We start from the raw sequence: 118061 nt of genomic DNA on the forward strand, positions 1-118061 counted from the left end.
GATGAGGTGCTTAGGGATATGGTTTAGTAGAGGACAGGTACAGTTGGGCTCGATCTCAAAGGTCTTTTCCAAACTAGTGACTCTCTGATTCTTCCTGTTACACAAAAGGCCACCTCAGGACTCCCTACAGAAGAAATCCATCCTATGCTATGCTGGGAGCTCCTGGATTCTGCCAGATGAGGCCAGGAAAGCCTACCCTCTTCTTACTCTTCTCTCCAGTGGCAAAGCAACAGACCAGTACCTCTTCTGTACTGCCTCAGACCAGATCCTCATCTTCAGTGCTCTCGTAGTGATTTACACACCCCCTTGTCTTTCACCTGGGTCACACTTCTCAGGTGCCACAAACAACCTCCCAGGAGCTTTTTTAAACCTGTTTCATGGGTAAGAGTGACTCAAAAGCACACTCAGCTTTGGGAGAAGCACAAGGAGCGACTTGTGCACGTTGGTCCTGTCTCCTGCACACCCGGTCAGCACACACTCATGAATCCTACAAGTCTGACCCTGTGTTCAAAGCAGCAGGAATATTTTTTACCCCTCCTGGTGGCACCTCTTGCCGCCCTGAGCATCTCTAGATAACTCCCAGTAGAAACCTGCTGAAGTCTGCCTTGCACAGGTGAGCGGAACAGACAGAGCAGCGAAGTTATTAAAGGAGTAATACGAAAGGAAGACAGACAAGGTTTCATCCTCCCTGGTGCAGGGCTCCCACGCTTCTGCAATGTGATGCCTTAATATTTTCAGCATCCTGAAGCTATATTTTCTGAGTGTGTACACAGCCCTGTGCATCACAGAAGCTAAATGATTCATTTATTTTTTTTTTAATACTAGCATGAAAACCCATATCAGTCAGTGGGATTAACATATTCCTTGTCAAATACACCACAGAAATGTTTAGGCCATTAGCTGCCACAAGGTTTTCTGAAACAGAAAGGGAGAAAAGGAATTCAAATGCCTGGTAATAAATGGAAACTCATGACAAACAGCAAGAACAGGTTAAAGAGAATAAATCTGCAAGCACCTCAGATACAAATGAATTCAGAATAAAACTCGATAGAAGGAGACCTGTGTGGTTAGGCTGAAAAAAAAAAATCAGGAAGGAATTGTACCACAAATGGAAATAAGGTGGCATTTCTGAAGGCAAGTATAAACAAACAGATCAAGCATGGAGTGATAGAGACTGCAAAGCTGAGGCGCAAAATGAATTACAGCTAGCAGAGGGACACAAAAGGCAATAAGAAAAGGTGTTAGAAATGCTGTCAATATTGGAGAGAGAGGAAAGAAAATGAAAGTCTGTTATTTAAACTAGAAAGTGAGCAAACAAAAGCTCATCCAGAGAAGCCAGAAGCATTGCATCCTTTTTGTTTGTCTTCACTAAAATACTAAATTGCAACAAGATATATAACACTATTAAAGTGAACCAGTAGGGATGAGGGTGAAATCAGACAAAAACCTCTTAAAGAATATTTGGCTGCCTCAAATGTTCTTAAATCACTAGAGCCTGATGAAGTTTAACTTTGAGCACTGAATGTAGTATTGAGCTGCTTCCCTTGTGAAGGGCAGAAGCAGGACAAGCATCACCACCGCCTTTCAAAAGGCAGGTTAAGGCAACCCAGTCGTGTTCCTCCATAACCAAAGAGATACTTGATTGGATAATCCCTTCTAAGCACCAAAAGGAGAATAAGGATTACAAACCACCCATTTTGGATTGGAAAAATGTTCTCAAACCAGACTGCTTTATTCTTTGGAAAGTAAATAGTGTAACAGCTAGAGCAGCTGTGGGTGTTATATATCCTAACTCTAGTGTCATTAGTGCCTTACAAAGAGAAGAGGGTCCAGAAGAAATACCCATACAGTAGCCAACTGGGAAATCCCTCTCAGAGCAGCTATCTCACATCAGATTAGGAGTCACAAAACACACAGGTCGTCAGCTTTTCCATGAGCAAAGAGAACATCAGCACAGCCAATGTACTGCTCATGTCTGTGTCCAAAAAAAGGATGGAACAAGCCCTCAGGGAGAATAGGGTATGAATTCAATGATGTTGCTAAATGGGAGGAACCCCTGTGATGCTTTGGAATGAAATATAATTAAATTCAGGGAAAAAGATTACCAAATGTTACCTCTACCCATCATCAGGAAAAGCAGCCACAGCAACCAGCTACTCTCCATTTTCAGTAAGGATGAGGACAATAATTGAATTTATTTTCAGTAATAAAAGATTTGGGGCTGCTTTTGGCCAAATTCCCTTTCTGTGAGGACAGGTGAACACTGGAACAGAGATGGCATGGCTGGGGCTGCAGGGTTCACGCAATCCCTAACGTCTGCTCTATAGGAACATGTGAGGGACTGGCTAAATATCAGGTACAGAGCACACAGATGGATGAGGTGCCCCCCAAATTCCTGTGAAAAAATCATGTGCTAAACAACTCCAACTGGTAAACACAGAAGCAAGGACTGTTTTCTGTAAAGTTTCCTCTTTTCTGAGTTATCCTTTATACAAGCAGGGAATCTGCAGGATGATTCATGCTTAAATGCAATATTCAACTACCAGATGCCTTGCATAGCCAGAAGTTCCTATGAATAACATTTCTTCTATGACTTTCAGTTCATCATTTAATTTTTTTCTGGTTCTCAAATCCACAGGAAGACAATCTGCATTTTCCCTTTGCATTTACAATCCTCAGCTCCTCGCTGCTTCCCGCTGCAGCGCCGCGCACATTAATCTGTTTGGACTCAACTGATCTCTTCAGTTTTATCTGCATTCATCTTGTGGTACAATCCCTTCTTGATTTTCAGCTCAGCCACGCTGATCTCTTAATAATGAGTCTTATTTTGAATTCATATACACTGGCCATACTTTTACAGCCCTTTTCTCATAGCTGTGTTTCTCTCCTCTTTTTCTCTCTTTCCAAGATAAGGTTGTAAGAAGCCAGATGAATGTGTGCCAGCAACACTTTAGGCTTAATGACCTGGCCCTGAATGGACAAGAAAACTTCTCCAGGTCTCTTCTGGCTTATTTTCTCCAATTCTTCGATAACAGGAAAGAGGGTGGCTTAACCAACTTAGAGAAAGATGGTTTCTGTTGCCTACAGACTTGTCTCAAACCTTGAAGTAATTTAAGGAAATGGTATATGAAATCACTTGAACAACCAGGAAAATATGCCAGAAGTCTTCAGCCCGGAATCCACACTCTACTCACTAACCCTTATAGACTCAAAAATGTGAAGATATTTAGATTAATACCACTAACAACATCAACAACCTAACCTGTATCTAAGAGCCTGGCATTTGGTCACCAGTTAACCTCTGACAATTAGAGAAACTTCTCGTCCCTCCTGGTATCTATTTGCCTTCAGTTTCTTGTATGATTAGCAAGAAGAAATCCTTTTTAAAGAGCTTCTCACCATCTCGGGCTTCCTTTGCAGCCTGCAGCACGCCATCCCCCTCTGCCATGCCTGCTGATTCCTGTATGTTGGACGACCCCAGCTCTGTTGTGCCTGAAGATGAACCTCGTTGAACGATCCTGGCTTGCCCTCAGCCTGTCGTTAATGTTTCACTTCACAGCAGCAGTCCTTTGGTCACTAATAAAATAGTTAAACTTTCATTTATTTTGGACCTGAAGTCATCTCTCTTCAGCCCCAGGACATCACAGGGAATCTGCCTTTCTCCTTGAATACAGCCTCTATGGCTACAGGGCATCTTTCATGGATGTTCACCATCAATCACTTTGCACTGCAGGTACACTGTCTTTCAGTGAAATTACTACTTCTGGATGAGAACAGGGACTGGACCTGTGACTAGACAGGATCTACAGCTGGCCATAAATCCAAACTTCTGATGCTGTACACCAGCTATAAAGCTGGCCTTACCTGTATGTGTCTTTTAGTAGTTAAGGTGTTGATGAAACCCTTTGTCTCACATTTTGACAGGCCAGCTTCAGCTCCTGGTTCTTCATGTGTCACACAGGAATCCAGACATAACGCTGACATGCTCTTCTCCCAGACCCTTTTTCACCCTAAAGCCATAAGATGCCTGAATAAACTTCTTTTTAATGCACTTCTGCTGCTTATTCCCTTCTACCTCCCCACTTTCCCTGCAGAGGGACTGTGTACAAGGGCACGTAGCAACAGGACAAGGGGCAATGACCTTATGCTGAAGGAGGGTAGATTTAGATGAGATATTAGGAAGCAACTCTTCCCTGTGAGGGCAGTGAGGCACCAGCACAGGTTGCCCAGAGAAGTTGTGGCTGCCCCATCCCTGAAGTGCTTTGGGCAGCCTGGACTAGTGGAGGGTGTCCCTGCCCATAACAGGGGGTTGGCTTTGAGGTCCCTTCCAACCCAAACCACTCTGATAACCTCCTCTAAACTGATGTGACTTCCTTTCAGAGAGGCTCTAAGCCATGTTCTCTGCAGGAGAAAACCCTAAATATTTTCTGCAGATGCAGAGATGGCTCACAGTGAAATTCTCTCTGTTCAGCAGCAGAGCATGATGGGGTCTCCATCATCAAAGGTCACAGCCTCATCTCTTTCATCATCACCTCAACACACAAAATACAGTCAAGGCTACAAAGAGGTACACTGCTAGCTGAAGAAAGGCTGTCCTGGGAAACTGGGCAGGGGGACTAGAAAGAGGAACTAGGCAAGCACTGAGAGGCATCTGAACTTTGCAGTGAAGAGAAGCATGCAGCAGTAGCAACTTATAAGTTCAATAGTAAGCTGCCTAAGCTGATCACAGATCAAATTCCAAAATTAAATAAGGAATAAATTCCTACAGGTATTGAATCATTTGATAGAGCAACAAGGGATGCACAGCCTGAAGTGAAAAGGAAGAAGAATAGCACAAACAACTCATAAAAGGATTATGGTAAATTCTAAGTGGCTTGTGAAAGGAGGATTGAAGCAAAACTTTAATTATGGCTACAAAAGAGCAGGCTATTCACAAAAGATATATTAAAGTAAAGATAGATGGTAAGAAGAATTTAAATCCAGAATGTAGGATGTATGGCCAGAATCCAGGGAGGGTTAGTCATATTATAAGATGATGTAACATAGATAAGTACAAAGCACAGCATGGCAAACCTAGCAGTATGAAACTCTGGGCAAGCACTGTGAAAAACAAGCAGAAAAATAAAAGAATGAGCACCACAGGCCAGACAATGCAATAGAGAAGAAAAGCTGGAGGGAGAATAGTTGTTGGGAAGAATAAAAAGCTTTACTTGGTAATGCTTGTGATTTCTGTTAAAAGATTAAGGGTAGAGGGGGGAAACCACATCAGGGAAGAGCTTTTATTTCTGAACAACTTTTTAAGAGGCTGTCATAGCATTGAAAAACTAGGATTTTTCTCTTCGTTGGCAGGAATGTTCAAGTAAAACACAGGGAAGGATAGAGTTGATCAGCCAAGGCAGGAAAAGAAAAAAAACTAGCACAAACAAAATACAATCACAAATTTGAATTACTTTCTAGGCTTTTCAAGGTGGGAGCATCACAAAACCACTGAAAAAAAAATGGAAGTTGGCTCCAGAATAAGACTTGTGTTTTTTAGGAACGGACTGCTCATTAACAGTAAGAAAATACTGAGGAAGGTTACACATTGCATGGAAAATCAGGCACAATTTAATTCTTCAGCAATTTAATTCAGTAAGACGACAGGCTAGGCGACCTCTTGAATTCCTTTCCAGATATTTTTGCCTCCAGTTCAAAGTTGTACTTGATGCTATGGGATAAGGTATAAGGCGCTGTGCCCTGACTCAGAGCCGACCAGTTGCACTGGTTTGGTAAGTTCAAGACATAGAGAAAACAGACATCGAAGTGCCCCAGTCAATCCATACCTATGGGGACATGTCCAGTCTCTAGGATGTGTCCATGCCCTTCCTGCCTGGCCTTTGTTTCCTCTTTATAGCAATGTAAAGAATCGTAGAATCATAGGGGTTGGAAGGGACCTCAAGAGATCATCAGGTCCAACCCCCCTGCCAAAGCAGCTCCCTAGGACATATCACTCAGATAGGCATCCAGGAGGGTCTTGAATATCTCCAGAGAAGGAGACTCCACCACCTCCCTGGGCAGCCTATTCCAGGGCTCTGTCACCCTCACTGTGAAAAGCATTTTCGAAATGCTGGGGCTGAGGCTGAGGCTGGGTCATCTCCTTCATGGAGTGCAAAAGTGAGAGGTCTTTTCTGTAAGAAATATGGGGTGGCAGGACTTGGAAAAAAACCACTTGAGGACTGTTTGGAGTCCTAAGAACATCATTTCCCTAATGGTATCAGAAGCAGGATCTCACAGAGTGCCTTTCTGCAGCAGGTCTCAGAGCATTTCACAAAGCACATATCAGTATCTCCATTTCAAAGATGAGCAAAAGAGGGAAAAACCATCCTGATGAAGGCAGACTCCTCTGAAACCTCTTGCACGCCAGCCCAGCAGTCTACCCATTAAGCTGCCCTGCCTGTAGTATTAGCACAGCAAAGAAAAATCAGCTACTGAAGACATCACAGCTTGCAGCAGCTTTGGGTCTGGAGGAACACCGAAAGACAGTCACATCCAGCATTTCAGTTATCCCTTGGGCACATTTCCCTCCTCTTTGTGCTCACTTCCAGCCTCTGGGACAGACACCACCCCAGGAATTTCCCATCCTGCACTGACCCCTCAGCTGGGTAGCAGCTCCTTTCTGGTGGGGAGTCCCACACCCACTCCCACCCAGCTCTAGAGTAAAAAGCTGGTTTTACTCACTGCTAACTTCTTCAGAGAGAGGCAGCTGGTTAGGAGAAAGCACAAATCCTCTGCTCCTCGTAGGTGGCTCACGGGGATACCTGGCACTGGTGGAGGTGCCCATGGGGCAGTGAAGAAGGGGGCATAGCTATAGAATTTGGCAGCAGGACCCTGGGGAGTTCAGTTATGGCTGTGCTACTTGTCCAGCACCTTGAGCACATACTTCAAGTTTCCTAGCCTCAACTCCACTGGCCACAAAGCAGGAGTCAGGCAGCACTAATCTCCTGTACATCTGGGGAGAACGGTTGGATTCATTAATCTGGCTATAGGACTAGAAGAATCTCACAGGGAAGGCATTAATTTCAGCTTTCCCATTTTTTTCTGTGCACCCACAGCAAACAGACTGATTGTTTTAGTCTTTGCAGGCTTCTGTGTGTCAGAAGACATAACACACTGCACAATTTCAATTCTTTGCCATCACAGAGAGGGTATTCTCACTGCATCCCAGCACACAACTGATTTTTTGGCTACAGCTTAAGTTAGATTGGAATTATATAATCACTATTTCATCAGGGCAAGCTGCCAGGGACAGAGAGCATATAAAACCCCAAAATATCTCTGTTCTAATAAAAAAGCAAGCTGCAATCTAATCCAGAGAGATTTCAGCTCTCCAACGGTGACCTCTCCTAGATGCAAGCACAGACAGATCTGATACAACCTTCTGCATTCTAGGGACTGCCATTTCCACTGAGATGTTAATCAGAACCCCCACAGCCAACTCCACCACCACACCAAGAGCCTGGCAGATCAGGGGCTCATCCAAGATTCATTAACTCTTGTTCCCTGCATTTTCACAACGAGCTTGCAGTGCCATCCATTCTTTTTCAGCCTCCTTCCCCTCACCCCCCACCTGGCAGTGACCGTGGGGATCAGTTTGCTAACAGGGAGTGTGACCAGCTCTCACCAGCTCCAGCAGGAAGTACAGTCCTATGTGGTTTCCCTGCATCAGGTGCCAGAGGGACTGGCACCAAATTAGAGACCTTTTCTGCTTTTTGAAAGGCTGATCTAAAGATCCAGTTTTTAGGTCTCCAGGGACCCTGACATTTTGTGGAACCATTAAGTTTGTTCTGGCCACCTTGTGTCCAGAGCAGTCTGCTCTCTGCTGGCACTTGTGGCAAATCCTCTCTGAGTTTGGTGGGTAGAAGGGTTATACTCATGTAGGAGGAGGAATTAATCTTCCCCCCTATGCAAACTCCCCCAAAGAGGTCTGCTTTCCCCAGGAGCTGAGTGGTATCTGATCCATCTGGCATCAGTGGGACCAGGGATGCTCACCCATTCCCAAATGCTGCCACCACAGCACATGTTAACTTCCCTTTGCCTTTCTCCCAGAAATAACTTCTCCTGTCTCAGTAGCTTAACCAGAGCACATCAGCTGGCTATGACCAAACACTGAGTCAGGCACTCATGCTAACACTCCTCATCTACCCCCAGCCTGCCCCTGTCCTCCATGGATCTTGCACGGGGCTGTGCCCATCACACAACAGCTGAGCTGCACATACATGCAAACTCCCCACATGCTTTACTTGTGCAAACAGCAACCCTGAACACTGTTTTTTTCCCATGGGTGGACAAAAACCACCTCTAGTTTTTTCCAGCTTGTAGCCACCCAGGAGCTACAGAACTGCACTGAATGTGCAGGGCAGCAGTGTGTCATGTGCTCAGGCAGAGCAGACAATGGTGTATGTTGCTCTTGCTGTGTGTGAAGACCACCAAATCCTTGCTGACTTCACCAGGAGCAGAGCCAGCCCGACATGTTTTCAATCATTGCAGACACAGGCTCAGAGCATGAGTCTTACACAACAGCAGGAGGTTTAATGAAGTCAAATTAAGCCACTTTCACTTTTCAGGCTACTACATTCACCTCCAGCACTTTTGCTTTCCTAATCTATTTCTAAGCAGTCCTCATATGCTATAAGGATGCAAACCCTCCCTAGAGGGGACATGTGCCTGGCAAACTCAAGCACAAAGCTCATCAGCTAACAGCAAGATGGAAAAGATACATGTGCTTTGTGAGGTAGCATAGGCATGTACAGCAGGAATTGCTAGATGATGATGTGCCCAATCAGGCCACTGCAATCTCTTCTGTGGTGCACAACAAGGACACACATCATTTCCACCTCAGTTGATGAGCAACAGTGCTGGGGATATGCTCGTACAGGCTTTCCATCACCCCTTCCACCTCCTGTGTCCACAGCTGGCACATCTTTGCTATTTGGCATTCAGCCTTTAGATGTCTCCAAGTGCTCCTGTGCAGCCCTCAGTAAATAGAGGAGAACACACTGGTACTCACTGACAGAGAAATCCATTAGTGCCAACATCTATTAGCTTTCATAAATCCATGCCAAAAACCCTACAATCACCTTTTCCATGACCTCCAGCTATGCCTAGGCCACCTGGGAAAATCCAACCACACCTGTCCTTTAAGATGCAGAAGGGGCCACTCAAGAGGTATATACTCAATTAACATCAAAGAACCTTTGAGTGCTCAGCAACTTGCAAGAGATTTGTTTATAGAAACAATCACTCTCAGAAGCAAAGTGTACATGGCACTCTCTGCATCTCCCATTCCATTTTACCCCAACAATAAATCACTAAAAAGACTCAACACGGAATGCCTTAGCATTGTACTCATCTAGAAATATTTCTTTGCTGCATAAACTCAGATTAATATTCATTCTCCCCAAGATAAAGACAGCTAGAAATAATTTGAGGCAATAAAACCAGTTTTCAGCATTCCTGACACTTCCCATTGTTAACAGACAGACAATGTTACAATAGTAAAGTCAGAGGAATAATTCCTGTCTTATACTGGATCTGATTGACTAGACATGACAGATGGTGTTTTTATTACTTTCCACTTTTATGCCATTCTGAAAGAGGCCTCATCTGATGCAGCCCAGGCCGTGTTTTGAGTCCTAACCTCTCAGATAAGCATACCCAGTTTCATCAGGTTAATGGATTCTTACTTGATTCAGGAAGGCAATTTTCCTTAAAGTTATTCTAATCAAGTACTCAGAGCCCAAATTGTCCTGGCTGATTGACTGCCAGCAATGGGTAAATCTTTCTACTAAGGACAGTATTTATTTTCAAAGAGGGGAAACAAGTTATTATTATTATTATTATTATTATTACAGAACCATTTCTATCCTGTATTCAGTGACTTCTCAAATACTGGCTTTTACTGCAGTCACAGAACTAAAGACGAAAGTTAATGCAGCCTTTCTCTTAGCAGATTTATTAAATAACATGCAGGAAATGAAACTTAGGGAGGAGACAGAGCCTGCTATCTATCGATACCCCCACGATTAACTGCCCCTATGGTAACAGCCTCTGACTCTAACCAGCAAAGACCCCTTTAAACACAGGCACATTCCTAGTTCTCTTCCTGCATCAGCCTCCAAACTGAGGGCTGTCAGCCCAAGTAACTTTGCCACCAGGTTGGGAAGAAGCAACAGAGGAGTAGCCACCATCTAAAAGGAAAGATCTGGTAGAAAGCCACTGCCTTGAAGATGGTACCTGCAAGTCCACTCTCCAGCATGGACTCTAACTCCATTAGCACAGCGTGGTGCTACAGCTGCCCAGAGCACAGCAGCAGCCCACATGGAGACAGGGATGACAGTGCCCTGCTGCCTTGACTCTTGGTTGACTCAGGTCACTCCAGGCAGAAACTCTGCCAACTCTGGGGCTGTCCAGACTGCCCAAAGAAGCAAATAGGAGGCCCAACCGCTCCTACTCTCTCCCATCTACTGCAATTGAACTGATGTAAGGACAAGGAAAGGAAGCAGCCTTCCCAAGGTTATGCAGAAGGCCAGCCCCAGTAACAAGAACTGTGCCCACAACTCCTGAACGGTCATTCACTCAGCACTTTTACTTCTCAACACACATATTACCTTTTCACAGTCTCACACGAAGGCTTCATAGCCCCTGATGCCCCTTCAGATATTCAATACTGGATTTCCACCTTCAGAAAAGCTGACACCCAGGAGCCTCAGCTGGGGTTTGCAGGATGAGCAAAGCAAGCTACTTAGCACCAAAAAAAAAATCTATTTGCCTTTTTCTGAGCAGCTGAACTGTTGTCCTAACAGCTCTGCTGAAGTTATTGATGCCTCAAATGAAGCAATCGTTCTCAATGATTTTTATCTACCAGGCACCAGATTTTTAGGGTTTAGCCAGGCAGAGCATTACATTGTAATATTAAGTCAGGCATCTTTAAAACAGCAATTATTCTGCAGGACCAATAAAGATGCTGGAGAACACATTAATGCTTTCATTCCTAAGAAAGACTACAAGGCAGGGAAGAGTTGTCAAACTAAGACACGAGGGGAACTTCAAAAAAACCCACTATATTCTCCTTTCTGACACAAACAAGTCCTTCAAACACACACCAGTTGCACTCATAAGCCACAATATCCCACCAAAGACCTCAGCATTCCCTGACAACTGAGAACTCACAGTATTTGCATTCAAGGGCAGCATACATTGAGAGCAACACAGAAAACACAAGGGCAGCAGGGCGATAAGAAGCTGCTAAAGAGAAAGCAGCTTTTAAACTCACCATCCCCACCCAAATATAGCTCATCTGGGTCCATACATGTGTTTCATTAAATTAATTATAGCATAATTACTTGGCAAAGAGTCAAACCTCATTAACTCACACCACACTTCTCAGCTGAAATTGAGGTCTTCTGATGTTTGATTCTATAGATATTTTACTTTCTATTTTTGAAATATCGTTAAGATAGAGATATAGAGGGGTGTGAAAGGCTTTATCCATGTCTTGAAGCAGTGGCTACAGCTTTCTGCTTAGCTTAGACTGAGGTTGGGATTTGAGTGCACAGGTGAAACCCAGCCCCAGGGAAGGACATTTCAAATCAAGGTAGGGGCAGTCTCACAAGATTTCTACCATTCCAAAGTCTCACAAGGTCAGTTGCTCTTACTGTCTTGGAGAACTCATTTTGAGACAAAAGCTTCTGACAGAATTTGGGTTTTGTTGAGGCTTCAGGCCTCCTCTGGATTGGAGAGATGGTCCAATCCAGGCTTGGATGCCAGGTGAAGAAGGGTGTGTTTGAATCAGAGGGGCCCCTAAACCACAGTCAGAAAGTATGGCTCAGGCTCAAGCATTAAAAGTTTCCAAGCCTTCACAAATGTCTCTGTTTCAGGTCCTCTCATATAGCCTGTCACATTTAAAGCACACAGCATGCTTCAGGAGAAGCAGCCTTTTAAAATAGTGCTCTCCTCAAATATCGTTAACAGGGTTGATTGCAGACACCTTTGGGCTCAATGCAAGCACTACTGGAAATGGTTTGGACAGGGGATCAATAGAGGGGCATAGCTTAAAAAAGTATGTGATTTGTGGAGACAGCTTACAGGGACAGCCCTGAAACTGTGAAACCCCACAGGAGACAATCCCAGGAGAAGTAGGCATTCATCCCTGTTAATTACTGCTGGGAAACAAAGCAGTGGGAGGAGAAGAGCTGGATTCTTACTAGGGCTCCTCTGCTACCCCAGTTTTTTCAATGAACAGTGTACAGGGGAGAAAATTTGTCCCTGGCCCTGACACAACCCCCACACAAATTGGGTGAGTGGACCATAAGCAAAATTCACCCTCATCCAGCGTCCAGTGTCTGGGAATAGCTGACTCCAGCTGCTCCAGAGAGAAGCGCAAAGAGGCTCTGCAGCTCTTGGACAAGCTGTCCCAGTAGGTTTCTCATTGTCTTTATTGAGTGTTGGGTCAGACCCATGCACAGGAGTGTCTGTGATCAATGAACCCGTGATTTGCTAGTTCTGCCCGAGGGCTTATTCACACTTAATCCAAACCAACTTGATTCATGAAACTGGCTGGAAATCTCATCAGAACAGGCTTTGCAGAGAGATTTCTGGCACTTTTGCTTCCAGCACTGGCTGAAAATAGAGCAAAAAGAGACTCCAGCCTCCTCCGAATTACTTTGTCAGATCTGGAGATGGGTGATTAATTCACCAAGAGATGATAGTAGCTTGCTCATTTTCTGCCTTTTGCTTTCTTCCTCCCTAAGAACAGAGGTGGGTTTTTCCTTAAGTTTATTTGTTTTTCAGAACTATTTTTCAATTAGTTTCTGTGAACAATTTCAGGTACTTCAACAGCATTAATAATCTGCAATATAAGCAGGAGCAACAGGACACATAGGTTACATGATACACTTCAGAGTGTTCCACCTGGACAAGCATACATCTCAGAAACAGGTTTGTGGTGCAGATTTGTACAACTTTCATTCTAAAGCTCTTTCGTGGATATTTTGGGTGATTGCCTCAAAAGCAGCCCACTCCCACAAACGTTTTTCAAAAGTCTATCTACTCCAGCACTCCAGCCAGGGAGTGTGGAAAGAACAGGAACAGAGTCAGAGCACGTTACTTACGGAAATATCTGCAGCAAGTCCCAAAGAAACGTGTCGGTGGAGTGTCCCCAGATGGAGGGATTTCCATGGAGGAAGCGGTGAAGTGGATGAAAAAAGGGTTCTACAAACTGTTTAAACTTCAGGATGTGTCTGAGGTGAATGTAGGGACTGAATATAAGGTTATTTCTTCTTGTACCCAACAGCAGTACTCCTATAACATGGTGACGTAACAGAGCACAAATGGCAAAACAAGTTCTTGGCCTCACAGTAACATTTTTCTGTTTGTTGTCCCTGAAGGCTTTCAGTTAATCTTCATCTGTGGGTTTGGCCAGAGAACTGGACTGGTGAACCTCCCCTCTCTGGTTTCTGTATGCAAACTTCAAGCTTCTTGAGGATTCCTTAACTCTTTCTTTTCTCATTCACCGATTTCCAGGGAGACTTTCATATTCTCTGTACTGCTTAGTGCTTTTGTAAGCATAGAGTTATTGGTGGGGTCTCTTTCCAACTTGCATGTGCTCCAGAGCACATTTGCCAGTCAAGTACAGCTTACAGTGAAGTAGGAGCAAGACAGGCAGGTAGAGCTGTATTCCTAAGGAAAAAAAATGGGGGTGGGTGGAGGTTTCTTTAAGTGCCTGAGAGAGAATTTAAGTTTCCACTTTCTTCAGCTTTGCCTTCATAATCCACTGTAAAAACGAGACTTGCTGCACCCGAGATTTGCTACGCAGCAGAAAGACAGAGCCTGGTCTAGGTAGCTGGCTGGCCATCCACCCAAGCACCCCATGTTCCCATCCCCACAGGACTCAAGCATCTCAAAGGCACCAGCAAGTCCTTCCCAGTTCAGGCATGGGGCTCCAGAGAATACAATTTTTTCAGCCCTGATGCTCAGGTCACTAAACCTGAGGTTGCTAGATAAGGCTGACTGATGAGCAGTGTACCTATTATTTTAGAGGAGATAAACCAGATATTCAAGATGTTTGTGGCAGAATAATTCAGAGGACAAGACAAAATGACATTGGATCAGTTGAGATTAAGAGCCTGATTCTCCTCTCACCTATTTTGGTGGGAAGCAGAAGCTGCTTTTTCTGTGGAGACAAACCTGTAGTAAAACAGTTTGACAGGAAGATTCTGCTCCTTGGGCATTGGCAAGACTCGATCTCTGGAGGTCCCTTCCAACTCCTAAAATTCTGTAAATCTGAGGCTGCACTGGAGTGAGGACACCTGGGTCCCCAGACCTCAGTACCATCAGGCTCCCCAGAGAGCCCAGCTCATTTCCACAACAAGGATCTTGTGAACTCTTGATTCCCAGCACAGGGAGCTACCTGCTCCTGGCAGGTAATCCCAGATTTCTAGGGTCTTCTACAAACCTAGATAGGCCCAGACTGCTCAAGCCACATGAGCTGCCTTTCAGGCCTCAGTAACTAAACATCAAAGCCACACACACTGAGTCACAGATACAGACCCTGCCTCAGGAGCAGCAGAGAGAGAAAGTGAGGTACATCAAGGCTGGAATTCAGGCACTGATGACTGCCAGGTCACCAAGGAGAGGAAGGAAGAGAAGTAGTACAAGGAGAGATAAATTTGTCATAAAAATCATAGTCAGAGATATAAAAAACTTTGTAATATATTCATTCTGCCTCAGAGTTCATGCACAGGAAGAAATCTGTCAAGGCAACCATGCCCCAAGCAAACATCATCTGGGAAATGCTGAGGCAGTCCTTCTGCCCAGTCCCCTCTGTGCATTAATACATCAGGTCAGTGAAAACAGGGCTGGACAATGCTTCAGTTTATAAAAAGGTCACAGCTGTTTTCAGTCAGCTGCACTTGGTATGTGGAGCAGCCCCAGCTCATCACATCTGTCTACCCCTAATGCTCCATCCCTATGGGATTTTGGAACAGCTGCTTTGAGCAGAGTCAGTAAAACAAAATGTACCTGTGTTCTTAGAAAGGGCTGTGTAGGAAACGTGCAGTGTGTAAGTCCAGAATAAACAGGAGTCTGTCAAAAGTTATGCCTGGTGGTTGCCACACAGATATAAACCCTGGGGATGAATCACATGGAGCAGCCAGGGAAAGAAGAAGCTATCATAACTGAGACTGAAGAGAGAAGACCTTGCTGAGACAATGTGGTGGGAATAAGAGTGAGAGGGATGTAGCTACAAGCTTGTGTGGTGAGCGTGAGGCTCAGGACACTGCCTCTTGCCTTGGCTGGAGATGGTAGATGCTCTCACATCTTTCTTTTGTACCCAGAACTGCCCACAGCCAGGGAGACAAGCAGGAACCAGGTGACCCAGCCTGTCTCCACACCAGTGAAGAAACAGGGATTCAGTGCAGGAAGTTGATGGCTGGACTCAAACACTTTCCTCAAGCCCATCATGTCACCAGAAAGATGGATCATTACTAATAAAAACAGAATGTTTTGGTTTCAAAGTGATCTCAGGGAGGCAACAGCTACTGGAGCAAATGGCCCATTTCACAGGAATTTAGCAGAGGAATCATTTAATGGAGCTCAGATAAAAGGCAGTCACCTGGAACTCAGATTTAGAAGAAATTGCTTTTTTTCTGAATTACTGGTTCAGAAGTTAAATAAGAAATATTCATCCAACTGCACTTTTCTTGCACACTTTCCCTGATCAGTGCACTAATAAACTCACAACTGGCTGGGGAAATGCTTTCAGTCCCTCCTCCCACCTCCCAAGAAGCAAGTTCTTTGTTAAAAACTAATGACTGGTTCTCTTTTTCAAAATTGGCATTTGCAAATTTGGGGGCAACTTCAACCCCAGAATAAACAAGCACAATTCCCTTTGCACTAAGTAGGAGTTCATCCTTCTCAAAAAATCCCAAAGGCTTCTTCAATTGACTTTCTTGATTACAGATGGGCTTAGCTTCAGGTGAGTAATTGGCGTGGTTTGTTGTCAGTGGTTATAGCAAAGATTTCCACTGCTCTATCTTGGCCAGACAGGGGGGGCTTCCTTTGTACCTAGCCAGGCTGAATTGTTCAGGAAATGAAAGACACCATCTATAACCAGAATATATATCTGGCCTGTAGGACCAGACCCACAGCTGTAAGAGTGCAGCTCCACTGGTTCCACTGGGTTGTCACCAACGAGGCAGTTCTGGATGCTAGGGATGCAGAGCTGGAGCCAAGTCTAGTTAAAAACCAATGCATGTTGCAAGGAGTGAATGTGTTTACTGGGGTGCTAAGCTGTTGGGTGGCTTGTACCCTTGTGCCTCACAATAGGCAAGAAGCTTCAAGAGCTCCTATGAGGGCAAAACTCAAGAGCACACATTTTCTTGAAGCCCTTTATCAAGATTTGGAATCCACTGCCAGTGAACGAGTACTTAATGTCCTTGCTTGCAGTTAAGGCTGTAAAACATGTGGATGCACATCTCTGCTTGATGTCTCACTATCAATTTCTATGTCCTTTATGAGGCTTCTTACTGTGATTTCCTGACTCAAACCACAGACCAAACTACTGGCATTTAAAACTGATCTAGGAGCTAGGAAACACTGGGTTTAGGGTTAATTCTACATCCAGTGGTGATCTTTTTGCCACCATTCAGCATTCAAGAGATAAACTCCCTGACTTTGCAGCTCTGCAAAAGCTCTTTCTAACTGAATCAAGCAGATTTGGATTACACCCACTGACTTATTTTTATTTATTTATTTTTTAAGCAGGAAGTAGGGATTCACTTAGACCAGTGAAAAATGTGGGCTTGCAGAAGAAAGGAATTGAGAAGATTGTCTTTATGGAAAAAATGAGAGCAAGTCAAGTTTCAAAATTATTCAAATATGTCATTTCAAAGATTTTTAGTTGTTATAGTTAAAAAATCTGCAAGCACAGAGTAAAAGCTCACATTTGAAATAAAAAATGCCTAAAACATTTTGACTTACTCAAGCCACGGTTTTCAGTTCTTCAAAACCCAGGAAGCTTGTTCTGCTTCAGGATAGGAAGAGTTTCTAAACCTCACATTCTGGTGGGGGGGAAATATGCATCTCTCAGTCTCCAAGACCATGACATTTCCAGATCTTCTAGAACTGGAGACATCTGAGTTGCCAGTTCACTCTCCTGCCACTTCTCCACCTTGCTAGGGGTGCACTGACATGGACAAAGTGAAGCACTAATACGGGTTCGCTCTGCTTCGGGTGCCTCTTCAGTCAGCACGGCTCGTTTACTAGCCAGCCATGGAGGACAAGCTCTGGGGTAGTGTTTGGTGTTAGGGAAGGGCAGAGCAAAAAGGATGGCTACTTGCACAGAGTGGAGAAGACCTGCTGCCTGCACAAGCCAGGTCTGCCCGATCTTTCCACCCCATCCAAGTCCTCCTTTGCTGGGGCAAACTCTCAGATGCCTCAGCTATGCGTTGGCTGCCAAAGCAAACTTCTCCATGGGGAGAAGCATCCACCACTGACACTGAAGCCATGGGCATGCAAAAAACTACCTATGTGACAGATATCATGACTTTTCCAGACACTGTGGGTCCGGCTGGTTTTAAATGGGGAAGGAGCATGGCTCATTCTAGCTCAAAGCAACCATGTAAGTGCTGAGACATTGCTTACAGTGACTAAGTCCTGCTCTCTAGTCAAGCTATTGTAGTGCTCACTCTACAACAGATCCCTGTGGTGCAGAGATGTGCCAGATGTTGGTCAGCTCCCTTCATGCAGAACAGATAACTCTGGCCATGCCAGCGTAAGCTGCAGCTGCTTTGTGAAGCTGTGGCAGATGCATTGGGTGGTTGCCTGAGCCGGTTGGTATTGATGTGCAAAGGCAGCAGGCCTGCCCAAATGGAAGGATAGTCAAACACAGCTTAGACAATACAGTGAACAGCTCTTCTTCTCTATCAGAGGCTGGGCAGATGGCCTCACTTAACACCTTGCTGTAGGACAAGTCACAAAGTGCCTCCTTAGGTAAAAGAGTCATTGAAAACAACAGGCTCCCTGCCTGCTCACAGGCTTTGGGACCACAGCCTTGGACCGCACAGCTGCATCTGGCCAGTGAAAGCAGGCTACACATGTGGTACCTTCTGCTCTACAGTGTTTTTGGCCCATGCCCCACTCTGGCAGGCAGCAAGGATGAAAGTCACTTGACATGTGATGAACCAAGGAGAGCCAGAAATGGGAAGGCAGAGATAAGCCAAAACCAAGACAAAGGGTTGGTTTACACAGAACACCAGAGCCAAGCACCTGCTCCAGAGAAGGACAGGATACAAAAGGTCACTGCTAGTACTGGTTTGTTCTTGAAATAAGTGGTCTTTGGCTTCAGCACACCCAACAGAAGCACACTTCATTGAACCTTGTGCTTCCATTATGCAGTTGGAAAGTGTTTAGGCTATCGCTGTCAGCTGACAGATGAGTTTGCCTCTGTGTTCTTCAAAATGTAGAAGGCCATTGATCTACAACTCTCCCTCCCTGCTCTTTTTCCTTTCCACTAGCTGTGGAAGTCTCCATGCTCATTGTATCCCTGATGGGAAAGGTAATCAGCCCTGGATTTACCCACTGGTATCAAATACAATTGCACTGCCACTCAGCAGCTCTCCAGCAGCCCACCTAAAATAAGGTACTGATTCCATTTGAGTCACTAAGGAAAAAGCAAGCAGATATCAAAGCTAGCCCCACCTGTCAGTGACTGCACAGAAGATAATTTAAGAGCCCCAGGAGAGACAGCTCTCTAGGAAAAAGCAACCCAGGCTGCTATACCCATCTCACCATCACTAAGGGGACCAAATTGACTAAGCAACATAAGAAGGTGCAGCCTGCTCCTGCCTGGTGAAATGGGTTACTCTACAGACTGGAACAGGCCTGGGAAACTAGGCCTTGGCTCAAGTCTGTCCCTGTTGGCTGTAAAGGATGCTGTTTCTACCTTAGGATCTGAATTTGCACTGCTGCTTTAATAAATACTCTTCCATACTGGCAAACACACAATGCTTAGCATTCAGATCTTCTAGGAAGCCATCACACAGCCATCTCTTGATACACTGGCATGGCCCTTCAGGTGAGAAGCAGTCAATCTAGGGAGATCATAATGTATGTCACTACCTTCAGTTACACTGCACTGAATCTGCCACCACCATTTCTCTCCTTTTGCTTGAAAATTGCGATGATTGCACTTCACAACCAACTTTTGTAAGAGTTTACAAAATGGCAGTCAGATGGGAGGGGGGTTTGAGAGACTGCAGAAAGGAGAGCACAGGGCAGTGACTCCTATTTGAGAGGGGGTCAGCCTCAGAACCTCAGCATGCTCTGTGACACAGTTCGCAGGCAGAACTGTTGTCCCTAGTCAGGTGGGAGCAACAGGTTACACGCAGCATTCAAACTCACTCAAGGGTGGTCTTGTTTTGGAATAGGATGGCAAGGGACTATGCAGACATTAGAGGAGCAGAAAGGATAATAATTAATGTGGCTGGACCTTAAAAGCTGGAAAAACAAAAGCTGCACCCTTGGAAGCAATGCAAGCGTGAGCTGCCACCACATTGCCTGTCTGAGCCAGCACAGCTTGGTAATACAGTAATGAGGAGCAACAAGATTTCCGTGCTGTGAGCACCCTTGAAACTTCAGCACAGCAAGATTTCAAGGATTTCTTTCAATGTTTTAAAGCAACATTGTTACAAGAATGGGAAAATAAAACTTGCTGTTCCTACACAGCTTTCCAGAGCTGTTCTTCTCCCTGCACAGAGTGTTTGTACCACACAAAGGTACTAAGCCACTTCCCTGGTCTCACTCACTTCTCCTATACCTGGTCACAGCACAGGGCAGCCTGGGATTGAGGGATGAGGGCAAAGCACAGCTGAGGAGGGCCCAGGTCCCACAGGAGCAAGTCCTCCAGCCTCACACAAGACGATTCCTCTTCCAACACCATTCACCCCGTGACTGTGCCTCAAGCCACACGAATTTTTCTCCACCATTCTCCTTCTCCCCTCCCAAATTCACCAACACACACCTATTCAGAAAACACCCTGCCACACTTCGAACACCCTCCCCCAAGTCAAGCTTTTCCTTCTCAGCTGCCTGACTGCCAGCCCCAGCATAGCAGGGCTGTCCATTTGCAGAACTCAGTGCTCTAATCCATTGACCTTCTCCACATTGCACAGGGCTGCCTATTTCCTATCACCAAAGCCTATTTTAAGTAATTTTCTAGAAGTTCAGTTCATTCTTCTGCTTGCCTAAGGAAATATAAAAATTTACACCTATTGTAAAAGCATGAATAAAAGCTGATTGCAGAAAGTAAAGACAGTAATGTGCCCATAATAGCAACTAGCTCACTTACACTGCATTTCTGTTTAAAAGAAGATTTGTCTGATCATCAACAGGGTGTTGATTTAGATTGCTGCTAAAATTACCACTGTAAAAGTAAACCCACTTTTATTGCATTAGCACAGAGAACAGTTCTGTAGTTTAAACTTTTATGCCTGTTGCCAGTGGTGATCAATCTCTTAATTATTAAGCCAAACGGGTTCCGTGGCAGGAGATAACACATTTAGTGCACTTTGGGTATTTTTGAAGAGGTTAACCTTTACAAAATAAAAATCAACAAAACTTATTTAAAATAGAAATCAGCAAAGTTGGTAACAGAATCAGGTAGAGAATTTGTGCTGTTCTCAGATCAGTCTGTTCAAAAAAGCAAAGAGGGGACAATGCTCTGGGGTTGAAGAGATTCACATTAACTTTCCAATTCTGTACAGGCTTCTAGTGTGACTGAAACGAGTCTTTTGAGTTTGGGGAATGTTTTTTTGCACTGATATTGTACAATTTGGCCAAATCTCACAGAGAAAGAACTATATTACCTACTGAGATGCAGTCACCTTCAGCAGTAGCCATATGCATTTTGATCACACGGTTCTCTGGTGACCTGATACTTGAGATGCAGGACACAAGTTCTCTGTGGCAGCTGTGACACCCTTCTCACACTCATGGATTTCTAACCTTAACTATGCAATGGTTAATCACTGACAGCTCATATGTGGATACACAGAAGGAAGACGGTTGTGTGCATCCTGCACACGGTTTGCAGTGTAAACATTACCCCCAGAAATAAATCAGGAAGGAAACAAGCAGATAGCTGCTTGGAGCTCCCAGTGCCCAGGTGCCACCACTTTCTGATAACTGAAAAACATCAAAACTGCAAATATGCCTAGAAGCATTCCTCCTTTGGTTTCAGCACTCACAGTCTTAATTCACTCAAACTGCTCAGCAAGGAGAGCAAGACCCATTCTGACTGTTAGTGAACTACATGATTTTGGGACTGTTTCTCTCTCGTTCAGCTGAGAGGGGCTGAGTGATGAACTTTTCAGCCCTGCCCAACTCACAAGAGGCTCAGCTGCAGCTCCCCTCTGGGGTGCACCGTGTGGTCAGCAAGGGGGGGTGCTGCTGGCAGCAGAGCTGCAGAGGTACCAGTTGGAATCACTTTTATGAATCATTTACAGAAAACACATTTACAAATGAAAAGCACATTTAGCTGAAGAGCATTTCATCAGTCAGAAGTCACTTGAACACACTGATGGGGAGAGCTCTGGAGAACACTCAGGATCCTGTTCTTCCCAGCACTGCTCTGTTATGAGATTTGCATAGGCTGCTTTCCGGTTGGGCGATGTAGCCATTGAGAAGCATCAGTTTGACTGACAGATAACCCTGCCGGAGCGTTGGTTTGACTGACAGATCGCCCTGCTGGCACAGGCTGGCTGGGAGGGCTGCGTGCTTGGAATGGCGTTGCAGGGACCACATTTGGAGTGCTGCTAAGGACCAATTAGACCAGCTCTGAGAGAAGCTCACTGGTTAGTACACTACAAAAAAAAAAGTGGGATCATGTGGATTTAATGACTGATCAGAGAGATTTCTAAGACAGCCCCCCCACCAATGTAACAGAACCTCCAGCTGACAGACCATATGAGAGAAAATCCTGTAATTCAGCCTATATAAGTGCATGAGAGATGACAGACAAGAGGAAAATCAGGTTGTTAAGGTACCAAAGCAGCACCTTGTTTTCAGTTCTTAGCTGTGTCTCATCTTTCTGTCATGATCTTGGGCAAATTACTTGACCTCCCATAGCTTCACTGCCTCCACTTTGAAACAGGGATTATTCTGCTGCCTTGATTACTTGGCTTTTAAACAACTTTTTCTGGGGGCTTGTACAGATCCTAACACATGCTCTCTGTGGCTGTTTGGAGGGAGGAAGCCCCATCCTTTATGTGCCATTGAAAACACCACTAATTAATCACCAGAAATTTTTCAATGCATCTATACAGTTCAAGAGGTGTTCTCATTCACAGGCCACAGAAATGAGCAGAACAGACTGAATTCCTCATGCCTTTATCAAAGGACTTCAGATGGGACATTGGCTGTCTGGGGGTTAAAAGTTTTCAGCAGTCCTTGGAAGGCACTGGTGTTGCCTGTGGAGTCTTCAGCCCAAACAAAAGAGCAAAGACCCTCTGGGCCTTTTGGGAGTAAGAGCAAGTGAAACCTTCCTTTGAATTGAGGAAATCTTTAGAGAAGGGACTTCAGACCTCCAGTGATAAAGGAAATAAAAAGCATCTGCACTGACAGCTCCAGTTAGGAGCAAAGAGGCACAAAGGGCTTTGAAAAACAACTAGCCTTTCATCTTCAATAGCAAGCTCAACAGCTCTGCACCAGCTGCTCTGTAAACAGCATAGCAAGGGAAAGAAAATCATTGGCACCAAATGCATTAAACATGGCAGTGTCTTCAGATGGCATATTCTGTAAACTTCCTCCTTACAAGTTATGCCATTTCTTAACTTTAAAGGATTACCTGCTGTGTAGCAGCAGAGTCATTCTTCCAGGCAGCTGGGCAGCTTCATTACCTGTATTTCTTGCTGAGTTTCCCATAAGGCAGGCAGGCAGTTTGTTTAAGAGAGCATCAAATCCGATGTCAGGTGACTTGGGTTCACCTCCTGTCTCTGCTTTACATTTTCTGAGGGACCTTCAGCAAATCACTTCACCTCTAGGACAAGTTTTCACCTGGAAAAGGAAAGCAACTATTCTTCTTTGTTACAATAATCTGCAATCTTTTATTGATGGTGGATCCATAAGAACTTTTTCAAGAGAGAGGTAGACATGGCTTGGCAAACTAAAACCTTCTTGTAACAGAGCAACTTTTCTTAGCTCTAGACCATGTAAAAATAGCCCAGGAGCACCCAAAAACATGTACACCACAGGCTGAACTTATTCTAAAGGTCCAAAACACCAAGTAAGGAAAACTTCAGCCTAGATTTAGTGTGGTTTAATTTAATCAAGTCATCTCATGTGAAATATAGCACACTATAAGCCAAGGGGTTAAAAGAAAGCATTGAGAATCCCCATACAGCATCTCCTGCACTGAAACAGTTAAACACACCCAGCACCTATGTGCATGTATTGGGAGGGATTACATCCTCTGAGCAACGTGGTTCTTGTGATCTATTAATGCTGAAGTAACATTTGCTCTAATTTCCAATTCTGTTTCTATTATTAAACCAATGTTAGAAATAAAGCCCAGTGAGGAGCATCCGACCACCACTCCTAACGCCTGTGGTGTGGCCTGACAACATCCCTACCTTTCCATTTTCTTCTCATGCAGAAATCTATTTGGATTCTGGTCACTTAGACTTCCTAAACCTCATTTTGCTAACAGAACAATAAGAATTCCAGACATTTCTAGAGTGCACCAAGGCTTAACAGTAACATGTTCTACATAATACGTCTGTACTGCTTAAAAACCACTACAGGCTCTTTAAGTAGCTGCCCGCCTTTGCAGGGAAGCAGTTGAAGAGTGTTCCTACGACCCAGTTCCTCAGGTTCACTCTGCTGATCATAACTCAGAGTCACAACCAACAGTGAGTAAATCCCACTGAACACCTGACACCGCCACTGAGCCCTAAAAAGCTCCATCCTGTAGGCTGCACCCCCTTCTCACCAGGCACATGACAGTCCCATGAAAGGCACATGACCCTGCTTAGTGTGGAGCATTTGGGACTTGCATCTGCCCCTCAGTCTTTGCCAAGCTGTCATCCAGAGATTTCCTCGACAGCAAGTGTTAGCCAGCCCTGCCACTTCTGGCTCACTGGCTGTTGCTGGGCCAGATGCCTTCCCCTCCATCAAGCATGGACAGGTGGCTTTCAGGAACTGCCCTCAGAAGAGCACAGCTGTCTCACCGTGCTGAAATAGGTACTTCAATTTGTTCTCCCCACTTTGACCAGTGAATTAGCATATGGGCTTCTACCCTCTTCCTAAATGTGCTGCAAAGAAGCCCCTGGGTTTCAGGAGGCAGCAGTTGGTGACTGTACTTGTCATAACCCTGAACACGCATCCAGCTGGTATCTGCACAGTCCCTAATCATTCCAGTACAGGGAACAGAAACACTACATCCTGCATGTCCTCAGATTTGCATCTCATGTCTTCAGAGCAGGTAGCACTGGTGACAGCCCTAGGTACCACACTGCAGAGAAATATTGCTAGCAAACTCCTTTAACAGCTTAGTTGCTATTAAACGCCTGAAAGGCAGGGACAGGCTTTGCTGCCCCTCAGTACAGGCTTAAAAATCTTATCTTCTGCCCTTAGAGTTGATTCATGAAGCAAGGATAGCCCACGGCATGACAGTGTTTTACATACCATGCTGTGGTGGATGCCTATGGCTCCACCAGGGGCATGTCACCTTCAAATGGGTACCACAGTAGTTGGCACAGAGCTGAACTGAAAAAGCCCTGAGCCCTGCTTTGACCTGGTAGGATCTGCCTTCCTGTTTTAAAGACACAGTGTGAAGACGTGTCATCATGCAGCCAGAGCCAGCCACTGGTTTAATGGCAAAGACAAGTGCCCTTCCTCCTTGGTTTCAAAACCAACCTTGTGTCACTCTGGGAGCAGTAGCCAGTCAGGGGGAGACAGCTATAACGACACAAACATCATTCTTCTCACCCCATCCCCGGCGTAGAGCAGCATTATTATCCTGTTATAAAAAGGGAGAAACTGAGGCACTGAGCAAGGTGGCAACTTGACAAGGCTGCTCAGGGTATCACAGGCAGGAGGCTACACAAACCACTGGTCTGTGGGCAGTGTTTGTTTGCCTACAGTTGCCTTAGAAAGCCAAGTCTGCGGCTAGCAACATGCTTTTGGGTATCCACGTGAGGCCTGAATAAGACCAGGGTGACCAGACCCTGATCCACACCAGGTTTAGGGACCCCTGCCAAGGCCTGACTTTCCCAGGGACACTCAGCAAGAGCAGGTTGGCTCCTCATTGCCTTGGAGGCCCCTTTCCTCAGCCAGGCTGAAGAGGGGGATGTCTCTTCCCCACTCCCCCAGCTCACCCCGCTTCTCTCCACGGCACAGCTGACCCCGATTCACGCCGCTGACAGTTCTGCTCAGGGTGTTTCAGAGCTTCGTTATTTGTGAAAGCCTTTTTGTGTAGCACCATTGGCACCAGCACAGCCTGTTCCCAGCCTGTTCCAGCAGCTCCCTGACGACTGAGGTGACCGACTCCAAACAAGGCCTAGGCTCCACGCAGGTCCTCAATGGGGTCAGGGAAAGACAGCGAGCATCCCGATGGATCTCCCTCCCTTTTCCAGCTTCCCCTCGCTGTACACTCCCTGCCCACGGCTTCCAATTGCTCCTCTCAAAGAGCTCAGTGCAGAGAGATGCTTGTTTAAAAAAAACACACATGTAAATTTTTTAATCTGCAGCAGGCCGGGTATTGACAGACTGCACAAGCACTGGGAGGAGGGCAGCAGAAATGGCTGGGAGGCTTCTGGGATTGATTTGTGAGGAACAGATTAAAACAGACTAAACATCTGTATCCTGACTAAGTAGTGTCCATGCCCAGGGCAGGGAGCTGGCTGCACGCATCAGGGAGATAAGTGCTGTGAGGGATGATCCAGCATATCTGCAGTCACCATGAGAATCCTGAATTTAAGAAAGGGAGGCTTCTCCTGAGGGCTTGTTCTGTAAACTGACAGCCAGGGACCAGTACCTGAATGGTTTGTTGTCCTCTACACATCCAGCCTGTAGATGATGCCAGGCTCCAGCTAGGGAAGAGGCCAAGGTATGTCCTCAATCAACTTCCCAGCACAGAGAAGGGGTGGCAAAGTGCTGGGACATAAAAGCAAGAATAACTGAAAAAGAACAGCATTTCCAGGATGGATGTGTGTCCACCTCAGTCAGTAGCCTGCATCTGACTGTGGCCAAAGTCAGATACTCAGGGAAATGTGCAGGAACAGGGCAAGTGGCACAGTCCCAACTGCTCCACCAGGATCAGAGTTTGCAGCTCAGGTGCTTCTGTTCCAGAGGAAATGAATGACAAAGACACCCCATGTGTGAGATCAGAGCAGAGGAAGTCTCCTGAGAGCTGAAAGCCTGCAAATGTATGCCAGACAAGCAGGGACCCTTTGAAAACAAAAGTGGTGTTTATATACAAGCAGGATCACCAGATCCAAGGAGAACAGCCATGACCTGTGTAACAAGCCGTAGTAGGAAACTCAGTATCTACAACATGGCCAGTGGAAGATACTCTTCTTAAAAACATTTCACATTTGGAGTGATGTCACATGAAGCTGTCAGGCATATTTTTCCAGTCCCACACAATTTGGAGAGCTCCACCCTCGTAAGCATGGCTGGGAGTTACGGTATGTGAACCATTTTGCACAGCATCTGCTTTCTGCAGGGTCTCACCCGGGGCAGCAGCTCCAGCAAGCAGCGTCTGCGTTTTGACAGGGCTGTTCTGCTCCCTCATGCTGACACACATACGTAATCCAGCTCTGCCGCTTCTCTGTCAAACCCTGGCTGTGTCTGCAACCACAGCACCGCCCCCAGACTTCTATTTACAAATCACACCTTCTTCACTGCCAGAAGGGGAATTACTTTTTTTTCCCAACAACAATAAACACTGTTTATTGAACGCTGAACACAGTCATCAGTGGTGGCTAGCCCTGGCCTCTGCGGAATAAAGACAAGGAGCTTTCACACACCCAAGTAGGAGGTCCAGTCCTGACTATGCTGTCGAGAGGGAACAAAGTTAAAAAGCATCCTCAAAAACATCCACAATCAGCTGAGCTTGTTCTTACTGTCAAAGGCTAAATTTCTCCATTTGTGATGCTCAACATGAATGCCTTGTGTTTCTATAGAGTGCAACATTTGAATTTCTCTCTTGCAGTTTTACAACTAGGCTCCTGTGTCAGTCAATGGAAAGCAATTAAAAACCAAGTGCTTCAAAAGCAGGCCAAAATAATACAAGCCCCAGCTCAAGAGAACAGCCTCTATCATTGCTACAACAAAACCCAGACTCCCACTGCAGAACAGCTCGTGTTTCTAATTTTCCCCTGACAGCATTAACAAATCTATGTGGCTGTCCTACTGATAAGCATCTGGAGGGAAATGCAGCTAAACAGGCACTTATCAAATCTGCTGTCTGGGATGTGGGTGATGCCACACAGAAGTAACCAAAAGCAGCCCACAGATTTACCTTCTAAAGCAGCATAAATCCAAACAAGAGACTGATGCCTTCATTATCCTCAAATGATCCTACCTCTGTTTTGGTATCCTCAAACAGTACCACAGAGGCTTCAAAGTTTAGCCTTGAATATCAGCAACAAAGCCTATGTCATCCCCTCCCCACACAATCAGCCCCACTAACAGGTGCACAGCCCCGTAAGCACTGAAGTGACAGACTCTGATGTAGAGAGACACATGAGATCAGGCACAAACTTGGGGACGACTGAAGTCCCAGGACTGTCCCTGCCCCTTGTGCCACCACAGGTTCCTGCAGAGAGAAAGCAGGTCACCAAGACAATGAGTTTTGAAAAGCAACCTGATGGGCATCACCTCAGACAAAACACAGGAAGGAGGGACACTTTTTCATGATCCCAGATGGGTGCTGACTGACCTTCAAAATCAATCCAGAGCAGAGCAAAGGGGCTGAGCCTCCTGACCAGTGCAGGATGGACAGATGGATTCCTGCTGCTGGCATTGATGCCACATCTCACAGAGTTCACATAAAGTCCTTTTTACACCTGAGAAACCCCTTGTTTTCCTCTCCTTTTCCCATTTTCTCTTGTTTTCCTTTGCTCTCCTCTCCTAAGGGCATTCACAGGACCTACTTCCTAGTCTGATTGCTTTCAAGCCATTTTTTCCCCCACTCTAAAATCCTTAGCTACACAACCAAAAGTGGGGAAGGGAAAACCACAAGGAACTGGGTTAGTCACGGCCACATCATTGCTGTGCTGCCATTCTCCATGGAACGACTTCCAGTGCTTCAGAGGCATTCCTGAATTTAAGCTAGAGTTATAAGATCATAAAAATCTTACACACTCCATCTTATGGATGGAAAAACCACAGCCCATAATGCCAACAGAAAGAAACTTGGTCCTTTTTCCTCCAAGCTGGTATTTCCTTGTTACTTCAGTTGCTTACTGTTGTTTTCCACTTTCTTTACCACTGAATTTGTCCACCCTGCACCTGCACTGGTCTGAGAAAAGTCATCCTGCAGTAAATCACAGTGAGCCAGTCAACTCAAAGGTAAAGGGTTAGGTCCATATTAGAGGTCAGATGTGAGTAAATACTGCTGTAAAGGGTTTTGCATTTGGGTACAGGTAAGCGTTTGTCTTACCAGAATTCATTGTTTTCAGCTAAATAAATTCAAGGGCACAAGCAAGCCACTGACATACAGAAGTGCAGGAAATCTCCAGCACATAGCAGAATGGCCAGCACACAAGAACATGGTAACTCATTCAGGTACTTAGATATTGTCACCTGAAAATTACTATAGCACTACACTTTAGTATTTAAAGGTCTTGAGTGCTCTGTCTGGGATGACAACCTATTTAATCTGATCACTTCTCATGGCCAAAGTTCAATGCCCAGGTTCTGGACCAAGATGACAACTTTCCTGACAAGGGAGGGAAGGAGTTTTATACCCTCCTCCATAAAACACCACATAATGCACAAATACCTTTCTCTGGAACACAATCAGCCCATGAAACAAGATGAGCAAATCATCCCCAGCCAAATCAGATCCCCTCAAGCCAGAGGGTAGCTGGCAGAACCCAATCAAGAGAGAAACTCCTTCCTGCCTCATGCTCTGAGACTGACCATCTCAGCTTCTTGGAGGGGCTAAGCACCAGGTATGGTGCTACCCTTTTGCACCAGTCACCTCTGCCAAGGGATGATGAGAAATCAACGTATCACAGAGCATGCAGAGGAACAAAGCAGTGCTCCAGGAGGACAGCAGGCACAGAGCTCTGATCAGCAGATGGAACGGATAGGTGTTAACAGTAAAACTCTTTGGGCAGAAGGACTTACAATACAATGATACCAAACAGCTGGTAAGCATCAAGGCTAATTCCAGGCAGCGGGCCCTTGCAGAAGTGCCTACAAGAGTTTTGCTTTTGCAATCAGGCCCTTAGGAGCTGATTCCTGACCTTTGCAAGGATTTAATACAAAGCCACACAGATTTGTAAGCAGAGGACTTGGGGATCATTGCAGGAGCAGGCCTAAATCTGCAGTGGGATTACAGGTTCCAGTAGCTGTAAGCCAGACATGCATCCTATGTTGCAAGCACCACAGACATCAGAAGGAGAGTGCCAGGATCTTGAGAGGGGGTTTGTTAAAAAAAAATGAGTATTTCTGACTGTGTTTTTTCCAAGATAGAAATAAATGGATGTAGTCTCTGTCCAGGAAGAGCAGGAAAATGCTACCTTGTCTGGATTGCAAAGACAGATTCACCAGCTTTGTCCCTGCAACCAAAGGGCATGTCTGAGATCATCCAGCCTCAGCCAGACATGAGCTGAAGGAGCAGCTCCAGACTCAGCAGTTCAATCAGGCTCTCCCAGGTGACGGTCTGGGTTAACTGCAGGGAGCAGCACCTGACCTCAGGGCATGAAACACTGCACAGGGCAGCTCTCACTAACACTCTCCTAGGGCAGGGGAACTCTATTTCTTTTACCTGAACAGAGGAGATAAACCCCCACTGCAGCAAATAGATTTCACAGTCCTTAATGCATGTGATGGGCTGGACTGAGAAGTAGGGAACAACCAGCCATGGGGGTTGGGTCCTGGATCTTTTCCCAGCACTGCCAGGCAGCGGCTGCTGCACCTCAAGGCTCCGGGCCATTGGCCTTTACCTGATGGAGCAGTGGGACTGGGATAAGCAGTGAGGACTCTGCTGAGCCCCAACAACTGTTCCTACATTAGATCAGGAGGAATGACGAAAGAGACCAGATCTCACTGGCTTCCCAGGCACTCAAGGCAACCCAAGCGAAGTCATGACCCAGTGTCAGGGAGTGGTGGTGACACTTGGCTGTGCACAGGCACCAGCTGCTCTGAATACTGGGCCTCACAGGGACACAAACACACTCAGACCAGAGTCTTGCTGTCCCTCGAGGCCACTGGATGCCTCTGGTCCTGTGCTGGTTGCCTGGGCCAAGCACACAGTGGGGCAGGTAGGGTCTAACAAAGAAGCAAGCATTGCAGTCCAGAGAAAGCTGGACTACCCCTGGCTACCCTCCAAATGAAATGCCTGCCAGCAGGTGAAGATTTTCCTCCAGGAATACACTAATTATCAGGAGATTTGCGTTGCAAGGCAAATCAGAGCCCTTAATCATCTCCCCAGCCACATTCAATCCAACTCTCACCTTCCAGAAGCCCTGAAGTCAGATGATCCAATCACCCTGAGGACCAGTCAGGGAGAATCAGCCAGGTGAGGAATTACAGTCCAGCTTTGCCTCCCCATGAATGCTCACACACCCTCAGGAATGAGGGATGGGCACACTTAACCTCCAGAACCAGGCAGCAAAACCATGATCTTTCCAATGGGGATGAGGCGATTCCAACTGGTTTATTAAGTTATTACATCGTATTATTATATTAACAGCATTGCCATTTTCAGGAGAAGATAAACCTAATTTTAATCTGCTCCTAATTGAAAGCTTATCAAGAGACTGCCTCCATGCCTACACAGTGAGGCGTCTTTTTTCTCTTCTCCTTCCCTTCCCCCCCTCCATACACTGCACTCTCTACACTGATGAAAAGAAACATCTCTATTCATTAGAGAAAAAGCAGCTTGGAGTCGATGAGGCCTGTTAACCTACAGCCTGGGCTGTTATCGTAGATCAGACCTTTCCTAACAACAAAAAACTGTTGGGGGCTGCGTTTTCACAGCCTGTTGCAGCAGTTTTGCTAGCTGTTCATTTTTATGTTGGGGTACTTGACAGTTTCCATTAGAGGAAGTGAGAATATTAAAGATATTTGAGCAGCTCTGAGAGAAAGTTAAGTATATAATGCAAGGGGACTGCAGATTTTAATTACAGATTCCCCCAAAAATCCATAGAAACTCTGATTAAACTCCTAATTACTTTTAAAGAAGTGAATAAGCAGTCAATAAGATGAACAGCAGTCTCTCTCCTTCTTTCTTTTTCTTGTGAGCAAGCTCCACACTGATAGCACACTGCAGACATATTATCACAGGCAAGTTAACAGGAGACCAAGGGGAAAACATTTCTCTAAAGGTCCCTGCGAAGGAACTTTGTGTGACATCTTCAATACCAAGGCTGGCCCTAAAATCAATCAGGTCACGGTGATTTACACCAGCAAAGGATGTGCCTGTTGCCTCAAGCCGTGACTTCATCTCCCAGGATTACACTGGCTTTTCTGCTGGAGTCAGAGCTCTGTCTCCCCACACAGGAGGTGTTGGCCTTCAGGTGGCTGTGGAGGGGTTTCACTTCTTGTCTAGCACAGAGAGGTGATGCTCATAGAGGCCTCATCCCAGGGGTCTGGGGCCAGTCCTTCCCAAACACGTCACATAACCACACTGAGCAATTTCACTTACCCTTCTCTGTCAGACTGTGGAGCTGGCAGAATGTCTTCCCTGGGAGCCCTGGCCCAAGGTCATGGGTCAGCCATAGCTAGTATCATAGAATCATAGAGTCATAGAATTGTAGGGGTTGGAAGAGACCTTGAGAGATCATCGGGTCCAACCCCCTTGCCAAAGCAGCTCCCTAGGACATATCACTCAGATAGGCGTCCAGACGAGGATGTGGGCACTTCTGTGCTAACCAGAGCAGCCCCTGGCATAAAGAAATGTCCCCAAGGGGTGAGGAGAAACATCTTGGTCCCAGTCTCAATGGAAACATTTCAGTCCCTGCACCCAGTCCCAACCCTGCACCATGGATGTTCCTAATTATCTACTCTCATTCTGAAAAACAAAAAAGGTTTTGCAGCACAGCATTATAGTTGCCTCTTCAGAACTTGCTCAAATGTGTTAGATTTGCAAAGAAACTTCTTTCTCATAAGTTAGCTGAGACCCATGGCAAACTAAAACCCATGTTCCTCACCCCTGTGAGCATCACCCCTCTTCCATGGCTGTCTCTGGCTCTCACTGAGCCAGAACTTTGCTACAACCATACCAGAGCAGCACAAACCCTGCTCACTCTCTCCAGGCACACCAGTGCTAAGGACAGTAAAAAAGAGATACCTTCCTTAAAGTAATTCCCAGTCTGAAAGTGGGACCAACTCTGAGCTGGTATACAGCAGCAAGATGTGCTGAGCAAGCAGTGCCTGTTCCCAGGGCGCAGCCATGCTTCATCTTCCTGTCTTCTCTTCCAGCTATTATTGTTTATTTTGCTGTCTCTAATGCCCATAACTTTAACCCTGCAAATAGCTTTCATTTCCCCAACTCAGGAAGGAGAATGGGAGTGCTTCTAGGAGCTCAGCTGTGCCTGTGTCTCAGGGCTCTCATTCTCTGTCTGCAAATACCACCACACTCTGCCTTTTGCCTGATTTTTTTTACCTTTTTTCCCACAGCAACCACCCATCTCCCACCCCTGCCTGCAGTGCCAGTGCAGTTTGTATTCCAGGATGTGGCCAGGACTGTCCTCACTTTATCTGACCACCCAAATCCCACAACCTCATCTTTCACAAGCCTTTCAGATTTAGTTCCCATATCTGGAGACATCTTAACCAGAGGAGGAAGATGACTTCTGGCAAAACTGTTGGTTCAAGACAGCTGAAGATGCCATCTCAATCACCAGGTACAGTGCTTGACAGAACAGGACTCAGTGCCAGCTGGGAGCTCTCAAGTCTTTTGCCATAGAAATAATTTTGACAGAGAAAACACAGCTAAAATATTAAGGCTTTAGGGCATGGATATGTGAAGCCTGTTGTTGGTTGTTGTTGTTGTTGTTGTGGGGGGGTTTTTTTGAAGAAGGCTCAAGTGGGGTCTTCTAAGGAAGAAAAAAAGATCCCAAAATGACTCTTTTGTATGAGGAAGGGAAAGAGATTTTGTGGTGTGTTGGGGATGTCAGTCAATTCCAAAGCCTTGAGCAAAGGGGACAGGGAGAAAGATAAAGAGGCTTGGAAAGGGAAGGAGAGGAGGAGCTTTCCTCGCAACCAAAGCTGGGTAATAAGGCATATGTGGCTTCCAGTGACAGTGTGAGAATTTACAGTATAATAAAGATATATTTGGCCATTTGGAACAAGCCATTTCTAACATAAAACGACTCTGTATATTGATTGCCTGAGGAATTTGTACAGAACCTTATTTCCAGACATATAACTGAGCATATTATTTACTCACCATAAAAGCTCGATAAACGGCCAAGCTCCAGGAGGGTGTGAGGCAACAGTAGTTCGTTGACAGATGGATGGAAGGAGGTTTGAGCACGACAGAAAATGCCTAGATACTGGGACCTACACCACCCATCCAGCAGCTTTCACACGTCACTGCAGTGTATAGATCAGGTGTATCTGCTTGCTCTTCAAAAAGGTGATGCCACCTTTCGAGAAGGCAGGAGCCCAACATACAGGGAAAACATGATTTCTCCTCTGGAGCAGCACTGAGAAATGAGGAGTCTGAAGCTACCAAGTCCAGAAAGAAGAAGGGTCTGCCCACCCAACAGGGGCACTCAGCTAGAGCCCTGATGTGGATCAGTCACTGACCGGTGAGGGAGAGACGACAGGCATAGCTCAGCTTCTGCCTTGTTTCCCAGGAGCCCAAGGCCAGCCTGGCCTGAGGCAGGTGCCCCTCAGCAATACTGAGAACTACTGGCTCATTCCCAACTGGATGGAAGTGTCTGAATAGCATCGTATGGTGTTCAGAGGACCAACCCTTCCAGACCCCTGTTACTCTTCCTGAGACTCCTTGGCATACAGGTGTATGAAGGGAAAGAGTTTTGCAGGCTTCCTTGCCTCATAAGCAGACCAATGCTTCCAAGCATTTCCCAGGGAATGTGATGGTGATGGACACATCAGTTGGGAATTTCCTTCCAAAGAAAACAAGACTTGAAGGAAGAAAGAGTCTGAAAATGAGGGGTCGAATGGAGAAATGTCTTTTGGCTTCCCAGCAGGTAAGCAAGCAGTAGGGCAATCCCAGAGATAGGGAATTCTGCAGAAGTTTAGCAGCTCTACTGCAATTGTATTCAGATAATTTTGCTTCAACTCATAAAGCAGGTGAACAAGCAACACAGTAATCTTGACTATTTTCCTCCCCATCTCCTTGCCTTTCCACACTCCATGTCAATGCTGCGTGTATGTGACACAGAGTCCGGACTGAGATCCTGTGGGCAGGGACTGCTTCCTTTCCATGTTAAGTGTCTGGACCATCATAGCAGTTATATACAGAGACCCAAAGGACTGGCCAGACAGGTGAGGGGGTCTTGACTCATGACTCCAGCTCATCAGCAGGTTCCTCTAATAATGAAAATAAAACCTCATGTGTGAAAGGGTTGTAAAGCTGCCTTTATGTTCAGCACGCAGCCACAGCAGCCCAGGGTCCAGAGGCTGAATATTCTGTACTCCTGCTGCCACCTAAAGGAATTTTCTCAAAAATGTTCTGAAATATACTGGAATAAGCATGTTTCCAAGCTAAGGTGGGCTTTTAGCTGAAGAAAGATCCATTTGGATCTTGGAATGTTACACACTGGATATTTCTATTTCCAGGCATCAGCTCCAGCATCCTGGCATGTTTCTGGCATGACAATGATTGTGAATGGATGTGGCCAGGGGACTTCTGCTGCCAGGACTGCAAGGACTCCAGCTGTGACTGTCTGGGTGGACATGGTCTAAGGCTACAGATGAGGGAAGGCTTGTAGAGAGCAGCAGTATCTTTCATTATACAAGCCAAACTAAATGGAAAATAAAACCAGCTTTGGGGTCATAAATATATCTTCTTCAAGTCATTTAGGGCTCAACACAGAAACACCACCCGTTCTTGTTCAATAGCTTCCTTTGAAACAGTTTTTCTCAAAGCACCTGATTCCTATGTTTGAATTCTCCCCATTATTCAGGGGAGACAGGGAGTCCTTCAGTGCTTTTGAAGAGATGGTGACCAGGTCAGGCTGGCTTTACAAACCTGGCACCATGTTCTGTTTGGGCCAGGTGTTCCTGAACTTGGCTGCCTGCCTTTGCAGCTCACTTGGAGTAATCTTATTCCTTTTGGATTTGTTTGCCAGAATTGGGTATGTTCCAATGGTGGTAGCTGGGCAAAAGGGAGATGTCTAAAAGGAAATGTTCCCAAATTGCGCATAAAATAGCAATAACTGTTCAAGCTTCTATGTTGACTAAATGCCCAGCACCAGAAGTTCTGTACAGTCAGCACTCATGAGCCCTGGGAAATATTATATTCCCTCATAAACTGGAAGCCAAGTGGAAGTATTACTTAAAGGCTCAAAAAGTATAATTTGCTGCTCCAGATCAACAAATTGCCTTATTAAATAGAGGGAACATTACTACATAAGTTATGAAATTGGCTTTACAACTTTAACTATGGAGTTCACATTTTAATAACTTTCTGCTTAAGGGGTAAGATAATGTAGCCTATTTATTTTTCCACCAGGTATGCATGGGAGGGCATGCATGGAAAAATGTGTGTGTGCTCGAGCACAGAAATGTCACTGACCTGTCTCAGAGGGCAGGACCAGTTCTCATGACTGGGATGATACCTCACACTCAGGACATATGTGAAACCTCTCCAACCCAGGATGATAATGTCGATGCTTCCAGATATCCCCATACAAAATGTCATGTTTGTCAAGAACAGGCAGCATTGCATAAGCTTCAGTGCACAGTACACTCTGATGTGTCATTCCATGACTTGAATATCTACAAACTTACTACCTTCCCTACGTATTTACTTTTGGGGATGAGTGAACACTGTGTTGTCCTTATTTCACAGTGAGTTAAGCTGAAATGCATACACATTAAGCAATTTGCCCCAAAGTCTCATATTGTGACGTCTCATTTGATGATAGCTGCTGTTTCCTGGTGTTACTCAAGAAGCCATTTGACTCCCAGCCTGTGACAAATGTCTTGCCTGAGCAATCTTGTCAGGACATGTGATTTCTACATATGCTTTCCTTCTCCCTGTGTTCCACAGAAACTGTACCTACCCAATTTGGTCTAATGTTTTCCCCTTTTATCCTCACTAGGGAATTTTAGCTTCTCTTGAAAGCAGAAGCAGAAGCCTTCTAGGGCACCTGGCATGGATGAGTATGACCTTTTAATTAAGTGTTCTGAAACTGCTGAGGAATAGGGGGTGGAAGACAATATGGATGAGTCTGAAAGAGAATGAAATAAAATAATGCTTTCAAAAAGGATCATCTCCTTGTGACATCTGCCTTGCTTTCACTCCCAGAGCACACCTCAGGTCCAGCTAATACTCCTGCATATTCTCAAAATAGTGGAGGCACAGGAACACTGGTGTGCTCTGCTCCAAAGCACTCTGCAGCACTAACTCCACAGCTAGCAGTTCTCATGGCTGATGTCAGAACATACTTTATATCAGAGGATGGAAACCAACAGGGAAATCAGAGTGATGGGATTTTATCTTACAGTTTTATTCTCCAAATACACAAGTTAGAACATATTTTTTTCTTCTGCACTCAGGAGAATGTACTTTCAGCTATTGGCAATGGGTGGCATTCACATCTATCCCTAGCTGCCCTCGAGGTGTTATCTACAAAATACAAGAATTCCCAGAGTTTAGAGGCAATCGGATAACTCCCTCTAAATATCTCTGCAAGTGTGACCACAGGTGTGGGTCACAGCCATACAGAAGTGACACCTGTACTCTAACCTACTCATTGAGATGCTCCCTGCAGTCACTGGAGAGAGACTGGCCCTTCTGGTAAGCCATCCACCTGCCCATATCCGAACCTTTCCTTCGGAGGAGATGAAGTCTTCTCAGCCTACATGAAGATGGCTTGCAGGCAGAGGACCCCTGCCCAAGAAGATTCAGGAGATTGTGCCCCAACGTCTTGATGAAACACAGACTTGGGGAGCAACTCAGAACACTCTCCACCTCTGTTTTCATCTCTTCTAACAAGACAAAGTAAATATATACATTAATAATCAAGTGTAGACAACGACACACACACACCCCTCTGAGTGTTCCTGAAGCCTCAGAGTAGCATGTGCCTCCCAGCCAAATGAAATTATTTATGTTTGTAACATCTCATTAAACAGTGTCTCTACTCCTTTACTCTCTTCCCCATGCTGGATTCTTACCTACATATCTTCATTTTTTTAATGGCATCCAGGAAAAAAAGGCAAGTAGGTTTGCTTTGCACATTTTGGTTCAAAAAACCAAAAGAATCCAAAATTTCTCAGCACCACTCTCCTCTCCAAAGCAAAAGCCTTCACTGCCTCTTGTTGTTAATGCCAAAACCATAACTACTCCACTATGATGACTTTATGTCTTACTTGGTCTCAATTCCCTCTGTTTTAATGCAAGCTTTGGTGTTTCAAAATTCCAGCAACAAAGCACAGCAACACTTCAGCTATCTGGCCTTTCTTGGGTCTTCACTGGAACATCATCCTCCTGGATCACTTTTCACTATTATTGCCACAGAAAACTGGCAAGACAGGAACTTGGGTGACAGGACAGGGACAGGAAAAGCACTTCATTTTATCTTGGCAATGTGATGGAGAAATGATTTTTATTTTCACTCTGTTAACAACATGTTGCCTGTAGAGACCTTCTTTTCCTATTTGCAGTCCTGGATCCATCTGAAGAAATTCTGCATTGCATGTGGAGATAAGCCAATGTATTCATCAGAGGGAAAGCTCTCTAACTGGGATTAGGAGAAAGTTCATCTGTGGTCTTTATTCTATCTTTAGCACAGCTTGCTGTGAAGAGCCTGAAGACAGCAGTGGGAGCGGTGCTGACCCGGATGAGGACCACTCAGTCAGTGTCCCCAGGCCACACCGCACAGAGCAAGACCCCAGACTGCATGAAGTAGGGCTGTGGTTCATCAGGAGTGCCTCAGTTCTGGCATGGGCACAGGCTGAATTCTGGGGTATGGGATGGAACCTTGCTTGGATTTGCTCCTGATACTGGAGCAAAAGAAATTGCACACATAAATTACCTTGCTTCACATGCTTACCCAACTGGGGACTAGTTGCAGCTATCTAATACCAATCTTGCACATATAATCAATGACATAAAATATAAAAGCCATCCCCAAAGCAGAACAGACTATCATGAGGAACCACTCTTGCTTTGAGAGAGCCTGATCTAGAGAACACCCCAGTATCCTCCACTATCAATTTCCATCGGTCATGAATTTCCTGAGCTCTCTTCAGCTGTCAAGACTGGGATTTCTAAGGTACACATTTAAGGTCTGAAAAGGTCTGAAAAGTGCCCACGTGGAGATGCCAGTTGTAATTTCCACATGCCTTAGAGCTTGCAGTCAAATCCACCCCTCCGCTTCCAGTGAGCTGGCATTGGCCTCCCTGCAGATGGAAGGCCACAAATGAGCACTGCCAGGGGGACATCTTTCTTATCAGCAGGCAGGAGGCACCTGCATGCCCAGCTCCACTGTGGTAAATGACAAACAGGCCTAATAAGAGACAAAGTTAGTACCTGAGATAACAACAGGCCACAGAAAAGGAAAGGGACCTGCATGCCCAGCTCCACTGTGGTAAATGACAAACAGGCCTAATAAGAGACAAAGTTAGTACCTGAGATAACAACAGGCCACAGAAAAGGAAAGGGACCTGCGTGCTCAGCTCCACTGTGGTAAATGACAAACAGGCCTAATAAGTGACAAAGTTAGTACCTGAGATAACAACAGGCCACAGAAAAGGAAAGGGACAGCGCTGTGTAAGAGGGGCCTTTGTTGCATCGATGACAGGAACAGTCAGTCTGGGGAGCAGAGAAACCCAGGCTCTGCCCCTGGATGTTCTCACACACACAGGTCTGTGGGCTCTCTGTAAAATTACTGTTTCACCTGCTGTGAACTCGGTGCTAATTACAGGAGTCTAGACTAGGAGCAAAACCCAAAGCAGTAGAGGCCAGTATGTCTATGCCAGAAGGTAAAGAGGAGTACAAGCAATAAAGAGAATTGTATTAAAGATATGAACTACCCAGCAAGGGGACTGGAAGGCCTATAAAAACAAGGCGAAGTGAGTTAGGAGGATTATTAAGGAACCAGAAAGAGATATTGAGTATCAGACTTACAGAGAGGTTCCCAGGAAGCATAATGCACTGTGGACATGTCTATACCAGACAAAAAGTAAACAATACGATTACTCCAGTAGAAGTTATAGGGGTGAACTGTGAACTGGAGTCAGCAGGTGATGAAATGGGGGAATTTGTGAAGTGATTTTTTTTCCTTCTGCCTCTTTGCAGGAAAGGGAGGTCCCAGTGCCGTGACAGGGACTGTATTTCGGGGGGTGGGGGGGAGGAATAGATAATGTGCAACAAAAGCAGTTCTGGAAAATACAGGGTGTTCACCATTGCCAGATACATGAAGCACCCAGTTAAAAGAGAAAACACACATAGGTGCTGTGCAGGAGATAAAGATAACAGCCAGAGAGCATCAGGTCTAAGGATGCTATTTTAAAACATCCAGCAGTGCTAGGAAAGGAACACAATGGAGATGTATTTTGACTAGTATTGGAATACTGCTACTGTATTAGCCCAGTGCTGAGATACCCAAGCAGGATCAGGGGAGCAGGCAGGCAAGTAGATTCCCTGCCAGCCCCAGGATGATAAGACTGAGGCAGTTACCCCATGAAGTCCCATTTCATCAGGTTCTGCAGAGCTCCAAGGTACGGTTGATCCATGCTCACGCAGGACGAAAGACGGATCCAGAGCATGGAGGAATTTGGTGCTCTGCTTCTAACATTACCTTGATGTAGCCTTGAACAAACAGGTAAAGTCTTCTCCCCCTGTTTCATGGTAATATCAAAGTAGAAAAAAAATTATGTGCTTTAGATATGTGTGGCAACCTTACAGGAGGACAGCCAGAAGGCTCATGCCACAGCCTCTGGTCAGAACTCTGAGAATCTGCTATTGGCTCTGCCCATGAGCCAGGCTGGCAATTCACTGTACTTGGTGCCTTCCACTCACAGCAAGAGGCAAGACTGTGAAGGTGAGAGAGGAGAAGCTGAGGCACAAAGTGTTACAGAAACCTGGCCTCTTCCTTCACATAAGAAGTCCTTGGCACAATTGGCAATTCCTTCTTGTAGAGATCAGTAACAACTCCAGTCAAGCCAGTGCAATTACTAGAATTAAAAGGGAATTTGATCCATTTAACCATTTAACTAGGTTTATTGACTTCCACATTAGCCCTCAAAAATCCATATTCCAGGCTGAAAGCAGATTTGCAGGGAAAACAGACAAAGTGCAAAAAATAGCTGTATTTTACCTCCTCCTTAAACTCAGGATGCTCGGTGGTAAGCCACAGGCACTGGGGAATGATGATACTAAAACACTGGACTATTTGCAAAAGAAAATAGCAGTCCTTTGCCATCCTTGCTCTTACAAATGCTTCTGTGTGGGGTGAAACACAGTCCTCATAAAAGTGTCAAGAAAGGAAGAAGTGCAAATATTCTAAGGCCCGATCCTCCCCACACTTTGTACCTTTTCTCACATAGAGGCTGTATTCCTCCAGACACAAATACAAGGTTTTTCCTTAGACACAAGGCAGAATTGTTTTCCAGACCAATTCTAAAATTTCAGTAGTCCCATCTTACTAAAAGCAGGAGGTGCACTTTATGACCAGGTAGGGAATAAATGCCCAACACTGTCATGCCTATTCAGTAACTGGTTCACTTCTCATAAGCCACGGTTAGCCCTTAATTAGTCCTTAACTAGTCACTAGTGGCAGTGATTAATAATGTGAATTGCCACTGAGGAGACCTATTTTCCCTCCTGCTTCTTCTGTTATGTCTGTGTGGATAGGAAATTCTTTATAGTAAGGACTGTGCGTGGAGTGTGTCCACCTATGTTGAGGTTTTGTGCCTATTTCTATGGCAATGCTGCTCAGGCTCAGTTGTGCAGGACAAATTAATGTTTTAAATTACATCTCCCATAAGCATTAGCTCAAGGGACTGTATATGGCAAATTTACAACTCTTTCAATTTGTCTACAGGAAGATGAGGAACACGACTGCTTGTAAATAACAGGTTTGAGGATATAAATCATCCCTCTGCTTCCATCCGTCTGTCCCAGGGCCTCTGAAGCTAAAAATGCAGTTCATTACCACATAGTTGTTACTCAGCCAAGTTTCAAATCGTGTTAATATGCATCTTCATGCATCGGTGACAGACGAGGTCGATCGGTTCAGCTCTGTGCTTTGCATGGCAGAGGTGGTAATGCTGGCTGGTAGAGAGCCTTTCCAGGTCCTGCATGTGCTCGGGACAGCTTCCTCTGCTAAGCTTCTCTCCTCAGCTCAAGAGATCTGCACATGATGGGAAGAGACACTCAGGTTAGACGAAACCCAGTGTGGGACTCAGAATGAAGTTATTGTTTTACACTGAGCCCTCCAGAGAAGGGCTTGCCTGAGGGGTAAGATAAAGCCCCTGGTCAGAGTTCACTGGCAGCACAGGTCTGAGGGATCCAAAACAAGGAGACCCCATGTCCAGCTGTCCCTTAGGTTTCTTTCTAGTCACAGATACGCACTTGCCCTCTGCTCCCCCTTTTGTGGCGACGGCTGTGCAACTTTTACCTCCTTCCCAGCTGTGCCGAGGGCTTAGTGTGCTGATTTGTGTCGGGAAGGGGCAGCCCAGACGCCGCCAGGAGTGCAAAGCAGCATCTAGCAGGCGCTGGTAACCAGCTGAGTGATGGGTGCTACAGGGACGCTCCCAAGCCAATAATAAATCTGTCTTGTCTCTGATGCATGGTGCACAGCAACTAATTCCTTCCCCTCTGCAGAGATGCTGCTGAAGTATGGTGGCTGGCTACGTGCTCAGCGATGGCCTGGCCCTGAACACAGGGTAGCAATGCGGAGCCCCACCGCACTATCTTGACTTTGAAGAATATTATAGTAGCTTTAAACCTCTCAGACATTAAGACACCATTACTCACTGTCTCCTCAGAGCTGATGGAGTCCTTGCCCTACGTGTTCTCCATTTAACAAATGTCACTGATTGTTTTACAACACACTCCGCCGAGGAACAGAGGAATCTTTCAATTCAAACAGGACTGCAATAGATTTAAACAGCCAGGAGCTCTATGCTTGCTTGGGAGCAAAGCAGTTCTGCAGGCTGAGGTCAGGGTAGCAAGCCCTGAGAGAAACTGCCCTGAACAGAAGGACACTGCTGGCAAACCCTGCCCATCCCTTGCAGCCAGGTACAAGCGGCTGCACAGCAGGCTGAGTCAGGCTGAGATGTGTACAGCATCACCCAGTAAGTCTATACAAGAACCGGGCCTCATGTGCTCCAGTTCTGCCCAGTGATGAGCTCTGGATATTGCACTCAGGCCCTTGAGGTGTCCCAGGAGGGAGGAGAGGCCAACGTGGAGCTGTCAGGAACTTCTGTGCAGGCAGCAACAAACCATGCTGTTGGTTCAACTTCCATGCAGTGGGCGATTGAGTTGACATCAAATCATCATTCTTTCAAACAAATATGGATGTTTCCCCTGTGTTAACCCAGGACATAATGTGAAAGTCTGCAAATTAAGTCAAAGGTAATTATGAACCTACATCCCAATAATGTTGCAAAGGACAATTAATAAATGTACTCCTCTGAATACAGTGAAAATGCTGTATCATAGCTAAGTTGGGTGTTTTTTTATGTCTGAACTCAACAAGGATAAAATGGCACAGCAAATCTACAATATCATAAAAGCTTCCATTCCTTCTGCATATAGGATTTAATATCATTACCTAGAGATAGCATGTGCTCCTATTCTTCTGAAATCATCCATTCCTTCTCTATGGTTAATTAGTTTATATGAGAGATGCTTGAAAATTATTTCCCCCATGTGGAGAACTGGGATGAAAATGAGAACATTCTGGTTTGGAATCAAAATTCTCAGTAGAAAACTGCAGGGTCGTTTTGGTTTGTTCTTTTCCCTTGACTGCACGACACACAGTATGAAAAGTTTTGAGGTTTGGTTTTCTGTGGAAAAGTATCAGCTTCCTCAGTTTTTCCTGAAGAAAGCAGATGCCCTCCCTGAGCTGCTTTTTGCTATGTCAAAACTAAAATTTTCTTGGCATTATGTCTCACTGTTACTGCAGCTGGCAGATAGCCAAAAGGACTCAGTACCACTGACAGACACTTCTGATGCTCCAGCACTGTGCCTTGCACCAGTGCCCTGCACTGTGCCTGCCAGCAGCAGCTCCTGCATGGAGGGGAGGTGAATTTGCAGAATCAGACCCAGGGACAAGGGTACACACAATATTTTTGAACCCACCTCCTTGTTTCCTTCAGGATCGTGCCAGAGGCAGTTTGGCAGTTCTCAGCACTGTTGTCTGGAGGCGGAGTGATGCTCTGCAACCACAGCTGGAACAGACTCTTTCCCCTTTTACCCTAGGACCAAACAACCTTCCCCTGGGCCTCGTCAGAGCCAACCATTTGTGAAATGGCTGTGTGAAAGGGGCACAAAAGGCAGGAGGAACTTGGATGCTGTATCAGCCTTAAATGTAATAACAGGTGCTGCTCAGGAGTGATGTACTTTGTGTCCCTCAGTCCCTCCAAGATCCCAATTAATACAATTCCATTAACTTCAAAAGGTGTGCTAAGTAGTAATGCTCTGGGCCATTAATTCCAACAACGTCAGCGTGCTCTTGCTGTGACATTTTCCTTAATTAGTACTATAACCCACTACCTGACTGCTAGCTTTGCAGGTAATAATTCATACACAAGTCCCCATAAACAGAACTTTGGGTGCTCTCTGCTAGAAACATTACGTATTGGTATATGCTAAAAAATGACACAGGGGCACGGGATTTAAAATATTGTATGAGATAAGAAAGGGGGTTTAAAAGATGTTGCTGGAGTTACTGTAACTCTTTGAGCCACAGTTACCCCCTACGGGTCTGTTAGGCTTCAAAACTGAAAGGTTTATGATCTTCAGAGATCCACCAAAAAGAAATAGACTGGAGAAAGTGTCTCCAGACAGCACATGCATGGAAAGAAGAAAAACAGAAACAGCCCCAACTTTCCCATAAGCTCTTAGTCTGTAGCAAGCTTGTAAAATCCTTACATGGGATAGAGTCAGCTGGAAAGGATTTGGTCCCTTGAAAATGAGAATCAAGGTCCTCATCCACCCTGAAAACAGCCTCTGAACTACTCTGTCTGTCTGCTGCCAGAAGTCATTATGACTTGTGGCAATCAGTATGGCATGTTTCTGCCTCAGTGGTAGCAAGGTTGTCCTTAGGAAGACAATGCTTGGGGGGTATTTGCAATTTAGAATGGGGGGATATTAGCAATTTAGACTAGGGCAAGGACATATACTCTAGGAGGACACATGCATGGAAAAGAATAAAAACAGAAACAGCCCCAACTTTCCCATAACCTCTTAGTTTCTGCTGTGTTGTGTAAGCAACCACAAGTAACTCAGGATAGAAAGAGCCAATGATGCCCTGCAACATCCAACCTCTTGAGATCCGTACATTTTGGCCAGACGTCTTCCAAGGTCAAGTCTCCCAAAAACATGCAGTTTTGCTAAAGGTCTAGACCTTCAGTAAGGCATGCTGGAAAGGTATCCACATAAGTGGGCAATGATACTAGTGGGTATGGGCCAAACAGTCAGGCAGAGAGATGTAGGCTGATGGAAGGACACTGGGTATTGAGTAAAGACAGAAAATGTAACCAGAGATGATATTTCCTTCAAAGATGGTCTGTTTGGGATTGGCTCTAGAGAGCAACAGAGACTCAGATGACAGTGTGTCTTCTAAATTATATCTCATTCTCCACCTAGACAAGACAAACAGATGTTCCTGGTAACAATCCCTCCTGTAGCTAAATGAAATAAAATGGATGGCTGAGAGATGCCAAAAATGTTGTTCCCAGATCACTCGTTCCTTGTCTTTCCAGTTGAGACTGCCAAGAGAGGCACTGACTGCCAGTTAGTTTCTGAAGGCAACACTTCTCCAGAAAGAATTCAGATGAGACCAAACCACTCATTTTCCCAAGGAATTGGTTGTCATCTGCAGGGAAGAAAAAGCAGTACATTCCTGCAGGCCTTTGACACTGAAGATCTCTATTATACTCGTGTAAATCAAGGCCTGCTTGTGCCACAAAGTTGGTGACATTTCACCACTGCAGTGCTAATATCTATCACATTCCCTGACATGCATTCTGAAAGGAGGTGGAAGATGCCTTGATTATAATTCACTGTCATTTCCCTTAAATATTTGACTTGGCCAACTGCTAAAAGAAAGGAAGAAAGAGTCCTGAGGTCAAAGGGGAGGTCTGTGCTGGTGCAGTAGCTGGAGCAAGTCTTCCCCATACCAGTGCAAATTCACTGGGGGCAGAAGCTAACTGACATGACATCATGATGGGGTCATCAATCCCCATCTCCCACCTCCTTGCCACAGTATTTGGATTTACCAATGCAGTCTCCTGCCTTCCCTCTGGCTTTCACAGTACGAATGACATGAAGGGAACCTAGCAATGCCTAGAGCCTGTCTCAGCAATCCTGCACTCACCCACCCAGAGCACACAACCCCAGTGCACAAGCATATTGCTCAGTGGGTCTTCGGACTGGGGCAGCATCAGACTGACACCCTTCCCACATCAGCATCATCCCTCTTTCCCAACAGAATTCTGAAAGCCTCTTTGATACTGGTCATAGAATCACACATAATCCGGTGTGATTTAGTCTGTGTGATCCTGCTCTGGTAGGGGGGTTGGACTAGATGATCTATTGAGGTCCCTTCCAACTCCTAACATTCTATGATCCTGTGATTCTCCAGCTTTCTACTAGAACCAGACAGAAGGAACAGCTCTGGGAAAAAAAAAAACTGTTTCAACGAATCTGAGTGTGATGTTTTGATGGAGCATGATGGGTTTTGCAACCACCAAGGGATCAATCATAAACATCTATTCCCACTAATGCAGTCACAAGCAGTTGCTCTCAGTAGATCTGAAAAGCAGTACAAGACAGCAGCCATCAGCAGGTTAAGTGAAAAGTAAGGAAAAGACATGGCCATAATCCAAATTATTGCTCCAGCCCCAGTGTGTTCAGTGCTAGGAATAGCTCAGACTGAGGTTCAAGCCACAGGATTTCCAAACAGCTCCCTGACCCCTCACACTTCAGGAAGGCTGAAATTGGCTTTTGTGGTTTGACTCTTGCTGCCAAGGAGGGTTTTTTTTCTCAGGGGCTGGTCCAAGTCTGTGGACTGTGCAGCCTGCAGAATCTAAAAGCTGCCTGCAAACTGCCTTCCCTCCCCTTCCAAGCACAAGGCCCGTTTCCCAGCAAGACAAGCCATTTAATGCCACTCATTCTTCAAGTGAAAATGTGTGCAGGTTTTCTACTATCTTCTACTGAAAAGAGGAGGAAAGTGGAAGCCTGTGAGGACCCACTGGCTGGCCTCATTTAATGTGACCTGAAGGGCAGACAGGCATCTCAGCACCATCAGTGGGTCAGATCTTTAATGGCTAGTTGGAAGAACCAGCAGCAAATCTCTACATAAGCTTAATGACAAAACCAACCATAAGTATCAGGAAATCCAGCCTGGATTCTGATGAGGGTAGAAACGGCCCTACTATATAATTTTACACATCAGTCTGGAAAAACCCTATCTGCTGAGAAAAGTCACTAAACAGAAGTGCCACTTGTTTCAGACACATGTAGCCAGCTCTGGAAGATGTCAGCTCTCATATAAATTAGTCACTATAAAATGGAGAACCCAACACTGAGAAAAGAAAAAAAAAAGGAGGAAATAATATGAGAGGTTTTTCTTGGTTCATGACTGGAACAGCTACTGTCATTTAAATTTTATTAGGAAAGATTAAAAGGAGCCTTGAAGTGAAGCTGCTGTGATGAAGTGGTCCCAGGGTCTCCATAACTGTGATTGGCACCATACTGATATGTCAGCCTGACAAAGTTATGACAGTTATTATGCTGGCCCTAAAACAGATCCTTCAGCCTGAGGCAAAGTAATAAAAAATGGGGAAGGAATCTCCAGAACACAGGGAAACTCAATCCCGTTGGGCACAGGGATAGACATTTACCTCAGCATTGGGTTTTTTGGAGGTGACGTGGGGTATACAAATCTATACATCTCATAAATGTCTTTGTAGTCTGGCCTGTAGGTCAGGCTTGGTGTGCAACCAGCCCATGCTTGCCCTTCCCTACAGAAGCAGGGTCCCTGGGACACAGGAGGGAGCAGGCTGGGAAGCCTCAGCTCAAGACAGCCTCTTCCTTGCTCATACTGTCCCTCTCTGTCCCCTCAAAGCAACACTGCAACTGCCAGTCAGGCAGTTAAACCCACCTTCACACTCAGCCATAGGTAAGGAATCCACAAAGGGTCTTTGAGTTGATGCCACCACTTTGAGCTGCTCTGGAGAGAGCTGTCACCTGGAAGTCACAAATGCCTGTCCCCAGATCGCCAGCCCTAACAGTGAACTGTAAAAAGCCCAATTTCTGCAGGCTGCTGCCTTTGAAAGCTCTGCCTGCCCTTGAGATACCTTTTGACGCATGCAACCTACTCACTGACCGCATTACACCACACATCCGAGCGTTATCTCTGGCCCCAAGAGACACTGCCTGCATAAGCACAGCTAACAAACAGCAGCATAATGAGCCCTTCTCACCACCCCAAAGTTGAAGGTGAGATCCCTTTTTAATAATAGGATATTTGAAGGATTTATAGGCTCTGGTTGTCTCAATACACAAATGACAGCATCAATCAGATCCAGACAGCAGAGGAGGAAAGCAATATACCTGCTAGGTGAGGGGAATGCTGATGCTGCACAGGCAGCCTGGGCTGTGACAGTCAGGGGCTGAGGTTTGTGTCTGTACCTTCCTGCCTGGCAAGGAGGGTGACAGCTAGCAGTAAATACTAAAGAAGAATTGCTTTCTGCATTATAAGTGTGTTTGGCTTATATTTTAGGACAGGCTAAGACCCTTTGGTTCCATCCCTTCCTGTCTCAGGAACTCTCTACCAGCTGCTTACGTAAAGCCTAAGGACCTCACAGGCCAAAGAAGAGGTTTCTTCCAGGTCTGTCTGCGCCCCACAGCCCCTCAGCACTGCAGAGCTGGTAGGCGCAGAGCACTCATCACATGGCACAGAAAAGGCATAGATAGATAGATAGATAGATAGATAGATAGATAGATAGATAGATAGATAGACAGATAGAGATATATATCGGTGTGGTAGATCATTGCTAACTGAAAGCCCCCTGATTCCTCCACCAACTTAAAGGCCAAACACACCAGGCAAAATCATAGAATCATAGGGGTTGGAAGGGACCTCAAGAGATCATCAGGTCCAACCCCCACATCTGGTTTCTTGTTCAGAGGCTGGGAAGCCAGAGGGGACCGAGTTGCGATAGCTGCATTCTTTAAACACACCTTGCTGAAAGTACAGTACTTTTAGGCAACCGGAGCAGATGATAATCCCGTGCTGCAGTGAGCACATCCCGAGCAATACTGCGTATGAACTCAGGCAGTCTGGGGCACTAGGTTATCTGCCAAAGGAGTCAACTGGCAATCCACATCTGTGCTGGCCCACTGCCCTTTCCATGCCTACGCACAGGTCGGGAATCACTGTAGTGCCAGCGCGGGAGGTGTTGTACAAGAACAAGGCAGCGATGTTCTGAGAAGGGGCACAAGGTTGGAGAGATTGTTTATTTTCACAGTGTTCGATCTGCAGAGCCAAAGCAGAAAGGGAGCCTTTCCCATCCAGAGGGATTATTTTAATTCAGATTCACCCAGGGAGAATTGTTTAATTTGAGCAGGTCAGGGGGTCAGTTTGCTGTGTGCTCGCCCAGTTACTTAACAGATACTGCCTAATGCAGTTTGAAAGGAAGCTTAAGCTCGTGCATTTTCTAAGATTTCCAGCACGTCTTCTGTGCAATGCTCCCAATTTAGAACTTATTTGGAATGTATTGAGTTGGGAGTTCAATTCCATTAGCTACTGCATGCATGTGAACGTGCTGTACAGTATGTCCTGCGTTTCACTCCTGTGGGCCCTCTACTGAAACAAGTGCTGGGTAGGAAATGGGTTCCCAACCCACAGAGGTTTTTGCAACTTTGACAAATCCGTTTTTAGAATAAAGCCAAGGTCTCTCAGATCCTTTCTGAAAAGAAATGCATGTATATCTCAGTGGCCAGAGACTATCAACTGGGAAAGAGTGAGAAACTTTAAGTCCAGGTTGACTTGTCAGCAGGTCTCCTGCAAGCAGGCCACCAGGCATGCCAGCATCTCTGTTGCTGGAATTTCTAAGCACTCCATAAATATCACAGCTTCAGCCAAACAGCGACCTGAACCCAGCCTTCTCAGGGCTAACCAATATTTCTTTTCTGCAAAGTGGAACAGTTGCAATAGGGCAAGTTGATAAAAACCTGTCCCAAAATACCCATGAGCCTGGTGTGTGAAGCAGGGATACATTCATCCATGCTCACATTCAGCAGTTTCTCACAGCTCCTGCAGCCCCAATCAGTGCTGCAACCTCCAAGCTATCCACTGTAATAGAGCACGCAATTGTTTCTCTGTATGTCCTTGATCCAAGCAGAGTTTAATCAAAAACCACCTCCATTTTGAGAAGTAGTTTCTGAGGAAAAAATATTTGATCAAAATACGTTCAGTTACTTCAAGTACAACAGCTCAACCCCATTTGTTGCGTTGTGCATACTCTGCAATTTAGCAGATCAATACACAATCTTTGCCTGTGTCGCCAGCTACAGCAAGGACCTTTGCTGCTGCAGACTCCCTTCTTTCTGTGTGCTTTTATCACCGCTGCCTCCTACTTCTCTTCACTGCCATCCATTTTGCAGATACACTTGTGAGCAGCGTGTCAGCATCTCATTCGTGGACACACCAGGGAGAACAAAAAGAGGGCTGCAAACACACCTCTGGCAAAAGGGAAAACAGAAGTCTGACATTCTGCAGGGCAAACTGAGCAAGCAACAAAGACCCTCACTTTCCTTTGGGAACAGACCCGGTACAACCCAGCCCCTGAAAGCCAGCTGGAAACACAGAAGCATAACGTGAGCAACTGGATGAACAGAGCAACCTGCTGGCTGGCTGAGGTACTCATGCCCCTCTGTGCTCTGCAAACTGCAGCTGATCAGTTCCTTGCACAGCTCCTCTCCATCCTCCCAGCACGGCCGAGCCTGCCCAGCATCTCCCTTGTAACCAGCAGACACCTTGCCAGAGCTGACATGTGGGGTTTAGCTTTGCTTTCAGTGCCGCTGCCTGGCCAGTGCAGGGACCGGCATGGCAGGAGTGGTGTTACCCACCGGAGTGTGGTCCCGCTCGCAGAGCTCGTCATGGTTCAGGGACAGACAGGGGCCAATCCAGCAGGCAGAAGAGACTCCTTCTTCCTGGATGTCCACAATTTGATGGATTGTTATGCAGATTTTCCTGGCATTTTATCACTCTTGACCCTTACAAACCGAGTCCTTACAGAAAGGTATCTCCGTGTCCCCACCAGTACACTCAAACACAAATAACTAGAGTCACCAATCACTCTTCCTCAGTTTCAAAACAACAACAACAAAAACCCCATCCAAAAAGCAGCATTTTCTTATACAAAGACCTCACACTCACCACCAGATCTTCAGAATGAGCTACAGCAGTTTCTCCCACTTCCTCCTGGGCTTTAGGGCTCATTACCAAACCAACAGACAGGCAGAGTTTGCCAGCTAGGAGCTTTTTCATAAGAAAAATCTATCTGCAGTTCAGTTCAGAACACAGCATGAACACAATGCAATTTATCTTAATTGAAACCAGCTCCAATCTGGCACCGCTTGTCTTAGAAAGCCAGTCTCCCTCCCAGGGTCATTTGAGTTACACAAAGCTCTGTGTCACGGTAGGGATGAGGGATGATGAGGATGATGCTGAGGACTTGCTCCTGGAGGGGGAAAGCAAGGCAGGCAGCCATTCTGGAGGATGGCTTGGTACCTTGCAGCCCATCCAGCTGAGGAGCTGTAGGATACAATCACCAGTTTTGAGCAGCTCTTTGCCTGTAAATTGCTACTGCTCCTCTGTGTTCCTCAGCGAGGTGCATGCCAAATCCTTCCCGCAGGTGAGAGCAGCAGCAAACTGTAGGTCTGAGATAAGAAAAGTGTCAGGGAGCCCTGTCATCAGCCCAGGTTTATCAGACTGAGGACCCTGGAGCTTTGGATGATGGCTTAGCAAAAAATGATCACAACCCATAAAACAGGCTGACCTCAGACACTTTGAGGCTTTTTTCAGGCTTTTCCAGTCAAATCTGAGCTTTTCCTCCCTGGAAATTGCAATGATTTAAATAAGCATCACTTTCTACAAAATCTGTCACAGTTTATTCTGAGGCTGTCAGAACAAAACCTTGCCTGGAAAAGTTCTCCCTTTTCATTTTTGGCCCAAATAATTCCCTGAACTCAGCCCAGATTCCCAAATAATTCCATTCCACAAAACCGTATTTTTCAGTGAATTGAGTGTTCCTCAAAAGGCATTTCTCCCTCTCCTGGTGACCTCTGTTGTTTTATTCTTTGATGTGGTAAGTAATCAGACAACTAAGGGAGAACAAAATGCTCCTTTACCACTACACAAGCGATTCCGCTCCTGACCACATTTTTATGCTAGATACAGGCTCCTCAGGCTTTCAAGAGACATGAAGTTCCTCCAGAGAGAGGAAATGACTTGCCTATTGTCACATCCAGTCAATGACAAGGCAACCACAAAATACCCTGGAGAGGAAGAGATTTATTTGTACAGCTTCCTGATTTGCAACAGAAGCATCACCACAGGAGTTTTTGTGAGGAATAATCATTAGCAGAAATATCAGTTGTGTCTAAAAGCACCAGATATGATAACAATTGCATTGTGTGAGATATCCCCACACCAAGTGAGAGACAGGACTTGGAGCCCAGGGCTTGCAGTCGATGGAGACAACTGAAGGATGCGGTGGGAAGTGTTAGTCCCTTTCAAATGCAGAGAGGCGGTGGCTCCACTGAATTCATTCTGCCTTACAGGCAGCAGACCAGCAGTTTATCTGCCAGACTGAGGCCAGACTTTCTTCCTTAATGTATATTGGCCAAGAAACCACAATTCAATTGTGCAAATCTCCCATTTCTCACTGGTTACTAGTGAGACTTTCTTGGTTGCCTCAGGAAAAGCAGCGGTGATCAGGGCAAGGATGTGTGGATGAGATCCCTTTTTGATGCATAAGCTCTTGAGGCTGACCCTGCATGATGTGAGGGAACAAGGATGCAGTGCACCTTGCCTATTTGTAACTCTGACAGCTGTCTGAAATCTCAGCATAATTGCTAAATTTTGTTCTCCGATATCCCACCTTCAGTCAATGCCTATAGATAATGAAGTTATGCTCTCCTCCTTGGGGGGCACTGAATGCAGGAGGCTGTTGTGTGCAGATAGGAACACCTGTATTTAACAGCCCCTGACTCTGTGGGCATGCCTGCGTACAGAGGCACAGGTTGGCCACTCCCAAGCTTCCACCTGCTTGGCACAAGCCAAATCCCACCTGGAAATGCATGGCACAGTTTAGAGCAGAGCTGCACACTCTTGCTCACACTCAAGGCAGAGTCGCAGTAGCTACCCAGCCCCCTGAAGAGGTGTCTGACAGGGACAGTACACGAGCACAGCATGTGTGCCAGCGCCTTCACCCAGGCAAAGTGCCCTTCACCTGGCTTTTTACCACAAATGAGAATTGCACATTTTCTTTCCTGTGCTCTTATAATTAGCATTCTGCTGGGCAGAGCAGTTTCAAAATATCCTCAGGACACAAGGGACCATGTGGCATTGCACAGTGCGAATCCTTGCCATGCCTGGTGATCAGCAGGCAGCGCGTTTCAGTAACTGGTGAGCACGAGGTACAACACTGGTGTCTCTGTTCCCAAACTGTGTGAGAAACACAAGTCTGTCCAGGGTAAAATCCCACATTACCAAGTGAGGAAAGGGAGGGGAGAATGAATCCAAACCACAACACACGGAGTGCTTTTTTTGACATCCACCCTACTGAAGTAGCTGCCTGCTGGCAGCAAGAATGGGCTCCTCAGCAGAGGAGACACGGTGGCTCAGGCTGCTCCTGAGCCCCGTTTTCACCAGGGCTTTACCCACACCACCAGCTCTGCTTTAAATTTTCCATTCTAGCTGGTGTTTCATCCGCACGCCAAGGCCGGGCTCGGGGGCACTGTGAGGTGGCCAGGGACACGGGGCTACCCTCGGAGGCAGCGGCCGTAGGGCGAGAAGAGGCCTGAGAGCTCCGACATCTCTCGCAGACACTCGTCAGCGCCCGCAGCCCTGAGGCCCGTTTCCCTCCAGCCCCGCCTGAGCTCCCCTTCGCTCCCTCGGCGCTATTCCCCCGCCGGTGCCCAGGCTGGCCTTCTGCCCCCTCCGCCGTGCGAAGGAGCCCAGGAGATGGCGCCGGCCCCTCAGCCATCGCCGCCCTCCACGTTGGGAAGCCGCGGGGGCTGGAGGGGGAGGCACCTGCGGCACGCCGAGATAGAATAGGACGGGGGAAACCTCCCTGCCCCCCGGAGCAGCGATTAAAATCAAACAACCCCTCGCCATGCCCGCAGGGGAGCAGCAGCCAGCGCCTACGCGGTGTTACTGCAGGTCGCGGTGTGACAGGCGCCCGTGAGCGCCAGCCGCCTTCGGGCCATGAACCCGCCGATGGCGGCTGGCACTCGGGGCGCTGCTGCTGCCCCTTCCCGCCTCTCCGCGCCTCCACAGCCCCGGGGAGAGCTGGAGAGCCCCGGGGAAGAGTTTCGGGCCTCCGGTGCCCCTTTCCCTGGGGCGTCCGCCTCCAGCCCAGCCAGGTTTTGGGTCACCCCTGGGAGGGAAAACGCCAGGTGTTATGGCAGCCTTCAGGAGGGAGGATTAAAACATGACCTGCGGAAAGCTGGGCTTTTGCTGCTTACAGAACAAGTTTTCCAATACCAGACAGGGTAGTCCAGGGAACCAGTGGGTGAGGCGGCCTGTGAATGCTGAGGCCTGGACCCGCAGCCAGGAGGGTATTTATCTTTCCTTTGGGTCGGGCTGCAGAGGAGTAACAGTCTCCCTGGTGCTCTCCTCAGTCGTCACTACTTTTAAATCTTTAAAATGCTGCTGAGCAATTGCCAAACGGCTTCAGTGCCAGCCTGGTGCTTTCAGGCTGAGGCAGGAATTTTGTCAGGGGAGGTTTGACGTGACAGCTGGGACTAGGTGCTTGTGACAGACCTCAGGTAAAGCAGGAGAAAATACCCACTTACATGCAACAAAAATGCAGCATAAAGTTGTTTGCTTGGGTTTTTTTTCACATGGTTGATCCACTGGAAATGTTTTTCTTTCACGGCTGCTGCTGGGAAGGCGGTTGTTGAGACGTGTGGCAGTCTGGTGGAACTGTGGAAGGAAATCATTCCCTTGCAGAGTTATTCTCATCTCACCCATACATAGGCGTACACGTACGAATCAATGGCGAAACCTGATTTTTCAGCACTGGCAAACAACATCGCATGATGAACTGAAACATCAAGAGCACTTTTAAAAAGGGAGCCTGGGATCTCAAATACTTGCATTCTGTAAAGACAGCAAAACTATGGGCCACTTCCCGGTCTGGTACCTGGCCTGAGTGCCAAGGCATGTTATTCTCACTGGAGGATCAGGGCAGGGGAAGTTTCTTGAGTAGGAGCTTGAGAGAGTCAGGATAGCAAAGCTCACAGGCATGGTTGTGTGGGATCTGACAGGTAACCAAGCACACAGGGCACACAAGTTGCCATCTGCACATTTGTATAACTGTCCTCAGTTCCCTCAGGGGAAACACCTTCTGTAGGAGATATTTCAAAAAGCTACACTCTGTCTGTCTGTCTTCTCTTCTCTTTTCTTTTTTTTTATCCCTGCTAGTCATCGGCTTTTAGGTTCCCAGTTCCCAGTGTTTTCATCAGAGGATCTGGTGGAATCCAGGCAATCCTTAATAAAGCTATCAGTGAAAAGTCTTGCTTTGGACTGCCACATGGAATAACCTTGGGAAGCCCTTTGAGCTCTGTGAGTCCTAATCGATATGAACACCAGCTCTAATCCCAAGTCTCAGAGGATCTCTACACTCTTAATCTGAGGTTGCAGAAAAATGGTTTGCCTTCCTTGGCAAACTGGTTGCACAAGAGGAAAAACACGCAATGTGCAAAATTAACAGATTTAAGATGATAATATTGTGGGAAGAGGTCCCAAATCGGATTTCTTCAGATTTCCTTGCACAGCAAGAGTCCAGGGAATCAAACTATTCCTGAACACAGCACCATCTCCTGCCTTGCACACAAATCCCCTAGTGCCATGTGCTGAAACACTGTTTTTAAGTAATGTTATTTATGTGCATCATGAGCATGCAAATATCAGTCTTCGGGGTACAACAAACTCCTGGAAAAAGGTGTGTATCTTCAGGAACTGAAACTTAAGTAAAGGTTTGTTCTGACAGGATAAGAATTGTATGTGGGTGTCAGTCTGGTCAGATAGTTTGAACTGTTTTGGATGCCAAGTTTAGGCTTTTAGAAACCTGCAAGCACATGAAATGCAAGTTCTTTTACTGGATGGGGTATCTTTTAATTGCAGTTTTAAAATAAATTTAAACTTTCTTTTGGCTGAGGAGCAGCTCTAGCTCTAGTTCAGTCCACCTCCGGGCACCAAAACCTCCAGGAGAGGGGATGCTCTCAGGACCTTTACACTCTTCCCACTGACAGCCCAGCTGCGCTGGCACATAGTGATGAACTGTTCTGCTAGCAATCACTGAAAGAGAGAAGGGCAGAAAGACCAACCAAACCACACCACTTATTCGAAAGAAGCTGAGAAAGGGGACTGTGGGCATCATTATGCATGTATCTGTTCCCGTGGAAATTAATTTTCCATGCCCTGAAGAATGCCACTTAGGTATTTGTAAATTCAAGTTGTTGTTTTGGTCGGTTAGGATTTTGCAATTAATTTAAATAATGGTCAGAATTTAAAATCCATATTACTACCCCGAGGCTTTTAAATCTGTTGTAAATGAAAGATGAAATTTATTAACCATTTCTCCCTCACACTGAACAAGTGCCCTTCACAGAACAATCGCCGCCTAACAGTTGTCTTCATCACGCTGAAGTCCAGGCAGGAATCTACAGCACCACATGCTCTTTCTTCAGTGCTGCCTGTATCTCAGCACACACACAAAAGAGAGTTAACAGCAGGCCTCGCAGACACAGTTTTATCTTAGCACAGCTAATACATTACCAGCCAATTCCTGGAAATTCAAAGCAGCCAGGTCTTGGACCCCTTTCACACGTGTTGCTTGTGATAAGAAGCGACACTTTTGTATTTACGCATCAGTTTGTCAGTGTGGCTGAACAAGTAAGCTGGTTTACTGCTAAATATGTCCAGACCATCTTGTTCCCCCTCAGCCCAGTATCAGCCAGCTGTAATTCTGCCTCTCTGATGAGTTATTTCAGCACTGCCGGTCGCTGACAAACAGCCATCACACTGTAGTCCAGGGGAGGATGCACTGTGGCTCGGGATAAGTAAATTTTATGCCATCCATACAGGGCCTCACAATTAAACGCTTAATTGTATCATACCCTGAAAGCCTGAGATAAAGCCATTTGAGAAAGCCATGCTCTAATTTCCAGTTGTTTTGTTGTTCAAGAACTACAAATGATAAAAGCAGGAACAAGATTCTAGTCAGAAAAATGCCTCTTTGCAAATTGCTAGAGATACACAATTAATACTAAACTGTCATTAACCCTGCATACAGCTTTGCAGAGCAGACTATAAAATAATCTGAAATTGTGTCCTTGCCAAATTCATCAGGACATGCCTTTTCAATACAAAGACAGCGATTGTTTGAAACTGCTCCTAATGAGTCACTTTGGGCCACAGATAAATTGTTTCTGCCTCAAGGGATTCGACTCTCCATTGTTAGATGGAACAGTAGCAAGGATGTATCTCTGGTTTGCTTTTTATCATCAGTCATGTGATGTCTCCATGTAAATCCAGACAGACCAAGCCGGGGATCGCATTTTGGCAGGACCAGAGTTCAGACATTTCTGCACCAGCACCACCTTCCAACACCTCCTTGAGCTTCATCACAGCCAGATCCATCCATCACCTTCAGGACAAATTTGGAGTAGTACTTGCCTGTTGCTGGAGCGGGTTAGTCAGCACAGCCTCACCTAATCCTACTCACCCACCCTTTGTTTGTGACTCAAACATTTGCACTTTATGCTTTTTCTTTCCTCATGGATGGCAGCGCCGGAGGCTGAGAGACCTTGCAGCTGGGTGGGTTATGCCCTGACAGGACTGTGAGCTTGGATGTGTGACTAACCCAGGCCCAGAGGGAAAAGGACTACCTGGTGTGGTTCCCATGGCTTAGCTTCCTTCTGGGGTGCTGTTTGTGCTTTGGAAGCAGCCCCTTTAGGAAGAACGGCTCTCATTCCCTTTTGTCAGAAGGGACACAGCAATGACATAAATACTGTTCCATCAGCTGGACCGATAGAGTAGCTGCATGAAGAGAGAGCCAGGCCCACTGGTCACGGACACAGGACTTGCCACCCATTACAGCTGCATGGCTGCAAGGAAGCAGTGCAGCACTGCTACAGAGCTGTCCCAGACCAAGTCAAGAAGACTGGGGAGACCAGGAGAGGGCACATAGGTCCCTGATTTCTCTTTTCACCTCATGGGCCACCCAACCACACACTTCCATGCAAGGTAACCCAGATGTTCCCTTGTGGCTCCAGCTTGATTTTAGCTCAGTCATGCTTCAGCCTTCAGAGCAGGTGCCTGATGTCCTTGCCACTGAGGCTGATGGACAGGAGAGTTGTCTCCACCTCCCTCAGCTGAGAGCAGTGGGGTTGTTGTATGTGCTGAAAAGGTTCTTTTAATTTCCCTGATGCAGTGGGAAGGTAGAGGGAAGGAACTTCAGTGGTTTACTCCAGGAGACCAAGCTAAGGAAGCCTCAGGAGAGACAGGAAGGAGCGGTGGTGTATTATCACTTCCTCATAGAAAGGTGTAGTTAACACAGTCCAAAATTGCCTCACCTGTGAGAAGAGAGGAGGGAATGCTAGCATGGGGGGAACGAAGCTTATGAGACCAAGCGGCCTGATTTCACTGGACCTGTGTTCTATGTCAGCCTGGGAGGGCTGCAGCAGCACAGCAAGCTGCCTGGGTGTTAAATTCTGTGGCTTTGTCACCTGAGCGGAGTCAAGCAGCGAGGAGTCCTGCTGCTGAGCCACTGCACCACTGTGAACCGTCACTTCACCTTGCGGTGGGATAACCAAAATATTTCCCTCCCCGCCGAGCACCCTGTCGCTATCCCTGTAAACCAGAAAGGTGTGAGAGATGCCAAGGCAAACAAAACTAGTTTTAATTTAGCTTGGAAAACAAATGTATCACTTGTACAGCCCCTCCTCCTTGTCAAAGAAGTACAAGGTGAAGAAAACACAGCTGTGAAGCAGCCTCTCGAAGCTCAGCATCTGTATCAGGCAGGAGGTCTCTGTGTGGTGTGAGCTGCTGATAAGACCCAGGAGGTTCACAACTCACCACACAGCAGGGAGCAGTTCGCAGTCTCTGCACTTCCAGCAACTGGCACACCTGCCTGGGGGTTGCTCTCAAGGTCCCAGGAAGTGTCAGCTCAATCCACCAGCACCCTCAAACACATCCCACGGACACTGGCTGTTGGCCAGCCTCCCACCACAGAGCTGCTCCCGTGCAACAGCAGCTGAAATTACCTGACAGCCATCCCTCTCCAGTACAGTACAGACAATCTCACCCGTATTTTTGTTGGGTTTAGAGAGGTTTGTGCAGCATAAGCACTCCTTGTTTCCAGAACAGAGGTCATTGGGATCAAAGGCTCTGATGTAACATGGCAGCTTCTTTGGCTCACTCCATTTAGAGTCTCTCTACAGAATTATATATATAGCTGTGACATTATTAACATTTTAACAAGTTTCTCTCTCGGGGCCTCAGTTATTCACCTGTGAGTAGCTGTTGTTTCATCACCAGGAGGGAGTCAAATGGAAAGTTCAAAAGCAGGGACGGGTTCTAAGTTTTTAGCAGTTTTGTTTTACAAATTAACAGGAATAGAAAGTCCCCACTAAGTATGCTTCTTCCAGGTGGTACTTTCTAAAATGTACTCATTGTGGCAAGAACTTCTTAAATAGCTTAACGGTCTTACCTCCTTGGTTAAACATAGCCACAGCCCCTGATCATCAGTATCCTTGACAAATACCTGCTGAAGGTTACCAGGCAAAGGCAGGCTTGTAAAGGGGGAAGGGAGCTCGAATAAGCGAACAACACAAGCGTCATTGGTAATCTGCATGAAGTTTTCCCCACCTACATTCAGGTCACATGTGTCAAACCTTTATAAATGACTAGTATTTATTTTTAAAAAATAAAATTATGAAGCGTTAGCTAAATGTTTCTGTTAGTAACTTTTGTACATGTGAAAAAAGAACAGAAGTCCAAATGGGTTATCATGCAGCATGGGAGTGGGTGTTACTCCGCAGTGTGGTGGGGCAGAATCCTAAAGCACACAAACCTTTCCTGAAGACTTGCTGAAGGACAGCTAATTCCAAAATAGTTTCCCTGGCCCTGATGCTCTGAGTGGTCCATTATCTTGTGTTGCCTCTGTTGTGCCCTCATTGTTCCAGTAAAATCAGAAACTGGCACAAAACCTGGTTTAACCTAGGGGGGAATCTCTGTCAGATGTTGGCTTTTAAAGCAGCCTTAGCTTTTGGGAACACATTGTAGAGGGTGATTGTTTAATACTACCATAAACACTTGGCTCAAAACTCTGGCAAAAGCTTTGATCTTCTAATAAATTGTTGATGTGCAGAGTTGGGAGTAAAAATGAAATTGGATGAGTGGACATTTCGCACTGCAATCCATTGTCTCTCTGACAGCTGTATATGAGGATGTCCACGAGTATCTATTCCAGAAGTTGTGTCAATGAAAAGGTGCAGGAAAAGGGGGGAGAGGGTGGTTTGCAGAGTTTATTTGAAACTCAATACATTGAGGATCTTAGAAAAGGTATAGCAAATTAAGTGAGCTCAAGTTTAATTCTGCTGGGTGCTACGAGGAAGTCATTGTGCAACTCTTTTGCAAGAGCACTGAAACTGGTAGAACAAGATACACAGCATGTGGAAGTGAAACTAAAGAGATTAAAGAACAGTTTGAGTTGTTGATGGGTCTTCTTTAATTACCTTTCTAAGACACTCCAGTTTAAACTTTAAAAAACATCATGATGAAGGCCTCATGTCATAGAGGGAGCAAATAATCCTCTGTCATGTGTAAGCACACTTAGGAGAACAAGCTGGGTATGAATTTTCAGGAGACTGCACAGGAGAGACAGCATATGGGAGATGAGAGATGGGGAACAGGTTCTGTAACAAGGGCTCCTGTTCAAAGCAAGTCAAGAGAGGTCTCAGTGGCTAACTCGCTGGCGATGTGTTGTACATCAACAAAGCCTCCTCTGTTGAATGAAAGGCTCCTTCATCTTTGCCTTTAACCTCCATTCCTTCCTCACCACAGCAGAGGGATTTGCTTTTCAGAGAAGGAAAATATGAGAACACACTCATTTCTTCTATGGATTCAGAAAACCACAGAAACAACCAGAGCCCAAGCCTTCGCTGTTCCTAGCAGGCCAGACCCTTTGCTACAGCAGACATAGCATGGGGTTAATGAAAACCATGCGTGAAGTTGGTACCTCTTCTTAGAAGCTGAATAGTTTTTCCAGTGGACACAAACCCTGAATCTGCCCTTCAGGAGCTTTTCTCCAACACCAGAATCTGCAAGTGGCTAAATAAGAGCTAACAGACTCCTTACAGCTTTCACTAATTCAGCCCATTCCTGTGCATATAGCCTGTGTAAGCAAGGAGCTGCTATCACAGACACCCAAGCCATCGTGACTTATTCTTACGCAGGGGGACCAAGATCACTTGGGACAGAACTGCTGACCAGTTAACAACCAGAAGCAGCTGTCACCACAGTTTCATTGATCTGGAATAACTGAGAGTAATAACTGAGACACATTGGTCTTTCAGTCCTCCTCTTGGATGTGGATAACTTCTCCTATCAAATTTTAGGTCTAAATTGTGAGAGAAATTAACATTTTTCACTTCTTTCTCCTCAGTTCAGTACTCCTTCACCTTCTTTTCACGTTTCCCCTACATCCCTCAAAGCAGCAGTTTGTGTTTTAACAAAATGCAAGCACCCTTATCCAAAACTTCTTTTTTCCTCCATCTTTTTACATCTCCTCAGAAAGTTGGTCTGAACTCTGTATCTACTTAGACTGTCCTTAGCACCTCACGTGGTTAGCTGAATGACCTCAAAAATTGGTGAGAGGAGGAATTCACATGTATTGCAAGCACTCAGCCTAGGAACCATCACGAGCCAAGTCCTCGTCTCATTCCTCCTCTGGGCTGCTTCATTCCTGTCCAGCCTAGGCATCCTCATCTCTTCTCAGCAGTCTGCTTGGCTGTTGTCAGAAACCTTCCTGTAAAAATTCTAAAGAAAATAAAAAATGTTGGCCAGAAATGATACAAATTTTGTGGGCCAAAATCTCGAGAGCCAAAGCAAACTATTATCTGAGATGATCTGTTCATGTTTGGTTCCCCAGAAACAAATAATTCTTCTTAGAAATACTGGTGCTCTGTTCTCAAGATGATTTACTGTCTGTTAACATAGAAGTGACTTATTAAAGTCCTTTCATCTGAAAAATGGTTATCCCCTGCCTTCCTCCAAAATAAAAACCAAAGCTCGTGCAGTAACACTGATCATATCAGGTGCCTTGACAATAAACTCCGCAATGAGCTGATACCAGGCTTTTGATGAGGAGCTGCTTTCAGTAATCCATGCCCAGACATCAAAGTAATTTTTAGAGATTACACAGGAAATAAGATTATTGCTTACCAAACGACTACAAGATACACGGACAATGCATCAATTTTGATGCTGATAAAGGAGAACTTCCCAAAGGCCCCGTTACAGCATTAGGGGAAAGGATCGTCATAGAATCATAGAATGGCATGGGTTGGAAGGGACCCCAGGGATCATAGAGCTCCAACCCCCCTGCCAGAGGCAGGGCCACAACCTCCAGGCCTGGATCTACACAAGATTGCCCAGGGCCCCATCCAACTGGGCCTTGAACACCTCCAGGGACGGGGCATCCACCCCCTCTCTGGGCAGCCTGTTCCAGCACCTCACCACTCTCTCTGTAAAGGATGTAAAGAGGTAATTACAGGTAGACAGAGAACCCCAAGTAAACGCCAATCCCCATGTTAGCTGTGGAATACAGTGATGCCAGGGCTGCCCTGAAGAGATAACCTGAGCCCCTCTGCACGCCCTGAGGCCGGGTTCATGAAAAGCAAGAGTACAACAAAGAGCTTACAAAAACGGGAAGCTGCTGGGCAAGGTAGTTACACCTGGTAAGCATAGGTAATCACCACTGCAGGACTTAATGGGGGTTGAATACCACAGCCCCAAAGAGGTATTTAGTAGACAAGTTGTGCATGCACCAGGTGCTGTGCTGAGAGAAGGGCTCAGGAGAGCCGTGGCTGCAGGGGTTCATCACATAGCAGTAACCACAAAGTAAAAAATGTTGGTATTTCCAGCTGTATTTGGAAGATATATTTGATTTATCAATGTAAGTGATAGGCAGATGTTCTTTGTGTCCCAAACATACACAAGAGCTTAATTATGTCCCAATAAAATATGTATGTCACAATAAAATATTCTTCAAATATATCTACTGCATAGTGGTACATACCCACATGTATGCTTTAAATCTCTGGGTGCAAGGGCAAAAGAGCTCAAAGCAAGAAGATAGAACCAGATATATTTCAGAAGATTATTTTGAAAGGGGCACTCAGAGGTTGTAAGAAGAGTGGTCACAGGAACATAAAGCAAGCTGCTGAATTTATTCATTTCTAGTTAAATTAACATCACAGGAATGAACCTGCTTTCCAAGGAGAAGAAAAGTGTTTTCAAATCAGGGTCTGAAAAAAATTTCCAAGATAAAAAAATAATTTGTTTTTCTATCTGTAGGATACCTCCCTTACTCATGCTTCTAAATGTCACAGCAACCACCTCCTTGCTCCTGCCATGTGAGCACACCCTGCAGCAGGAGCTGTGGGGGCTCAGTACTGCTTCCTGCACACAGTGATGCCTCAGGGCAGGAAATACCCTCCTGGAAGTCGCAGAGGAGACCCAAGCCAATGGCTTCTGTACCAGGACAGGCCCAAGCAAGCTCTTTAGCTCACTTACCTGTTGACACATGGAGCAAGGGAGTCAGATGACATACATCTGGGATGGATACAGCATGCAAAGCTTTTTTCCTTCACGCCTTTGAGGTCTGTCATCTTTCCCCCTTATCTCCTCTCTTGATATTTACAGGGAGCCTTTCCCAAATTACCCCAACTGTGCATCTGACAGAATATACCCGTGTAAATCACACACTTAGTGACATTGAGTAGTGCCTGACTGGCCACAAATCACTCTATGCCACGTGCTGTACAACTTAATTGAGGCTCTCTCCATCCTAGAAAGCTTTCGACCCAAAGATCAAATCCTAAAGATAGCACAGGCTTAGTTACAGTCCTGAGGCTCAGGAACTTGGAAATCTGCTTTACTCCCAGAGCTGTATTTAAGCACCTGCATTCATACGAGTGCAATGAGACACATACAGGTAGATTGTACTTCAAGGGTTTCAGTGATTGTAGTCTGTGAGTGTACATGTTCTCCGTGACTTAGAGCCAGGCCTGATCACTGCTTCCAGGCATCCACTCATCCCCATGCACCCCAAATGCACTGTTATTCAGAAAAAGAGCAGGATTCTGCCTGGAGTGAGAGTTCAGCATCAGCCTAAAGGAAATGTTTGATGCAAATGAGCCACTGAGGACAGGGGGAAGGCACAAAGATGGCACTTCAGCTCAGGACACTGCATTGTCATGCACTGATTTCTATTTAACACACAGGGCTGCTCCTCAGGACTAAGGTTACCTGCAACATCTCAGCATCTCACGTCGCCCTGGCAGACTTTAGTAGCAGCAGCAAGAATGAAGAACCAAGTACTCAGCTAGAGTTCCCATACCACCAGCTATGACCCAACAGAGAGCTCAACATTAAGTTTCAGGTATCTTCCAGAGGTTATTACACAGCATCCTTCCTCAAGGTTGCTCATTAGCCATTTTCTTCTCAAAGACCTGTTCACCCCTGGTTATTAAGTTGAGCTTTTTCCTTTGAGGATAACCACAAAAATGTGGAAGGAAGCTAGAAGAGCAGCAAGCTGTTACCTAGTGCAGAGCCAGTGTTTGGGGTACAGAGCACAAAGTGAAGAAGCATCAGAAAGCAGCATTTCCAGTATTTCATTTCTGCCTGGTGGTACCGAGAAAGGTCCCTTTGTGAGGGGTAGGCACAGCTGTCTAGAGGTAAGCACGGGCTGATACTCACAGCACCGGTGAGAAAATAAGCTAGTCTGGTACCAGCTATTGTGTACATTCACTGAGTGTGCATTTTCTCATGTCTGCACATTCAGGTTTATATATAGGACTCAGGCCTCACAGTTTAGGCACAGAGCTGTGATTCAGTCACTGCAATCTAGCAAAGGAGACTTCTGTGTGAGACTGAGCAGATTATCTCATCAGAATTCATCCCACAGACCTCGCTATGGTCAGTTACAAAACTCTTCAGTAGTAAAGTACAGGCTGAAACTTGGACTCATACCTGCAGTTCTTCAGGTCCTGAAACACAATTCCAAATGAGGAAGAAGATAAGACTGGGCAAACACCTTTCCTTGTCTGACACAGTGTCAGCAATGGCATTTGGATATAATCTGCACTAAACACTCACTAGCACACTAGCATGGCCATAAACACAGGTAGCTCTTACTAGGGCTTGCCTCCATGTAGGGAAAAGCCTTGCAGATGGGGTGGGGAGTCTGTACCAGCTGCCCTGTCACTGCTTTCTGTATTCTCTGCACGACCCTTACGCAGGCACGACTATTGTAGGTACAAAGTGGAATTCTTAACCAGCAAAAAAACCAGAATCAGATGCATGAAAATGATAAATATTGCTTTATTAAATTACTTTCATACTCCTACAAAGAAATTTTCTGATTTCCGTTACAGAATTAAATGAAGGAAATTCATTGCTGTCTCTGCAGTTATCTAAATTTAGTTACAAAAAGGTTGTAAAAAGACCAGCCTATTCAAGTTACATAAAAAAGGCAGAGAATAGACAAGTTCCCTTAGGAATCTTGAGGCTCAGAAATATAAAGTCCTATAATACAATGAAATTAAGAATTCAGCAATGTGTTGAACAATTGTAAACTGTAACTGCACTAGTGGACCACATTATTCAGCAGTTTCCTTAAAGGTATGAACTGTGAACTGGACAAAAAGTGTAGCTGACACAGCAGACCTCATTTAGTTGTTCTCCCGTTCACCCCCTCCAAGTAAAAGTTGTGAGATCAGCATTCAGCCTTTAAATGATAGGAAGGAAACTTGCCTCCATAAATATCAGAAAATTCTCCATTCTGTAAGTATTTATATAAAGTAACGAGCTGTTACAAATCAGTTTCAAGTAAAACAGGTGGCTGAGGCAAAAATAATCAAAATCAGATCATACATAATTTTACTGTAAATACAGTAATTTGAAAGATAAACACATAACCATAGCACTGACGGGGTATCAATGCCGCTGTGTTATAGACATGATGTGTCAGTAGAAAATTAGGATGTCTATTACCAAAATCGAGGACATTCATTCCAGTCTCTGGTAATCTAATCTTAGTGCAAAACAGATGCTAAGACATATTTAGCAAAAGAGGTGATACATTTAAGGCCAAAAATTTGTTCAGTCATCACTATCGCTTCCAGATTCACTCAGCTGCAAGTCATTTCCTAGAAGAGAGAGAGTCATCGCGTTAGTCATTTTCAAGGAAATACTTTTCTTCAAGACATTCCCTTTCCCAATTAAAGGCTTACAGAAACTAATACCAAACAAGTCAGGGGGGTTGGACCAGATGATGATCTCTGAAAAGTCCCTTCTAACCCAAACTCTTTGATTATAAGAGAATAAATAGGTGTGGAACCCAACTCCCCGGTGACAGACCCTTAGAGAGAGCCCACTGCCACCAGTTTAAAATCTTGGCAAGGAAGCCATTAGCTTATTAGTCACAAGTGCAGGTATTTAATATCGCCAGATCACAGAAGACAACACCTAGCTATCTTTGCCACCCACATTTTCGTGCTTCATAAGTGGGAAAACTGCTGGTGAATGCAGATTTGTGAAAAACGAGTTGTTGTTTTTGAAGCACATCTCAACGCTGCTCAGCCCTGCTTGCAAACAAAGCTGTGTCTCAATGGAGAAGAGCAGCTCTTTGATGTCCCATTTAAAGATGTATCAATGACCTACTATTTCAAACAGGTTTTGGAACAAGCGAACAAACAAAACATCAAAAGGAAGTTTACACAGCACTTTAATTTGGTGGCTATATATATTTCCAAATGGGGAAGTAAGAAGAAAGACTACATTGTACTTCGAATGGATGTCCATAAGCTTAGGGGGTGGGAGGGAGGGAATCTTTCCAGGATGACAGAGAGCTAACAAAAAACTACAGCAGCATGCTGTACAGATTCGACACCGCATCGAGCAGCTTCCCACGCTTTTTGAAGGGTCTGTTCCAGCCAGTCTGCTTTTATTCACACCTCCCTTGCCAAACAGCCATAAAAAAAAACACCCTCACCTTAAAAACTGCATCTCAGGTTGTGCAGAAATGGCTTAAAAAGAACAAAATAAAAATAATAATAATTGAAAAAAAAATAAAATCACTGCAATTGAGTAGGCAGGAGCTATTCCACATGCCCTTCCCTCAGCTGCAGCACCCTTCACACATCACTTCTGCAGCGGGTAGAACAGTAACCTCGAGAGGGTGAGCCCAGCAAGGCGCTGGGATTGGATCTTTTGTTATCAGGCATATCATTTCTGCCAGAACACTGAAGTCTTTAACATGGCTGCATTTAGCCTGCCTTTGTTTTCCACTGTGTCATCACTAATGCTTCGAAAGTGGTACAAGATTCTCTGCAGCGAAACAGAAAACGCTGTATGTAAGGCCAGAACAGCGAAGATGGCTGTTTCCGGCACAGCACTCTTTAAAGTACTGACAGGGACAGTTTTTTCCCCTCAATCCTCTATACAGAGACAACATTACCAGCCACGTGATTTTCACATAAATTCAAAATTGCTTTTTAAAAGAACAAAAATCAATCCACTTGTCACTAATTATTCAGGACAATAAATAATATTTAAGGACAGAGAACGGCATTATAAACTCATGCATTTATCATTCAAAGGAGAACTTACAGTGAAATCACAGGACATTCCAGCCCTGTTATGCACTACCTACTTTAGGAGAGCATGAACAAGAAGATAACCGTCCAAATAGGGATTCTGCAGCCTCCAAAAGTTATTTCAACACAGTTAATAGAAATTACACAAACCCTACAACGCCAGCCAAAAATACCAGTGCTTGTGAAAACCAGCAGATGGGAAAACCAAGAACTCCACGTTCCAGAGTCAGAAATAATGCACTGAGGATTTGATTTACTTCAGGGAAAATTTTCTACCCCGTTTTCATAACCCTACCTCCAAAACACCTTGAGAGAGATGCCAGAATAACAGAGGCTCCAGTTAGCAGTTTTCAGATGGGTTTGGTGCAAGAATGGAAAGTTCACTCAACTAGGGCTCTGAAGAAACATCTAGACTCTGTGGTACTTACACCACAGCATTAAAGTTGGGAAAACTGTGGAATTCAGTTTTCACAAAGCCAGTTGTTTTTTAGCAACATTAATTGGGGAAATAGATTACACTGCAAGCTACAACATCTCCTAAACCTTTAAGTCAATGACTGTAACGCATTCAGCTGAATTCTTGCAAATTACAGAGGATGGGAAAACTCAGAGGAGCAGCCCATGTTTCACAGGTCTTAGTGGTCACACCAACACCAAACTAATAAAAGGGAAAAATATTTCAGGACTGGCTGCTTGTGCCAGCACCAAGTTATCAAAAAAGTGAAGTTGTGCTGAATACTATGTACATAGCTAAAGACCTGAGAACTGCCAATGTATGCTCATTTTTCTTTGGCACATTGTTTTATTTAACATAACTCTGATTTATAGAAAAAGTAGACAAAAAGGAATGTATAATGTGATATTTATAAAGAACAGATCCATTAGTGGTATTCTGGGGGTGAGAGGCAGTCTTGAGCCCCAGATTCCTGAGGAGATAGATCACATATATCTGACAGAAGAACTTGGTTACCATGCTCTAGACACCACCTCCCATGTTTTCCAAGTCCCACAAAGCCTCAGCTGTACAATTTGTACATGCAAGATGAAACTCTGCTCCCTAAAGCCTTCCTCCAGCCTTCAGTGCACACACAGTAAGCCAAAGGAAAACTTCACTAGTGACCTAGGATGGTTCTGGTTCTACATAACTCCATCTAATTTCTCCAGGTTTCATTCTTCTGCCAAATTCCCTCAGCAAGGGAGCTAGAGAAAGAGACTGTTCTTCAAAGTAGCTGTTTGCCTACCTGAAGTGTACTTTAAGTGTTAACCATACTGGAAGTTGGGGACAAAATTGTTTTAAGCAGTAAATAAATCTGTGACCATAACAGAAGTAAATAGGACTAAACTAAAGATCTAGGCAAGCTCAGATAGTCAAGCCCAAGTTTTGATGATACAGAGAGAGGTTCTGCATGTCAACACGGTACTCAAGCATCATCAAGCCACCAACTTCCCCCATAACAGTTTTGATGTTGTCATGTTTTAAGCCACGTTTTCTCACTATGACTGTCAGAACTGGTGAACGTGGCCACCTGTACTTGTATTTCTCAGTGGAAGCTTTGCCAGCTGGGGCTCTGTCACTGGGGTAGAGCTTAATCTTGTTTTCGTAACAGTTTTATTTAAAGCATGAGGAATGGGAAATCCCATTTGTGAATAAGGGCTGAAATAAGTGGCACACTCTAGGCAAATTATAAACATGAAGACATTGTTCTCTACAGTGACAGTAAAATGAAAGCAGCATTTAGTCCTTCGCACATGAAGTCACAGGACTTTTCAGTCTGATCTTATCTGCTAATGGAGTACATAATTAAATATCTGTGCTGGTTATTTAAGTATTTAAATGCTAACTACAAAAAAATCCCTGTTCGTGTGATCCATTAAGTACTGAAATAAAAGCAGATCTGCCACAGTCTAAAATTTCAGTATAACAAGTTTACATATAAATGATAAACCTCAAAGATCTTGGGCTGCAAACTAGGGTGGATGGGAATCTCCTCAAACCAGGAGCCTGCAGCTAAGCACCTAATTAAAAATCTAACCATTTTCAAAGAGTTGCTGTAGCTGCATACAGTCACACAGCTGCTTCACTGGGTGTCTGCACACTCCTGCTATTTAGGTACTGAACTTCACATTCTCTACCTAGTGGGATTTTTAGTTTTTTCCTATCCAAACTCTCCTTTTTTTTGCATAGGCTGAGCATTCAATCCAGGCTGCGCAGCAACTGCTGCTTGTGGAACATCACAACTACTCCTCAAATTACAATTTTCGTGGCCTGAATGGGTAGAATAAGATAATATCACCCAAAAGCAAATCGCCTCCTTCCCTGCAAGCAGAGGACAGTTTAGCCATGCTGTCCAGTGGAACAGTGCCATGAATAACAGTAACTGGAGTAGCTAAGAATACACTATTGCTTCTGTTATTCAGAGTGTTCACTAGTACAGTGTCTTTCCCGTAGCTCTACCCAAGAAATTACAAGCATATGTTTTGGGAGTGCCCTGTTAGTTCAAGTATTTTCAATATGAAATTACTGTTCTCCAGTTCCAATGTATATAACTGGGAGAAAGCCAGAACAACTTAGGAGATCTTTTCAACTGCATCAGCTTTAATTTAAATACCTCTGGAGACCAAGAACCTTCTAGCCCAATGTCTAATTCAGACTGCTGCTGAACAATCAAAACCCCTAGCATCGCTTCCCACAGTTTTAATTATAACAGAGACATACTTAAAAACAATATGGTTTCCTTTCGGAATCTTGATGTCTGGGACCGTGCACTAAGAAAAGAACAGCCTTTGTACTTACGTAGTGTATTCATCATATGACCACTGCTCTCTTGGGATCTGTTATGACTGGCATCTTTGTCAGGGACAGCCTGCTGTGGTATGGCAGACATGGTAGGCTGAGGCTGCAAGTATGGCATTGACATAGGAAGAGAGGGCTTCATTTCCTCATCTTCGGAGTCGCTAGAACTATTTTCACTACTTGATGAAGAGGATGAAGAACTTTTAGAGTCAGACGAACTGTCAGAGCTACTCAGCTGGTCCATGATACTGGCCTCTGCTTTTAGCTCTGGAAAGACACATTAAGATTGTTTCTCAGTTAATGTTCATCACAATTGAAAAAAAAAAAAAAGAAAGAGGGGAAAACAATAATAAAAAAAAAAAAATCAACAACAGAAATCAGGTACACTCATTGCAGCAACTAAGAAAACCAAACTAAACCCTCCAGAACTCTCCAGGACAAGGAAAAGGGCACAAGAAAGCATCCAGCCTGTCACGTGGTTTTCTTCTCTCATAGCTTGGGCACTTTCTCCTTTTCAAGCCAAACATTCAAACAAGGGTGACTGTGAACCCAAACACTAACCCCACATTCCACAGGGCAGCGCATCCCACATGGCCTTTAATTTCTGCAACTAGAAAGTCATCTGTATTTTCCAGAGCACCCCCAAAAGATGCCTTTTGCTGACTAAGAACTGCAGCTACAATCACACAGCGAAGTCAGCTGTAGAGGTGTCTGCAGCTGCACCCAGAACACCTCCCAGCAGTTCAGCATTACAATCAATACACTTGTTTGGGCTGTGTGACATTTTGTTTAAAATCCAGTTAAGCATGAGAATATCTGAAGGAACCAACTACAGTTGTAGTAAACTAGTTTTGTATTAGGATGATTTCACCAAATCCTTGCTCTCTTTAGAGATGTGCATGGGTGAAAAAAAAAAATCATCTACAACAACAAGAGGCAGACAAGAAATACTGGAAATTAACAGATCAAACTGACTCAGCCAAGTTGCATTCTTGATGAAACAACTCACCTGACTACAATGATATTTAGGACAGTGTGACTGGATAGACCCTCCCGCCCAGTATGCATTTATTATACATACTACCTGAAGTCCAACAACCAGAGGAAGTTAGGTCTTGCAGAAAGGGTACGTGGGCAAAACAGGGGTGCTGTGGAAGCAAGCAATCTGAAACAGGCCCCTGAAACATGGTGGGGGTGGAGATTTTATATAGTGACTTGGAGAGTTATCTAGAGCACAGAAGCTCATTATTATACAAGATTGTAACTACCGAGACATTTGTTAAAATGGTCTTATAAGCACTTGGAATACTTCAGGAACAGCTTTGATACAGCAGACATAAAAAACAAGTAGAAGAAGAGTGGTTCATCTTGCTTCAAATTTACCCAATACAGAAGAACAGGTTGAAGATGAAAGTCACCAAGATGCGAGATGGCTCAGAGCTTAATCAAAGAAGGGAGAACAAAAGGGTAAGCTGGAACACAAGCTTCCACAAAGCCTTCTAATCGTGAGTTATCAAAGATCGATCTAAACAAAAGGTGCTTAGGCCACTCAGCCTTATCAAAGGCCAGTCTAAAGGAAGATGGTGCTCAGGAAAAGCAGTACCTGAAATGCTGCAGCTATGGGTAGGACAAACTAACCAAGTGCCAAGGAAGAACAGAAAGTACAATAAAAGACTGTACTGTCTGACACGAACAGAAGTAAAGAGAATGGGTTGTTGGTGGTAGAGAAAACATCCTCCTGTTACTAAGGATATGTACAAGAGAACAGCTTAAGGACAGTAAAGAACCCAGAAAACCCAAGGCAAAAATTAGGTTGCAGCTAGGAGAAATGCAAAGACGTCATTTCAAAATCAATTCTAGAGAAGTTCCAGTGAAAGAACTGATCTACCACACATCTGGGGCTGTAAAATAACAGGGAGATACCACTCAAGTTGTAAGCACTTAGTTACACTTCCTCCCTGCTCTCACCAATGTCTAATATGAAAAAAAAAAAAATTAAGTGAAAGGCTAACAGTTAATCCTGGATACAGAGGAATAAGATCTCTGCTTTGAGATTTGAAATAATTTAATCTGACAGAATTTAAATGAAGAATTTTCAAACAGCGAAGGAAGGGCTGTACATATACTGGAGGACAAATGGAAGTGATGTTTCTCCCCACCCAAAAACATAAAGCTAGTAACAAGTTCAAGGTAGCTTACTTAAGCAGGAACAGTCAGTTACACAACCACGGGATGAAGAGCGATTAAGCAGGTAACACTTCTGAAGAGCCTGCGAGTTACAGTGGAGCCTTACGCAGAGTCCCACTGCACCATGCTGCTGTGGAAGCCACAGGCATTACACTGGGATCTGATACTGTTTGGCCTTTGCATTTAGTGATGGATAGTGCCTGTAAGACAGTCTTCTTGCTCAACTCAGCACTGCTAAAACCTTAGCTGAAATGGTGAATGTATGTAGGTGCTATGCTTCAGGGAGGTTTTTGGCTAGTTGGAAGATAGCTAAGAGGAAAGCGACGATGGATTGGGGCTGGAGAAAACCTAACTTCTAAGGGCAGCTTGAACCAGCTGGCATCATTTTGCATAAGGAGTGGGTAAAACATAGCAGCTTCTGAGTACCTGAAGGACTGCTCAAAGGCAGCAGAGGAATCTGGTTTATACTCACGTGATAAATATGAAAGCAGTAGTGGGCTTACTGTCGGGTCATTAGGAAGACCCTGAACAGCGAGGAGAGCAAAGCCCTGCAATGAATTGCTAACAAGAACACAGGACCTGTCACTGGAAGGATTTAAAAACAGGTTACAAAATTTATGTCAGAAACCTGACTTCAGGACAGGGTCGACTAGATGACTTCAGAAGTTCCCTATACCATCCCTATTTGTCAATTATTCCACGTTGTTTAGTAGCATTCACATTTGGACTGGCACTACGGAAGAGTCTGATAGACATTGGCAGCCACTATGGTGACTTGCAATATGTTTGACACAACCACTCCCTCCTAAAACAACAGACCATCAAGAAAAAGTGCTCAAGTACTCCTTCTCCACAACCTTAGATGTATTCTAGTACTGCCCTGCCCACTACTGATTTCTGGTGCGAGTTTAAGACCAAAATGGAAAGAAAAAAACCCAAACCTCTTCATAATGACACATCTAAAGGAAAAAAAAAAATCTGTTTAAAGGAATTCAGAACATCTTGGGAGGCAGATGTCAATTCCAGTCAATGAAACTGCCACCTGTCAGCATTTCTGTAGCAACTAATTACCACCTGCCATTCTTCTTGTCCTCCAACAGGAAATAAGGCCTCCTATTAAGTAAAATACAAGTGTCACACCAAACCAGAGTCTCTCAAGAATGCACTGCACTGTTCAGGGGTCAATTTATGCAGGGTTTTTGCTGTCTTTTTCATTAGAACCTCATCATTCACAAGGTCTTATCTGGTAGTTTAAACTGTATTTTGAGTTGCACGGCACCGTAACCTATATGATTGCTGAGTGCAGAGAAAGAATATAGTGATGTCAAAACAGAAGTGACTGAGTTGGTTCCAGCACCACAATACAAGCAACTGTATTCTTGATTAAAGTAGGAATGGACAGCAGAATCAAAGATAGAAAGCATTATTAAGCCTAATGGTTCATATGATTATTTTTGTTCAACTTTTGCAAGCTTCAAACACAGCTTTGTAACCACTTGAGCCTGACTGGGCATTTCCACACCAGGGTAAAGTAATAATAATCAGCTTATAGTGTGAATCTGAAATTGAAAAAAAAAAAACCCAAAACAAAACAAAGAATAAAAGCCACACAAACAAAAACCTTGGCTCTTAAAAAATAATTGCTAGTTGGGAACAAAGCTTCTGAGACTTAGGTACCAGCAGAGCTTACCTCGTTCGATGTCATCCATAGGAGAAGAGGGAAACATCTTCTCTTTCGGTGGAGAACTTTTCACGTTGTTTGGAACCTTAGTTGCATTGCGCATTTGCTGCTGTTGCTGCTCAAGGCGAGACTGGACTTTACTGCTTCCTTCAGCTCTGTGCACAAGAGCAAAGTATTTTTAATTATTAGAAGACAAGGTGCAAGGAAAAAGGCAAGAAAGCAGGAAGATGGTAGCTTAAGTTATAGAATTATTTGTCAAACTTTTCTAAATAGCATCATAAGATTGATAGGTGTGTTGTTATACTGGCATGTCCTTATATAAATGTATTGAAATTTGGCTTTTAATACACTGCTAATAACTTTTTAACCCTTTGTCAGTTGATTTGGTTTTCTACCCGGCTACCCCAAAACCTTGAGATGAGAAAAACATGCCATTAATATCACCAAAACGTGTCACAGAATGCATCTCTCTCTTTTTTATTTCCTCATTTAGGAGTCAGAAGACAGTAGGTAAGCTACTTTCCAAAAAAACCCAAAACAAAACCAAAACCTTCTCCCACCCCCTCCTTCTAAGCTCATCAGAAAATAGTTACCATCTCTTTAGACAATGTGACAGTTGCTGGTTAAAAAAAAACCAAACAAAAACTGTTTCTTCACACTTGAAAGCTGTGAGGTCAGTGAGCTTTTCACTCTGTTGAGCAAGGCTGGGTACTTTCTAAAAATGTTGTTTTGCTAAAAATAGCAGCGGGTAGTTACATGCCTGGATTTAGACTGATTAATGAATCAATTTTCACAATGAGTAAAAGCACAGTTGCTTCTCCTGTAAGTCACCCACCTGGTTTTTTTCACAGTGATGTTGCTACTAAGCTTCTCTAGGCGACATTCTCCAGTGTCGTGGTTGATAATTAGGATACATTCTTTTAGGTAAGGCTTCTTGGAGCCCTTGAACACCGTCACTGGTGGAGTTGAGCCCTGTTGAATCAGAAGTCCAGCGTTACTCCTGCAGACTTATTTTCCCTCAGGAACAGCAATCCACCACAGAGATGCCGAGCCCCCTCCAAGCGATCACTTCTAGGCTATAGAAACGTTATCAGTTAGTTCTAGTCAGAGCTGCAGTGGCTGTGACCAAAAGCAGCTGGTGTTTGCCTGGAATGGGATCTCTCTCTCCGCTCAGTTTGAGACTGATTAAATGCTTCTTTCCCAGCGAGAGCAGGCTCACTGCAGGACTCCTTTTACTGAAAGGGGTTTGGGTTACCGTATCGGCAGAGCAGTAACCCATGGCAGGTAGTAAATTTCCCCTTTCCAGCCTTTCCTGCTTTAGAACTGAACTAGAGCAATAAATACCAAGGGGAAACTTGCACTGCCAACATCCACATGAAGCTTTTCTGTGTACTCAACGCTTCTGGGTCATCCTACAGCATATTTCCAGTGCCGTGACTACACTTAAAGTTACAGTGCAGCTGTTTAACCTTTAGGTCTTTTGTAAATTTACATTGTTAGAACAGTTGTTTTTCTATCCTAAAAAAAATACAAATCACACTAGCAGCTCTGAAACAGCCTGAAACTTCCTATCCTTCTATATTCAGTCTCCACCTATGACAACAAAATTAATTATTCCCTTAGACACACAACTCTTCAGCCACCTCACTCACCTCGATATTTGGCAGTGTTATTGTCACCTGTTCACCTTTGCCAACTTCAAGGTCTCCTTCACAGGACATATCAATAGATGCAGGCTTAAAGTCATCTAAATATAAAAACAACCTGAATTATTTACAGGCTTGTCAGGAATCTCATATATGTAGACACCTTTTAATTGCAGTTGGAGGCTATTAGGTTAATGCCTTTTTTTGCTAGTGTATCATCTACTGTTTCCCTGGAGCAGATAATTCCAGAAGTCAGTAGAATAAAAAGGTCAAGATAGCTTTCTCAAGATTCAGGGGAAGTATTAATACCTTTCAGTTAAAATTAGAAAAATGCTTTTTTAGGTTTTAATTGTTAAAGACGCAGAGTGAGCTGTGTTGTATTTCAAAAGATAAATCACCAGGTAATTACTTTCAGAAAAATCAATAAAAAGTTATTGCAAATGTTCATCCTGAACATGGGAGATGCAGGCAAGTGACTGACAACGCGAAGAACAGCACCAGTCCTCAGTACCCATTTCTGATTTTACTATAAGGTGCACATCAGCAGCTGACCAAGAACTTGAGTTTCAGGATATTTAATTTTATCAAAAGTAAAATTACTTCTCAATTGATTTCCTTTTTGCTGTTTTCAACATCAGAAGTATTGATTAAAATAAGTTTTAAACAAAAGATAGCAATTTCTGGTCCCTCTCAAAGGTCTGAGGCACTGCCAATGAGCACTGCAGCTATGGAACGTACCATTATCTGTAAGATAGTATTTCCACCATAAACAAATCGGAAAGGGCTACAGCTAAAGGCCTGCCTGCAGAGACAGATCTAGGGAGACAGGATGGGATCGAGAAGCTCTGCAAGGCACCTGGCAGCATCCGTGGGTTTGAACCCGTGGCTCCAGCCAACGCACGCCCCGCCTGCACGCCAGAGACCAGCGCCCTGCTGCAGATGGAGAAGAGAAGCACGGAAGGGACCCAGTGCGTGGAGGGGACCCATTAGGCAGCACACGCCCTGGCTGCAGCGCCGATGGCACGGCACGCGTTCCCTGCCTCCCAACCTGTCACGTCACCCGCTGCGGGTCACGGACGGCAGCTCTCTGCTACAGCTGGGGAGCTTCCCAACTCGAAAACACCGCCTGCAACCCACAGACCACAGCTGGGAGCCTGGCTCCAGCTCGCACACCAGCCGGGCAAGAAAACCCAGCTCCAGGAGCCGGTGGGCAGGACTACACGTGCAGCAGAAGGCTCTGAGCTGAGGCACGGGTAATAGCCTCTGCTAGCCTCGTCTATGGCAACCCCCCACACGTCAGCTTAGAGGGATAAGCACAAAATAATTCCAGTTTCTCATCAAATCAGAGAATACTTGCTTTAATATATGGCTGCTGAGTGGCTAGTACTTAGGAAAAATTAAGATACTGACTCCAGCGTCCTTAAACAGACTGCAGATCCTAACTTTGAAGCAGCAGATGTCTCCCCCTTTACTCATTTGTTAACAGAAGCTTCAGGTGTCAGAGAGAGACATTTTTGTGTGTGCATTTGACAGAACTGATGAACGTGCCAGATTCTGTCTCGTTTGTTGGAAAGGAAGAGAGATTTCAAAACAGATTTCAGAATAAATCATCAAATCACAGGAGTCAGCAAGAAATCTTTACGGGTAGGAGGCAGCAGGCATCGTTTTCAGCCCTCTTGAAAAATGAGGGTAAATTTCAAGTTACGGCATTTGTTAAAACGCTTTTATGGCTCTTGCCCGCTGCCTCCCATCCCGCAGCTGCGGACGATCCCAAGCACGGACCCATTTGCTCACGGAGAGCAGCACACTGCCCATTTCCCTGTGCAAAAGCACACAGGGGGCCCCTTCTCCGGAGAGCGTACGTGAGAGTGAATCTTGGGGATCAGACTCTAAATGAGGCATCAAAACCAGAAGCAGCAGTCCTAAATTACCAGAACTATAATCCTGAGAGCATTTGTTTCCTAGCTACCCTCGGAATCTTTGAGCACACACCTCTCTAGATAGTAATTATGTACTCAGGGAGGGCAGGCTGGCTGCGTGATTAATGCTGCCTTTAACCTTTGATTGCCGAACTGCACCGAACTCCTAAAAACCAGGAAAGAGGGCAAAGCCAGGGCTCCGGCCCAGCTCGGTGCTCAGCACAGCCGCAGAGACACACGCCGGGTGGAAAAGCGAAGGAAGAGAAGCCAGGGGTGGCAGCGGGGCCGTGCCCCTCGCCGGAGCAAACGGAGCCAGTCCGGCACCGCGCCGCTCCCCAGGCCCCGGACCAGCAGCCCAGCCGCGGGGACTCGGTTCCCAGGCGTGCCCCAGGGGCCGGCGGCGGGCAACTCATTTCGGCTTCCCGGGCCGCTCCTGTGCCGGTACTCCGGCTCCAGCCACCGGCGGGACCCGCCTGCCGAACGGATAAGCTCCTTCGCCGGCGCCGCTTTGGTGCCCGCCCGAGCGAGGGGCCCCGAGCCCGGCCGCAGCGCAAACAAACCCCGCGGCAGCTTTTGCCACGCTGCCCTCCCCCCACCCCCCTCCCCGGCGCCCGGCCGCCTGCCACGCCGCGTCCTCCTCCCTCGCACCGATGCCCGCCCGGGCCCGCTCCGACCCACCCTCCGCCTGCGAGCGGGGCCGAGCCGGGCCACGGCACCCGCCCGCCCGGCCAGCCTCCCCGCCCCTCGGGGGACCGCGGGGCCAGCGCGGACACACCGGCGGTCCCCCGGGGGGGCTGCCCCGGCCCCAGGCTCACAGCGGACGGTGTGGAAGGCGCAGCGCGGCTGCTTCTCGAAGCTCTCGCCCAGCTTCAACACCCGCTCCTTAGGGTCGAAAAGCGACGGGACAGCTCCGTTCATCGCGGCGCCTCAGACCGCGCTCCAGACCATGGCGAGCCCAGGCGGCCCCCGCCGCTGCCGCCCTCCTCGGCGAACATCCCTCGCGCCGCCCGGACACGCCCACGCGGACGGTGGACGCGCTGCCCCCCCCCACCCCCGCGGCGGGGCAGGCCCCGCCCACCCGGAGCTCCCGCAAGTTGCTGCCGGCGGAGCCCCGCCCACTCAAGCGGCGCGTCACGGGCAGCGCGGGCCTGGATTGGGCGGCGAGGCGGCCCTGCGTAGGGTTCCACGAGTGGGATTGTTGGCGGCAGCGGCTCGCACGCGGATATGCAAATGACACCCTCCTCCTGCAGAGGGGCGATCTGGTTGGTGGAGAGCGGCCGCGACCACACAGCTGGGAGGGGAGGAGGGTGTGGGGGAGCGGTCAGGTTAGAGCCGGAGGGTCTCCAATTTACACACCATCCCCCCCCCGCCCCCCCCGAAGCGGGGGAGTCCCCGCGCAGCGGCAAGAGGGGTCGGGTCTGGCGGGAGGAGGGGCTTCCCCCAGAGCGCGCTGGGGGGCTCCCGGCGGCTCCGAAGGCCTCGGGACCGCCGCCGGCCGTAGGGGCGCCGAGGCGACCGGTAGGAGAGGGGACCTGTCCCTCGCTGTCCCGCTGGCGGGCAGCACCTTTCCACGGCCCTTCCCGCCCCCGCCCCGCCGCGGCTGAGGTGCGGCCCTCGGGGAGGCCTGTCGCGCCGCGGGGCCCTTCTTGGGCTGCCCTGCCGGAGCCCTGCGCGGCTGGCAGAGCCGGTCCCGCGGCCTCGAGAGGCGACGCGAGGGAGCGTGGATGGGCCTTCCTCCGTGTCCGTTTCCTTCCTCAGGGGGAGACCCGCAGCGCGGAGCGTTCAGCTTCTAGTTGGCGCTGCAGGAGCCGCGGGTCCGATGGGAGAAGCGGCTTAAGGACCCCGCGCCTGCTGCGAAGCAGTTAAAGAGGGATCGATGGTTCTGCGGGCCTCTCCGCTTCCTATGGCCAGCGCCGGGCAGGCGGACCCCCGGGTCCTGGCCTTAGCCGCTCAGGTCACTGAGAGCGGGGAGCAGGACATCTCCCCGCAACTCCTGAAGTTAAAGGGTAATTAATGCTGTTTCTGGAATAAAAGGGTGAGGGCGTGAAGTGCGAGCGGCCCTTCCTTCGGCCTCCTTAAACGCAGAAGGTCTTTCTGAGCATCTCGGGTAGGGCTGTAAGCCTGGTACGGCTTTGGTAGCGCAGCTTCTCTCGAGAGCTGTATCGGGTGGCGTTTGGCTTGGCGACAAGAAGGGAGGAGGAGCCGAGGAGCAAATGGAGAGGAAGGAAGTCTTTTCCTCCTGCTCAGCTGTCACTGTGTTTGCGAAGCCCGTGCTGATGCAAGCAAGGGGTTTGCTCTTGTTCAGGTGATCTCTCCCGGTGCTTTCGGGTGGAGAGCTGGAGTTGTCATCAGCACTCCAGCCTGAACATTGGAGCTCAATCGCGAGCTCCTGCGTGACTCCCCCTGCCTTGCCTTGTGCCGTGTAGTCACCGCTCATAGAAACGGCAGGAACAAGTTAGGTCCTGTTCTAAATTGGGATGTAATTATAAGGAAGCTATATGTTTCACAGTGGCTGTGGTTTTATCTGGCGTAGGAGATTCATACAAATACGACTATATCCGAAGTAATGTATGTTTTACTACTAAGTGTGTAATGAGAAAATGGAAACCTAAGTTTAGCTATCCTTCCCAATCTTCATATAGTCTAACAAATGGATTGTAGCTGTGGGAGTGAAAAATGCTGACAAAATATTTTATGCTGCTGTTAGTGCTTTTTGAATGACATGTATTCTTCCTATGTTTTAGAAAACAAGAAAAAAAAAAATCTTGCACTTTAGAACTTTACACTACTCTCTGTCTCTGTCCCGCTCTCCTCCCACAGAAATTTTACAGAGTGCTTCTTTGGGATGTGAAGAATCCAAAAAAATTAAGCAAGATATCTACGATTATGGTCTTACTCAGTACTGCGTGCTGGTCCTTAAACAAGACCACTCCCGACTGCCTGGAGGCTGGGCTACTGCTGCCCAGCTAGCAGAGATACTAAGGTAAAAAAAAAAAGCTAAGAAGTTTTCTTCTTGTTTTCCTTCTAGCCTTTCATCTTGCTCTTTTTCTTTTCAAGCTGTAATACGCTGGCTCCCATCCAGAACAAGGCTTGTTGTTCAGGAAAGGCCAGGGTTAAAGTGCAGGGAGCAGTCAAGAGCAGAGGGGTCAGGCATAGCCTAATTGGTCCTGTTTAATTCATTCGCATTGTGTTTCATTGAGCTGGGTAAACTGTTTGGTGGGAACAGTTTTTGTGTTGGCTTTACCTTTTTTTTTTTTTTTTTTTTTGTGAACAGTACTCATCAGTGTCACAGTTCTTACCCAGTAATTGCTAATTTCAAATTGCAGTTAATTTTAAAAGTCTATTTACTTAGATTTCATCTTGCAAAAATCTTCGGCTGGACTGACTCACAGCTTGGCTTGACTCTACTAAAATATCTATTTAATATACCTATTTTAAATATCTATTTGCATTTTAAACATAATAGAGGACACAGTTCATACAGACTAGATAGCTTGATGTGATATTGTGAGAATGCCTTAATTAAGGTTAATTCATAGCTGGTAAACAAGAGAACTTTAAACTCAAATCCCCAGTGATCCAACCTCGGTTTTCAGTAGCAAGAAGAATAAGAAGTTTTAAAGTTTGCCCAAGTTGTACTTGATCTTGGCATAACTAGGGAGCAAAATTCTAAGGCATGAAGCAATTAGGTAACCATCTCTTATTTATGCCATATCTGCAGTGTGAATTCTTAATGCCAGGAATTTCACTAAGAGATGCAAGATTTATCACCAGGGTTGTGTGATACTTAAATCACCCCCATAAGCTATTTCAGTTTGCAGAGAAGAAACAAAATCTATTTTAACTATAAAAATGTCCTTTTGTAACTAGATGAATCTCAGCTTCATGCCCAGAGTTTACTTTCCAAGGGCTTTGGTGAGCAAAGCTTCACATGTGTGCATTCACAAGAAGCTAACGAGGCCTAGATGAGATGTAAGCAAAATTCATAAAGCCTTAGGAAGGCTGTTGCTTTGCAGCAGTATCAGTGGAGAACTGAAAAACTTCCCAGTTGTAAAGCATGCAGTTTCTTGTAAAAAGTCTTCCAGAAATGACCGACTTGTTGGTGCTGAGTAAAATAAGAAAACTGAGATCTGAAGAGCTGATTTCTAGCCCACATGTATTCCTCTGTTAAAGTTACAGGCAGACTTGCTGAGGATTTTGTGGTAAGTAATGTTATTTTGCACAGATTTCTGTTGCCAGATCTGCAACCCTTCCTCGGCTTTCCTTTCTCAGGTGTTTCTCTACCTATTTTTGCCTGTATTTTGTCTTTCTTTATGGCCATCAGAGCCCTTCCCTGGCATGTGGAACAAGCCTGATCAGATCCTATGGAGCTAAAGGAGAAAGCACGAGTGTCACAGATACATTTTAAACTGAGACATGGTATAATAAGTAGTAATATACTTTCTGTCCCCTGCCTGCCAGTGATTCCTCTTCCTTTTGAGGCAGCTTCCCTGGAGCCAGTCACAGCAGTTAACTGTTGTTGGGTGTTGAATTGTCCCATGCCAGTGAAGCATTTCTTCTCTGATGACGTGACATTCATTCAAAGCTGTTCAAACAGGCCCCCCGACTATTCAGGTTGATTTTTTTTTTTTCTTCTTCATTTCAGTCATTGTTGTGTAGAACTAGAAGTGAAAGGAGATGCTGAGGAATTTTATAAGAAATTGCTTCCTTCAGCTATTGAAAACATGCTGGTTTTGGGAAGACGCTTGCAAACACGATTTATCCGAGTAATCAAGGTATGTAAATCCCATAGATAAAAGAGCAGAGAAGCTCTGTAAACTTTCCCAGCTTATTGTATTGTACAAGCAGGATATAATTCTGGGGACACTGTATTAGAAAAATCTAGTTTTGCAAAATTACAGTAGCTTTTCTGATGCCTCAGAGCTTTGAAACCTGTAATTGTGGAGCTGTTCGGTCCATTACGTGTGCAAAGCTGGTTTGTTACCATAGATTTGTTCAGAGAGTTTGACAATGACTTTTCAGAAGTTTTAAAGGCAGAGGGGAGGAATGCAATTGTAAGTAGGATAGGTGAATTAGGGCAGTATTACAGGGGAAAAAAATGCTTTACAAAAAAGCAGCATCCCAGTCACGGTAGTGTCTTTTTAACTTTGCATGTGATTAGTTCAGTCTTTGTAAGGGCTCTGTTCCCACTGCTTCATTCAGGTTTACAAAGAAGGTTTAGGAAGTCTTAAGACTTTAAATCAGATTTGTTGAAGTTTGGTTTTACATACAATTTCTGCTGCAAAATTGGCAAATAATTCCAAAAATGCTCACTGCTTCTGAACCTGAGTTTTGGGAACCCCAAGGCAGACTTTGTGGGTTTGTTGATTTGAACATTTTGTCATATTTGTCTCCCCCTCTTTGTAGATAAGAAAGGTTTTATCCATCTTGTTTTCCCTCATGCTTTTGAAGCATTCTGAGTTCCAGAATCAGGAGGAAAAAAAATCCAGCAAATGAAAAACACGAATAATTTGAATATCCAACTTGATGGATTCTAATAGTTCATTTTAATATCTCTGTTTTCCCTGTGGTATCTCATTTTTTGGCTCACTGGCTTCTTGCACTTAGTCAACAGTTTTCCTACAGAGTGTTGTGCTGGACACCACAAGCACAGTTCACAAAGTATCAATAATGTATTTTCTGTTAGTTCACTGCTTTAGAAGTGCTTTTAGTGCTCAATAAGGAAGCTGCCTGAATGACATCCTAGGAGACTCGAGTCTTATCCACAATATATAATTTCCCCCCCACTTTCTTATTATGCCTTGGCCTACGTGCTACTTGAGTCATGCTTGTGGGCAAAGATTTCTTTTGAATGCAAATGCAGTCTACATTATAATTAGTACTTGGGCTTTTAGACCTTGTGGTCTCGGAGGTGACTGGGCACCCAGACTTGGTGCTTGCTCAGTTGAACTCTGGAAATCCCACTCCACCAGAGATGTGTAGCTTACTCTGCCCTCCTCTGCTCTTTCAACAAGGCTTTGAAGTCAAGGGAAGTACTGAAATAGCTTTCAGAAACTGACATATGGCCAAAACACAGAGCAGATAATGTTACAGCTTAGCTCACTACTGTGATTTTATGTATCTTGTTGTTAGTGAGAACCAAATACAAAGTTAAATTGGGATTGATGGCTCAGACTGGCAGCCCGGAAACAGGGACAGGCGTTCCGGAGTCTCTTTTGTTGAGGCTCAGTTAATGTGGGAGATACTGGGCCAGGTGCTTTGTAGTGACATTTGTCAGCCATGTAGTTCTATCAAAAGCCCCTCTGCTGTCCCCCACACTGAGATTTTAGATTTTTCAGTGGCCTGTGGCTCACCCTGGCATACAGACTCCAGACTGCGCATGTGCATGTGCGTCCGCACGTTACAACCTGGATTCTTCCTGGTGGCTTTTTCCAGCCTGATGTTATCAGAGGCCAGCACGTAACACACTGGCAAACTGATCAAACTTCAGCTTACTACTGCCTTGGTGTCTGATCCCAGAATTCCAACTAGGAAGTGCTTCTGAAGCCTCACTGTACCAGATTTTAGGAACACTTTCCATTTTTGACTGTGTCCTTGGCCACTTTGTACCCTTTTTATTTTCTTGTGCTTTAATCTTAAATGATACATTTCCCACTTTGTGGATTAAATCTAGCATGCATTTATTTGTACTGAACTCTTTTTTCCATCATAACCCTCTTATGCTACCAAATGGGGTTTTTTTAAAGGAGTAAATAAGCCTTCTCTCTCCCTGTTCCAGTTGCTTCAGGAATGGATGCTTTTTTAAGTATGTTTAGGTTTATTTTTTCCCCCCTCAGGCTTTGAAGGACTCAAGCTTTATTTTTTGACTGATTCCTGTAGTTTCATCGACCTTACCCAGGAATTTGATGGACTTTTGGTCTTTGAATCCCTGAAGCTTCTCACTACATCAAACTGCAGTCGTCGGTGGAGATGTATATACATGCTTTTTACCTTCTCTTTTGTTTAGGATGAAGAAAAGCAGGATTTTTTACGCTGGTTCCAAACAGTTGCTGATGCCATCTGCTGGCTGCTCGGTGGGCATATTCAGCTAGCAGCATGCGGTAAGGGGAAATTGAACACCTCAAAATTTAGTTAGGGCAGCTACAGGTACCAAGAATCACTCTTAAGCTCATCCCCACCTAGGCTTCTAAATTGGAGTTGATGTTAAATCAAGCTCTTAAGTAGCCTACTCTGGAGTAACAGCACTATCTGAAATGGAAAAGATCAGCTGAAGAATTCTCCTCCTTGTTTTTCAGAGGCAAACATTACAAGTGTTTTCCTTGTGATTTCCCTTTGTAATTCAATACCTTAAAAAATCAGTTTGTTTTTTTTCTGATAAGATACAGTTGATCTTTTTTACCTGTGTGGGATTAACATACACAGAAATTTGACCAGAGTACATTGCTGGCCCTGAGAAGTGGTTAGGCTTGAAAACAGATTTCTGAAGTTGTTGCCATGCCAGGAAACTTTACAAATACCCAACAAACTTCACCATGCACTTCTGACCAAAATCAGCTCTCAATTAAACCCATGTTAATCACATTGATTTTAAAAAGCAGAATGTGGTTTTGTTTCTGATATGGAACAAAAGCTTCAGGATCATAAGCTACGTAGCTAAAAACACACATGTCCAGAAAATTTGCTCCATATGTAAACAGTGCTACAATGGAATAAAAAAATGGTGCTTTAATGACATCAGCAGACTTGCTTCAAATAAACCTGGCCTAACTGTCAAGGTTGAAGGCCTTATCTTTGCCAGATATTGTTGCCCCAGTGACAATTCCACTATTGTAATAAGAAGCTGGTACTAGTGTAACATAAAAGGTTTTAAAGGTTTTATTTCATTGAAACACCAGTGCCAGAGAGAGATCCAAAGGCAAAAAAAAAACAAAAAACCTTGGGGCTCAAGATGGTTTTTTTTTGCACACTGAAGTATTTTAGTAGTTCCAGTAAGTTTCAGTGTAAAAATTATAGAAGAGAGAGTTTGTTGTAGAGACAATATATGTTTTCACTTGTGATGGCTTAGTAATTATTTATTTTATAGTATTTTCAGGTCTGGCTCTGATTGTGTGATTTCTTGTTTGCTTGTTTTTGGGTTTTTTTGCAGTGCTACAAAGCAATCACTTCCTGAAGTTGTTAATAACAGATGATGTTGAAACAGCAATTATAGTGATGTCTGTTTTACACAGTATTTTGAGGATCAATAGGTTAGTTGGTTTTATATCATTGATTTTCCCCCAATTTTAAATCTAAATCTCAGTTCATTATTATTTGGTAAAATAAAACTTTTTAATATACAAGAATGTTGTGGGTTGTGGGGTGGGGTTTATTTTTTCAAGTCATTGTTGTAGAAATATAAAAAAATAGCTATTTTCTTTATCCTCTTGTTAAATTAGAGAGATAGTTGATTGAAACTGTAGTACCTGGATCAGATTGCTGGTCCAGCTAGGTGGGTAGGTTGGTTTGCTGAACACCTGACACATCTAAAAGTAGGTCACTGTTAAAAAGCTCATAGTTTGCAATTAATACTTTAATTTTTTTCTTCAAGTTCTGTATTGCTTCAGGTTGATGAAGAGACCCTTCACTCCATTTTTGATGAACTTATTTACAAACTTTCATCTACCACCAATCCTGTCATAGGAAGTGCTGCTACCAAACTGCTGCTGGTGGTGGCAAAATGTTGCAAGCAACTTGTAAAGTTACTCACAGCTCGTTACAAAGGTTTGTAAACATGCATGGGACAAATCACTGGAGGTTTCCCATCCAAGTTCAATCACTGTCCACTGCAGATGGAAACTGTGGTCCTGTGGTGTTGGGTTTTTCCCCTTTCATTGTAGCATAAGGTGCTGTGCCCCTTTCTGTTTCCTAGATTTGTTTTTGTCTTTGTATTGATGGCTCTGCATGTGGCAGCTTGTCTCTTAAAGCTGTTGTTTGTCATTTCCCACCTGATGGGCTTTACTTCTTTCTGTTTGATGTTCTGCATCCTTTTTCCTGTGTGCTTTGGACATGGAGAGATCCTAGGGGCAGGGTGCCTGTGGTGCCATGGTAAGACCCACGTGTCAAACATCTGCTGCTGTATCAAGTCTCACTAGCCTGGCACATGAGAGCTTTAATCAAGGCCAACTTCTGACCCTGTCTCTTACAGGTCTTTTTACCTGGTAGGTGCTGTTCTGCTACTGAGGAGCTGATTGTCTTTTGATATCCAAGTAATTAGAATGATCTCTTTCAAAAAATTCCAAAAATAGCTCCAATTCCCTTTTTTACCCTTGTGCCGACTACTCACTAGGCAGTACCAGCCACCTACATTTCCAGACCAGATGGGTGACTTTTGCCACCCTTTGGCCTACAGAATTGAGAGAGGAGGTCTTCCTTTGGTATGAGATTAGCTGGTACCACGTGCATTCTTGTGAAGCTGCTGTGATGGTCTCATAATCCCAGCTGTAGAATGCTGCCTTGCCTGAAGTACTAGTGTCCATCAAAGGATTATGCTTTATTTTGCTCTAGAATCACAGCATGCCACAGTCATTTAGAGGCTCTTAGTGTTCCTTCTGTTTCTTTTTTCCACTAAGGAAAAAAACTCCTACTTTTTTTCCTATTTTAAGTTAGAGTCCTTATGCTAGTTTTCACTTAGGCTTTGGAATCCTTTAGATAGTTTGAGGAACAGCAGCAATGAAGAAATTACAGCATCCCCAACATCTGGCCATCTCATTGAATTGACATGGCTTCCCAGTGGCTCAGAGCTGTTACCAGTATGAGGTCCTTCAGTGTAAGCTGTCAGTAAAGGCAGCCTGCTGGAAGAGAGGACATCACCTGAACATCATATCTCCCAAGACTCATCAGAAGTGCCCAGTCTTTCTGGGTTGACACACCTGAGAGGCACACTTGAAGTGCTCCCTGCCAGTAGCTGGAAGGTGTGTGTGGCTGTGTAGGCTGTACAGAAACAGGCAGGTGCATGTGTCAGGCCCACAGGACTTCTGTGAGCAAACTGCCTTGTGTAGCCAGGCTATGTGCTTTTCCAGAGCTCAGGCAGCCTTAGGACACACACTGGCTCTGTTTGGATTCTCAGAATCATAGAATATCCTGAGTTGGAAAGGACCCCCAAGGATCATCAGGTCCAACTCCTGGCTCCACACAGGGCCAGCCAAGTCAGAGCATGGGACTGAGGGCATCGTCCAGATGCTTCTTGAAATCAGGCACAGGGCTGTGACCACGTCCCTTGGGGAGCCTGTTCCAGTGCCTGACCAAGTGTTTAACCATCATCATCTTCACATGGTGCATGTGTGATATAAAGAGGTGCCATTTCTGTTTGCATGAAGGACTTTGTGATCCATATCCTGTGAGTATACGTGGGTGTCAGAGTTGCCCAGTGTGTGAATATGCTTAAGGACAGTGATTTGAAGATGGAAAGGTCACTTGAATATGCAGTTCTTTGTGAGGCTATCCAAATGTGTCTGCTTCCAGCCCTCCTTCCTTTTCCCTCCATCTCCCTTCAAAACTCTCAAGCTCTGGGATTTGTTGGCTACAAGGCTAAAAATCCTGTGTTGCTGCCTGCTTGTGTTCTGTGTGTGGCACGGAGTGTGTGAGTTGGGAGAGAGCAGGACAAGTGTGATTTTCTTACACACTGTGATAACTATTTTGTCTCAGGGATTGGGTGCACATATCCTCACTGTTAGACTGTGCTATAGAGATAAGACATTGAAGAACTCATAAAAAATAAATTTTGTTATGAAAATAGGAAAGCAGGGCTAATAAAACCTTTACATCCTTTTTTTAGTACTTCATATCCTTATAGTACCTTACAATGGCTTGCTGATAAGGCACCAAAAGTACATTGATAATTTAACTGCCAGTTATGTAGACACAATAGGTAGTGACTTGGAGATGTAAAATTACTGTATAATATATCTCTGTGATGGCTGGAGCACCAGATAGTCATTGGTATTATTCTGCATTGAAACTCAAAAGATGACTGATGGTGTTCAGCTCCAGTCTTGTGTTCCTTTGCACACAGAATCAGATTTGATTTTTTTACTTGAAAATTGTTAGGTTGAAATTCTGAAAAGAAAAAAAAAATCACCTTAACAGTATCACATGCTGCATCTGTCTGTCTCCCTTAGGATTAAAAAAGCTTTTAACTGAACAATGGACTGGGAAAGGATTTGACAAGGATCTCTGTCGACTTCTGGATTTGCTCTGCTTGGAACAAGCCAATGAAAAAGGAGAAATGCAGGTGCTGAAATTTAATGAGACTTTGGTATGTGAGATTCTAGTTATGTGTGTGATTCATATGTTCAGAATGAATTTACTTGATCACTTTGGTGACATTCTTCAAAGCCTGTTTTACACTTTTATTCTATTAATGGGTTTTTAAATTTCCTATTCATTTTTTTCCCCTACATCATTTTTTAAGGCATAAGAAATTGTCCAGTGGTACAGGAATGTGACTTGAGAGTTTGACTTTCTGCTGCAGATTCACTGTAGATTCTATATAGCCTTAGGGGTAAAAAAATTAGTTTTGCTAACTATAAACCAAAAATAACTACCTGTTTCTCTCACATCAGTGTTACAAATTTAGATCACAGAATTCTAGGCAGCATTCACATAGAATTAAATAACACAGAGAAGATGTTCAGTAAGAACACCTTCTGGGCTGTGCTGCCAATGAGAGACAATGTGTGTTTTAGGAACTTCCTACCAAAATTTTACATGCAGGTTTTTTAGAGAGAATACTTAAAAGGAAGTCAGAGTTATGTTTGTAGAGTCCTGCTTTCATCTTCCACAGAGCTGAGTGTTTGTCTTGTGGTTTTGTTTTTTAAAATTATTTCATTTACAAATAGATGTTTTTTCTCCAGATCTGTTACATTTCAGTGACTTCAGATAATACTGCAAATGTAATGTTTTTCCTGCCACTAATTCTCCAGATGTGTTTCTGTCCTCTCTGGTGCAGGCATTTTGATTGAATCACCATTTGAACTATCAAGTGCTTCAGGTGTTTTAAATACAATCAGTATTTCTAGTATTGATTAATGCAGCTAATACTAATACATATATTTATATCTGTGCTGTACACTGGTTTACCACAGAGAGCATTGATCCAGATGATCAGATTAGCTGCCTTTGGAGCAAGTACAGGTTGATAAAAGTCTTCTAGGATCTTAAATTCACCAAGCTGTTACCAGTACTGAAATTTGATGCATTTGAAAACTGAGGTTTTTTGGCCAAATGCTGAGATTGTTCCAAGTATGCAAGCAGTAATAAAGTGGGTTTATATGCAGAAAAAATATACTACCAACTGCTGTATTAATTTCAGAGGCAGCATCAAGCAGCTTGTATAATCCAGGCTACGTGGAGGGGATTTCAGACAAGGAAAAGGCTGAAAAAATTGCCCCAAGCAGTGACCACGTTACAGAGGAGCTTCAGGTAAACAGTGTGGCTTTGTGAAAAGTGCTAAAAAGAAGAATGGAGTAGGAAGGTTTCGTTTGGTTTTTTCCAGGTCATAGTCTCAGAGGAAAATTTCAGCTCATCTAATCCTATCCCCAGTGTGAAATAAGGCCAGTCTCAAAATGGGATCTGTCTGTATCCAGTTCTGGAGGGCTCCAAGGGTGGAGATCCTGCCATCTCTCTTGGTCCCTTGTCCTGGTCCTGACTGACTCGCCTTGTGAAGAATTCTTCCATTACAACCAGTAGGAATTTCCTTGTTGCAGCTCTTGTCCACTGCCTCTTATCCCTTTTCTGTGCACCTCTAAGATCCTGTCTCTTTCTTCCCTTCTTTTAGCCTAAACAAACCCATCCCTTCCCCTGTCTTTGTGTATCATACATTCCACAGATCTAATTGTCCCCCTGTGAACAGTCTCTATCCCTTCAGTTTGTCAGTAAATGTCTTCTTCTGGGGGGCCCAGTAGAATGTGGCCAGTACTCCAGGTGTGTCTTTAAGAGTGCAGAGTAAAGCAAAATAATAGTCCTTGACCTGCTGCCTCTGCTTTTGCTAGTGCAGCCCACTACACAGCCTTTGTTATTGCAAGGGCCCAGTACTGCTTAGTGTTCAACTTGTCACCCATCAGGAGCCCCAGGTCCTTTGAACTGGCACTGCTCTCCAGGTAGTCAGTGTCCATGAGGCTATTTGTGCCAGGTGTAAAACTTGCCATTTGAACTTTATGTGGTTTCTTTTGACCACTTCTCTGTGTTTGTGAGGGTTCCCACGAGTGTCAGCTCCTGCCCTGTGTGTGAGACTGATGGCAGCCTTGATAAAGTCCATCTCCCTCTTTGCCCTCACCCACAGAGCCATCCATCCCATCACAGAGGGCAGTCAGGCTCATCAAATACGATTTGCCTGTGACAGAGCTGTGCTGGCTACTCCCATTCACTTCCTATCCTTCCTCAAATAGCTTCCCTGAGGATTTGTTCCCATGTCCCAGGGCATATGTTTGGGCTGACCAAGAGTTTCTTCAGCTTGAAGATGCATTTTTTTCCAGTCAGCTTTTATTTCTGAAACATAAATGCCAACATGAGCTGTTTCACTACGGATTCTTTTAGCAGAAACATCCCAACAGTTTGCTTTTCCGACAGTACCAAACTGCCACTTCTGGTTCCAACTGGCCTTGCCCAGCTGCCAAACCTCTCCATGAAAAAGCTTACTTCTATGATGCTTTTATATATTTTCTGAGGATAAACCTACAACATATGGAAAACTAAAAGTGTGGCACACTGTAGCATGGGATCGCACTGAATAGCACTAGAAGGGGATGTACTGGTGATAGAACAGTTAACTGGTCCTCAGTTAACTTGACACAGAATTCCCCTGTAAGTGGAAGTGGAGCTGTCCCAGATTGGAAAATCTGCCATGCCAGAGTGCTGCAGAAACCAAGCCCTGTGGTGCTTGCTCAGTGTTGTGCTTGCAAGCTCTTGTTCTTCATTAATGTTTGAAACTCTCAGAAGTGGAGTCATTTCAGTGACCTAGAAATATTATCCTCTGACTTGGAGCACCATGGAAGAATGAAGCCACATAAATAATGCTTGTCTTAATTGAAGTAGGACTTTGGCAGTGATGTTAGCACATGTCAGGCTAACTCTTGAGAAATTTAGTGTGAACTTTACATAGGTTCAGTTCAGGCTCCACAGCAGATTTTTTTCCAACCTTTTTTCACACATGCTGAGGATTTCTGTGTCATGACTGTGACAAATTTCATTACTGTTTCAAAACTAGATCTTAAAAATCCATTAGTCAAGTCACATTGCACTGTGGTCAAGGTGTCAGAAAGCAAACAGTTGTGACTTATCATATAGACTAACATTAAGAAGATAGTGGAGCATCTAGGGTGTAACTTGTAAATTCTGGCAGATTTGCAGGGAGAAGCAGTGTGTCCACTGAGGGCCACTAGCCACTCCAGCTTTTGCTGGAACACTGAGAGTGACATCCTTGGCACTCTGTTTTACTCCACCCTACACTTTGAGTCAACATTCCTTCTCTCACCAGGCACCTTGCAAGCCTGAACCATGGCCTAGAGCATCTGGATGATGGGCTAAGCTGTAGCATGTAAAGCAGAAGGGAAAGGCTGACAGGGCTATCTGCAAGCTCCTTGACTTTCTTGTGTCATATTCTCAGTATTGTAAGAATTAATGTGTGCCTCTTAAGTAGTTCTTGAGTCACTTTGGACTTTTGAATGTGTATGTTTAATATTGAGAGGAAGGGAACTGTCTTAATGTTCTTGCAGGCGTGTGTGCATGGCTCAGTTATTCCCAGAGTACTGAGTGTAGGGATTGTACAGCTCCAGTGCTGGTTTGGGCTTTTGCTGGGTAGGTCAAAGCTGCAGTTAGTGCTGTGCTGAAGAAGTGTTTGGAGTACTGTAAGCATGACTTCAGGAAAACTGTCAAGAGGACTTTTGAATTTTTAACAGTCAGGGTTTGGTTATAGTCACAGATTTAATTGAGATTGAAACTCTACACTTGGCTTACCTGCAGCTCCTCTCTTGAAGAGAAGATCTTAACACTCTGCAAGTCAAAACTTCTGAAATTCTGTGGTTTCAGAAGGGCCTTCTCAGGGAATATTAAAGCCTGTAATGCCTTCTGGAAGTTAGTTTGCTGTTACATGGCTATTTATAGAACTGTTAAAATGGGAATAATTTCTATTAATAGTGCATCAAAATTCAGCCCATTCTGTGTGTACATAAAGAGGTGATCAGAGGGAGTTTGATCTGCACTGCTGAAGGAAGCTTGGGTTTTATTCTCTGCATGCTTTGCTTCTGTTCATAGGTGTTTCCCTGTCACAGTGTGGTCCTGGGCAAACAAATATGTCTTATTAGGAGGAACAGAGAATAAAAAACATGTGTTTTGCAGACCACATGGGAAAGGATAAGTGTCAGAAACATTTCAATACCTGACAGACACTATTGGTAGTTGCACAAGTGCACATGGGAGAAGTCCATGAAACGTTCCTGTAGTCTTTCCACCTGGAGGAGCTAATAAAAATTTATAGGGAAAATTATTAATCATATTATCAAGAAAACGTCATCAAAGTGCTGTTCTGATTAGAAGTATAATATGGGTCTGTCTGGATTAAAAATACAAAGATTTACAGCTATAATTTGCAGAAATATGTAGGCTGAAAAACCCCTACTTTGCTTGAGACCATTCTGTTGTAATCACATCTGTCATGACCTGTCTCTGCAGATAGAGGTGTGGGCATGCTTCAAGCCTGCATGACTGTTGGAAGGGTTATGGGCTCTTAGATGCTGGTGGAGACTATTTTATTGGTTAGGCTCAGATCTGTAAATCCAGAGCATCTCTCTTACAAAACAGCATCCATCCCACCTTTCTCCACCCAGTTACAGGACTGAGGAGACAGTATGGTTGGTGGGAAAATTACCACTCAGTTTATACTAACAACAGGAAATGCACAGATAAGTCAGTAAAGGTATGTTTACATGGAGCAATACCAAAATTGCTCCACATTTGTTCAAGTATACAGCCTTTTACTTTCCCTTTTTCCTTTCTATGCTTCTTAACACAAAAAGAAAGGTGCTTTTAAGAAATGTACAGCTCCAGGTAACTGTTAATGTGTTTGTGTATTGCAGAGCTAAACGGACACGGGAGCTGCAGCATTTAAAACAGCAGAAGGAAGAGGAGGCTCTGAAACTGCAAGTGCAACTTCAGAGACAGAGAGCCATGAGGGTGTTCCACGAACGACAGCTGGCCTTACTGGAAATGCTCCATGCCAGTATGATTTATATTAAGCTGTATCAGGAGTTTAAACTAACTGGGTCTCCTTAAGAACAGTTTCCCCAAACTTATTTTCCAATCTTGCATGTCTGTTGGCACTGGAGTCTTACTGTCCCTTCTCCTGACCCAATTATCTGACTGAGAATGTGCTAATTCTACAAGGGCTCGTTGACTGATCAAGATCTGCTGCTACCTTCCAAATGGTGCAGGAGCAAGGGAGACCCAGTTTTCTTGTGTTACAAGGCTCTGTTGCAGCTACAAGTCTCTAAGATGCAGCCTGCAGCTAGTGGACCTTGGATGAAGAGGTGTTTTTAACTGATAGCATCCAGCTTTTTTTGTTAAAGGATTAAAAATGTACATTTTTAAGAGATCCCAACCCACCATTCTATAACTGGGTTGTTTTTTTTTTTTACATTTATAGGCCATGTACAGAAGTACATGGAGGAAACGGAGGGGAAATCAGCATTAACTATCCAGAGATTCTGGCGAGGGTATAGAGCAAGAAGAAATCTTCATCAACAAAGGCAGTCTCTGAAGGAGTACAAAGCAGCTGTGATCATTCAGAGAGCAGTAAGTATATACTTTGCTCTGACATTGGATAGGACTGAACCTATTATTATGATGCCTTAAAAAGCTCTGTTTATTCTCTCACTGTTGATGTAGCCATAACTTACTAAAAAAATTATTCAGAGGACAATAGTCTAGAGCAACACGTTGCTTAGATGGGTTGAGCCTTGCACTGGTTACAAAGTCATCTGCAGTCTTGCAAGTAAAATGTCAGAGTTGCCACCTGGGGAAAGCTGACTGGGGGTTTAGATGCTGGCCCAGGAATTAGGTGGGCATCCTAGGTCTGCGAGTGGAGAGCAACTGCACTTCCATTGCGTGTTTTATATGTTCCATCATCCTCATCCTGTCTTCCTCCTCTTTTCTCATATTGAACTGTCTTTATCTCAACATGTGAGTTCTACTTTTTTTTTTCTTCCCCAATTCTCTCCCCCATCCCACTTCAGGGGGATGTGGTTGAGGAGTGAGCTATGTGTGGCTGTTTTAGCTGCCTGCCAGGTTAAACCACACCAAAACCTGAGGTTAGCACGTCACCACACTGCAGATGAGTCGGTAATTTGTTACCAGTGTTCTTACTGTTCAGCTTTCCTGCTGAGTGTTGTATTGTCTCTTTTAACCACAGCTAAATTTATGTTCTAACAGATGCAGTCCTGAAGTGTTTTTCTTTCACTGATTGATTACAAACAAAGAGAGAAGACAAAACTTCCTGTCTGTGATTGTATATTCTCATATGTTTTTTTACAAAGGCTTGTAAATTCTTGGCAAAACGAAGGAGGAGACCTCTCTCTCCTTGGAAAGATCCCAGGGGACTGACTGATGAGCAGAGACTGGCTTTGCAGCAGAAGGTGCATGACTACGTCAAACTGCATCCGGTCTGTTTCTCAGTCATTTCATAATGTGCATTAATGATACGACACAAAATACTGTAGGGGTGAAATATATTCAGCTTGATAAATTCTGATCAAGATAATCCACGTGAGGTTGCATATATTAACCCTGCTTGTTTGAGAACAGGGTACTTGGATATGGGGGATTCTAACAAGAAGGGTCAAAGCAAACTGTAATTGGAAAGTTTCTATAGTTGATGATGGATAGTTTTGGAGAGAGCTGAAGAGGAAGCAAAATTACAAAGTTAACAATTAAGAACAGCTTTTGCATTCATTCCCCCAAAAGATTTAACACACCCAGGTCCTAATAGTAACAACCTGTTACTTTCCTCAAGGCCCCCCAAATGTCAGAAGAGATGAGTAAAGAGTTACATATGCAGGCCCAGGAAAAGCTGGCACAGTTCCTGTTGAGGAGCAGACTGGATCAGAGAGCAACACAGCAAAGAGAGATACTACTGGCTCAGGTCAACACCGATGTGGATCTGCTGATGAGTATGTCACTGCTCTGGTCATAGTTTTGATTGCCATTTGGATTAAACTAAGATAGAAAGAAAATTAAAAGGAATGGTGGTAAAGCCTAATTTCAGAACTGAAAGGTCTTTCTGCCTTTGCCAAACGCCTTATCTTGAGGTTCAGGCTTTGTTAGTCATTAACCAGGTGCCAGGTTAAGTGTATGCACCTGCCTTTCAGGGAGCAGCTTATTCCTCTGTGAGAAGTCTCTCTCTGATGCACTCACAAGAGAAGTAATGTCCCTGTAAAAGGTGTTTTGAAGAAGGGGGTCTCACACAAACTCTCCCTCTGCATTTGTTCTGCTTTGTTCCTTTTCCTTGTGCTGCAAGCTGGCCGCTGGCTGAAGTGCTCTCACCTCTTCCAGATAAAGAGGGGCTCCCTGAGCTCCATCTTCGAGCTGTGAATTCTGAGTCACGTTTTCCTTTTGTCTGGCCTGGCTTTAGGTGACCTGGAATTCACTGTTGTGCTATTCCCAGTTCCAGACGAGGAGCCTGGAGCCAGAGTGAGAATAGCAAACTGCAGCCACCAGAGAGCACCCAAACAGGACAAAATTCAGCAAGTTACCGAATTCCATTGCTTGGTCTGTCACGTGCTGTGTCACTGCAGCTCTTCACTCCCTGACAGGCAAATCAGCAACAACCTCTTGCACAGTGCTGGGTTCCCCAGGCAGGGAATACGCAGTGTTGCTGCGCCAGGGCGGTGGAAACACTGCACTGATGTCACCCTGTGTGTGCCAGGACTGCTGACCCAGCACTAGGGAGATCCTCTTTCTCTTAGGTCACAGTTTCACAAGGAGTCATTTTGGTGAACGCCACCTCTGTACCTGAATGAAGTAGTCCTGCCTTCCCCCCTTCTTCTCCCTCTCACATTATGTATTTATTTTTTCAGATTAGCCTTAATTTGGATGGTTTCTCCAATCAGGCTTATCATGCAGCTGTAAAACTGCAATGCCAGCATAGGGAAAGGAGCATGACCTAAGGCAGTGGGAAGTGGGAGGGTAGTGCTCCTTCTTTTTTGTTTGAAACACTCATAAAAATGTGTCATTAAAAACAAAATACAGAAAAGTGCTCTCCTTGTTCTTACAGATGCCCCAGCGTTGGCAGAGAGCACAGAAAAAGATCTTGATGTCTTTATGAGTCGATCGATCCCTGTGGCTGCCAAGGCAAGGCAATCCCACAACACTATGCTGAAATACTCTTCCTGGCCCTGGTGGAAGAAGCTTGGAGATGAGTTTGTGGAGGATGATGTCATTGCTGATGATGCCCAAGATGAAGAACTGGAATCTCTATTTATTGGTGGAAAGAAATCCCTTTAGGTAACAGGCAGAAGAATTTCTTAGTGCTATGCCTTGCACTGTGCACTCACTCAGATGTGTTTTTGAGGAAGGAAAACACTTGAATTGCAAGACAAAGCACTGAAAAAGACCAAAGCTTTATTTTAATGTGTTTTACTTTTCTAATTAAGGAAATCTTTCTGTACATTAGCAGTTAGATCCTATTGATTGTGCTGTTGCAAATAGGATTTAAATACTGTAGCTGTAAATGTGGATATTTTGTAACTTGTATCACTTATTTTTTTAAAGTTCATAACCTTTGGCTTTTCAGTCCTTACTCACACTTGGCTGTGTAAAGAGTCATATCATTGTAAAAGCCTGGGCTTTTATAGCAAAGCATGTTATCTGATGGTGTGCTTGAAGATAAAGATGAGTTTGGGACAAACCAAGACACCAAATAGAAGCCAAGCAAGTTTGCAGGCTGGGTGCTTAGGGCAGGGTAGAACAGCTCACTCCAGTCAGCACAAGCAAGCTTGGCCTGAGGAACCTTCACCCACCTCTTGATAGCAACATGGGAAAAAGCAAGGGGATGGAAAACCCCTCCAATATTCTTGTTTTCTGTGTATTTTCCCTGCAATCAGTTCTTCTCCCAGCCAAATAAGTGCAAACATGGGTCCAGTCTGAACTGTTGCATCGGATTGTAGCCTCAGTGTGACCATCTGGACCATCAGCTCTGTCTTCTTAAACCATGCAGATGCTGTTTAATCCAGAAAGGTCTCCCCCATGGGGCCTCTGCAGTCACTGTGACCCGTACACAGTAAAAACCCACAGTCAGGGGTGAAGGGTGCTGATTACTGACGTGCCTGGAATACAAGGAGAGCTGAGGGCTGCAGCTGGTGCTGTAGGTGCCTGTGTTTTATATTTTTTAGGTGAGAGGCACAGAGAGTCTTAAGAATTAGATCTTGCCTCACTGCAGAGGAAGAAAAAGCACAGTGATTTCTGCCAGTTATCTGTGGGCAGCAGTACTGGTTCAGCATGTTTGTTTTCCGTTCTTTCTGGAAGGTTTTGAGTTTTCATTTTAGTGGAGACAAATGGAAAACAAATAAATAGAAATAGTGGGCAGAAGCCCAAGCCCATTCAGATGCAGATACATTGAAATTAATAATTGGACAGCTGCCACGAGGAAGAGCTGGGCTGTGGGTTAATTTTTTAACAGAGCTGTGATTTGGAAGGCACTGAATTGGCTCTCGGCTCCTTTCTTGGAGAGTTAACTGGTGAAATAATCCATTAAGTAGTTGCCAGGGCACTTGTGTGTGTCTGCAGAGTTACTTAGTTGTCCTGCACAGCCCTGCTGTTAATTTTAAGGCCCTGCCCATAACAGGGCAAATGCCCTTCAACTGCCAGAGCAGAGGGGCTGGAGGGTGGTCACCAAGCACTCCTGGGGATGGAAGGGATCCCCCAGCAGCTGCCAAGCTCTGGCTCTGGAAGGGGCCCAGCACTTGGCTGTGCTGCAGCAAGCCAGCTGTTCCCTTGCAAACACACGAGTCCTCTGGGCGTATCCTAGTCCCCTCTGCCATGCAGCCACTGACCCAAACTATTCTGAGACAGCAGCCTCTGCTGTTATGTTTATTCCAATCACCCTCGTTATAATTGATCTTTAGCAGGGAGGGATGTTAGCAAAGGTGCTTTGCTTAATGTATTTTATGTAGAGATGAGTCCCCCCGGCCAGTGTTAAACACCAAGTGAATTACAGAGTCATCTTATCAAAAAGCCATTTATTGTAGTGGTGATGGTCTTTGCCACTCACTGCTGTTGAAGTGGATAATGAACTTCCCCTTTGGAACATGCAATTTGCTGGACAATGGAGATTTTTCAAGGAGTCAGGGGCCTGATGGAAGGTGCAGTCTTGCTGGAGGAATTCATGTTGCTGGGTCCTTTATTCCCAGCCCAGCGGTGCAAATTCCTCCACCCCACCACTCCCCTGATAAATAAAAATGTCTCTTCTTGCCTTGGTCACTTCCACTGTACAGACTGGGGTCTGAGGCAAAGAGCCATCTAACCTGTCACTTGTTCCCATGGCTGTCCCAGGCAGAGCAAGCCGGAAAGGAGCCCCTGGAACATGCTGTGGCAGAGCCGGGAGGTGCTCTCCGATGCCAGTTGCTGTGGCCAGCATGGAGCCTGGGCCCGGCAAGAGAGATCCCCAAGCTCCCCTGCTGCTCTGCATTGCTCAGGAGTGGGATTTGGCATAGCTTGACTCCTCTTTTCAGGTCCTCCTGCGTTATGTGCAGGACGTTGCTGGCGATTTATTTCACAGCAGCTCCCTCTGGGATGATGCACTCCTGCCTGAGTAATGGGAACAGACATAGGCAGCTGAACAGAAGCCAGCCCCGGCCTGCTACCAGGTGAAGGTCCTGCCTGGGTTACACAGCCACTCAGAGAGAGACAGTAGGAGAGGCCACGAGCCGAGATGGGGTCGGTCCTGCTCTCACTTACCTGCTTGCTGCAGACCACAGGCCTGCCCAGAAAGGTGGCAGCTGTTACTTGGTGGTCCAGCCAGGTAGGAAAAGGGGCAGAATTTGGTCCTGCCCAGCAGGTCTGGGCCATGCCACTTTGGATACCAAGCAGGCCCACCCCAGCAGCCTGAAGACAGGCCTTGCTCACAGCAGAGGAAGCACAGGGAAGCCCTTGCCTGCCATTGGAGTGACAAACCTGGGGGGGCACGCTGTGATGTGAGGAGGGGCAGAGGTGAAGCCGGGGCTGTGAAGGCAGCGGCGCTCGTGTCATTAAATATTGACACCACCTAAGCTGGCCTGTGGGGGCGATTTAGCTGAATTGCAGGTTTCTGTTGCTGTGATAAATTGGACCAATTTGTCATGTGGTTTTGTTTCTTCCCTCCCTTAAGTGAAGCTGTACAGGAGCGTTATTGCTACCGCTTCAGCAGCAGCAAACAATTTGGAAAATGAAATCCTTGGATATGGATAAAAAAGAACAGACAGCAGTGGTTCTGCTGAAGGTGCCACCAGAGCCACAGAGTAGGAAGAAAACAGCAAAAGAAACAAAACTACCACCCAGGCCTTTCAGAGCCAGAGACAAAGCAGTGTTCTCTGCTGGCTCCTGTGATTGAGGAAAATTCCTGTTTATGCAGGCAGACACCTTTTTTCCCCCCAGCTTTAGCTGTAACTGGACTCTGCAAACAACAGGATGCTCATCTCCAGCAGAGACCCAGCATGTGCTGAAGATGCCCAAGCATCTTCAATTCAATCTGAATTATGTCCAAGGGCATCTCCTGGCCTGTCAGCTTGGCTGCACCAGGAGCTCTGAAACAAGCACAGGCTCTAACCCCAATGCTATTTCACCTCTTGCTCCAGTCCTTCTACTGCTGATTCCCATGGGAGCAGAATCTGTTCCTCACTGCAGAGTACCACGGCCATCGAGGACGAGGAGCAATGGAAGCTTTCGCCAAGTATCAGAATTGGGACTATTTATAAATTAGCACACAGCGGAAAAGGACACGGCATTTTGGGGGGGGAGCTGTAAAGGTCATCACAGTCTGTCTCCAAGTTCTTACTGGTGACCTCTTCATAGCACGGGAACACCCGGTCATCCTCCAGGCATCCTTCTGCACAGCCAAAACCTCTTTCATAAAGAGCTTGTTCCCTGAGTGAGTGATACACAGGCCCAGAGCTACCAGGGGGAACTAAAGGACGGGTGCCTCCTGCCCCCTCTCCCGTGGGCTGGGTTTGCTCCAGCTGCTGCTTAGGATGGAAGGGCAAGGTCTGGCAGGTGAGGGGCAAGGTCAGGACACCACGGTTCTGGCAATTTTTTGCAGCTGTGCTGGCGAGCTCCTCTGTGACCTTGAGCACGTTCTGTCTCTCCCTCTCTCAAGAGGAGGCTTCCCGAGGTTTCTTACCTTGCATCTGTAATTTAAGAGCTTTCAGGGGAGGTGCTACGTGAGCCCAGTGCCACGTTCTGGTAAGGTGAAATGAGAGTTGGACAGGCCCCGGAAAGAAAAAACAGTTGTGATTGGGTGTTGAACACACAGAAACAGTTATTTCTCTCCCACCACTTCTCTATTTAATTATGTCCTCAAACTATCTTTACCTGTGCTGGATCCCTTAATAAAGCCCATGAAAGTGAGCGGCTCTGATCAGAGAAACCTCACGTAACGCATCCCCTCAGCCCCGAGCCTGCCTGCTGGGAACAAGACGCACAGGCACAGGGTGGGTAGTAATGATGAAAGCAGCCGTGAGGGTTGCCCGGTGCTGGCTGGCTGAGCGGGAGGGGGCATCTGAGCTGGGACCGCTGCCCCTAAAATGAATTGTTACAAGTGCCGGGTCCAACTTGCCTCTGTGCTTAGGAGCAGGGAAGGCCAGAGGCGCTGCCCCTGCCTCGGCTCTGGTTCTGAGCAGCTCCACTGGGTCCAGCGAGGCTCCCGGTCAGCCCAGAAGCGTGGAAGGGTTGGCACAGGGCAGTACTCACCGAAGTCAGCGGCGCCGCGCTCGCTTCGGGACAAAAGGGGGTGCAGCCTGTGGCCAGGTATTGGGGACTCCGGGGGGGGGGGGGGTGGCAAGCTAAAGAAAGGCTACCGGGGGTGGAAAGGGAGGGATGTGAGAGCGAACCCAAGCCCGGCGCGGAAAACCGCCCGGCGCGCTGGGCGAGGAGGGGAGAGGGAACCTTCCCACCCTCCGTCCCGGCCGTGCAGGGCGAGGGGCTGCCAGGGCCGCCTCCCCTCTCCACATCCCCCCTCCGCGCCCCCCCCCCCCCCCCCCCCAAGCCGCCGCGGCCCCGCGGGGCGCCCGACTCCGTCCCCAGCACCGCCCGCCCAGGCGCGCGGCGGGCGGGGCCTCGTGGCCGTGGCGCGGCTGCCGTTACCCCGTCCGCGCAGCACGCGCCGCCGCGCGCCTGCCGTTGCCGTGGCGACGGGCTAAGCCGGGGCCTGGCTCCGGCTCGGCGGGCGCGGAGGGGGCGGACGGACGGGCGGCGGCGGCGGGCCGGCGGCTCGGCGCTGCCGGGGCATGCACAACAAAGGCGGGAGGCGACGCGTCCCGGGCGGGCTCCGCAGGTAGGTGCGTGCGGATGGGGAACGGAACGGGCGCGGGTCGGTCCCTGTCGGGAGTCGCTCCCGCAGGACGCCGCCTTCCTGGCGCGCTGCGGGAGCCGCTCTCCTCAGGGCAGGGCAGGGCAGGGTGCCCGGGGGCGCGGGCTCCAGCCCCAGCCCGGCGCCGCACCTTGCGGGAGCGGGGCTGCAACAAAGGCAAATGGCTGCGCGCCGGGGAGGGCTGCGGGGCTGGCGGTGCCTTGCCCGCCTCTGCCCGGCTGCGGGGCGGCACACGGCGCGGAACCGGGCGCAGCCTTTTATTTGTTCGTTTGTTGGGTGTCGTTCCCCGGGTCCTCCCGCCTGCCCCGGCTGAGCCCCGGGGCTGCATCCGCCAGCTCCGCGCCGAGCCCGGGGAGCGCTGCGGGAGCGGGATGCGGCGGCGGGGGGGGAGGGCACGGTTCTCAACCCCTTTCCCGGCTCACACCTGCTCGTCGCTGGGGGACCCACATGCCCCCCACCCCCGGGTTTGGCAGCCCCTCGCTCGCAGCGCTCAGCCGTGGCTGCCGCGGGCGCAGAGGAGCGGGCAGAACCGCGCTGCCCGGGGCACAGCGTCCGCCCGGGCTGCAGCGCTGCTGCCCCGGGTGCAGCCCCCCGGCTGCTTCCCTCCGGGCCCTGCAGCGGCAGCCGCAGCCTCCGTGGTGCCTCAGCGGTGCCGACGGGCGGGTCAGAGCCCTTCAGGTGCCCAGGGGGCTTTTGTCCTGTGCAAGGTGGAAGGGATGCTGCGCGCTGGCAGGGCAGCAGCCCGAGCCCCATCGTGGTGAGGGGCGGCTTGAGCAGCCTCTCGCTCTTTAAATCTGCGGGGTGCAAGTGAGTCATTTCTCAATTCCTCTCCATGTGATTCATAACGTTTTTAACTCCAGGATGCGTTTCCCCAAATTCATCGTAGGTTTTGGTACCTGAGATGTTAGCAAGGGCGTCCCTCTCAATCCACAGAGGTGGAAGTTTTGCCGCATTATTGAACACCGGAGCTACAATAGAATTCCCCGGAGGCAGATCTGTAAAGCCCTGTCCTACCGTTTTTATTTACACTGCAGCAAAGCAGCTGGGTGCATCTACACTCTCTCCTTCCCTCATTTCCTAGTCATTGTGGCACTGAAAAGCATTATAAACAACTCTGCATTGTTTGTTGGTGTTATAGTAAGGCCCGAGGGCTTGGTAATGTTTTCTTTCATTCATGGCTCTCAAAATGCTTGGCAGACATCAATTAAGACTGGGAGCCAATGCTGCAAGTCGGAGAGGTTTTATTGATCCTGTTTTACAGATGGAGAAGCAGATCAGACCTTGAAAGATTTAAGTCAAATCCAGAATTTAAACCGTCATCCCACATACCTTAAATCCTCTGTTCAGGGGATCTCTTCCCCACCCCCTCTAATAAAATTCTCTCATAGTTTCCCTGGCTGCTCCAGGAGCTGGTTTGGACACTGACCGGAAACGTGTGCTCATGCCCAGTGCCAGAAATCGTGTGCTGTTAGTGCTGTACCGTTGAGAAGGACGGTTTCTGATTGAAACAAGTCACTGATTGGTACTTGGTTTGTACTGGGGTAGAACCCAAGAGCCCCATCGTGGGTGAGGGTGCATTAGGCAAGGCACTGTACAGCCAGAGCTGGTGAGCCAAATACAGAAAGGCTGGATACCTGCTCTGGCTTCTTTGACAGCCTCCCTTGCGAAAGGGAGAGGGGTCTCTCCTCACCAAGGCTGGCTTCGGAGGGCGTATTTCCGAAAGCAACGTGAGCGGTTTGTTGTGTGACTGTAGCCCAGAAGACTCCTGATCCTGGCCTGGTTTTGAGTCTGTCCGTTTGCTCTCGTGGCACAGACGGGAGATGGGCTGTGTTTGAGATCTGGTTCCCATCCTTAGTCCTTGCTTATGTTGATCTCCTTTAAGGCCTTTAACCAGAGCAGCCCACCTGCAGTCTCAGATTTAAGACGTGTCTGTAGAGCACTGCACGAGCCAACACCGGCAGCCCCAAAGCATTTACAGAGTTTTAAGCTTCTTAAGCTTCATCTGTGTAAGAAAAGCCTACTGCAGACTAGGTGATGATGTACATCTCCCAGTAGTCATGGAGGGAAGGGAAAGGAGCAGATTGAACGCTTTCCTGGCTTTTCTGGGTGTAATACCTGTTGGGCGCTTGCTGGGTCTGATCTAGTCTTACAAGGTGTTCTGGAAATCCTGATTTCTTAATATTTAAGTTTGTAGGAGATCAAGTTCCACTTGAAATACACCACCCCCACCACCCAAACCAAACAATCCTCCCCCAATCCCAAACCCCTTAGAGCTGCACTAGTGAGAAGCATTGTTCAGTGCTGGCAGGCAAGATAAGGTATCAGTTTGTTTCCTTTCCAGTGTTGCAGAGGACAGTTCTTGTAGGGAAGAGAGAGCAAGCATAGCTCCAGGGCCTCCATGGCTGGGCATCAGCCAGTGACTGTCATATCAGATTAGCTCTATGGCACATTAGCACTGGTTTATGTTAATACAAATGCAGCGTGACTGTTCCATAGTATTGATAGAATTATTGTATTTGCAGCCCCATAATGTGACTAATCGAAAGGGAGGGTCTGATTACAAAACCATGGGCTTCAAGGTGATTCCTTCTGTGGCTTCTGGATAGACCAGTTTTGAACCGTGAAGAAGACATGAACTACTAGAAGACACAACCCATTTTTTATTTCCCACTGATGTGGGAACCCTTTTGGCAAACTCGAGGGAGAAAGATCCCATATTGCAAAAAAAAAAAAAAAACAGGAAGAATTTAGGGTTTTTTCCACCTTGCTGTGATCCTGACTCAGTACCCTGTGCTACTGTAGCTACTTCTTGGCCTCTGAGAATAGCTCATAGCTGCCTGTGCTCTGCAAGAATCCAGCCTTTGGAACCAGCAGTGAGATTTTGCCAGCTGCCACCGCAGTGTGTGAGCACATTCTCCTCGTCCAGAGCAGCTTGGCGCCAGCAGCCGTGGGTGTTTGCAAGATGAGGAGGTGTCACATGCAGCTCTCCACAGCCAGGGCTGGAAAGCTCCCCACCACTTGGTGACTGTCCTGCTCACGTGTCACCTGATGACATTTAAAGGATGCTCCTGTTTGTCTCTGGGAATAAACTAGGCACTTCTGGCCAGAATCTCCACAAGTTTCACAGTCCCCACTCCATAATGAGCTCAGCCTGAGCTTCCAGCTGCTTCGCAGTTTGCTGCAGCCCTAACAGCTGGTCGCAGCAGCCACTGTCACCTTCCAGCACAGGAACAGCTTTAGCTCTGAGGCTTGGGAGGATGGACAGGGCTGGCAGAGTCGGTGGTGTTAGGGAAAATAACGAAGGAGCAGAAAGCAGGTGCATGGGCAGAGGGAAGGAGGGTAGACTGAGAGCATGTGTGACAAGGAGAGGAGAACGAAGCGACAGGTGGGAGGCACTGCAAATCGCAGGACTTTGTGGGAATTGCAGATGAGGTGGGATGCAGAAGGGAGCTCTGCAGCTTGTTGGAGCGCAGTGATCTCCTCTGCTGCCAGGGATGGATTGTGTTACTGCTGCCAGCCCACTGCCCAGGCTCCGGAGCTGTCAGCCAGCCCTGAACCACTGCAGCATGCTCTGCAGCGCTTGCTGTGCTGGGATCTGCTCATGGGCGCTGGGGGTCAGCGACCTTGCCCACAGTGCCACCCCTGCTCTGCCTGGGGACAGCCCTGGGAAAGCCTGTGTCACCACAGCAGACATCGGTATCGGTTATATGTGAACAGCAATGTGCTGCTCAAGGACAGCAAGGACAGTGGGGAGTCTGTGATTTCAGGAATTAGCTATGGAAAGCTGGGACCCTCGGGCTGAGGTAATAAGAATAGCTGGAGAATTAGGCAATTCCCATATTCATGAGCTGACAGACTGCAGTCCCTTTGCCAAGGCTGTATTAAATACACTAAGGGGCAGAGGTGTTCTCTGGCTTTGCTAACAGCTGCTTCAAGGTGAAGAACAAGGGGAAGAAAAAAAAATCCTCACTGTCTGCTGAGACTCCTTTTGCCATGTAACGACTCAGGGCCTGGAACAACTCCAGGCCCTCTACAGACCTTTTGGGACCTGGGTTTGAGACAGTCCCCTCACCTTCTAGAAACAACCTGATTTGGAACAAAACAGAACCTGTCCTAAAGGCTTCTTTCCAGGAAGGAACTAAAGGTTTTGAAATCCTTTCCTATATCCTCTCCTAGACAGGAAGTCAAGGAGCAGCAGCAATTTCTTTTCTTACAAAGAAAAACCCATGGCTTTGTGTTTTTCAGCTAGAGAGGGTGTCTACGCCCTCATCTTCTCGACTGCTGGTATGCTTAGAAACGTGTAAGCAGAAATCCATTTTTCCTTAGGGATATGAAGCTTCAGCAGATGCTAGTGGGAGTTTACAGGCTGGGTTCTTTGTCCGTGCTTGCAGAAGCAGCCACTCACTGCACTAGCTGTGGATGCAGTGCTGGAGCTGCTCCAGTCAGACACTGTGCAGCTCATCTTGTGGCTTCCTCGGCGTCTGGGAGCAGCGCTGGCAGTGTCCTGTCAGCACTCATTTGTTTGCCACAGAGCAACCTGACTGTTTCTGAAGGCATGTTTAGGAAGACGGTGACTGAAAGATGACAGTGGCTTTGACCACAAGCGAGTGATTCACAAGACTCAGAGTACACACAGCTGAACTCTTCATTCAAGGTTCTTCCCCCAGGAAGAAGGGAATTAAAGACCCCCAGACACTGAGGAGAGATAGCTCCATTCAGACCTAGCACATGTTAGTCTGTAGTGTCACAGCCAGTCAGAGCTGCTGTGAGACATTTGTCTGTGGGTTTCTTAGCCTGTCTCAAGGACAACTCATCTGCCATTCCCTCTAACCAAGTCCTTGCTCATCTTGAGGGTCTCTGTATCTCAGACACCTTGCTCAATAGACACATCCTGCAGGGAGATGCAGAAGTAAAGCAGTGGTTCAGAGTTTGGTAGGGCCAGGCTGAGCACCAGACATGGCTGGTACTGGATTGAAGCTGAGCCCTCTGGGCTCATGGGACATTGATCTCTGGGGATATCAGTCAGCTCTGTACTGAAGTACTCCTGTCCCTCATGGTGTGGCTGACCATTCTAGCCTGCTTCTAGGAGTAAGCAATCCTTTTCAAGAGGGGATCCCTCTTGAAAGACCCCTCCCAAGAAAGTGCCTTTCAAGAGCCAAGGAGGTAAAAGCTTCTCATAAAGGATAAATACAGTTTCACAGCTATTCCCTGCTGTGGTAGCTTAACCTGGAAAAACCTCAGGCCTGAACTGAACTGAGACCTCTCAATTACAAGAAGATCTGAGAGTACTCCCTCGGGAGCCCTGGTTTGCGGTACTTAACTGTTTTGAACTAGTGTGCCCCATTTTTTACCACAGCTGTTGCAACAGCTCTGTTTTCTGTGGACAACCAGGGTTTGGGTTTCCACAACACAAGATAACCTGTCTGCGAGCCCCAGAGAGTCCTTTTCCTAGTCTAAGGGCTAGATGTGCTTTTGGAAATGAGTGGTTTATGCTTGCAGAAGCCATACTTGCAGTGGAGAGACCTCGCAAGGCATTATTAGTTCAGCCTCTCTGAAAGCTCAGTGTCAATAAGAAGAAACATCAGCCAAAGTCACAGGAGGAGGAAAAGAAAATCTGGTTTTGAAAGAGGAGTAGGCCATGGAAGCCTTCCTCACTGATAAGCATCCCCATGTCTGATCAGCTTGTAAGATTAAGGTGCATAGCTTGCTTGTTTGATCTGCCACCCAAGTCTTGGGACACTTTCCAGCAGGTATGGGACGAGCTGACATCCCATTCCCAGCTCAGAGAACCAGTCTGCTAATACACAGCCAGTCACCTCTTCTGCCCTTACTCCAGGTTCTGTCCCACCCGGTTGCTGTATTGGCACATCCCCAAGAGACTTGGTCATTGCTTGTCTGCACAGGGCTCTGTTATTACTGGTCACAGCAGACAGTAGAGCAGTAACTCTGTGGCACTTTTCATCCTGGCTTTCAGCACACTCCTCAGGCTTTTCTTCATTATAGCAGTAGTGTGAAGTGAATCCCTAAAACAGAGCCAGCCCAGTACAGAAGCATCTGCAGGCACTAGTGTAGCCCCTGCTCACGTCAGCTACCCATCCCTTCCACAGCTTGGGGTTTTTTTGTGCAGGATGGCTTTTGACCTCCATGGGAAGAAGCTCCTTATTCCCTCTGGCTTGTCCAGAGGGATGCAAGGTGGCAGCTTTATTTCTTCACTTCCTTAGGAGCCATGCTTTTACCTGTATCTCACCTCATATAAAGACCATGTCAAAACAGTCCTTTTTGAGTACAGTCATATTCAGTCAAACTCCAGTTATGCCTCAAGCTAACACGACCATAAAGACCTTTGAGAATGTCTAAATGTTACACAAATCAACTCAAAGTTGGTGTAATAGGAAAGGCAGATGATATATATATGCTAAGTAGTACATAATTTAAAATAATGTTCCTAGCCTACCATAACGAGAAAAATTTTGACATGCTTTCCTTTCTTAGGGTCTGTGGAAGAAACACTTCTCCTTTTTGAACCAGGAGAAATGATCTTCTATTTTCAAATGGAAATCTGAGAAATGAGAGAGGTGTGCCCCTAGATAGAGGGTCCTTAAGGGACAGACTTCCAGAGGGGCTCTGCAGTTCCTGCTGAATTGTTTTGAAAAATGCAAGCACTCCTTTTTGGTGAAATGATGTAGCAGGTTCTGTGATAATATGGCTATGAATGTAGGTGCTGAACACTTTTAAGAATGAGGCTTTTGTGCTGTTCATTGGTGGATTTGCATGTGGTTAGAGGTGGGTATGTGATAGCAGGGTGACTGAGCTTCTGAAACACACACTGAGGCAAAGCTAGGTCACAGAATCACAGAATGTTAGGAGTTGGAAGGGACCTCAAAAGATCATCTAGTCCAACCCCCCTGCCAGAGCAGGATCACCCATACTAAATCCCACAGGAACGCATCCAGGCGGGGTTTGGATGTCGCCAGAGGAGACTCCACAACCTCTCTGGGCAGCCTGTCCCAGTGCTCTGTCATCCTCACAGTGAAAGGGTTCCTCCTTATCTATAGCGAGATGTCCACCTTTCCAGTGAACAAGATCATGGTATGTCTGGAAATACACCTGCAGGACCACATTACATCCATTTGTAAGACAGCATTAACAGTCCAGTTTGGATTAATTTCTGTAGATTACCATGATTACTGCACAGTAAATGTGTCCATGTGTACAAGTCCTCAGCAGTAACATATGTGTGCGGGCTGGAGTGTGCCACACACGGTATTTGGCAGATGCACAATCCTGCTGCTGTCAGCACAGCTGCTGTAGGTGGAAGCCAGGCACAGGGTGTGGTAACAGGAGATAAGGGTTCATAAACTTGAAGGCTGGACAAGAATGCTGAGGTGTAATCTTTTGCTAGACATGGGCTAGGACTTCCCCAAGCTGGCTTCTGTCCAGTGCCTGCCTCCTTTAATGGCTTTTCCAGCCCCTGAGCCCTGTGAACCAGACTTTGGCATTCGGATCCCCAGTCTCCTGGCTGTCAGGAGCTGGTGTCCCCATCATGTGCCTCTCTGGGTTCTTGCATGGTGGCTGTGTGCTCACCTCGTGCTGCAGAGCTGATGAGTTGGACAGTGCTGTGTGCTGGGACAGGGGACGTGCTGTCTGTGTTTCACATGTTCCCTTTCCATGAAGTGGGGATCAGCTGCTGGGCAGAGCTGAGGCAGAGCCACACGGGACCGTGGGGCCTCGCAGAAGGACAGAGTACCAAGCTGTGGGCAGCAGGTTCTGCTTCAAGCTGAATCCCAGCTTCATAGCACAGATGGGCTGGACCAAAGCTGCAATGGAAGTATGAGTGGCTGTGGCTTTGGGGCAGGTGACAGTCATCCTTCTATTTCTTCTTTTTCAGGGATGTGGGAGGGCTAAAGGATAAGGGGTTTAAGGTAGAGCACAGAAAGATGGTTTGGAAGCCTCAAAAGTAACAGGATAGCAGAGGTGCTCTGTGGTAGGGCAAGGACTTTCTGTAGCATGGAGGAGAGGAGGGTGTAGCAGGGCTGTCTGTGCTGAGGAGTGGGGAAGGAAGGAGCGCAGAGGGTAAGGCAGTGAGAGGGGGAAGAGCAGGGAAGAGTCAGGACAGGGGTGTTAGCCGGGGCTGGTGAATGGCAGTTGTGTATTGGCTTGGGAAGGTCTTGTAATTCTGGTGGGAGTCCCACATACAGATGCCCCAAGCTTTTGAGATTCAGCCTCATCAAGCAGCCAGTGGGCAGCAGGACTCCAGGTGAGAAAGAGCAAGAAGCAGAATGCCTGGCTGCTAAATAGGTTCCCCTTGTACCCTGTCCTAGCCTCTCTGCCTGTTTTGCCACTCCTGCTGCTGTTTGAAACACAGCATCTGGAAAAAGCAATGCCCTTGTACAGTGCCTCCAGCTTCAGGAGAGTTCTTCCAGCGTTGAATTTGGCCCATGGATTTTAATTACTCTCCACTGTGATAGTAATGAGAGCCAGTGGAATTGTAGTGATTTTATTTCCTTTTAATTTGTTATGATGCTCTGGATGCAGATTAACTTTCCCAGCTCGATACATGTTATTGATTCATCTTGCCTCATGATGTGGTAAATGGCTTGAAGAGATGGCTGATTTCTCTGTGGCTTCCCTTGGTAGCTCTGTACCACATGCAGTGTCCTCCTCACACTGGCAGTAGCAAAAATCAAGTACCTTTGCTTGCACCTGGTCAGGTTATTTGCATCCACGTAAGGGAGGATAAACCCAGGCCTTCGGCAGTGCCCTTTATATGCAGCAGACCTGGTGGCCCAGCTTCTTTTCCAGTGTGGGGACAGGGTTGTGGTCATTTGATGGAGATGAACCTACTTTTTGGCCCAGCATGCAGGGGTGGCCCTTACTGAAGGGAATCATCTTGCAAGGAGGGAGAAGAGCTGTATTCAGAAGTGTCTCCCAGCAGCACTCCAAGCACACAGCTGTCTGGGAGGCCCCTTGGCCAGCCTCTTGCCCCTGTCCCCACGTGCAGGGCTTGGCTGATGGACACATGGTAGACTTCACTGTCCAGTTGTCTACAGGGTCTGGAACAGCAGGGAGACTCTTACCTTCAGGGCCTCCATCCCAGTGAGGGATCCTGACAGCAAAGTTTGGGATCCTCCCACACTTTATAGAGAAAGACCCTGCAGTCCTTACTGCAGAATAACTCATGTCTGACTTCTTCCTCTGCTTTTACACCACTGAAGCCGCAGTGGAGGAAGGGACAGAGCCTGAGTTCTCTAGATACAAGACCACAGGAGAGGTGGAGATAAGGAGACAGAGACAATGGTTGTAACAGGGATGACTGTGAGATAACCTGCAGCCACATCAGCAGGAATTTGCTCCGCAGGCTCCAGTGGAGCCAGGGTGTGTGTGTGGGTATACTGGTGCACGTACAGGGCCAGCCCCAGTCCGGAACCATGTGCTGCTCCTGGCTGCTGGTGGCTTGCTGGTCCTGGCTGAAAACCTGGTGCTCCACCTAATCAAATTAGCTCATGGGGCAGCAGTGCTCAGAGGCAGGGGGGTGTGTTCTGTCCCTCGAGGTGTTCCTATCCTATGTCATCTTGCATAGCAGACAGCCAAAGGAGGAGGGGAGGAGAAAGTCACTCAGCAGCCCTGTGTCCCTCTCTGTGCCAGTCCCTTGGCACGGACTGCACCGGGAAGCCTGCTGTGCCCAGACCCTTCTTAGAAGCCACCTCATCCTCAGCCACGCGTGTCACCTCCCAGCTCAAAACGCTGCTTTGTGGTAACTGATCCTCTGGCTCCACGGATCGGTACAGCAGAAGACTGGTGTGTCCCTCAGCAAGTCCAGAGGGACACCAACTGCACTGCGTGAGTGATGCAAGTGTCACATATGTCATCAGAGGCCATGGGGTATCCAGGTGCAGTCCTAGCGCTGTGATGAGCAGCCCTGCAGCTCAGGGCTTATTATCTGGTTATCAGTGCCTTGGAGGCATTCTCTGGAGCAGAAACCAAACTCAGGCTGGAGTAGCTTTGACTCAACTCAGAGTATGATCAGTAACTTCAGATGTAAAATGTTGCTTGGTCCTCTTGCAAAACAAATCCAGAAAACCCTCTGGAAAATTTTAATGCAGGGGAACATGTGTACTGACCAGGCAGCACTGGGCAGGGCAAGATAAAGGAGATAAAAGGTAAATACCAGTTTGTGGTGTCACACAGCTGACTTAGGGACTGAGAAGCCTAGATCCAATGCATGATGCTGTGCTTAGGGAGAATGCTGCAAGTAACAGCTGGTCTCTTGAAGGAACAAAGCAAAGGAACCACATAGCAACTGCTGTTTTCTGGCAAGACAGAGGAGCACCGTGCATCCTAAGCCAGCCTCCACAGTGACTGTACACCATTGCCAGTCAGGTGCCCTTTCCAGAAGATTACAGATGACTGTTGAAAAACAAAAAAGAGGGTGAAAGAGAGAGAGAAAGGAGGAAAAAGGGAAGAAAACAGTGTCCAAAGGCCAAAAGCAGCTGCAAGGCACAACCAAGGCACAACACAATGAGTTATCCTCATGGTAGGTAGAGAGGCATGTATGCCTTATGGACTGGTCCTGGGATACCACTGTCCCATCCTTGCCCACATGCCTGCATTTCCTTAGAGCCTGAGAGGGCAAGGCACCCGTGTCCCTTGAGGTAGCTGACTTGTGCTCAGACAGTGGCTCAGAGCTCTGACACTTCAACATGGGTCCCAGAGTTCAGTTAGATCCAAATAGTTACACCTCAGTTTTAGGAAACCTGCGTGCTCCAAGCTTGCAAGAAGAGGAAGGATCTTGCAGATGCTGCAAGGTAGTTTTATTATCTTGTTTTTACAGGTATCGGAGCTGAAACACCGAGATTGGAGTGTCCTACCTGGGAGGTCCCCAGGAAATCGTGGACCAGACATCAGTCTCACATGTTACCAGGTTAGAACCTGTTCACATCATCTTGTGTTCTGCAGCTGTGAGAGTTACAGTATTTGCTTCATTCATGCACTTCAAGTCACAATGTCAGTTTGTGGCTTCTCCAAATGATCTTAACCTATGTCCATAAAAAGCTTAGGAGCATAGATCAATGTCCTGTGACCTGCAGAGAGACTATTAACAGACAGCAAGAGGAGAAATGGAGCTGGCTTTAATTTTTAAAATGCTCTCACAAGTGATTGATGAAGCAGTATTTTTGGAGAGGTGAGGAAACTGACAGTCTCATGATACTAGTTGCCTACATCAGAGCATTTCTACCAAAATACTTAAGACATTGGGGCTTGGCCAAAATCATCTGCTCTGGCTGAAGCAGGAATGGCATCTGGAAATAAAATCTGGCTTAAGGCAATCAACAAAGCATCAGGATATTTCCCTGTTCAGGATCTTGAGTCAAAAACACTCTTGTCCTACTGTCTTAATACAATCCAGAGCTGCTGTAACATCAGTGCATCACAAATTCCTAGGTGCCAAACCAAAGCTGAAGCTGAGAACAGTTGCCATCGCTGGACATGGTGCTGGCCTGTGGGGACAGTTTCCATCATCACCCCTTGGAAAGAGAGAAAGTGGTAGACTTCAGGTGGGGTCTTTATCCGTGGCCAGTGAAGAGCTTCATGATTGCATTAGAAGACCCCATACCAGAGCTGAGAGGGTGCTCACTGCATTTATCTGGTTTTCTTTTTTATTAACTACAATTCCTCTGACCTCTGCAGAAGGAGAACATACAGGAAGAGGAATATCAGCCATGTAATTACAGTGCCTGATTTTGCTGCTGCTTTTACTCATTTATCAAAGGTTTTACCATTGACTTCAGTGGAGTTGAAAAAGAGCCCTTGTTTCATCAAGTGGCACCAGATTAAGTTAGCGGGATTCTGTTCCAGGGCTCCTGACATGCTTCCAAAATCCAGCCCTGACACTGCCCAGGCTGTGGGTAATTTGATTCTGCTGGTGCTGACAAAAGCCCGGAGCAGCAGCCGAGATTGCACCTTAAGATCTGTGTACTCAGATGGTAGTGCCTACCTCTTTGCATGCCTGGCTTATTTATTTTCATAATGATGGAAAAGCAAGCCAACACACAGAGAAGTGCCTGGTTTATGATAAATACTGAATTCTAAACTTGATTTCAATAAGAAACCATTACATCCTGCAGAAGTTGATGGCTGAGGCAGAATGCTTCGTGCCCTGGCAAAAATCAGCGCTGTTAGCTGTCTGGCTTCCATTTAAGACACCTTGGCGATTTGCACAGATGGCAGCTGGATGACCTCAGCAACAGGAATCAGGGCCTCCCACTTCACATGGAGAAAGCCCTTCAATCTTTAACCAGCCAATCTTTGGCTTCATTTTATTTAAAGATTTTAGGCACTGTGCGGTGCTAAAGAGGATCTTGCTGAGCTTCTATTACCTCAGCAGCAGCTGATATGTAATGAATTATTCAAGACTAGCCAGTTCCTTCATTAATTTTAATAAATCAAGTTTTCCACCGTGGTCTGGGCAGTGCTGCCAGCTGGGATATGATGAGGTAAGCCCATTATTTCCTGGGGCCTTTTTCATACAGACCAGGTTTACATACCTAAGGGCCTTGATAGTTAATAAGAGATTAGTAGCAGTCAGTGCTAATTTGGGGTAGATCTACAGTGAGCAGAAGACCTCTCAGGAGGTTACAAAGTCCTGCCTTTACACAGGGAAGATGGCTTTGCACATACAAAAACGGACTCAGCTGCTACGTACTGACCTTGAGGGCAGAGCGTAACCCTTGGGACAGATGGTCTGGACACCACAGGAGCTGAGAGGCACTTCCCATCTTTTGATGGGAAGACTCACTCCGGTGGAATTGTTCTTAGGTCTCTAATATTTCTTCAGAGCAGGCCCACTGTAGTGTTATGAGCTGATTCTATTTAGTCAGCACGTAGATGGATCAATCCTGTACGTAACACACGCATTGTCATGCACAACTGTCAATACAAGCAGCATCTCTCAGTGCGCTGCTGATAAACTTCCCGGTGCAATAGCTGCCCCAGCCAACGTGAAGTTGATCTGGTGACTGTTCTATCTTTCCCTCAACTTCTGCTCATATTCAACAGCAGAAAATACTTTCTGACAGTGAAGTGCTGTTAGCACTTTCTGTACAGCTCTTGAGTAGGCAGGAACATGCTTGTCTCCGTTCCTTGACTATCAAGCTCAAAATTGCTCAGTCTGTTCCTTGCTTCTGCTCTCCTGGCGAAAAAAGAACCCATCTCATAACGGAGTCAAAGGCAAAAAAGCTGCTGTATGTTCCCCACAGAATTTATTTTTACTGTATTGTGCTGTGTTGCATAAAGAAGTCAGATTGATCTATTGTCTCCTTTACTCTGTAAACTGCAGGTTACTCAGTGCAGGGAGTTGCCCCAGCCTAGACACTGTGGAGGGTTTAGCACTTACAGCTCTTACCTTCCTGTATGCAGGACGTGCAGCTTTTACTGCAGAGCAGCAGAGCCCTCAGCCCAAACCCGTTTCTACTGTGGCTGCATTCAGCCCCAAGTACTCCTATTTTCAGAGAGCTTAAATTGTCACGAGGACATGGTCAGATCCAGCACAGCTGCGCTTTACAGCGCACGCAAAGGCGGCAGAAATCTCAGTAGCTGCCTTTGTTATGGATTTTTAGGAGAAGAAAGCTGAACTGCTGAGGAGAAGGGAGGCTGGACACCAGCGATGCTGAGCATGAGTTGTTTACAACCAGGGTGATAAATTCAGTGCTCTGGTTAGCCCATGGGTATCTAACCTGCCAGCATCTGTGTGCTGCGTACTGTCATGAACGTGCTGCTGGTGAGGCATCTGAGCACTGCAGCTTGTCTGCAGATCTGGCACAAGGCTCGGTTTGATGGATAAAAGAAAGAGAGACCTTGCTAAAGGAAGGTCACAGTTATGGAGATGTAATGATTTGATCTCTGGGGATGAAATGGGGTGGAGTGGCACCTAATTGTGAGAAATAAGTGTGGCTCCTCACAGTATATTAAATAGCAGTAGCCATCCATCTGTGTTTCAAGAAGTGGGAGGGACGTTCACAGATCCCTGCAGTGCTTAGACCTGATGGCTCTTCTAGTCTGCCTCACGCAGACACAGGGCCATTTCCCGTGCCTAGGCCACTCCTGCTAATCATCACAGCTCCCAGAATATTGTTTTAGAGCTTAAAATACCTTCATTTTGAAACCACGCACCTTACTGTAGTCTGCTGTAGTTTAACCTCAGTTCCCAGCCAACAGGAATGTGCTGCTCTTACATATTTTCCGAACTGACCTAAATCTAAGGTCGCTCTTATCTCATGTTTTGGCACTCAAACAACAAAAAAATACTTATATATGAATCATCTTAGATTAATGTTGCAGAGCTCCCAAGACAGTTACTGCTGTGCAGCTGAGAGAGGTGGCTTTCTACTGACTCTACATTCATGGCACTGCTACTGACTGTGGTTCCACTTCATTTTTGGAATGACATTTTAGGACCCAATGTATTTCAGCTCCTTACACCAGCATTAATCCTGAAGTTCTTTAATCTTCCCTGTGTCTTTTTTTCCCTTATCAATTTTGTGCAATTCTTAGCTTGACATTTTTATTTACTACTTTTAATTTTCCCAGTGTTTATACACATAACATGCTCATTTTCATTTTCCCGATAAACAAGAATCCTGGCTTTTTTTCCAAACCAATATATTTCTTTTCCTCAGCCACAGGATTGTGGCTATTTGAACATCTAGCAATTAAAAAGAAAAAACAAGGCTCCCAATTATAATTTGTATTTTTCTACTCAAATTTCCTTTATTACCTGGCTGACTGTTGTTTTCAGCTCTCTGAAATTGACATTTTTGAGCTGTAATGACGGATAATTGGTTTGCACTGAGCTCTGTTTGCACACAGCAAATATAACTGTGTAGTGATCGTTGGTAACTAAGCAACCAGTTATGTTTTTAATTCTGTGATCAATTCCTTGCTATCTGTCAAGATTAAGTCTAACACAGCATGTGCCCACAAGGGATACACAATTTTTGGAGTTAAGAACCCATCATCTATAAGATTGGGAGTAACAGCAGCACGAGGCCCCTGATCTACTGTTCCGACCATGGTCTTTCACAGGCATGTAGCCTTTTTTCTCTTTCCATGAACATGAAAGCTTAATAGTTTTGTAGGCTTCATAGTCAAGGTAAGCTTTATCCAGAAGTACTTAATTGGGTGCCACGTGTTTTCCTGTGATTTAGGCAGTGACAGCAAACACAGTTTTACCCTTCATCTGTTGAAGCAAAATGTTCACATTCAAAGGCTCTCATTTTGGCTGGTTTGCTTGCAACAGGCTTGAGTTGCTTTTCTCATACCACCTGGAAGGTGCAGTTGGACATTTGAAAACCCTTTGATTTTCTATTCTCTTGTTTCACTCGAGCATTTATGTCTTCTGATTAACCTGAGGAAGTAACGCTCACCAAACTCATGGGCTTGGAAAACTCTCTCTCGAGGAGCAAGGGTGGATGTCTCTGG

General features: G+C 45.9%; 2 protein-coding genes across 2 annotated transcripts; one reads left to right on the forward strand and one right to left on the reverse strand.

Annotated features, from left to right (window-relative positions):
• Positions 1–66275: 66275 nt before the first annotated feature.
• Positions 66276–78919, reverse strand: EAF2 (ELL associated factor 2; the record flags this gene model as incomplete). Its single annotated transcript, XM_084265626.1, has 6 exons — positions 78814–78919; positions 76086–76180; positions 75269–75405; positions 74443–74588; positions 70566–70832; positions 66276–66322 (listed from the first exon to the last, which is right to left on the reverse strand). Exons 1-6 carry the CDS (start codon positions 78914–78916, stop codon positions 66276–66278), a joined length of 795 nt encoding a protein of 264 aa, XP_084121752.1. The 5' UTR covers positions 78917–78919.
• An 856-nt stretch (positions 78920–79775) lies between these two features.
• On the forward strand, positions 79776–97829 carry IQCB1 (IQ motif containing B1). The gene is made up of 13 exons (XM_084265038.1): positions 79776–80004; positions 80819–80981; positions 82644–82773; positions 85005–85098; positions 86145–86244; positions 86586–86758; positions 89155–89267; positions 90348–90457; positions 94108–94250; positions 94674–94822; positions 95563–95688; positions 96039–96195; positions 97299–97829. The coding sequence occupies exons 1-13, from the start codon at positions 79875–79877 to the stop codon at positions 97526–97528; spliced, it is 1818 nt and encodes a 605-aa protein (XP_084121164.1). The 5' UTR covers positions 79776–79874; the 3' UTR covers positions 97529–97829.
• Positions 97830–118061: the final 20232 nt, after the last annotated feature.

This window comes from Gallinula chloropus (assembly GCF_964237585.1).
Source record: "Gallinula chloropus genome assembly, chromosome: 5".
Lineage (NCBI taxonomy): Eukaryota > Metazoa > Chordata > Aves > Gruiformes > Rallidae > Gallinula > Gallinula chloropus.

Bases quoted from the DNA above. Each gene is read 5' to 3' on its own strand.
- IQCB1 (XM_084265038.1), top strand. From the start codon at position 79,875: ATGGTTCTGCGGGCCTCTCCGCTTCCTATGGCCAGCGCCGGGCAGGCG. The intron at 85,099-86,144 runs GTAAGGGGAAAT...GTTTTTTTGCAG, and splicing joins TATTCAGCTAGCAGCATGCG to TGCTACAAAGCAATCACTTC. The intron at 86,759-89,154 runs GTTTGTAAACAT...TGTCTCCCTTAG, and splicing joins ACTCACAGCTCGTTACAAAG to GATTAAAAAAGCTTTTAACT.